At 50.8% G+C, this 143,506-nt stretch overlaps 1 long non-coding RNA gene across 3 annotated transcripts; it reads left to right on the top strand.

Moving 5' to 3' along the window:
• Nucleotides 1-30,582: 30,582 nt before the first annotated feature.
• LOC306649574 lies at nucleotides 30,583-98,341 on the top strand. Of its 3 annotated transcripts, none has more exons than XR_013760657.1 (6): nucleotides 30,583-30,688; nucleotides 49,573-49,857; nucleotides 49,993-50,434; nucleotides 50,684-50,788; nucleotides 96,536-96,743; nucleotides 97,828-98,341. It is a non-coding gene; the product is annotated as an uncharacterized lncRNA (long non-coding RNA). The 3 variants fall into 3 exon arrangements; XR_013760659.1 differs by lacking the exons at nucleotides 96,536-96,743; nucleotides 97,828-98,341 and adding an exon at nucleotides 52,528-52,649 and having other exon boundaries at nucleotides 49,993-50,121; nucleotides 50,281-50,434; XR_013760658.1 differs by lacking the exons at nucleotides 96,536-96,743; nucleotides 97,828-98,341 and adding an exon at nucleotides 52,528-52,649.
• Nucleotides 98,342-143,506: the final 45,165 nt, after the last annotated feature.

Consider the following 143,506-nt stretch of genomic DNA (forward strand, 5'->3'; position numbering starts at 1 on the left):
TTTCTGTGTTCCAGGCACTGTTCTATGAGTTTTCTGTACATTATCTCAGGTGACCCTTTCAACGTTGAACTTCAACTCATTTCTCACACGGGGAAACTGAGGCTCTGGGGGCTGATTTCAAAAGGTCACATAACTAAGAGATGACAGAGTTGGGGTGTGGCCCAACAGTCTGATTGCAGAGGAAGCGGTTGCATTATCCCGGGCCCCAGGGAGCTTAGCGGTCAACTAGATGACGAATGCAGAGACAAACTACTACTCAGAGGAAGAGGTGGAGGACTGATCCTGCAAAAGAGGATCACATGGTACTGATGACACTCGTCGACATTGATGGGCAGACTCTGGATGCATTCCAACAGATATTGAGGTCCTTTTTTTTTCTTTAATCCTTAGAGCAAGCTTTGAAGGCATCCACAATTATCCCCTAATTTTATTAATGAGAAAACGGGGGACAGAGGGAGTGTTGAACTAGTCCACGGTCACTTAGCAAGTAAGGAGAGGGCCCACCTTGAGACGGGTCCTGCCTGACCAAAGCTCTTGCTTGATTCCCTCAGCAGCTTTTTGGAAGAGGGCTTTGAAGATGCAAAAAATTAAATAGGTGGAAATGAGGGAAAGGTGTTCCGGGAGAGGGGGCAGCTTGAGCCAGGGCCTGGCGGGGTGGACAGTGAGGAGTGAGGAGGAAGAGGGAAGAGGGGAGATGAGGCTGGTAGCTTGATACAGACCCAGGGGGGCCTTGAATGCCACGCTGGAGCATTTGACCCTCTTTCCCAGGCAATGACGGAGCCCCTCGGTGAGCTTTCAGGTCACGATGCTGGCCTTCTGCTGGCCTCCCCTGCATTAGCATCTCTGCAGAAAATGACCATCAGCATGGCTCTTGGCATCGGGGAGTGAGGGTTGGAGTCAGGCTTCAGATTTCCTTCTGGTTGCAGCTGCGTGGTGTCTTGGGGTCCTTGGTCTGAAGGAGGCCTGGCTGGTCTTTGACTGCCCGTGTCTGGGATCCCTCTTGTTTTCTGCACGCTCTACCCGGCCAGGTGCCCTAATTTGCCCCTCGTGGATGATGCCCGAGCTAGTGGGACAAACCCTCTGGGTTCCTGGACGCTCCCCTGCAGCCCGCCGTGTGACCTCTGCCCTTGCTCAAGGTGAAGGCGGGACTCTGGAGGGCTGAGGGGTACCTGAGCCACAGATGAGGCTGCCCCGGGTTTATGGGGTCAGGGTCATGGACGCAGAGGGGGGTAACCAGCTTGTCCTGATTTCCCTTCACATTCATCATCCCCGGTTCAAAAACATCACTTTCTTCCCTCATTACGATATGATAGCAACACATGCTCATCATACATGATGAAGAGGCAGAAAAAGTATAATGTCAAGATGACAGCCAGCCATCATCCTACGGCCCAAAGACAGCAGCCGGGAACGCTGAGCCTCGTTCCTAAGGGTCATTCACACAGAAATACAGGACACACACGTGCCCTCCCCAGGGAACGCTGGCACAATTGAAATCATGTTGGATATGTAATTCTGCATTCCCATTTTCTACCCTCGTAAAATCAGTACCAATTTCTCACATCATTAAACTTCTTTGTAAAAATTTATAGATATGGCAAAATACCTCAATCGTAAGGGCAAAAGAAGCAGAATTCAAATTCCTATGCTAGATACGATGTCAGTTGTGTTAGATAAATACACACGGGCTTTGACGCGCTTTGACGTTGAAAGCACCAGACAGAGTGGAGTACGAAATCTTAATAGCAGCCATCTCTTTGGTGGGTGAGTTTTAATTTCTTCCGGGCATCTTTCTGTATTTCTATGTTTCCAATGATACATTTTTCTAACAAGTTTTTGCATTGCTGCGTAGTATTCCAAGATGTGAACATACCATTGTTCGTTAATTACTGTCCTCTCGAGGGTCCTGGGGTACTTTCTGAGTTTTTACAGTTATAAGTAATGCTGTGTTAAATATTCATGTATTTCCTGGCCCCTGTCTGAGAGTCTGTGATGTGCTATGTATCTTAGCACACCTCTCTGCTCACGTTTTGCAAGTCCTCTCGTTTTGCATATGTGGAAATGGAAGAGCAAAGGAATCTCCAGGCTAGTCCAGGGCATGGATGGGTGTGCGTATCCCTGTCTGTCTAATGTGACTCTTTGTCTTTGCCAGACGGCCTTCCTCCAACCTTTAGACCCTTTTGGCAAACTGGAGCACCACAGAGCGTTGGCCGTGGGTGCCCCGATCCTCTTGCGTGGTGTGTGGTATGGTGCTCGCCTAGCTGAGTCCTCCTTGCAGGTGCGCTGGCTCTTGGGCTAGTGGCCATAGCAGGTACTCTTACCCACTGATGCTTGTCTTTGTGGGAAGTCAACCTCTCCCTGCTCGGCTGCTGCCCTTGCGCATGAACCCGTCGCCAGCGTGGCTTGGTGACTCCCGGTCTGTCTGGTTAAGGTCATTCTTCTTCGCCAGCTTGATGACACATCAGAAGCCCAGCTCACCCGAGCCGCCCTCTCTGGGGTTTTCCCAGATGCCCTGAGAGGGTTCCAAGCGTCTCCTGAGCACTTCCTCCGTGACCCCCTTCACACGCCCCTTGCCAGGCCCTGGAGATGTGTGTGCGCCATTTCTCACCTGGAGAGTACCGGGTCCTGGAGGCCGGGCCACCTGCATCTGCTCTGGTCGCGCCCTGCTCTGCTCTTGTTTCAGCCCCGCTGCTTCCTTCCTCTCCTGCTCAAGTTCACACCACGCGTCACAAGCCACCCCAACGCTGGGCCCAAGCCCCAGGGAGGGCTCCCTGCTTCTGCCCTCTGTACCCTTCTGACAAACTTCTCAGGCGGCAGGGAGGGGGGCGCCGAAATCACAGATCCCGCGGGCCGGCTCTTCACCACCCAGCAAGATCGGCCCCTGCTGCCTGTGACAGCGCCTCAGTCACTGCACCCGAACCGTCCTGCTCTCTTCCATCCCCCCCGGAACCTGGTTTGAAGCCCCATGATGCCGTGTGACAATCCGCACTGTCTCCCAGCTAATGCTCGCTCTCTGCCCCTCCCGTTGTGCCCGGAGTCGACCCCGTGATTTTGGCCTATGGGATACGGGTGGGCATGACCTGAACAGAGGTCGGAAGACACTAGATTCGTAGGGCTCGCTCACTTCACCTCTGCCGGGGCCATGAGAGCAACATGCCCCGGGTAACCTGCTGGTCCCAGAAAAGCCAGAGATGCTGGAGAAGATCTGAAATGAACTCATGGCCCCAGAGCCAAACCCAGCTTGGATCAGCCACGTCCATGCTGAAGCTTGGGTGCCCAGTGAGACTTGATGGCTGGTCACCCCCTGCTCCGGGTTGGGAGCGCAGGGGATGAACACATTCTGCTTGACTTTCTTCGTAGTCGCCGCTGTGGAAACTTCCATCTTTCCTCGTTATTGCAGCTTCCCTGGGAAAAGAGACACAGCCGATCTCGCTGCCCCCACAACTCCAGCATAACTATCTCCAGTGAGGATGGCATGACCGACAGCCCCCAGCACCTTAGCTGATACTCGCACCAATCAGTAGTCGCCGACTGGAATCACTGAACCACCCAAATGAGTTTGTGTTGTCTCCTAAGAGATCCGTCTCTAAAGTCAAGCTAGCACATGGCCCCCATGGCGACTGGTAACATTTCTATCCTCTTTCCCATCACACTCAGGATCCTCCTTGTGAGAATACCCACGGTGAAAACGGATGACGTGTCCACGCGGTAATTTAAACCATGAATCTGGACTTGCTTAAAGATGAACTTGTTGGCAAGAAAAATGAGAAAAATGCTTGCAACTGTCCGACGGAGCCCTGGATCAGTGCATCCATTTTGGTCCAGAGCAGATCTAACACATAATAAAAGCAAACTGCTGAGGTCAGCACAGAGCGAACCTCACCGACGTCCACAAACACAGTTTTGGGGACGATAATCATATCTATTAGCTGGGGAGACGCCACCGTGGGCCTGGCAGAAAAATGAGCTCTCCCACGTTGCAAAATGAGCCAAGTGGAGATCGATACATCATAAAATTAGTTGAGACATCATCTATCTTCTCGTGGCTTTCCCTTTCTCCCGCGGCGGTCCCTCGGGACACTCATTCATTTATTGCGTTTTATCGTTGGGAAAACACGTCAAGGTTCTGCAGGATGCATTCGGTTAGGGAAGAAGGGCAATGATGTGTGTCATTAATTAGGCAGGTTTGGGAGGTTCGGTCCAGACGCTGGTCTCAACTGACTGTCATAAATTGAGTTTTAGGACTGCTGCGCCTGTGTCTGGTGTCACTTCATCAAAATGGAGTGTGGGTGAAATATGCCTGGCGAGGGAGAGGCGGGGACGTGTCTGCTCGCTCCCAAGAAGCCATGCATTTGGGGACAAACGAGGTGATAAGCCAGATGCAATCTCAGTTGTCTAAAAATGCTTCCTGTTGTCAGCACGTAATTGAAGTAAAGGTGAGACACAGAGCCGGAGCTTGAGCATGCGTCAGCTGGTGGCCGGGTTCTTGATTCTAAGGCATGCACGCCACAAATTTTTGAAAGATCTCATTTTATTCTGGTAAAAACATTTAACAGGAGATTTTCACTTTATAACAATTTAAAGAAACTCATATGTTTTTGTACTGGGGATTGAACCAATTCCAGCACAGCCTGTTTGTTTATTTAGTTATTTATTTAAGTTTGGAGGTAGGGTCTCATTAAGTTTTTAGCCTTGCTAAGCTGCTGAGGCTGGCCTCAAACTTGGGATCCTCCTGCCTCAGCCTCCCTAGTGGCTGGGATTACAGAGGTGCACCAGCACATGGGCACTTTTAACAAATATTTTAAAGTGTATAATACAGTATCATTGACAAGAGGTTTGATGTGTGAATGATCTTGAACTGATCTTGCTGAAGTGAAGTTTTATGCTTATTGATAAGTCAATGTCCATTTTCTCCCCTCCCAAGCCCTGGCAACCATCTTACTATTTCATTCTATGAATCTGGCTACCTCATGTACTACTTGTCTGTAGTGGTTGACTTATTTTACTTGGCCTGCTATCCTCAAGGTTGAATCCTTGTTGTTACATATTACAGAATTTCTTTTTTCTTTTTTTAATTTTCTTTCTTTCCTTTTTTTTTTTTTTTTTTGGTGGGGTACCAGGCATTGAACTCAGGAGCACTTAGCCACTGAGTCACATCCCTAGCCCTTTAAAATTTATTTAGAGAGAGGATCTTGCTAATTTACTTAGAGCCTCACTAAGTTGCAGGGCTGGCTTTGAACTCCCAATCCTCCTGCCTCAGCCTCCCAAGTCACTGGGATTACAGGCGTGCGCCACCGCGTCCTGCAGAATTGCCTATTTTTTAAGGTCAAGTAATATTCCTCTGTATGATCACCCCACATTTGTCGTATCCTTTCATGGGTTGAAGGACACCTCTTGGCTGTTGTAAATAGCACTATCATGGACTTGGGAAGGCTAATATCTCTTTGAGAACCTGATTTCAATTCATTTGGATAAATACCTAGAGATGAGATCGATGGATTGTATGGTGGTTCCACTTTTAATTTTTTGAGGAATTTACCTTCTATTTTCCATTATTATTCCACCAATAGTGGCAAAGTTTCCAGTTCCTCCATGACTTGGCCGGCACTTGTCTTCTTTTTTGATAGCCATCCTGACAGGTGGGAGTCAAGCTGTCATTTGGTTTTGATTTGAGTCTAGAGATGTTGATGATTAGTGATGCTGAGAATTTTTACCTCTACTTGGATCAGACAAGAAGGTCAAAGAGTTGTATATAGAAGCCTCAGAACATTCATGAAGGACATCAGAGAAGGTACTGCCAAATGGGAAGATATACAATATTCGTGGAGTGGAGGACTTATGTTGCTAAAATGTCCATATTATCCAAAGTGATCTACTGATTCAATGCAATTGGTACCAAGTCTCAAAGGCATTTTCTCATAAATATAAAAAAATCCTAGAATTCATAGGGAACCACCAAAGACCACAGAGGAGGAGGAGGAGAAAAGGGGAGGCATTATATTTCCTGATTTTAAAGTACATTATAAGTTCTTGGTATCTGTGCCCAGTTATTTTGGAACAGTCAAGAAAATTGTCAAGATTATTTTTAGGGGATATTTTGCCGGGGGCTTTAAGGATTAATATAGCATCTTGGGTCACTTCTATGCAGGGGAATGTGGAGTGGTGTGTAATTTTGAAGGTTTTTTTGCAGATTAGTGATCCATAGGGAAATGTAGACTGTATAGGTTTTCTTTTTGTCACTGGGGAGGAAAGTTTAACCCAGAAGCACATGCCTCCCTGATTTTAAGATGCCCTTCTTAGGGTCTGTGTTAGCCCTTGATTTTTGTCAAAAACTTTTCCTTTTTCATCTTGAAAAACAAGTTCCAAAACATAGTTTATTGTTCTTCCACCGCTAAAAAGTTCATTCCCTTTTCACCGTGAGCAGGTCACACAAAGCAAAAATATTAAACCCTCACCCTGAGTGGGTCGTAGACTGTGCCGTTTATCAAACTAATCGAACTAATCAAACTACTTTTCATCCCAAGCCTCAAATCGTGTGATTGATAATTTGCCTATTTATTTGTGACTAATTATGATTCTTTTAGTGAAAGGTAATGGAAGAGAATCCCTTACTGAAGCAATGACCAGACCTACATTTACTTTTCCTGCAGTCTATGATAAACAGTGTTCCAGAGTAATTAAAAGGCATGTCGTATTTTGATAAATCTGCTCTTTAAAAAGAATACGCTTCAGGAGGCCGTCATTTTTATCTGAATCAGAAAAAGGTGGAAAATATGCTGCTTTTGCACATTTAGTATTTTTAGAGGGTCACTTCATCATCTTTTGCCCAGTCGACTTGCAATTGTCTTTAAAAAAAAATGAGATTAAGAGAGTCGCTGACGTACAGAACACCAGTGGATGTTGATCGTCTCCCGCCTGTTTTGATGGGGGGTGTGCGACTGCCTTGCTAGTTGCAACGCCATATTATCAGAGTAGCGTGTATCTGTAAACCGTTTGGAACTGAAAATCAGGCGGAAAACCATTTCCTTATGTATACAACAAAGCTACAATCATCCAAACAGTATGGCATGGGCATGAAGACAGACCAGTGGGACACAGTGGGGAGCCAGGGGTAAATCCACCCACGTGTGGCCCACTGATCTTAGACGTGGGGCCAAGGACACGCAGCAGGCAAGGGAGAGGGTCTGCACACACAGTGCTGGGGAGACTGGACAGCCATATGCAAAAAATGGGACTGGGTCCACCCAGTTGCTCAGGTCCCTGGACTGATGGTCACCCTTGCCCCTTTTTTCTCTCCCACGCTTCAGATGCAATTTATCCACATAAAGCCAAGAAGCACCCATAATCCTTCCACTACTGTGTCCATCTTCAGGACCGTCCCTTAATCCAAGGCACCGTCCTGGCTCCTTGGACGGCAGGAGCCTTTGTAACTGGCCCCGGTCTTGCCTCTTGCACTAATCTGTCTATTCCTGGTGTCACCATAAGAATGATCGTCAGATGTCCCCTAATCAGATGATGTCCCTGTCCCAGTCCTAGCTGACAGCTCTCCCGAGGCCACCCAGTATGCGCAGGATAGCACCCACACCACTTGGAGCAGTCTGAAAAGGCCCTGGTGACCTGGCCCCTGCCTGCTCCCCTTCGTCCCTGTCTAACATCCTCCCTCTCCTCCTTCCTGTTCCTTCAGCATCTCATGACCTCTTGTACCTCAGGACCTTTGCATGTGCTGTCTACCCTGAAAACTCTGAGGTTCTGGGGATTATGAGTGGCAGTCTCTGCTCTTCTGAAGGTGTCAGAAAGGAGAGACAGGGGACAAACCAACATGTGGATGAACGTCAGGGGATCATAAAGATAAATAAAGCCGGGTAAGTGGACGGGCAAGGTAAGGGGTGCCTCTGAGGGGGTGGTGAGGGAAGGTCTCCGAGAAGGTGATGTTGAGCAGAGGCCTGGAGAAGTAGGAGCTGAGCCATGCAGATGTGGGGGGGCAGAGGAAGGAGGTTTTCAAAGGCTTTGGTGTGGACAGATGCCCACAGGCTTCAGAAATGGAGTGGTAATTGGTCACCAGCACAGAGCAGCAATGAAACACGGAGGTCAGGGAGAGGGGCGCGGGTTCTTGGGGTTCACCCGAGGAGGGCTTCTCCCCTAGGGAAGAGCTCCGAGCCGCCCCAGCTCCAGGGGAGTCCTGGTCGGCCTGAGGGCCGGGGGTTCTCAGCCTGCCTCTCTCCCCTGGCTCCTCTGGGGTCAGCCGCAGTGCTGGGGGCTGGGTCGGCCTGATTCCCGCCAGAGCAGGAGCCTGAGCGGGCCAGGCCTGCGGAGGGCGAGGTCTTCACGTCCTTTTATCTCAACTGGGGCTTTATACTGGGATGTCCCGTCTGGATGTTGCGACACGTGGAATCACTCACCCGCTGCGTCCGCCGAGTGACGGCTGCTGCCAGGTCCCCTTCTGATCTTTCCTTCCTGTGAGGTCACCACGGAGTCCTGGGCAGACATCCCCAGGGCCCTGGGCTCCGGAGGCCGGGCTCCGGGTCCACCTGGCCTCTTCCTGCCATGGGCTGCTCGGATCTGGAGGCCAGGCGCCCGGATTTCACGCCTGGCTCCTTCCTCTCTGCCTTCAATATTTGTTTTATTTCTGTATTTGTGGATCATTTACATCATTTCTGAGCTAAAAACTGTACTAAAGCTGTGTCCTCAGAGCAGGTGCCGAGTGAGCGGCTGTCTTGCGGGGCGCTGGAACGTTCGATGGCCCCCAGCGTTTGGAACCGCCAACCCGTGGGCATCAAAAATAGGCAAATGTTAGCGGTTTTAAAAAAAATGACTTGGTGCTTGTTCATCCATATGCCACTCAGTGTGTCTCATCTACTTTTAAAAATAAATTTTTTATTTTGGAATGATTTTAGGTTTACAGAGAAGCCACCAAGACGGCTGGGAGACTTCCATGCCCACCCTTCATCCGGCTGCCCCAGGGGAGCATCTTCCCCCCCACAGCTGTGATGTCACAGCCAGGAACGAACCTCGACAACCTTGCTCACTAAACCACGGGCCCCATTAAGATTTCCTCCACTTTCCCATGTCCAGCTTTGTCCCAGGGTCCAATCTAGACTGGTCCCTGGTGTTTAGTAGTTTCAAAAGTTGATTTAAAAAAATTAAAAATTTATTCTAATTCGTTGTACATGACAGTAGAATGCATTTAATAAATGTTGGTGAAGACGTAGGGAAAAAGGTTCACTCATACATGGCTGGTGGGACTGCAAATTGGTGCAATCACTATGGAAAGCCGTGTGGAGATTCCTCAGAAAACTTGGAATGGAACCACCATTTGACCCAGCTATCCCACTCTTTGGTTTATACCCAAAGGACTTAAAATCAGCATACTACAGTGATGCAGCCACATGAATGTTTACAGGGGCTCAGCTCACAATAACTAAACTATGGAACCAACCTAGATGCCCTTCAACAAATGAATGGATAAAGAAAACATGATACACACACACACACACACACACACACACACACACACACACACACACACAGAGTGGAATATTACTCAGTCATAAAGAATGAAATTCTGGCATTTGCTGGTAAATGGATGGAGTTAGAGACTATCATGCTAAGTGAAATAAGCCAAACCCAAAAAACCAAAGGCCAAAAGTTTTCTCTGATATGCGGATGCTAATTCAGGGAGGCGGGGAAAGGGAAGAATAGAATTACTTTATATTAGGTAGAGGGGAGTGTAGGGAGGGGAAGGGGCATGGGGAAGGAAGGTTAGTGGAGTGAAACAGACATGATTACCTCCTGTACATGTATGACTGCATGACCAATGTGATCTTGCAATATGTACAATTGAAAGTTGATTCTTAAATTCCGTGTGGATACTGCACCTTTCTGGGCAGGGCCGATCGCCACACTCTCTGGGTCTTCCTGGCTTCTCAACCTGCGGAAGTCCCATGTCCCTTATTATCCCTTTAGCGTGGCTTCCCAGAACCCCACCAGGAGGACCTGTGGTGGGCATCCAGCCGTCACCTACCCACTGGGGTCGTGTCCCTTCCCTGGGGATCCCAACAGTGTAATGAATCCCTTTGGTTTCCTTAGGGAGACAGAGGAGCCCGGGAGGGGAAGAGGTAGTACGAATTTATAAACCAGGGTTCGTTCCATGAAGAAGGAGCCCAGGGGCCATTGCCAGAGCCGGCAGAACCTGCCCGGAGCGGCTCCCTTGCGATGGCCTCGGCTGCAAGTCCAGCTCTGAAGGCATCTGCGTAGTGGAGCGCGGAATCCCGGGGGCGTCGAGGTTCGCGCCTGCGCGGCTTCCCGGCCACTGCAGGAGAGAAGGAGGCGGCGCCGTCTGGGGAGTGGATGGCCGTCAATCAGCCGGGCGGGCAGACGTTCTCTTGGAATGACTTATTAGCTGCCTGTGGTCAGGCACAATAGAGACTTGTCCCACAGAGGCCGCCTGCCAGGTTACAGGCAGGCTGGTGTGGTGTCCGGGGACCCACGGGACCCCTGGGAATCAAGGCAGGTGACAATGGAGCTGGAGAGTGTAGGGCAAGAGCAGGGGCCGCCCAGGTGGGTCCATGGGCTGAGGTCGTCCTCTGCCTGCTGTTCAGCTGGGGTCCTTCTGCAAGTTACTGCAGCACTTTGAGCCTCAGTTTCCCATCTGTTAGAGGGGGCAGCGGTGGTTCGGGTTACACGAGCTAAAAGAGGGAAGGTTCTCGGTGCAAAGGACGGGGTCGGGGCAGCCCACTGGTCTGGAGAGGCGTCCGAGCTCCCCGTGGTACACACACCGATCCGCTTTATTTTCCATTCTACCAACTGTGTGTTCAGTCTCTACCTCACTGGGTGGCAGGTCCCTAAACGTTCTGACCTCTTTCTGCTATGGAAAAAAAAAAAACAAAACAAAAAACAACTTTTTCAGGTCCAGTCAAAAGTTCTCTCCTGGTGCAAATTAAAACTACACCGAGCTTTCATCTCACTCCAGTGAGAATGGCAATTATCAAGAATACAAATAACAATAAGTGTTGGCGAGAATGTGGGGGGAAAGGTACGCTCCTCGCACATTGCTGGTGGGACTGCAGATTGGGGCAACCACTCTGGAAAACAGTGTGCAAATTCCTTATTAAACTTGACCCAGTTATCCCACTCATCAGTCTATACCCTAAGGACTTAAAATCAGCATACTAGTTTATAGCAGTTTATAGCTAAGCTGTGGAACCAACCTAGGTGTCCTTCAACAGATGCATGGATAAAGAAAATGTGATATATGTATATCACACACACACACAGTGGAATATTACTCAGTCATAAAGAAGAATGAAATTCTGGCATTTGCTGGTAAATGGATGGAGTTGGAGAATATCATGCTAAGTTAGATAAGCTAATCCTGAAAATCCAAAGGTCAAGTGTTTTTCTCTGATAAGTGGAAGCTAATATATAATAAGGGGTGGGGCGAGGGAAGAATAGCAGTTCATTGCATTAGACAAAGGGGACTGAAGGGAAGGGAGACGGATGGGAATAGGAGAGACAGTGGAATGAATTGGATGGAACTTTCCTATATCATGTATGATACAACATGTATACACAACCAATGAACTCCACATCGGGTACAACCAGAAGAATGGGAAGTTAGACTCCATGCATGTAGGACATGTCAAAATACGCTCTACTGTCATGTGTAACTAAAAAGAGCAAATGAAAAATTAAAAGTGTTCTCTCCCTTCCCCGTGGCAGGCCCTGAAGGGGTGTTTGTGAGGGCGTGCTTAGCTCTTGGCCAGCCCCCACCTCTCTGCCCTGTGCTTCGAGGGAGGGGGAGGGAGAGGGGCAGCGGTGCCTTATCTTCACTTGGCTTGGCAGGGCGTGACCATGGGTGGCATCGATGATCCCACACCAGGTCTGTTTCCTTTGCAAACATGGTGGCTCTGTCGTGGAGTGTGCTTGGTTCCAACTCCGCCTGTGCCCTGTCTTTCCTGAGACCCTCAAGAGAGAGGGATGCATGGTGGCTCCCAGAGTCTCACTTGGTGGCTCCCTGGACAGCGTCCCTCCTCTCTCGTGGGGTCGCGGGCGTCCCTGACGAGCTCTGAGGACCCAGGCCGCGGGGAGAGCTCCTGCCCCCACTTTTTCCCTCCTTGAGCTTGGCTTTTCCAAGACCACCTTGGCTGCGCTCTGCTTGGTGCCCCCGCAGCTTGGGGACGGAGTCCTCGCCCTTCCTCCTGAGTCACGTCCATCCTGGCTCCATGGTGGGTCTCCGTATAACTCACTGTCTAAACTTGGACAGTTCTGAGCTGGAGAGGGAGCGGGGCATTATTAACAGTCATGCTAGGACAACAGGTATAAATTGGGACCATCCAAGGCTCGCCTGGGATATACGATCACCTTGGCCAGCAGCAGTTTCTCTTGGAGATTTCTCTCCCCGAGCCAGGCACCGACTCTGTTCTGCAGCCATCAATTCCAGGACAGCAGAACACTTCCTACCTGGTGTCCTAGTGCAGGAGCAGTCCTCCCAAAGATGGGCGAGGAGTAACTAAGAGTGTACTTAAAGTGCCTAGCACGGCGGCCAGCACACAGTAGGTGCTCACAGTGGGTCCTGTGGCCTCTACGCCGTTGCACCCCATGGAAGTTTAGCACGGAATCCATGCCACCACGTGCTAGGTGCTTTTTCCTTTATCTTTCTCAATCCTAACAATAACCCTAAAGCAGGTGAACACTATCATGTCTGTTGTGCATGTAGGACATTGAGACTCAGAGTGGGTAAGTGTCCTCCCAAGGTCACAGAGCAAATACGTGGAAGGAGTTTTGGACTTCTTAGCTCTACAGTCCAAGCTTTTAACCACTCAGCTACAGGACTAGTTGGGAAATGTAAGCGTCCATGGGGCTGAGCTTTGTAATTTCTGAGCAGATAAGCTAGGGATCCTGGGCCTGCTGTTTGGTGGAGGGACATTCAGAAAGGATATCTCTGAATTGCAAGCCATGTGCGAGTCTGAGAGCAAAGTTTTCGGACCCAGAGCTGAGATGTCTGGAAAGATCCAACCAATAGGGGTGGGGTGGTGGCATGTGGGAGCTAAGATCAGGATACGTGCAGCTGCATCGTATCTTAGGTCCTGTGGCAGAGCTGAGATTCCAGGAGCATTTCAAGCCTCAGAATCTAGAGATGGGCTCCATCGCCTGACTGTCCAGCATGGCAGACACTCTGACTCCATCCTAGCATTTTGCTTGATATGCAGTGATGTTTCCAATCCGTATCAGATCGACACATTTGTATCAAGTGCCTTTAAGTGCCCAACTCCACAGTGGTCATTTTGGAGGAAAATTGGCCTGTCCTCAGGAGTTACTACCTAGTTGGAAGAGAAACTTCAGTAATGTGAGCACTTTGTACTATCTTGGCCCCATTAAAGATTGTAGTTGTTTATTTCCCTGTGCTTTGGTGTTATGTTTTGACTTTGCAGTTGGGAGATGTTTTGGTGAGCCAGTGCTAGAATAATGCTGCGTAACAAAACAAACTCTGTAGCAGGCACACGAAGGGACGTGAACAGTGAGCACGCACTTGGCTCATGCATCTAGGGAGATGGCTGGCGAGGCTGCTGAAGTCAGTGGGGCCTGTTCCTGTAACTGCAGGTCAGCAGGGTATCTGCTGAGCTGGGCAGGGCTCAGCCGGGTGGTTCTGCCGTAGGTTGTGGATCTGTGGGTTGAGTCCATTTGACTCCATGGTCTCCTGACCCCTTTGGACCAGGGGAGAGCTGGGGCATGTTCCTCGCACAGTGATGTCAGAGATGCAAGGAGTCACATCCAGTTGCACAAACAGCTAAAGCTCCTGCTTATGTCACATCTGTCTTTATCTCATTGACTAAGCTAGACGTGGTCAGCTGTGAACTTAAGGGGTGGGGAGAAACCAAGATACACGGCTCAGAGAATGAGTCCGGGAGGGAAAAAGAACTCGAAGATTACAGGAAGCAGTCGTAAAGACTCCCGAGTATGGATGCTCCTGGGGGCTGCCTCGACACCAGAGGAAGCCGTGCTTCCACTCAGCCCCTGGGGAGTCTCTGTTGCCGTGAATCTCTCGTTTCCCCTTTTGCTGTGGCCAGCTGGAAGCCCAGAGTCAAATTTCAGCTCATCTCTACCTCCTGACTCTTGTGTCTTATTTTCATTTTATTTTTTTGTATGAGATACTTTACTTATTAATTTTATCCTGCCGTATCGCACAGGTTTTCGCTAGCAGCTACTAATCTTTTCTGGAATGAGGTGGAGCGTATGTACATGACCATACTTAAATGCCAGGTAAAGGGTACAGAGAATTCATTCCAGTAGTGACCGGGCACCTGCCGAGTGCCAAGCTCTGTACTTGGCGCTAAGTTTGCACAGGTGAGTCTCACACATTCCCTGGGTTTCTCAGGCTCGGCACTATGGATGTTTGGGGCCAGATAACTCTTTGAGGAGGGAGACTTTGCAGTATCCCTGGATGACGGTAGCACCCCGATCCTGGAGGTGACAACTGAGAAAGCCCCGTGTCCCTTGGGAGTACAGTCACCCCTGGTTGAGGACCAGGGTCCAGGGAGTGGGACTGTGGGAGGCTTGGAGCCCAGCACGGTCACCTAAGCCGGACTTGTGGAGGGAGGGATCTCAGGCAGGAGCCGGGTGACCGGGAAGGAGAGGGCTTTCCTGTTACCTGGAGGCAGGGGCAGCGATGAGGGGGTGGGTGGGCGGAGCCACGCCCTGCAGGCGGCCCTGCGGGCTGAGCTGCAGACCCTGGAGGAATCTGCGTCTGAGGTCCACGCCTCCCAGCAAGGCCGCTTGTTAGACATGCAGGGACTTAAATCCAGGACAGATTGGGGGGGGGGGGGGTAGGAATCTGATTACAGAAAACGAACACCGACATTCCTAGGGCAGAAGACCCCGGGCTCACCCGAGTCCCTCAGCTGAATTAATTCCAGAACGTCCCTAAATGCCGTGGTGAGCTACTGAGGCTCCACCGGTGGAGGTGTGGCTGGTGAGGTTTGTGGGTGGCCTGCCTGGGGACAGGATCCCCGTCCTGGCTGGTATGACGGAGTCACCTGGGGTCCTGAGCCAGGGCCAGGGTCATCTCAGCTGTGTCTGGACCTCTAGGGGTGCAGCCCTGGAAAGGGTATTTTACTTTTGCCGGTTCTGGCTTCATTAAGCACGTACCTGCTCCTGTGCCCATTCCCTGGCTCTGGATTATTCTGGATTATTCTGATCTGGATTATTCGGATTATTCTGGATTATCTGTGGCACACACTCTTCCGGACCGGGCAGGTCATCGTGGGTAAGCCCTGGGCTCCACCCTCACAACCGCTACCACTGCGCTGGTGGTGAACAGTACGCTGATCACGAGAGCTAGGTGAGCGTGTTCGCTCTTGAAACAGATGAAAACAGCACGGTGAGGGGTAACAGGGACGGAGGTGGCCCTTTCAGCGTGAGGGTTAATTCACATGTGGAATTCACACGCCATGCTCACGGTCCACTCAGACTGCACCGTGTCAGAACGTGCACAGAGTCGTGCCAGCACCACAATTGACGTTTGAAAACCGTCACCACTGTGAAAAGAAACCCTGTACCCAGGACCAGGGATTCCCTGTCTCCCTCACGTCCCCTCCCAGCCCAGCACCCGCTTATCTCCTCGGGTCTCCGTGGCTTTGCCTGTTCTGGACAGTTCTGGAAACGGGACAGTGTGCAATACGTAGTCCTCGTTGGCTTTCGGCGTGAAGTGTTGAAGGACTTTTGTGTTCCGGGTGTGTCCGCACTTCCTTCCAGAACATTCCATCGTAGGTGGAGATGGCATGGTGTCTGTTCCATCAGTTGGTGGACCCTCGGGTTGTCCCGCGCCTTCGGATATCACGAAGAGTGCCGTCGTGAGCACGGTGTGTTTCTGTGCGGGGAGGCGTTCAGCCCTCTGGGACCCATGCAAGGGATCAGGATGGCGGGTCACACGGTGGCTCTGCCTTCACCTTCGCGGGGCTGCCATCTTTGTGACTGCCCATGTTACCCTCCTGCCCGTAGAACCTGAACTCCGGTTCCTCCACGTTTTTACCAACTCTTGTTAGATGATCGCCTCGTGGCGTGCGGGCGGCATCTGCCTGTGATTTGGCTTTGCGTCTTCACAAGGGCCTGTGGCCGTGACCAGAGTGGTGGGGAGCGTCCTCCTTATTCTGACGGGTAGGCAGGGCTGTGAACCCTGGGTGGGGGAAGGCAGGGATTCTTGTGGGTAGTGCTACTGGGCGAGCCTTCCTGGGGGAAGGCACGTGGTCTAGAAATTAGACTTACAGCTGGACCTACTGAGAGAGAGATCTGCTGCAGGACAGAACGAGGGCCGGAGAGCCAGACAGGAGGCTCCTGCGGGCATCCGGGCATGGAGCGAGACCTTAGTGGGGAGTGAGGAGAGGACACAGGGAGGGCTGGAGGGGACAGGCCTGGGGAAGTTAGCAGAGGGCAGATTTCTGCTCGTGAAGTTTTAGGGACAGGGTGGGGCTGAGAGAGGAGAAGCAAGGGTCAGACCTAGAATTTACTTTAGTTTTTGGTACCAGGGATTGAACCCAGGGGTGCTCAACCCCTGAGCCACATCCCCAGCCCTTTTAAAAATACTTTATTGAGACACAAAATAACACTAAGTTGCTTAGGGCCTCACTAAGTTGCTGAGGCTGACTTTGAACTTGTGAGCCTCCTGCCTCAGCCTCCTGAGCCGCTGGGATTACAGGTGTACCACTGCACCTGGCTGGATTTGTCTTATTTTGAAGGCAGAAGTGGGGAAGCTACTTTGAGAGTGGAGACGAGGGCGGGTCGGGTCTGGAACAGGGTCAGAGGAGAGCGGGGTCGGGGTGCATCTCCTCGCTCTTTCCGAGCCTCCCCTGGCTTGTCTGTAAGTTGGGGGGGTGGCATCCTGTGTTGGGAGGTGTGTACGGGGATCAGGTGAGGTACCTGGCACGCCTGGAAAGCCACCCTGACGTGCTCTTTGTCCCCGCATCGGTCACCTTGTGTTTTATTTACGGTTGGCACTGACCACACGTCTTCCTTGTCTTTATAACTTAACTGTCCTGTGTTTTCGCTCAACCTCGGGGCCCAGCCAGGCTGGGTTGGCAGTTCCTGCTCTCCTGGGGCCACAGTGGGGCCCTCGCCACGACCCACGTGTCTGCTTCCGGCCTCCCTGTGAGGCTCCCAGCCCCGGTTCACAGACTTGTCTGGGCACTGCGTCCACTTCTGGTGTGGCGGGGAAGGGAATGAGCTCACTGGCCGCATGCCATGTGCCAGATCTTGAGGTTTTTAATTAATCTACTTATATTTCATACCTGAATCCTCTGGCTCCAGGGTGGGCGGCATGCTAGCCATTGTTTGGCAGGTAGGGAAGTGAGTTGCCTGAGAGCCCGCAGCTGGTGCAGTGCCGGGGTCTGGCTGCGCAGTGCTGGGGTCTGGCTGCAAAGCCCGGACTCCCCTGCAGAGCCCTTGACCTCTCCATGCACAGAGGGAGAGATGGGCTGGGGAAGGGTCTGCAGGCTCAGGGAGGACCCAAGGGTGGGGGCCTGCAGTACCGCCCTCGGCTCCTAGATGGCGCCCAAGGCTCGCCGTCCAGGACCCACCTGGGGCTCCAGCCTGCCTCTGGCAAACAGGACGCACAGATTTGATGTGACAATTTAAGGAAGGGAAGAGGTTTGGTGGTGGTTGTTGTTTGCTCCCCACCCCCTTTTGTCATCCTTTGGTTTTAGTTTCCACTTGCAAAGTCTGTCTGCTGTTTCTTTCTCAGTCGGCCGTTGCTTCTGTGGCCACGTCCACCGGGCAAGCCGGGGAGGGCGGAGTGGGAGAGGGGACCTTCTGCAGCAAGGCACTTGAAGTAAAAAATAAAGCGGTCCCATCACGGAGAGCCCCTCTGCTGACCTTTCATCAATGTCGACAAGGCTTGTGGATGTCAGCACATTTCCCTCGCCTGGGAAGAGGGACCTCTGTCAGTCGGAGGAAAGAACAGGGTCACAGGGTGAGAGCGTTTGTCATTCCATATCTGACCCTTAATTTTGTGGATCCAGAAAAGGGATGGCCAAGTCACGGGTCCAGAGTCAGGTCTCTGGTGCAGTTTTGCTCAACCCATTTGTCTTTTCCCTTCATAATAATAATGAAAGGAAGTCTTGGTGGCCTGGACGGGGTGCGTGGGCTGAATGAGCACCATGGCATCTGGGGAGGGATGCAAGCTGCAGGTGCCCTCCTCTGTCTAAGGCGGTGGAGGTGACCCAGCCCCAGCTGTGGGCAGATGCTGTGCTGTCGAATTTTAAACAATTTTAACAGTTGTCCACTAAGTTAAAAAAAAAAAAAAAAAAAAAAAAAAAAGAACAAAGCAGGTTGGTAGGAGCCTTCAGGAAGGGCAGGGGCAGCCAAGAGACATGGAAGGGGGTGGTGGGGGTGGGGTGGGGGGGTGGTAAGTCTCCCACTGCTGGACCCGCCTTCAAAGGAGAAGCAAATCTGTCCGGGATGCCGAGAGTCCTCCAGTCTTCACTTCCTATTTTCCTCTCCGTGATAATTCTTAGAGTCCGAGGGCTGGCATTTTCTTTAGGTGCATTTTTCTTTCTTTCTTTTTTTATTGTCCTTTTCTTATTGTTATGCACAACATAATGCATTTGGACTCACTGTACATGAATGGAGCTCAGCTTTTCATTTCTCTGGTTGTGCACAGTACAGAGTCACACCATTCGTGTGATCTTACATGTACCTAGGGGAATGATGTACATCTCATTCCACCAGCTTTCCCTCCCCCACTCCTCTGACTCCCCACTCCCCCCTGCTCCTTCCCTCCCCTGACTCTCCTTTGCCTAATCTAAAGTTCCACCATTCTTCCCTTGCCCACCCCCACCCCACTGTGAATCAGCATCCAGATATCTGAGTAAACATTTGGCCTTTGGTTTTTTGGGTTTGGCTTATTTCACTTAGCATGATATTCTCCAACTCTGTCCATTTACCTGCAAATGCCATAATTTCTTTCTTCTTTATGGCTGAGTAATATTCCACTGTGTATACATACCATAGTTTCTTTATCCATTCATCTGTTGAAGGGCATCTAGGTTGGTTCCATAGTTGAGCTATTGTGAATTGAGCTGCTATAAACATCGATGTGGTTGCATTGCAAATATGCAAATTTTGAGTCCTTTGGGTCTAGACCTAGGTACATTTTCTTCTGCGCATTATGGATTTGCACACCAAGTCTAAGGCAAGTTCTCCTCCAGTGTCCCTTCAACCCTTAGAGTCCAGCTGCTCAGAATTAGGCAGTGCCTGCATGGATGGGGGCCCCTTGGTCCTCACGTCCCATTCCGTATGTATATTTCCCTGGCTTTGTCTTTTTACTGAATGTTCTGATTTTATTGTGTCATGTGTGCTCTTGGAAGCTGCCTCAAGTCCTCTGTGGAATGAACAAGAACGTCCACGTGGTGGGCACGGTCAGCTGAGAGCTGCTTTTACTGGGGACAGTGCTTCTCTGCTTGCTCCTGTGCCCGGAACTCTTTCTTCAAATATCTTAAATTTTTTTCTTTAGGGGAAGGAGGGAAAAAGAAGGAACGACATAGCATCTGTGTCCTCTTGAGCCCCTGTGCTGGCTCTGAGGTCCTATGATTGATAAGAGGGATGGTCACTGACAGATGTCTTTCATGGGAGGCTTGGTGACATCCCGGGCAAGGCATGGCGGCCAGGAGTTGGCAGAGCTCTTGGAGGGACTTGCCATCCCTCTGCAGACTAACAACATGGCTTAAAGACCAGGGCGACAGTTGCTGACCAAACTCTGCCTCCCAGACTCTTCAGGGCAATGTGCTATCTGCTCGACTCAGGCAGGAGCTGCCTGGAAGCTTTGGGGGCCGCCAGAATACTGTGTGTCACAAACAGCAGCGAACCCCCCGCAGCCTGCTGGGGGCCATGTATGCACCGGCGGATGTGAAAGAGCTGTGATTGCTAAGTGCAGGTCACGGACCCTTCAGGCGGACTGGAGAGTGCTGGGAGAGGGGCTGACTGCTGGGGACTGTCCAGAGAGGCGGCGCACATGCCACCGCCACTTGCAAAACAGGAAGCGCAACTGACTTGTCAAGATTTATCCAAATTAACAACACACATCTGCACTGATCCGGTGGTTGCATTTCTCGGAATGGATCCTAGAGGAATGGGCTCGTGAGCTTGGAAGAGGCAAGGCATTTGGTGCAGCTTGCTTTGCAGTAGCGGAAAAGCGGGAACCACGTAGACATTCATGCACAGGGGCGTGGCTACATGACGGTACCGCCATACAGTGCAGGGCCAGCAAGTGCACGTAGGCTAACGTGGAAGCAGCTCCCAAACACACGGCCCAGAGGAACTAGATGTGCTTATGTGGATAGATTTATATACAATCGTTTACATAGTGTTTATATACTACCTACAGTTACAGAAATAACCGTTGTACATGCTGGCTGTACACAAATAGAAATGTAGTTTATACACCGTATATAACCACATATTGATATCTACATGTAGCTATGTGTACAAATGGCTATATGTAGTTAACTATATCTAGTGTTGTATAAATTTTTTCCTACATGGTTACAGCATGCAGTTCTATATAGTATATGTAAATGTTAGTGGAATATAATATAAAATTAAAATGTTTCCATACAATATGTGATAAACTATGCAACCATATGAGTCTGTGTAGACGTGGTGTATGTAACCTTGTTGACGTACAGTAAACGCTCCTGTCCCCAAAGGAAGACATGTGGGTTTGTAGACTGTGATGAACTGATTTTAGGAAACTATTGTCCAAACACATGGTCACCCCTAGGACATGAGGTGTGACTCACAGAGGGGATGCTGGGCAGGTCCTGGATGACCCCTTGCCAAGCCAGCTATGGACTCCAGTTCTTGGACGACAGGAGGGAGGGAGCCTGGGAGGTCCCAGGGTGAATGCTGAGCAAAGGGTATGGATGAATTTCCATTATTATTATTTTTTTGGCGGCACCAGAGATTGGACCTGGGGTGTTTAACCCCTGAGCCGCATCCCCAGTCCTTTTTCATATTTTATTAAAGACAGGGTCTCATTGAGTTGCTGAGGCTGGCTTTGAACTCACGATCCTCCTGCCTCAGCCTCCCGAGCACCACTGGAATTATAGGTGAGTGCCACCACACCTGACCAAATTTCCATAGTTTAACAACTGGTATGGTCATGATCATTCTTCTCGTTAAATATTGGCTGCTGATAAACATATGTTCAAATTCCGATGAGAGTTCGGGGGGCTTCCAATACTTCCTGCACTGTGAGAGGGCTCCACAGAGCAGAGGCCTTCCGAGTCTGTCTTAAACCTTGGACTTGGTGCTCTGGGACCAGGATCCCTGACCTGGCTCTCACCTGGCCAGGAGTCCTGCTGTGTGGGGCAACCTTTAGGGGGCCTAACCCCATTCTTCAGAGAACTTGGTATAATTAGTTGTTAATAACGAAGGCCGGCTCCCCGGTGCAAATGGTTTCCGTATTGATTTCCACCTGCACTGTCAGCACTCTGGAAAGATTGAACTTTAAGTATTTAATTCAGCGCCATTCAACCGATAATTTGGGTTTTGTCCTCCAAACAAAAGCTCCCTTGTTTATTCTTCTTTTTTCCTCCCACAAATAATAAAGTCAATCCATTTCCCCCTCCCCGCTCCCAGACCCAGTCTGCTCCGGTAATCAATACATTTGGAAATGTCAATGTATTCGCGAACCAGCGGCTGGGGAGGTGGGGAGGGCCGGCGGCTCACAGGGAGAGGGACGCAGCATTCGCAGGCAAACCAGTGGCCCCGTCAATCCTGCCATGACAAGTCCCCACGGCATCCCGTCCTGCGCTTCTGCACCTGGACACAAGGTGCTGGGCTCCGTTTCTGATGTGGTTGATAGAACTTCATATCTAACGTGTTCATATTTGCTTCTCAACCTCCAAAGCAAACTGCTAAATGCTCAGTTTTTTCAAAGTTATGAAGGGAACTGCGGGAGTCTTGTCCTAATCCCCTCCCAAGTCACCCACCCTGAACCTCTCCTTAGCACTGAGAGGGTAGGCTGGGGAGGGGGCGTGGCAGGAGAGGGGGCGGGGCCCCAGATGGGGTCGGCTCAGAGTCGACCTATGGGGAAGCCAGAACCCAAATTAGCATATTAACATACCCAGATCTCAGCCAATCAGACGGCCACTCATCTATTGGCCACTGAAGACAATATTCCTGAAGAATGTACTGGGCAGGCATTACCTACTAGGTACAGCAATTAATTATTGGCAGGAAATCTTTTTCCCATTCCAGAGGTGAGAAAACAAAGGAAGACTGGATTGTCTCAAGGTCACAAAAATGATAACAGAGTCACTTTAGGAACTATGTCCTAACTCCAAAACTTAGTGTGTGTGCGTGCGCGTGGGCAAGAAAAGGGATCAGAAACCGTACTTCCTCATGGGGTGGTTAAAATGAGCTATGCCTGTAAAGCGTTTAGTCGTATTATGTACTTCAAAATAGTTGATATTATTATAATTATTCCCCTGGTATGCATAAAGCATTGCTTTCAGGAATTTCCAGCTCTAGCGCATTTGCAAAAATTTTATTTTTTTTCTTTTTATTCTGAAAATACGTTTAATAAGATGGGAGCTCTGTCTTCAAAGAGATGACATCTGGTTATGGGGGTGGGGGCCACAAAGAGAGAGAGATTTAAAAAAGTGTTACTGGGCTACGTCATGTTTGTTGTGGTGGGAGTAGGTTTGGAGAAGCAGAGGGAACAGTGGCTTCACCCAGCCTGTGGTGGGAGGTCCCAGGTGGCCCGTGGGGGATTTGAACTCATGGAGGATGATGTGGTGTTGCTCAGTATTTCAGGAAGCAGGAGGGGCCTGTGAGCAGGAGCAGCACACTCAGAGGCCCGGGCTGTCAAGGCCCAGGACGTGACCAGGGAGGTGCAGGGGGCTGCTTTCTGGGAAGGAAGGGGGCTTGTTGGGACATGGCCACAGGCGGGCTGGGGAGGTGGGCGGTGTCAGATCACCGTGGCCTTCCCAGCTGAGGAGTGCAGACTTCATCCTGGGGATTTTACAAATCCTTAAAGATGTTTAAACAGAAAAGTGGCCAATTCGGAGCTGCGCTTCGGACAGTGGCTTCTGTGCTGTGTGCAGGGATCCCGCTGGGAGACCCCCATGGAAGCTGCGGTAATACTTTGGAGAAGACCCTGTGAACCCTGCATTTGAGCCAGAGGTAGATATGAATGGAGAAAAAGATCCAATCAGAGACTCACTTCAGACCAGAATTCATAAGAACTGGGACCCACTGGTCAGGAGAACGAGGTGAGGAGGAGAAGTTATGACTGATGCTAATTTGGTGGCTGGTGGAGCCACTGACCAGGAGAGTGGACAGGGAGAAGCCTATTTTAAGACAGAGGTGGAAAGGCCACTGTTTTGGTCACTTGGCCCATGTGGCTTCAGCAACAGAGAAGCATTTCCTGCAGTAGAGCAGGCCTTGCTGTCCCAGCAAGAGCTGCCATGCTGTCATCAGGACCACCTGGTGGGCTCATCTGAACCCAGTTCCCTCCCAGAGGCGCCATCTCCAAACACCGCCACAGTCCCCAACACGCTGGGGCTTCCATATGTGAGTTCTGGGGAGACACAAGTCAGTCCACAGCATCAAGTTCAGGCTTGGGCACCCAAGGGGAGGAGACGGGCAGAGTCTTGATACCTAGCTCTGTGCACAGACCGCAGCAATTGGTGATCCATGGATGATTGATAAGTATTTGTGAAGGTTACAATCAGGTGGCTGAAATCGTAACACGGTTGAAATTTCCAAGAGGAACATGAATCTCTCAGGGCACGGGAAACAGTCTTGGGGAACGTTGACTACCCTCCAGGCTCCCCAGTGATGAATTAAGCTTGAAATCCGGAAGCATATCATAAGTATATAGATCAAGAGAAAAAGATTCAAGGAGTGAAGAGCTATCTTCAGTACTGAAGTCGACCTACGGTAGACTAGACGACCTTGGTCCTTCTTAGAATAACTAGCCCACATTTCTCGGGCCCCTGTGCACTGGATGTGGCGTCCAGGGTATCCCAGGGACTTCTCCACTTAACATCACAGCCTGAGGAGAGGAAGTGTCACACTGATGCCTTTCTAGAGATAGAGAGACGGGGGCTTGGAGCCTGAGGCTGTCGCTCAGATCTTGCAGCAGGTGTGCCGTGGGCCTGGTCCAGACCCTGATCAACTGACTTCTAAGCCAAGGCCCTTCGTCCCTCTTTGGCTTCCTGAATGCCCATCATTAAATGATCCAGGCTTAGCATAGGAGCCGGTGGAGAAGGTGTTTGGCTTACAAGACCCTCTGGCCAAGAGACTGATGCTGTTTTATAGGACAGCCAGAGAGAGGATATGGCTCCCCTGGCCCTGTGCATCTTTGGGGTTTTGCAAGTCCCTCATCTACCATCTGCCTCTCCTTGTCTCTTGTGATATTAAGTTGGTGGCTTTTAGTTACCCCATGATGACCTGAAGGGACTTCTCCCCATCTGGATGAGGTTGAGATCAAGGGTGAGCTTGTCCCAAGGTCAGCTGAGTGGAGAGATCCTTTCTTTGGTTGGCTCATGGAAGCCAATCAGTGATTTTGGATGAATGGATTCAGTCGAATGCCTTCAATGGGGTCAGGTCCTGGGGACAGTGATCAGTATGCAAATGAGGTGAGCGACTCTTCTGAGCTGAATTTGTACTTTGCCTGGCCACCGCAGGTTTAGAGTGGCCCCTTCAGGGACCGAGAAGAAGTGGGTCTGCCAGCACCTCTGGGTGTTTGCTTCTGAGCAGCTAGCTTTCCCAATCCTTACCGCTTCTCGAAAAAGCACCATCAGAGAGCCGGGTAGACAGCATTGTGACTTCTAGACCCGTTGGCTGCTCAGCACATGGACTTGGACAGTGAGCCTCACCTCTGCAAACCTCAGTTTTCTTTCTGAAAGAATGGGTCCACCACACTTTATTTTGCCTTCGCCATGGATGTGAAATGGAATGACATTTAAGGTTCGCATTACCGGGTCTGGTATCATGAAAGCCATCTCTCTACGTGTGTCCCCTTTCCTGGAGAGAAGGGAAGGTGCACCTCCAGATAATTTGTAGCTGGCCTCTTACTTTCTTGCCATAGGGATTTTGCTAGTTTCAGCCAAATAAGACCTGATAGTAAAGCGGCCCCCAGGGTTTGTTGCTGTGTTGCAAAAGCAATCAGAAGTTGTCCGAGGAGCATCTTATTAATATGTACAATTAATACATGCTAATCAAAATTTAATTTGATTTAAAAAATCGTACACAAACACACACACACACACCCGAAGAAATCGTCCCAGGAATTCAGATGTCTTAATTACTCATAAACCATCGCTGCTTAACTGAGTTCAAGAACGCTTGTAAGAGCCCGGTTGTGAGCTTCCATATTATTTATTATTTATGATACCGAATCACATGAGTGGAATCCACTTTCAGTGGAGAACTTCCTCCCCCACCAGAACGCGTAAGTGGCACTAACGGAGTAAAGGGAGGTTGTCATTCGGAGCCACGCTTCGATCCCTTGGTACATACTGGGTCGTAGGCTGACTATCTTCTTGGACCCTTGGAGGCGGGTGACTGGCCTACAAGTTGACGTTCAGGTGGTTCCAAAGCTCCGGGAGGATGACGTGATGGTCAGCTAGGACAATGGCATCAGGGCAGCCTGGGAAGAGCAGGTTGCCCTTTGACAGTGGACTCTTTGGGATGTTTTGTTAAGGAAACTGGGAGGGTCAGAATAAAAGGTTAGAAGGCGAAGGAGATTCCGAATTCAGAAATAAAGCATATCCCATGACTTACGTGTGGAGTTAGTGGGGGAGGGTTGGAATGCAAGGTCGCTAACACCTCCATGCTAGGTGCCTTCCTGGGCTGCGGCTTCTCTACGTCTGGGAGTCTTTCAGTACCGGGGAGGGACGGACCATGAACACGCTCAGTAAGCGCACAGGTGTGGGGTGGGCAGATTCTGACTGCCAGTGTGACATAGAGTAAGTGTGAGGGAAGAGTGTGACGGGCAGGGCGTCCAGGTCGTCCTTCCTGACGGGTCCTCGTGGAGGGTGTCGGTGAGCAAATGGCACTGAAGCAGGACACATGCCTGATTCTGACGGGAGCCCGGGCACCTGTGTTTCCAGCATGTTCCAGTAAGAGCAAAATGGCCATCATCATGAGAAGACAGCGAAATCAGCAGGGACGTGGTTCCCAGGACAGCCAGCTGGATAGGGGACCCATCAGGGCTGCCAACCTTAACGTGATCCTGTCCCCTGCAGTTCGCAGGCCGCCTGCAGGGCCTGCTCAGTCCTGACCGCGTCCTTCCGAGGCGGGGTCCGTCCTTCCCACTGCAGAACAAGAACCAGGGCCTGGGAGGTCCAGTCTCGCCCGCCATGCCTCAGCTGCGGCTTCCCGTCAGGCAGCCCTGCTTCCATCTTAAGGCCATGTCCGTTTGCATCCCTCCTTCCGGGTTTTCCTGACCGTCTTTCCATAGGCCCGTCAGCCCTGGGGGGACCCGCGCGTGGTCTTCCATGCCTGGCCTTGTGGTAAGGGTGGAATCGAGTGTGAAGTTGTGATGGACAGATGCCTTTTCTGAGCCTCTGTTAGGATTTGCGCTGTTTTCCTCAGGTTCTTATGTGGAACCCCTCAGCCCCCAGGGATGGCATAAGGAGCCGGAGCATTTGGGAGAGAACTAGGGTCCATGAGGCCAGGAGGGTGGAGCCCCGTGGTGGGATCTGTGTCCCTGTGAGGCCAGAAAGAGACTGGAGCTCAATCCCGTCCACCGTGGGGAGGCAGGAAGAAAGCACTGTCTGCGAACCGCAGAAAGGGGCATCACCAGAACCCGACCACACTGGCACCCTGACCTTGGGCATCTAGCTTCTGACGCTACAGAAGCTTCCATGACCTTCTATAGAATTTTTGTTGCAGCAGCCGGAAGTGACGGAGGCCTCCCACTCATTTCATGCACTATTTCCTTCTCAGCTGTGGCCACAGGACCCTGTTCACGGCACCGACCTTCCTCACATGCTCACTGATTCATGGCTGTAAAAATCACCTTCCATATCCAAATCCCCCTATCTCTTTTTTGGAGCTCTGTCATGTCCTTGTCAATGTTTACTTTCACGTTTTCGCCTCTCTCCGCTGGTAGAATGCAGAGGCAGGGTCTGTTGGGAAAGCGTTCCTTTCTTTCTCAACTCTCCTAAAGTGGCTGGGGTAGGCGCTGCTGGTGCTCAGCTGTCTCTGGTTGTTTCTCCAGAATTGTAGAGAATTGCTTTTCTGTACCCCTCGGTGTTAGGGTATATCAGGGAAGTGGATGTGACCCTTTAATGCTCCTTCCAGCTGGGAGCATTAAGTCACAGGTGTGAGATCCTCTGGGGCTTTTTTCTCTGGCTGAAGCTAACCCCAAAGCATTGAGATGGAGGTTCGTGAGTGGGACACAGAGTGGAGCCCAGAGTCAGCCCGGGCAGGATGGTGGCTGCCTGTCTCAGGAAACTGCTGGGTTCAAAGAAAAACTTCAGCTGTGTCGTATCACTGTGAGTTTGGGAGAGTGTGTTTTGTTATTGAAGCATCACTCGACCTGTACTGATTACTTCCACTTTCTCATCAAGTCCGGGTCGTCAGCTGGGCGACGTGCTGCTTTTGCTCAGCGGCATGGTGGGAGGTTAGAACTTGAGGTTTGCAGGCAGACCTGGGTCATGTGACTTTGTACAAGTTACTTTACCTTTCTGTACTTTCTGGTTTGAAGCCATTTATACCCACCTTCTTGAAGGGTGTGTGTGAGAGAATTAAACGTAGTAAACATATGCAAAGCAGGTTGCATACAGCAGGTGTTTAATGAGTGCTCATTTTCTTGCACTGTCATTAATGTGCCCTGAGTTTTTATTTCTCCCAAGCCTTCCAGCACCTCCTCCTCCACCGGTGTTTCCTAGCTGCAGGACAGTAACCTCTCCTTTGTGGCTGTCTCTGTCTTCTGAAAGATGAAATTGTCGGCAAGGCCAGGATTTATCAGATGAGACGCCCAGCAGATGTCCAGAGAGCATCCATCCCCAGCGCTGCTCTGTCTTGCCTCTGTGCCAGTTCTTAATCGGTATTAGCAAAGCACGGTGTGGTTGGTTGCACAGTAATAGACTCTCACAACATCGGCGCTGGCTTTCCTTCCTTCTGGTTCTCCGTGATGCCGGTTTTCCTTTTCAATTCAGTTCAATTAGGTGCTCGGTGTGACTCAGGCCCTGGGCTGGGCACAGGGGAGCGAAACAGATCCAGCAGTCCCACTCACCTCCCAACCCAGGGAATAGACCCCCAGCCTTGTGATCATTATAAAAACACAAGCCTGTGTGTGAGAGGGAGAGAGGGCTCGCAGGAATGCATGGATTCCAGGGGTGTGGGGGTAGGCCAGGAATGCAGGGCTTCTTCCAAAAGATTTGGTTTCAGCAGGGTTTTGAAGGGTGAAGAGGAGTTCACCAAGCGGATTGTGGAGGAAGAGAATCGGTGTTTGTACAGGCACAGGGGCATGAGACAGATCTGGCTAAATGAGCCACTTGGGGTTTAACAGTATCAAGTGACATGAAGGAAGGGGGAGGCTGTAGGGAAGGAGGTTTCTCCAGGCTGGAGGGGAGGGTGGTAGCTATCAGAACGACTTCCCTTAGAGCTTTACCCTTCCTGGCTTTATACCAGCCCCAAACTCCCACTAATAAGACGGTATTCGCTGCCTTGTCTGGTGATGCTGGGGGTTCAGCCCTGGGTGGGATGGAGAACTCAGGGAATGTGCTGGAAAGGAAACAGAGTCAGGATGAAGGACAGAGGCGGACTCTGATCCTGTCTGTGTTTTGTCAACCTGCTGGTCCCTGAGGTCTCCGTGGCTCCTCTGCAGAGTGGGGACCATCAGTCCTGCCTCACCAAGTAGCTGTGGGGATGTGGAAGACAAGAAATCCTTAAATCAGCCAGAACGTGGGTCCTCTGGGGGCTCAGTCCATCTTGCGGCAGGAGGAATCAGCTCGTGATTAGCACTTGGAAATTGCATTAAACTCACGTAGAAGTGGCTGGAAATTAAAACTGATGTTAAAAAAAAATGCAATCGTGCTTTTTTATTCCCCCTCTTTTTGAGAACAGTTCTTCATTCCTGCGGATGACAGACCTTTGGGGGCCCTCAAAGGACGAAAACAAACTTATCAAAAAAACCCAAAAAGTAAAAAGAAAGAAACCTGAAGCAATTTGACTTTTGTGGTATCAGACCTCAGAGGTGCTACCTTGAGACGGATTCTGATGAACGCATCTTCATGTTCTACCCCTCCCCCGTCACTGTGAGGACACAGGGCTACTTTGACATCTCTATTGTGATATTTATTTTAAGCCATTAAGTAGAGCTTTAAATATCTCGGCAGTGAACTCTGGCCTTGGGGAAGGCAAGCTAATTATTTCCCAAACTGTTGTGTGAAGCCAGCCCCCCGCCTGGTTTCCTGGCAGCCTAGAGAGGAAACAGGAGCCTGGTGGCTTCTTAAGGGAGGGGACGTGCAGTCGGGGAACCCTGGGGTCCAGAGGTACGTCACCTGCTGCATTTCAGAGGAATCCCTAGGGCGGCTGGAGTCTCTGGGAGGGGAATTCCACCCAAGGGGTTTTGCAGAAGACCCAGGAGAACAAAAGCGGCCATGACAAGCGGGTTGACAGTTTGTCGTCACGGATATCAAGGACCGAGGTCATCCATAACCCTGCCAGGCGGACATCTGACTCCTCTTTTACACATGTGGAAATTGAGAACCTGGAGAAGTTCTAGGGCAAGGTCATCAGGCCAGGAAGTTGAGAGAGCCCTTTGCCTAATCTTAGCCACTTGGCTCTGCTGCCTTGGAATCTTCATGCTGTGGGACCTTGGGCAGCTCACCTCACCTCTCTGAGTATCCTGGTTTCTTCTTCCAGCCAATGGAGACAACCATACCTTCTCCTTACCTCCTAGTTGTGATGATCAGACATGTTTCTAAAAGTGAGAAAAAAATTGGCAGCAAAACATTGTAACTGATTGGTTATGGGGATGCTGTCTTCTAGGCCAACAGCCCTAGCTCTGCACCCTGCTCACCTGGCTGTGCATGTCCTGTTGCAGACGGCACCCCTGTAGCTTGGCCCCAGAACACACCTGAACATGCCCGGCAGGCTCCAGTTTCCTTTGCGGGTTCCCTGGTTTCCGGGGTTCTCACTGACTTCTTATCCCAGAGGTCAGTCTCATGGCTGAGGTGACCTGTGGGGGCCGTGGGGTGCACAGAAGCGAGGCCCCTGACCCCCTGTGCACTCGGGGAAGCTCCTGAGGGAGCTGACTCCTGAGGGACGAGGAGGAGTGGCCAGGAGGAGGCAGGAAAGGGGCAAGGACGTAGCAGGCTTGTGCCAGTCGGCCAGGCTCGGGGACCCACGGAGCTCTGTGCCAGGGCAGGCGGCTGTGGGCCAGGTGCCGGAGGGAGAGGCGGTGTTGAGGGCGCATCTCCCTCTTCTCTAGGACAGTGAAGACCACGCTTCCATTCTGTGCCCGTCCCAGTGCCCAGCGGAGGCATGGGCACAGAGCCAGCCCCGGAAGACTGGGACCCGTGATTGTTAACACTCACCTGCCTACAGCTGGGCAAAGTCCAGAGGCTCTGGAGTCGGACAGGCTCCTGCAAGCTTCCCATCCTCCCAAGCCTCAGTTTCCTCATCTGCGAGGTGGGGCAATACAGGCGTGGCCCCTCAGTGTCCTGAAGGAAAGGTGAGTGGTGGGGGCAAAGGCAGAACCCCTCTCGTGTTTTGTGGTGACTGTCCTCTGTGTTAGTGGGGGGCTGTGGTCTGGGGCTTTGTGGAGCCCTGACTTTGTTGGTGGCAGCCAGGGAAGGGTGAGTTATCTAGACAGACAATCGCCCCTGCTGGCCACTGACCCCAGGGGACATGCCTCCACACCTCCCAGTGCTGGAAGTGGGACTTGGCTTGGAGAGCAGGTGGCACAGAAGAGGCCAGCACCCGGGGGGAACGCTCTGTTCACGACACTCACCTCTGCAGAGCCAGGAAGGTCACCATAGGCCGGTAGACCTGGAAAGTTCCAGGCTCCATCCGGTCCCGTGACCTGTAGCTCTCGACCTTCCCTGGCCTTGCGCGCCCCAGCCTGCGCCCCCGAGCGCAGGGCCCTTGTCTTGTCTGCACTGGGAGCCTGGCCGGTTCCGGGCGGAGCAGAGGCTCCATCAAACTGTGGAAGGAGAGATGCACAAACTCCCTCTGGCCTCGGTCCCTGCCGGCCTTCAAGATGGAGAGGCGTGGTCACACTCCCCAGCGCACTCTCCTCATTGGCACGCCCACGGTGGTTGCATGGGGGGCGGGGTCCGCCAGGGAGCCAGGAGCGGCCTGCGCGAAGAGGTCCCGCTCCTCTCTGCTCCGTGTGCTCAGCCCAGTGGCTCGTGGCCCCGCTGGGTCTTGTGGCCACAGAGCTTCCCCGCCGGCTTCCACGTGCCTTCGGTGCAGCGGCTCGACCCTCCTGGAGGCTGCTTCCCCACGAGCCAGACTTCTCTCCTCTCCGCTCTAACGACGCATCCACATAACTTCATGGCGCATATGTCACCCATGGTCCCCGCAGCAAATCCCTCCAGGCTCCAGGCTGGGAAGACCGTGGGTCACCAGGTGTCACCAAGTGCCTGTGACGCGCAGGGGCCAGGGCTGCTCATGGCTCCGGCCGGCTCTGCCATGGGTGACCTCTCCCTCATCTCCAGAGGCGCACACAGCTGCCGCTCTGCCTCTACCCACCACCCGGATGGTATTTCAAAAGACGGTAACTGCTCCCCTCCTCTTAAAGCTTCGTTTTGACTTTCTTATTCAGTGACGTTGACAAGGTGACAAGGTGACGTTTTGGTAAAAGGGAGATTCCAAGTTAGAGGCCAAGAGGTGGGTCAACTTCACCAAGATGAGAGTAATGGCAACCAGGAAAAAAAAAAAAAAAATCAGAATTTAGTGGATGGGGACATCTGCCTGAGCTGGGATGCTACGGCCCTCCTGCTGTCCCTCGGGTCCGCAGGAGGAACTCCTCTCTAGCTCAGGTTCAGGAAGGCCACATGGAATCGCCATCCCAGCTCTATTCACTTGGCAATCAATAGCGCCATGAATGAGAGAGAAATACGTTGGTTACATTACTTTAAAATAGCCTGGCAAAAATATAATTTCTTATTGATTTGTTTCCCAGCGAAGGCAAGGTCTGTGGATAAAAGAAAATTGACTGCCGAAAATTCTAAAATAAAGAAAGTAAATGAGGGAAGGTGTTTAAATTTTTAAAGGGTAGAAAAGGGTGAATCGATATTACCCAAATATGCTACTTATAAAAGTGCTATTGGGACCGAGATCTAAGTTGTTTTTGATCTGATTGACTGACTTTCATTTACTCCAATATTTAAAAAAAAAAATAAATGTGCAATGGGCCGATTTGCTTTGGGAAGCAAAGCCCCACAAGGAGCGGCCGGAGGGAGCGTGAAGGCGGGGAGATGGAGGAGAGAGGACTGGTCCTGGGCGTGGGTGGGGACCCATCTCATGGGCCGAAAGCGATGGAAAGCTGATGCCGGCTGGCTTAAGCCAGAGGTCACCACCGGAGGCAGGGTCTACCTCAGGGACTCTTGAGATGGTGGCGGCACATGGTGGACGTGACGACCTGCTTGCAAGATGACATTGCTCTCGGGTCTGATCAAAGGAAGGCTGGCCTCCAGGTTTCACTCTGAGGAATCTCTTCGGTCGTGATTGTTTAATTGAAAGGAGCAAAAACTCATGCCATGAAACTAACGCGAACAGGAAGTCTCACTGCCAGGACACAGGAGGTTTTCCAGGAAGCCAACGCATGCAGCTGGACCCCGGGGGGACCTGGGGTGTTGTGAATCAACTCCTGTCTGCATCTTTCTCTCCGGAGCTTGCTCTGCACATCTGCTCCATTCTCCTCTCTGCATCTGCCATCAGGATCTCAAGTCTTTCTCCTGGTCCTCCTCCTCCATGATCTTACACTCCAGCTTCGAACACCCTGTGGCCAGTTCAGCCTCTGCCTGAGCTTTAAGAATCCCCTAGGTGTACAGATCGGATTGGCCCGATGGAGGTAGTTACCATTCTGGTCCAATCAGCTGTGGCTGGGTGGGCGCCTCAGCTGTGCATGGGGTGGGAAGGGTCTCTGAGAAGGGATGTGGGTGGGGAAGCACTGGTAGTCTCTTAGGAGTGGCATGGCCAGACGCTGAAGACAGGAAGATGTCACTGCGGCTGTTGGGACCTGCCCAGCGTCTGTGCACTTTACCCTCATGAGCTCACCTAACGCTCAGGACCCAGGGAAGGGCTGCCATCATTCACCTCTGTGGAGGGGACAGCTGACATGCAGCAAGACAAAGTTGCTCTGAGTGTCATTTTTGTGAAATGCTAATTGCCAAACACCCAGATTCCAACCTCAGGAAAAATGTCACCTAGACCTTAGGCTGGGATTGCAAAGCCAAGGGAATGCTGCTCCCTCCCGGGCGCTCTCCAGCCACGCTGGTATCTTTGACTCCTGGAACACACAGCGCCTTTGCCCAGGCTGTCTCTGCACACTTGATCTTCTCTCCTGCTCTTTACTTGGTTAATTTTTATGCATCCTTCAGGTCTTGACGAAGATATGATTTCCTCAGGGACTTCTTTCCTGGATCCCTGAACAGAATCAGTTTCACCTTAATTTATTCTGCCTCTTGGCACTCGCTTCTCTTGGCTTTTATCATAATTTGTCATCTTCTAAGTTTTGTACAATTGTTCGGCCCAGACCATTGACTCTTGGAAGAATCACATCTGCGTGCCCCCAGCCCCATGGTGGTTAAATCAATGAAGTAGTTGTGATTATCCAGAGGGAACCCTTTGGAAATTTTGTTCACAAAGAATAAAACCCTAAGATTCTCTCTAAGATGAGCTCGTCTGTCTGCGGGGTGGGGTCTGCTTTAAGCAGGGAGACCTCTGAATTTAGCCAGGTCGTTGAACTGAAGATGCTCCATAGACCTCACGGATAACAGGAAGAGCCATTCTCTGCTCCGGGTTTCTTTCTTCTGTTTAGAATAATCCACAAGACCAGCCTTGAGCAAAAGTTTTGGAGTGAGAAAGGAAACCAGTGTTTCCCGAGAACCCACGGTGGCCAGGCATCCTGTGGGGCACCTTGCGAACCCCTCCTCTGATTTTCCTGGCAGTTCTGCAGCATGTGGGCTGCCTTGGTGGGTGGGCCTCTCCCACTACCACCCCACCTCCGTTACTCTGCCATCTGCACCACGGATGCTCGGAGGCTGAAAAGTCCATTTCCAGATTCCCCTGCAGCCGGGACTCTGGATGTGGCCCAGGTTCTGCAAATCAGGCTTCCCATGAGCTTTTCTTTTCTTTCCTGATAGGGTTTCCCGATAGGGGTCTGGTTAAGTTGCCGGGGCTGACCCTGAGCTCACATCCCCTCGAGGAGCTGGGTTGCAGGCGTGCGCCACTGTCCCTGGCTCCGGTTCGCCTTGAGAGCAGAACTGAGTGACCAGGGGGAGGCACGAGGCGTCCTCGCAGTTGGGCTGGGTCTGCTGCCCTGGGCTTCCGACTTGGTGACTTCACCAGCAGTGGTGGCCACTTTCCCCATCCTGGTACAGGCAGGGGGACTTGGGGGAGGCTGCCCTCCTAAGCTCCAACTCCTGGGCCTTTCCGAGTCACTTTGCACTTGCTAGTGAGTTCCTTTCTGCCACGTGCGACCTCTGGTTCCCGTTGGCCATGCTGAGACGGCAGGCTTCCCACATCCCCTTTCCGCCTTCAGCGTCTGATGAGGGCCCGTTGCCTGGTGCGTTTTACAGACGACGATCTGACGATCAGAGAGCTGAAGCGACTCCATCAGGTTTTCCAGGGGGGAATAGGGAGTCTGAAGGCAGAAAGGGTGTTTCCCTTTGTCTTCCGCCACCCTGGGCTGCTAGGGCTCCTTTCCTGTCTGGCTTTCCTTGGATCCTTCCCCACGTCGCGTTGTTTCAGGCAGAAGAGATCCGACAGTCAGATTCACCCCAAGGCCTGGGGGATGTGGGGTGGCCCTTCCTGACATCTTGGTCTGGAGGCCGGCAGGAGGGGAGGCTCGGGTCCTGGGCACAGCGCCACCTGCTGGAGGCAGAGGGCAAGAGGCTGGGGAGGGAGACGGAAGAAGAGAATAGTCTCCCAATCGTCCTGGCCTGACCTGCTGCGCTAATCTTGCCAATTTGCTCAGAAAGGCTGGCCCCAGGTGGTGAGCCCCCTGAAACTCTGCATCCAGGTGCAGAAGCCGGTTGGAGCACACCCCACTCTGGCCCCATCCCAAGAGCTCCCCTGTCCAATTTCCAACATGTCCGCTAATTCCTTCCTATAGATTTGCCTGGCTTTATTAGGAGCAATGGTATCGAGGGCATTTTTCTTTATAGACATTATAATTAGTAATTGTTTTGAAGGGCAATCGCTGTTAAACTACTTATTTTTTTTTTCTTCTCCTGGAGGACAGGACCATTTCCAAGACTGATTATTTTACCATTAAAATCCCAGGTCTCCCAGAGGTAGTTTTTTATAGCAGTTGGTGGGAGTCAAATCCTCTCTTTTTATTTTATTTCATTTTTTTTTTCCATGACACATTCAGACACAGAGACACAAAAACATTTCTGGGAAGGGAAGCGGAAAGATGAAGTCTCCACTGAGCTTTTGGCGGCTTTTACAGACAGCTTCCTGGCTCTCTGGCTAATGGGATAGATGATAAATGCTCCCGAGATACCATTTCAGTCAATTAATTAGTTAATGTTTAAAGATGGAAAGTGTCATGCAGATAGAGAACATTATGACTCTCTTAATAAAAATGACTCAAAGTAAAGGAAAAATAGGGATAAGGAGATAGCACAAGTTTTGCCTTTGCATGAAAATTTCTCTCTGATTCTTATAGTCACAAGAGCGATAAGCACCTCTACATGGTTGGGTCACCTCCATAAAATTTTTCCATCTGGGTGGGGGTACAGTAAATATCGAGAGGAAACGGGTTATTTTAAGTGGAACTAGGGGAGGTCTTGGTCCAGCTCAATGGCTATTACAAAATACCATAACCTGGGTAGTTTGTAAATAAAGGAACTCGGTTGCTCACAGTTCTAGAGGCTGGAAAGTCCAAGATGAAAGTGCTGGAAGGTTCAGAGTCAGCTCAGGACCTAAGTCCTGGCACATAGGTGGCCTTTTACTATACTCTCATGTGACAGGAGGGACGCGGTCTCTCGGGATCCTCACCGGTCCCTTTGTGGGCATTCCTCCCTTACGTCCTGAACTCCTCCCAAAGGTCCCTCCCACTACCCTGCCCTTGGGGGTTATGATTTCAACCTATGAATTTTGGGGGAGTGGGGGTGCACAAACATTCACCCCGAAGCCGGTGGGTAGGGAGGTTCAGAGCTGGGCCAGTTGAAGGGGGCGGTGGGACTGGGGTTGGAGCAACTTGTCCCCGCTGTCGGTCACGTCCAGGAATGACTGGCAGACACGCCCGGGCAGGCAGGTGTCTCTCTCGGGTAATCCCAAGGATCAAGATTTAAAAAGTAAAATCCTTCATGGTGAGGGGCTCGAGCTTCCAGCTTGGGAGGGACAGCAGAGCCCGGGTGAAGATTAACGTCATGCAGGACGAGGGTGTCAGTTCAGGTGACAATAGGGAGCAGGCCCCAGAAGGAACCGGGCGGGGCCAGTCCTGAAACATCACAGTGCTGGCTTCCACGCTGGGTGGCTGCTCTGGTGGGGAGGTCTGGGGACAAAGGCCCTCACCCAATATGGGATTCATCAAATCCATCCTCTCCCACCATCCTAGACAGACAGACAGATGCTGCAGCCCCCTTCCGTCCATGGCTGGGACCTCATCTGCTTATTGGGAGGGTCCCACAGAGGTGGTGCCTCAGCCAAGCCCAGAAAGGGTGCTTTCCCAAAATGCTCTTCTGGGGGTTGACAGAATGGCAGCGTCTGATTTGAAGGACGCATCCCGCTATGACACACTTCACCACGGCAGGCTGAGAAAAGATGTTTCTAGTCACAGCTGCTCAGACATCGCTCATTAACGGGAGTCAGAAAACAATTGATTAAGCAGATCTCTCATCGTCCCACTCAGCATTGAGCTGGGACAGAGAATGTGGCTCCGGAGAGAGGCTGAGGCCAGGCCTTTCCCCACCTACTAGCTGTGTGGGCATGCAGAGTTCCCTCGTGGCTCAGAACCTCCACTTCCTTCTCTGCAGGTGGGATGATAACAATTTTTACTTTGGGGGAATTCAGAGAGAAAGTCGTTCATTTATTGTGGAAGCATGAACGCGGCTCCTATGACGTGGCTGCTTTTATGGTGGTGAGATCTGCAAGCTGCTGGCTTTCCTTGAGCAATATTTGTGGGAGACAGACAATGGTTCAGTTGATTGAAGATGGTGGCGTGCTATGAAGAAAATACAACAAAGGAACATGACAGAGAATGTCTGGGCATGGGAAACGGGCAGCTTAACCAGGGAGGCCCTCTCTGGATCAATTTTGAATGGAGACCTAAGGGGTGCAAAGATGAGCCATGCAGGTATCTAGGAAAAAGCATTCCCAGCAGCAGGAACAGCAAGTGCAAAGGCCCTGTGGTAGGAAGAGTTTGGAGTAGCTCCAGGGAGCAGAAAGGGCCAGTGTGGAGGTAGCATAGGAAGGGTGTGGGGAAGTGATCAGAGATACGTCAAAAAGACAGACAGGGGCTCGGTCGTGTAGGGCCTCAGAGGCTCTGACCAGGAGTGAAAAATGAATTCTTAATCCCATGCCTGGCACAGAGTCAGCGCTCAGTAATCCATTGTTGGCTTTCTTTGCAATATCTTCCCCTTAAAAGACGGTTGACACTTGTCAATCAAATTACCATTCTGTCTGCTGCTTCCTCTCTTAGACATGTGAGCTTCTGTTAGCTGCGTGACGGGAAAGGCCTCTCTCTTCACACCCTGCCCTAGACCAGGGAAGGTACCCAGGGGGAGTTTCATGCATCTCAGAGGGAGTGGGGAAGAGGAGCAAGATGCCTAGGAGACAGGGGTACTCGTTGGACAAAGAACATGAGACATTAATTCAATAAGCCGGAATTTGGCTCTCTGTAAGAAGATCACATTACTAAGAATATGATGTGATTTATTTGAGCTGAACTTCAAGAATCTGGACCCTCAGATAATCAGAACAGACTCTCAAGACAAAGCAAGTGAGTGATAGCGAAGACTTTTTTAAATTAAAAATTCCTCACACCGAAGCTCTCTGGCTAGTTGGTGTAACTTCTGGCACTATCTTTATTTCCAGAATACTAATTCTTAGGCCTTCAAGATGCTCATCTTTCCCCGAGATATTCAGTTCTTTGGGGGAATTTAAGGACAGTGGGCAGCAATAGAGGTTCATCCATATATTCTTTCCTCAAGCAAAGAGGGAGGAAATAAATGGACTTCTCAGTTTTATTTCTCTGCTAACCAGGAAAAAAACATAACACAACAGCACTGAGTCCTGGTTAGTCAAGATTTTTTTGCCGCTGTTGGCAGACAAAGGCTGAGCCGATCTCTTCCAGGTGGGTTGGACCTTGGGCTGGGTTTCACTGTGATTTTGTCATTAGGACCCCAAGAAGAAATCACATCAATCAGAGATGATTTCCCTGGGCTTCCCAGAGGGCGAGGAAAGGCAGAGCAAACGCCCCGTTGCTCTGAAGTGACCATCCCAGAGTGGAATGGAGCGGGTGGGGAGAAGTGTGGATGTGAGATTGATACACACCCTGGTGGTGGGAAGGATGGGGGGCTGCGGACAGGATGTGGGGGCCGGAGGGCAGCCTGCTGGATGCCGAGGCCTTGATTGGCACCTGGAGGATGGTGGAATACAGGGAGACATTCCCTGAAATCCCACGGAGGAAACAGTTAACAGATACATTGTTACTTGAATACACATTTAGTAAGCACCTACTGCATACCAGATGCTCTGCTCAGGTGACAGGTAAGCAAATACCAGATTGTTCCTCTCTCAAAGCTCTTCCCTCAGATGAAGGGGAACAGAGACGGGAATGAGGATTAAATTTAGGGTGCCGAGGACCATGACCGAGGCGACCTGAGGGCTCTGGGCTGGGGGCTCAGGCATGGTTTTCTGGAGAAAATGGGATGTGATGTTTTCTCATTTTCTAATAATAGAAATGGTCTGAAGTTGGGATCCTAGATTAGTTATCTGTTTGCTACATCCCGAGTCACCCCGAAACCTGGCGGCTGAAATATCATGCTGGTCACCTCTGAGTCGTGGCGGGTCAGGAGTCTGGCTGAGAGTTAGCGGGGCGCTGCGCTCCACGGCTTGGCAGGAGGCTGTGACCGAGGGCTGGCTGGATCCCCGTGGTGTCGCCTGAAGTCTCCACTGAGGACACCAGCGTGCCGAGTGCGTCCCTGGCTCTGGGCCACCTGCTTTGGCTTCCTGGCCGCCAGGTGCTCTTCCACTCATTGGCACTCACCACCCAGCACGCGAGCTGAGAAAAATGTGGAAGTTCTGCTAGGCAGGTGGAAGTCCGACTCTTCTCACCTAGTCATGGAAGTTTTGCAGGGACGAGTCAAAGGCTGAGGTGACCACAGGGGACCGGGGCCGTCACTGCCCGTCTCGTAAACTGCCTGCACACCCCTCCCTTTGCTCCCGCTCTCTAATCCTACTTATCCATCTCCTGTCCGGGTGGCATTGGGCGGAGGCTGCACTGTGGGCTCTCAAATCTCCCTGGTTTGCCTGCGTCCTAGGACGTGGCTTGGCCACGTCTCGTCATGTCTCATTCATGATGGCGTGCTCACGTCTGGATTTCCTGCGTAGGCCCGCCAGTGACGAGGGTTGGAACTGTGACTTGTGCTCCACCACGTCCCTGAACTCAACCCGGGCCTGGCATACAGTAGGCCTTCCGCACACGGTGGCTGGGGAGTGAGCCTGACGCCATTTTGGTCTGCTCGCTGTCTTCTTGCGTCACCATCCCGCCATGGACTTAGGGTGGGTGTTCTTCCCTCTGGTTTGCCCTGAGCTGTCCCAAAACTTATTCTGGTGCATAGTTTCACTTCAGGCTTCACCTTTGGACTCAGATTCTAGCTCCCGTTCTGGCCCATCTGGCAAAGAAACAATTTGGATAAATTCCACTTATTCAGCCAGACTGCTCTGCTTTGAGCTCCAGGCCACAATCCCCTGGGTATTTTTCAATATGACAGTTATTTATTGAGTTGCTACTACATGCCAGGAACACAGGGCGAGGACAGCTCTGTGATGTCCCTGGGCTGACCCAAGTTGGGCTGTGTCCCCAAATCTCACCAGTCAACCGAGAGACTAGAGGAAATGGCATGTTCCCATGCAGGAGAGAGGTCTGAACTGTCAACCAGATTAATTCATCCCGGGCCACCGTTGGACGAGCGTTTGGGCCCATCAAGCGTGTCCTGATGGTGGCTACTTCTTTCGACGATCATTGGGAATCCATCTGCGCTCTTTCAAGGGGAACGAGAGATTGTAATTCTGAAGTGGAACAGAAAGAGATGTAATTGGATCAATGGGTTGTTAATGACGCTATTGAGCAGCTTTCTGCCAGAGCATGCCGTGGACGGTGCTGGCCAGAGAACCTGGTCACTGCTGTGCGGACGCCGGGATGCTCAACTTGGACACAGAGCGTCTGCAGACTGTGACACACTTTTCCGATACGTGATCTTATGTAATTCATTCAATTGCAAAGATTGCATTGACTTAATAAAATGTGAAGGTGGTTTTGGTCATGAGGGGGTGGTATTGAGAGCCAGGCCCTGACCAGCAGCAGTGTCCTTGTGGCCTGCCAGCTCGTGGCTCTGAGTCTGGGGCCGGAGGGAGAAGCCACGGGGATGTTTGCGCCACCCAGGTGGTTGTGAGCACCCACTGACCTCGTGTTTGTTGCTCTGTTGTTCTGATGGGCAGAACTGGGGGCAAAGAGAGGGGACTCATTCACAGGGTGACCGTCGTGGTGCATCCCCCAGGACTGCTGGGTGCTCCTGGAGGGCTTCAGAGAGCCACATGGAAAACCACCGGTAGAACAGGACCCCATTTCTGCAAATTAGAGAGTGACCGTATGCTCATGGGAACTTTCTATCTCCCTAGAATTAAATGAGGATAGAGAATCCTTGGAGGGTCAGGGAACGGAGAGCGCTTCAACGTGTCCTGGTGGGCAGGTCGTGGGCAGGGAGGGACGGGAATGAGGGGACAGGCAGCTGAGCAGGATCCATAAGGAAAACGTTTGCACACGTGTTCTCTCTTGCTCTGTCTCTGACACACGTGCACGCACACACACAGTGTGCATTTGGTCCCTTTTATGCATTTATGTAAAATTTATATATACAGGGATTTATAAGGCTGGCTAAATAATTGTAAAGACAAAAAGCAGGAGTCAGTGGCACTGTTTATTTTTATTCATGTAACACGGACAGTGGCCTTTTCTGTGCCGGGCGCTGTACCTGCCAGCGGCGATATGGTGGTGAGGCCCAGGACCATCTTTTAGGAAGTAGTCTTCTTTCTTTGTTTTCTCTTTTTTGTGGTCCTGGGGCTTGAGCCCAGGGCCTTGCCCACGCTGAGCAAGCGCTACCACTGAGCTGCCTCCCAGCCCTAGGAAGCATTTTGTAACCTATCGAAATACGACACAAACTAGAGTAATTTTCAATCCTGGTGACCCAAGGGGGTCGCCCTTAGAGGGCGGAGTTTTTAAAAGACCCGGATGTGGCGGGCTCCCTCCCGGACCGATTCCATCCGAATCCAGTCTGGGCACCCGAATTGAAAACAAAAACCAAAAGCACAGGAATTTTCTACTGTGTTCTAACCGTGATTTTGGAACCTGAATTCTACTACCTTAGGACCTATTTTCTTAGACCAAAAAAAAAAAAAAAAAAAAAATGTAGGCTAGCCTTTTGCAAAGATTGCACAGACTTAATAAGTTGCCAAGGGGATTTGGTCACCAGGGGTGGCCCTGGGAGCCTGGCAGTGCTGCCTCTAGGCCAACTGAGCTGGTGTGTGAAGGAGATGCGCCCAGGAGGGGCCTAGGCCTTCCCTGCCGCCTGCAGGAGGTCCGTCCCGCTTGCTGGCATTCAGATCCAAGAGGTCCTTCCTTGGCCTGCGCGCCTGCCGGGCTGAAGCAGCCTGGCTCAGCGTCAGCTGGGGACCCTGCCTCCTTGGAGATGTTGGCACTTCTTAAGGAATTGTTTTCCTACTTTAAAATATACGCATGTCATTTAAGGAAACTCAACAGGTGAGCCCAGTAATTAAGGATCCCTGCCGGAAGGGGAGACAGAAAACGGCAGCTGGATCTGGTCCTGACGCTGCCACTAATCAGCCCCACCTGTACAGTGGAAGGGAAAGCCCAGAGGACCAGCCTCGTGTCCCCCTCGGGATTGTCACTGTCCCACATGTCAGGGCTGTTGCAAGCCATGTCGGGCAGCAAGGATGGAACTGCAGCCACCCTGCCCTGGACGTGGGGGCCGCTTGCCTTCAGTGCTCTGTCCTTAAGGAGGCACCATGCTCAGAGTCCTGTGTGCAGGGAGTGCCACCTTAAGGCATGCCTTCCCTGCCTAGTCCTGGTCCCAGCTCTGGGGACTGTGTTGGCTTTGGGGACAGACTTTGGAATCTTCCCATTTTAGCTTCAGAGCTCAGGGATTTGGGGCTGGCGATGGTGCCTTGAGATTTCTTCAACTGAAAGAGAAATGAATATAAAGTCCCCTCCCCCATGCCCTGGGGCAGGTGTGACAATTGAAGTTCCTACTGTCTAATGGGAAGTCTTATTTAGAAGTTGGTTGCTGTTGGAGCTGGCCGACCCGGGAGGATCGGGAGAATTCCTTGGTGGGAACGGTGCTCCGTGCTCCTAGTTTTCTCCCACAAAAATATAATTGGTGTGGTTTGCTTATTGTCAGTGCGGCCTCCCCTGGGGCATCCTGGAGATGGAAGGAGTCTAGGAGTTGTGTCCGCGTGCATGATTAAAGGGAAAAAATCCCAGGAATCTGCGGTCTTCTTCCAGCTGTCTCACTGCAGAGAATGAAAGGGGCCAGGAGCCACCCTCCCTGGGGAGGGAGGAGGCGTCGGGAGTGGGTTTCAGGCTGAGATGTGCTTTTGAGCAGGGAGCCCTTAGAAACTGGGCCAAGGAGCCCACTTCCTGCCGGATGGGAGCTGGGGTCTTGAGGCACTTTATCTGCCCTTTGAAGGAAAGAGTGAACCTAGAAGAATTTGGGGACATCCAAGCAGCAGATGTCTGAGTGACGTCATTGTTAGCACTGGAAGGCTTCAGGCAGGGGCTGTTTGGGGACCACAGGCCCAGAACGGAACTTCCAGGAAATCTTCCTGGAAACTGCCCTGGGGCACAGGCTTGGGGTCCCCAGAGTCATCTGACCTTGGTGCTCCTCATCCATCTGTCTGTCATGCCGACTCACTGAGCACCCGGCGTGTGGACGCCCTGTCCTTCCAGCCCATTTTTGTGGTCACCAGCGGTGGCTGGCTTTTCTCATGGCTCTCTCTCCGCCTTCTCTCTGGCTTCCCTCTGAAGCTGGGACAGCTGCTTCTCAGGTGCTGTTCTTTGCCTCTTCCAGATTTGGACCCTGATCTATATCAGGGAATAATAATGTATTCCTGGGCATTCTGCTAGTGGTGAGCCACCCTGGCCACCCCGGGGGCCCACCTCCTTCAATACGTCCCTGTGGACTGCCACCGTGGGACCTTCCCTGTTGGGCCATGCTGACCACCCACTCTAATCAAGCACCTCCACCCCGTCCCCATCCTGAGATGAGGGTCAGGGTGGAGGGACTCCTGGATGGGGAACTGTCTCCAGGCGAAACCAGGTTGGAATGAGGAATTTCAGGTGTGGATTCCAAGCACCCACAATAGGCTTGTGCACAGTAGGTGCTCCGTAATTTTCTGTTGATTGAATTATTGATGTTAACAGATGGCACAGAAGGTTCAGCGGGCAGGGATTTCTGGCAGACAGTCTTCAGCCTAATATAGTGTAAACTGCTTGGAATGGTAAACAGCTCCCCATTTTTGGGTAAATGAGGTTTCTAAGAGTCTGGATTAGGTGACTTCAAGCTTGTCTAAACTCATTTGCTAGTCAAGTCGTTAAGTCCATGTTTTTGGAATCGGATGGACCTGGGTTAAAATCCTGGCTCTGGAAACTAGCTGTGTGATATTGCACAGGTTACTCGGCTCCTCTGAGCCTTAGATTCCTTCTCTGTAAAATCAGATGGCAAGAAGGCTACCCCCTTGGCGTGCCTGATGCCTGGAGGCTTGCGATGTGGGTAGTGTGTGTAGATACTCGTGGAAAGACAGGGGGATTAGAGTAGTTCCTGTCTGTCAGTTGATGTATCATGTAGAGCAGATAAAGACTAAGATTGTCCAGCTCTGTTACTGCCACGTCCAAGGCTGTGCCTGGTGAAATACCTTCCAGAACGTCTGGGAGGTCTGTGCATGGGTCCTGGGGCTTCTGACACCACCGCACCCTATTCCTCATGACCCCGCTGGACCGAGTCTGCCCACAGGGAGGGTGGGCTTCTTGGGGGGCTGAGAGAGGCAGCCGTCTCTCCACTCCTGTGGGCACAGAAGGACCACCCTCCTGCAGGCCTGATAACAACACAGCCGCTGCCCTGGGCAGCCACTGACCAAGCAACGCTGCAGATCCTGTGCATCCTGGGAAGGTCAGCAGCAGGAGCTGGGATTGTCCTGCTCCAGGGAAGGAGAATCTTCAGTGAGGGGCCATGTGTTTCTTAAACAAGATGCTCCTGCAAAGGCAGGCTGTCACTCTGTCTCGTGACAAGGGACTGCCTTTGTCCGGAGCTGTCTCCACAAGCAGTGCCTGTGGAGCTTACTTATTTTGAGCCACTAAGTTGGACGGGCAAACAGTAGGAGCTCCATTAAAGCTTGCTTGATGAGTGGATGTTTTCCACTCCTAAGAGAGCTTCCTTTCTTCCTGACAATCTTAAGGATCAGGAAGAGACTTGTGGTTACTGTCCATCTTGGTCATCTCTTTCTGCATCATGGATCTCCTGAAAGTTGGTGGCTGAATGCAGCTGCTGTTTTTATTGTCTCACAATTCTGTGAGTCAGACGTCCAGGCTGAGCTGAGTGGACGGTCTTTCTGCTGGTCTTTCCTGGGGCCACTAGAGATGGCGGTCTATGATGGCTCCTGTCCTCCCTCTGCCCTTTCCTGCTGTCTGGAGCCAGCTCTTACTCCACGTGGCTTCTCATCCTCAAGCAGCCCAGCTGGGACTTCCCGTGACGTCAGTCTTGGGGTCGCCGTTCAAGAGGAAGCCGGGGGAAGCTCCAGGCAGATGGAGGTGTGGACTCCGCACTCCTGAAACATCACTTGTTTGAGATTTTCTTGGCCAAATAAAATCACGTGGGCAGCTGAGACTCAAGAGGGTGGGAAAATAGAATGCACCCCTTAACGTCCAACAGTCACCTTACAGAGAGGTGTGCATATGGGGTGGGGTGAATGTGTGGCCAGGGTTCATTATCATCATTCTGTTTCGACTCATGAGTTCCATCAGGAATGAATGGCTGCATAGCTGGAGACTGATATGATGGGAATAGATATCGACAAACAGAGAGAGTTAAGTGACGTATGGAGAGGTGACGTCCGTTTTCACTATCACTGCTGTCTCCTACTCCAAAATGCGGCCCTTGCAGCAATCCGGAACAGACAGAGCTGCAGAGGACGTGCCTCTGCCAATATTGACTTATGTACAAGACCTGTGATAGGTCAGGCCTGAGAGTCCACAGGGATTCGCAAATGTCCGTGATGTGCATTTCCATGGACAACCAGAACTTCAAGCTTCCTGATGTCTTGTTACCTCTTCCGTTTCCACCCAGTAGATCCCCGGGCACATATGGGCTCAGGTTGGTCCCACATTTCCCTCTGCCTCTGTGTCAAAGCCAGGCACATCTTCCCATCTTAAGGAATAGCTACATCGGTGGGTTATCTTGGACACAGGTGGATCCTTCTTGGTAATGCCCACTGGTTTCTTCCAAGTGAGCCTCAGTCCTGTGAGGCTTCTCTAGAACAAATCTTGCAAAGATCTAAAGAATAATCCAAGAGCCTAATAATAATCTTAATAATCCCAAGGCCTCCTTGAGATACCTGTTGGTGTTAAAGCAACTTCTGTGATTTCCCCTTGTCTCAGTATTTTAGGTACGAGCCTGTTTTTCCTCAGGTAGTTAAGTCTGTCGATTTAAAAAGTAATATTGGACTTCAACACCTTCATCATCTTTAGTTCCTTATTCAAAAATCACTTGTCCAGTGTCCTCCCTTGACCCACTATTTAAATCGAAACCCTTCCCAGCCAATACCACTTCTCCCGTTTTGATTTTCTCCTTCCCCGTGGCACTTGTGGTCTGTTTCCATTCTTTATGTTACACCTGTTTGTGGTCTGTCTCTCCTTCGCCAGGAGGGTAGGGGATGTTTGCGTTGGTAGCCGTTCCACATCCTCAGCATCTAGAACAGTGTCTGGCCTATAGAAGAGACTCAGTAAATACTTGCTCAATAAATGAATCATTCATTTCTTTTTTTTTTTTTTTTTTTTTGATACCAGGAATTGAACCCAGAGGTGCTTAACCACTGAGTCACATCCCCAGTTCTTTTTTTAAAAAAATGTTTTATTTAGAGACAGGGTCTTGCTGAGTTGCCAGGTCCTTGCTAAGTTGCTGAGGCTGGCCTTGAACTTGCAGTCTTTCTGCCTCAGCCTCCTGAGATGCTGGGATTATAGGTGTGAGCCACTGGGCCCAGCCTCTATCTATTTTAACTACTTCTATTTGTCTGTATCTTATCTGCCTATATCTGTCTGTCTGTATTTACATATATCTGTCTGTCCATCCATTCCCAACTTATCCACCCCTTCATCCCCATCCATCCATCTATCCATCATCCATCCATCTGTCCATCATCCATCCATCCCCCCCACCCGCCACTCATCCATCCACACCTACCCATCCACCCATCCACCCATCCACCCATCCACCCATCCATCCACCCATCCATCCACCCATCAATCCATTCATTCATCCACCCATCTACCCATCCATCATCCATCCATCTACCCACTCGTCTATCCATCCATCCATCCATCCATCCATCTATCCCATTCATCCATCCATTCATCCATCCATCCGTTACCCACCCATCCATCCATCCACCCATCCACCCAGTCACCCATCCATATATCCACCCATCCACCCATCCACCCATCCAACCACCCATCCATCCACTCATCCACCCACCCATCTTTGTAGGGAACCTGCCAGTTACACTGTAGCAAGGCATAAAGAATAGCAAAAGCAGACAACTAGGATCAGATCAATTACCGTCAGGGCATTGCTGCGACTCTGCAGGTTCCTGTTCTTGCTGAGCATCTGCCTTTGAGGCGCGGGAAGTCTGTGATGAGCACAAAGGCAATTCTTCAGCTAAACAGGTCCAGGCCCTGCTATGTCTGGGAGCCATCATTAGGGGAACAAAACTCTTTCATGTCCAAAACTTTAAAAAACAGAAACTGCACACATTGGAGAGTCTCTCCTTTTAATCTGAGAAGCTTTGGTTGGTGGGGCAGGAGGTGGGGAGGGTCATTGCAGTAGGGTGAGAATCATCTGCCTTTATTTTATTCTCGAGGAGACTGGTGAATTGTTCTCTGTCCCTTGGTCCTTTGGGGTCTTCTCTATTTTTAAACATTCACAGAGGGAGTTTTGGTTAGTTTTGATTGTCACACAATCAGACCAAAGGTGAGAGAAAAGCACATGGAGTTCAGCTCATTGGATCGGTGTTGTTTCAATATGGAGAAAGACGGGAGAACCTGCTCCGTCTCTGTGACCAGTGACCAGAGTCTGCCCCTGGGTCAGAGGGCCAGGCAGGCTCTCCTGTGATGGGCTGACAGATTTGGCTTATGGAAATGTTACAGGCCAGGCTATTTGGGCAATGACTAAGCAGACTCCATTTTGCTCTGAAACTCCATGTCATGTAGGAAATGCTTCTCCCATGGGAACACCCCACCTCTGTACCCATCAACAGTTACTTAGCATGACATGTTTAGCAATACAAAATGACAATTCTTATGTGATGAAAAATTGTTCTTTTTTGATTCCTATTTCTCCTAAACAATGCACCATGTGAACGGTGATGTCAACAATGATTGTCTGGATTTTAGTAACCATTCTTTAGTTTGTACCTAGGTAGGGTCGTTTTGACCCACTTCCCCCTCCTGCTGATGATCTCATGATGTTAGTCTGTAATTTCAAATCATAGCAACAGACACTTAAGGTTGATGTACTGATTTATGGTATAAGAACCCCTGCAACCCTGTGGTCGGGGCTGTTCTCCCAATAGCCATTTTTGGGGCATTGGGTGAGACAGTCAGCTGGCTGGATAATGAAGACTCTCAAATGACTTCTCAGTGGTGATCAGTCTGTTCTTAAGTTGCACCCACGACACTCCTGGTGGTCACAGGGTGGGAAGCAGAGCCACAGGCCAAAGACCAAGCTCTACCCGGCCTGCAGTGGGTCAGCTTCTGCAGTATTGGTTTCATTTTCTTCCTCCTGTTGGACCACAGACTCGGGGTCTATCAGTGCGGCTCTGTGCACAGCCGCAGAGTGAGGGAGAGTTAAGGAAGCCGGCCTGGGTGAGGCTGTGCTGGGGTTGACTTGAGTGTCCCCAAAGCTCCATGAGCCAAAGGGTTGGTGGCTGACCTGTGGTGCTGTTGAGAGGCAGTGGGGCTGTGGGGGGACGTGACGACCCTGGGGTGTGTCCCTGGAGGGGTGTTGGGGCCCCATCCCTTCCTCTCTTCTTGTCCTGGCCTCCATGAAGAGACCAGGCCTCCTCCACCACCTGCTCCCACCATGATGGACGGCATTACCATGGGCTCAGAGCAGCTGGGCTCGGCACCTGTGGACAGAAACCTCTGAAGCCATGAACCACAACAGACCTTTCCCCCTCAAGTTAGTTCTCTCAGGTATTTTGTCTCAGTGGCCTGACGCTGACCTGTACAGGCTGCCACTGGAGGAAAGCCCTGCTTTCAGGCTGGACCTTGTGGGCAGCTGGAGGCTGGCTTCTGTCTTGTTCCCCGGCAGGGTAAGGCCGTGGGGTTCACTTGGGGCCCTCGCGAGACCTCCCTCCCTCGATGCGCCCTCTCAGTAGCTGTGCCTGTGTGACCGCTGAACTTGGAACTGAAACGTGGGCTTTGCTGGGCAGAAACCCTTCCCTGGCGTTGCTGAATTTTGCCAGAGGACGGCGCATGTTCAGTTTTGTTAGGGTTTGGACTTGAGATGTCCCCCCAGAGCTGGTGTGGGAGATGATGCAAGGATATTCAGAGGTGAAATGATCAGATTACGAGAGGAGTAACTGTCAGTGGGTTGGTCCACAGACGTGGTTAACTGGGTGGTGGCCGTAGGCAGGCAGGCTGTGGCTGGAGGAGGTGGGTCACAGGGGCGTGCCTTTGGGGTCCATATTGTGTCCCTGGTGAGTTGAGTGGAGCCCTGTCTCTGCTTCCTGGTGGCCACGTCCTGAGTCGCTGTACTCTGCCATGATGTCCCGCCTCACCTCAGAGCCAGGAGATGGAGTCAGCCGACTGCCCGCTGAGCCTCTGAGACTGCAGCCGAAACGCTCCCTCTTCTGCGTTGTTCTTGTCAGGTCTTTGGGTCTCAGTGACAGAGGGACTGACTGAAGTAAGTGTGACACGCAGGGCTGGGGCGAGCTGGGGCCTGTGTATGGATTCCTCCGCAGTCCACCCGACGTCCTCTCCCCTGGCTGGCCCTGAGGAAACCGGCCTCTCCGTCCTGAACCTCCCTAGCACATCGCTGAGGGTCTGATTTCGTCTCAAGTTTGCACGGGTCAGTTTCCTTTTGTCCCTGAGCCTCACTCTCATCCTTTCCATTCACTGTTCTTAGGAGGCCACCATGTGCTGACCGTATATACGTTCACTTTTATATGTTCTTGCGGAATGCGTGTTTTCTGTGCATATATATCTATTCGTTTCTGACCGTTAGTTAATTGTGGAATGTAATTCTGAATCAGTATCCTCCTTTTTATTTTTAATTATCATACATTCAGGTTGACAACCAAAATTCAACACACCGTAGAGATTCGTGTAGCACTCAGGACCTTGAGCACTTCCGTCACGCCCGTGAAGGCCTTCCGGTTACTTCTCGTAGCCTGAGCCTTCCCGACTCTTAATGCCGGGTAGGCACCGCTCATTCTTCACCTCTCTAACTTTGTCTTTCAAGCAGTGCCCATGTTAGGGATGTTTGTGTCCCCCCAAATTCATATGTTCAAACATAGTCCCCACTGTGACAGTATTTGGAGGTGAGACTGTGGGTAGGATTGGTGTCCTTATTACAGGGCCCCAGAGAGCTCTGTGGCGCTCTTCCTGCTTCATGAGGAAACGGGAAGTTGGCCGTCTACAGCCTGGAGACGGTTGAGGTCAGCAGATTCCATTCATGCTGGTGTCCTGACCGTTGGATCCCTGGAAGTAGGGGGATCATTTCTGTTGCCTGTAAGTGTAATGGTTTGGATGTGAGGTGCGCCCCAAAGGCTCATGCCTGAAACAATCCAAAATTTAGAGGTGGGGTGATGAGGTCAGGAGAATCTTAACCCCATCAGTGAATTACTCCTCGGGTAGGATTAACTGGATGCCAACTGCAGGCAGGTGGGGTGTGGCTGGAGGAGGTGTCCCTGGGGGCGCGTCTTGGTGTTTAGATTCTGTCCTTGCTGAGCAGAGCTCTCTCTGCTTTCCGATCGTCAGGTCTTAAGCTGCTTTCCTCCACCACACTCTTCAGCCACGATGCTCTGCCTCACCTGGAGCCCTGAGGAATGGAGTCAGCCATCTATGGACTGAGACCTCCAAACCGTGAGTCCCCAAATAAACAACTTTTCCTTCTTCTAATTGTGCTTGTCAGGATTTTTGGTTGCAGCAGTGAATAAAGCTGACTAAGGCAGCAAGCTACCCAGTTTATGGTTATTTTGTTAGAGTAGCCTGAATCAACGCAGACAGTAATCTTTTAAGACTGGCTTCTTTCACTCGGGATAATGCCCCTGGGATTCCTCTAGGTTGTTCTGTGCATAAGTAGTTTGTTTCTTTTTATTACTGAGTAATATTCCATGATATGGTTGTTTATCTACTCCCTCACTGAAGGGTGTTTGGACAGTGTCCAGTTTTGGGTGATTATGCATAGAGCTGCTGTAAACGCTTGAGTGTAGGGGGGCAGGTTTTCATGGGAAGACAGTTTTCATTTCTTTAGAATGCTCAGGAGTGGGATTAGAGGGTCACATTGCAAGTTTAACTTTGTAGGAAAGTGGTTTCCTGGAATGCTCTGCCATTTTGTTTTCCTACGGGCAATCCATGATTGTCCCTAATCGCTCTGCATGTCGGGCCAGCCAGTACTAGCCACTGTCCAAAGAATCTGTATCCTTTGGAAATGCCCCCGTCACTTCAGTTAAAGCACAAGAAAACAGTGCTGCAGGATCTCGCTCACATGAAATCTAAAAGGCAGACCTCGTAGAGGTTGGGAGTGGAGAGGTGGTTTTCAGAGGCTGGGGAGACCAGAGACAGGAAGGAATGGGAAAAGCTGGTTCCCGGGGACCAAGTTATGGTCTGACAGGAGACCTAAGTTCCGTGTGCCGTTTTGCACAGGCGGGTGACTCTGCATCAGGAGAGCGTACTGTGTTTCAGAAAAGCTGCAAGGAAGGATTTTGGATGTTTTCACTGCAAAGAAGTCATAAATGTTGAAGGAGAGAGATACCCTGATTTGAATATTTCACAGTATATGTACCTGTGTCAAAATATCACTGTACCCTGTGAAGATGTCTCATTTTTGTGTGTCAAGAAAAAGAGAAAAAGGAGCACCTGTCTTAGATGTATAGCTGGATGTGTCCTCTTTTAATTTTTAAATTTCATTGGTTCTGGTTAGCTGCACATGACAGTAGAATGCATCTATACATTTGGATAGACCGTACATCAATGGAGTGTAATTTCATTTTTCTGATTTTTCATATTGCAGGATCACATCTGTCATGCAGTCATATATGCATGTGAGGTAATCATATCTGTCCAGATGTTTCTTATACACATATAGACCTGTGTATAATCACCACTTAGACTGACTCACAGAACATTTCTAGCACTGTAGGAAACTCCATAAAGTCGACACTCTGCAAGAGAATGTTCTACAATGAGCTATTGGTAGTCTGGCCTGATTTTGAACTTTGTTAAAGAAATCATGCAGTAGGTCTGATTTCAGGTTTGGCCTTTTTTACTCAACCCAAGATTCACTCCAGCTGCATGTGGTTTTGTAATTTCTCCCTTTTTATTGCTGCATAGTATTCCATTGTGTGATAAACCTCAGTTTATGAATAACTGTTACCAGTTTGAGGCCATTATGAATGAAACTTGTGCATGTCATTTGGCAGACACGGGCTCTTGTCTCTCTTGGGTATTGTTCCAGGAATGAAACTGTAATTAGCTTTGGCAAATATTGCAAAACAATTTTCTAAAGTTTGTGAGTATATTCTCCCAATAAGTAGCCTTTAAAAAAGTCTGGTGTGTGGAATGGTGGTGGTGAGTTTGTCTCCTTCTTTCTCTTCCTGTAGCTGGAAGGCCCATCTCTGTTGCTATTTGTATCCAAAATGTCACTTCTAATGCTCCGTGGTACCTGCTCACCTGCTCACCTGCTTCTGAGAGCCATGTCCCCCTGAGGACATCCTCTTCCCTCTACCTCGCAGTGATTCTGCGCTCAAGTCCTTGAAGCAGCCTCGTTAGACTCTCCTGCTGCGTCCGAAGCTGACCTTGAGTGAGAGCGGCAGGCTGCTCCCGCCCGCCGGGGTGCCTGGGCTCTCTGGTGCCACATGCCAGTTCTCTTCTTTTTGGAACTTCGTACACTCGGTTTGGAAGATCTTGTTTGAATCTTTCCGTAGTCACATGCTTGTTAGCGTCTCTGCGTGTGTTCAGCGTCACCGTGGGAGAGCTGTGTCCTGAGACGCAGTGCTTCTCAGCAGGTGATCTGTCACGGGGCTGGGGGCGGCTGTCCTGTGCCTGGCAGGAGGTGGGGCACTTCCTGGGTCTCTACCTGCTTGATGCTAGTAGCGTCCCACCCCCAAGTGTGACCACGGAAAGGTCTCCAGATGGTTCCAGTGTCCCTTAGGGGACAAAGATGCCTCTCATTGAGAATCAGTGCAGTAAAGGGGCCAGAGGAAGGCGGCGCTCGTCCAGAATAAGGTGTCCCTTGATTCCGGCCCTGGGGTCGAGCACTTGGGGAGGGAGGACTGGAGGGGCTGGACGTTCCTGTGGCGGATGTGGAATTGCTCCCGTCCCTGAGCTCACGAGCTCCCAGTGCCATCGAGATCTGGGGCCAGGGGTCCCAGGTTCCTCTTCCCTCCCACTGTCCACCGAGGTTTTCAGCGTGATCCTCACACCTGGTTCCTGGTGCCACCCAAGGGGGTGGTGGGGCCCCTACGCGGGGGACCTAGAGGCCAGCGAGTGGGACGGGTGCCGTGGGGACACGCAGAGGAGGTTCCGGAGGGTCCAGGTGACGAGGAAGGCGTGTCTGAGCACAGCGCCCCTCCCTGGGCTGGGGACGGATGCTGGGGTCCAGGGCTGGGCAGGGCAGGAGCGGAGCGGCGGGTCTGCAAGGGGTGGGGAGGCCGCTGTGTGCGTCTCTGGGCGGCCAGCGTTGCTCTGCGGGCCGATGCACGCTGGGCTCTCTGCACCTCACCCCTGGGCTGCTGGCTCCGCTTTGTGCCCACGTGCATCTGCCCCCTCATGGTCTGGGACTTGGCCTGACTGTCGCTTTGGCCACGCTGCTCTGTGCTGCCGTAAACCAACCTCTGACAACAGGGTGGAACGAGTCGTGAATTTTTGGACATTAGGAAGAAGATTTAGAACGTGAGCGACTTGGGGCCACGCAGCCGATACGCAGACCTACTGGGATTCAGACTCGCGACTTTCAAAGCCACGTATTGTCACTGTGCCCCATTTACCCTCTCGGTGCAGGGAGCAGTAAGTGTTTGGTGTCTGTCCCTCGTTCCCGGCACAGTGGCCAAAGCCCTTGGGATTTCCTGAGCGAGAGGGCGAGAGGAGATGGTTCGGTGGCCGTAGCACGTCTCCTTCCGCCGCCCCTGAGTCTGTGCTGGTGGGTGACTTTGGAGGGGTCTTGAGAGCCTGGGGTGAGGCCTGGCTGCCGAGGAGCCTGGCGCGGGACAGAAGGCTGGAGCTTTGGGCCTCGCTCTGTGCCAAGGAGAAGGAGCAGCCAGAGTCCATCTCGCAGTGGGCCAACCGCCCCGGGGGGACAGAACCACCAGGAAGCCCAGGTGAAGGTCTGAGGAGCCGCTGGGGGTTGGTGCCGGGAGGGTGGTGAGCCGAGGGCACAGAGGTCTGCTCCCTGCTGTTCCGCGCCCCGGGTGTCTCTTCCACGAATAGGAAGCAAAGCACCTTCCTGAGGCCTGCCGGTCATCCTCGCATGTTAGCTGACCCGAGGGAGGGTTGTGGACCCCTCTGGTTTGCAGCCAGTTGGTCAGAAATACCAAATGCCTGGGGCCGGTGACTGGCCCCGGATGTAGGAGAAGCCTGTGGGTCCCAGCCCTTCACGGTGGGACCTGGCCCTGACTCCAGTGGACAGTGATGGACACAGAGCTGGTGCCAAAGGGAACTGAAGAACTGCTTGGTGTGAAAGATCCCACCTTGGAGGCTGCGTGTTCACAGCTTCCTTCAGTGAAGTGAGATGATGAGTCTCGTCAGATGAACCAGCATGCGCCTGTGGCCTGCTGGGATATCACCCCTGGACACTGGGATGTCACGGGGAAGGAGGAAGCCAGCCTCCTGGCACCTGCAGTCTAACAGACCACCCGGCCTGCAGAAGATGGTCACAGTCGGGTGTGGCGTGAGTGCAGAAGGGTCTGAGGAGAAGGGGAGATGGAGAGGGACGCTGCACATGTCAAGAACCTGGTGCCCTCGAGGGGCCGACAGCGGCCTTAGCTCCCTGCAGGGTAGAGGCAGAGCTGGGGCAGGATGGATGCTTCAGAGATCAGAACGGGAGGGACAGGGAATTTGAGCTTCACCCCAAAGGTGCCAGCCTGCATCGGAGACTCAGGTGGAACTTTGGACACCCTGGTTTAGGACTTTTCTAGGTAGATCTTATTTGCCTGGGTAATCCAAGTACCCAGCCGATGCATCGGTGGGTTTTATTAGCAAGGAGACCACATAAGGCCAGCCCCAGGAGCTGAATTAATTAACCATTTAATGAGCAACTCATTAACTCAGATAAGTAACCAATTAATTAGTTAAACAATTAGACATTGAGAGCCTAATGTGTGCCAGACACTGTTCTAGCTGATTGGGAAGGGGACGTTGGATGATAAAGCAAACTCCTGCCTTCACAGGGCATATGTCCTGGTTGGGGGAGGGGGAGGGAGTAAGTGAGTTAGTAACGTGTGCTGTAGGGTGCTGGGTAGCGGGAGCAGGGACGGCACAGCAAGGGGCGAGGCCTGTCATGGTCCACTCTGTTGCTGTAACACCACAGCTGGGTATAAAAAATGGAGGTTTACGGAGCTGACGGTTCTGGAGGCTGGGAAGTCCAAGGGTCAAGCGCTGGCATCTGGCGGGGGCCTTCTTGATGCACCATATCATGGAGACACCACACATGGCAAGACAGAGAAAGCATGCTGGACAGCTCCGAACGGATTAACCACTCCATAGGGCTTTCCTCATGAGCCTTCACCTTCCAGAGCCTCATCTCTTAATGCCACCACATTAGGGACCAAGTTTCCAACACACAAAATGTAGGGGACACTTTACACCATTGAAGGTGCTTATGGAATTAAATAGGGTGGGAAAGGTGACATTTGAGCAAAGCCTGAAAGGGGAGGTTGGGTTATGAACAGGTACAAATGACCCTGAGGCAGCTGTGCCCTTGATTTGTTTGAGAAGCAGCAGGAACTGAGGGACTGGCGTGCAGGGACCCCAGGACAAAGGGTGCGAGACGGTACCATGGAGAGGAGCCCCTCCACTGTCTCTGCAATGAGGAGGTGGGCACCCCACGGCCACCTGGAGGTGGTAACAGGGTTGTCCAGGCCGGGGACCCATCAGCTGGTGCAGCTGGAGCTGACTGGCTGGTGTTAACTCCATGTCTCCAGCGCCGGCTTCCCAGCCAAGGTGGCTTAACTTGGATTAAGTCTTTGATGTAACACAAGGTTCGTGTCCCCTGTGCTTAAGGATATGACTTGATTTAACTGCTGAATCTATAAATTGACCTTCCAGTTGGGGGCTTTCTTTTCATCTTTCAATGAGATCCAAAGATGATTCTATTCGTAGGATAGATGCTGTTACCTCAGGGACTTTTGCCTCTGGATGGGAGGCCCGGGGTATTCCGTCGACGGGGGCTGTCCTTCGGTGTAGCCCTAGCTGATCTGGGGGAAGCCGCCTCCCTCGCCATAGAGGCCCAGAGGGGAACAAAAGAAGAAAACTCCAAGCAAGAACTTTAAAGGAAGAAAAAGAGTAACCTGGAGTCTCGGTGTCCTTGACATGATCATCCCACTGTATTTGCTTAAAAAAAAAAAAAAAATCAAAAAAACGGTGTTGGGAAGAGAGACCTCCAGGTCTGGCCATTCATTCAGAGGATATTTATCGAACAACTACGTGCCAAGCACTCTCCTGGGTGCTGGGGACAGCAGTGAACAAAGCACACAGGAGTCCTTGCCCTCCAAGGACAGGTTCACTGGGAGCGGGGAGGGGAAAGACAATTTAAAGAAAAATGAAAAGTGTATCTTAGGGGATAGAAAACGCTATGAAGGAAAACCTAGCAGGGCCAGGGCCCAGGGCATGCTGGGAGCGGCGGGCTTCCTGGTTTAAATAGAGTCCATTTGTTTTTTTTGCTACAGAGGAAATCACTGGGAACGTGATGAAAGGTGAGTCAGGTTTGTAGATTAGGCAGTAGGCTGGTTGGCGTACCCTTCCTGATGTTCTGTCAGTGCTGCTGAAGGAAATGGCCTCGTTCTTACGATCAGGGGTGAAGAACCAGCATAACCCCAGCTCCCTCCTGAGTGATTTGGAAAACAAAAGCAAAACAAGAGCAAGTATTTGTGTGCAGAGGAAAGAAGACAAAGCAGAGTCTGGACTCTTCGGGAAAACTGAGTGAAAAGAGTAGATGGAGGTTTTCTTTATGCTAATCTTCCAACTCTCACGATAGTAGAAATTATTTCAGACTCCAAAAAAAAAAAAAAAAAAAAAAAAAAACAAATTGCAAAATAAGCAAACCAAGGACCGGGGACTGTCACAACTTCTCACGTCATCTCCCTCCCCTATGTCCCCCAGGTGCACCACTCCAGCTTTAGAGAATTGTGTACAACGTTCTCTTCTTCCATCAAATAAGCCCCTTCAAGATTTTCTGGCTTGCTTGGTCTTTGACTTTGCCAGAAGCAACCTGTCCTTCTTTTCTCTCCAGAAAACTCCTACTCATCCCTTAAAGCCCTCCCTTGTGGAAATATCCCTTTGTTGATTCCTACCTCTCCAAAAAGAGGGAACTGCCCCTTCCTCTTTGTCCCATCTCCCGCGAGTGCCATGGATCCCCAGAGCTGGCTTCTCATTCCATCCCCGGCCTCGCTTGAGGCCCAGGCCAGAGCTGAACCGTAGTCCAACATGGCCGATGTGAACCAAAGGGTCTGAGTGGTGCACCAGAGCTCGGGGGAGGGATGACCCAGCGAACGAACAGATCCTAAGGGACAAGCTACATCAGCACTGTCAGCAGGAAGATCTCTTGACAGAGACGGCATTCCTGCCATGATGGCCGAGCTATCATGGAAACGTGCAGGGCGGGAGACCTGAGGAAACTTGCTCCCTAGAGCTGGCCACCTGCCATGAGCCCTGGGCAGGGCAGGGAGGCAGCGTGGGCAGAATCAGAACTTAGGTTGGCCCCAGAGTAAAGTGGTAGTGGGACGTAGATCGTGTACCCCTTTTTTGCCAGAAGACCAATACTACTTTTGACCAGGATCCTTGTCCAGTTTTCTTGCCTGGCTGAACTTTACAAATCACAGCCACTCAGGGCTGCACAGAATCCCGCAGGTCCTTAGTGCAGATGCCACGGAATGCTCCAGCTCTTTCCTTACTTTGATGCCCCTGGCTTTCAGGCTTAGGAGGAGTGTGACCCTGGAGGTTCACTTTCTGGGCGGAATGTGGTGCACAGGACTGTTGGTGGGTCCATTCATCTCTCCGGGTGCCCTGGGACAGAGGAGGCTCTTTGTTAGACAGGATGTGATCTTCAGTCACTGTAGCCGTCCATAGAGTTCAAAGAGGCTTTTCCCTGAAGTACAGAGACTCAGCCACAAACAGACTGAGGCAGAGTTGAGTCACGTGGGTCTGCGGGAATCTGCAGTGGATGGAACAAAGGCCTCTACGTGGGGTGGAGCAGCACGTGGCTGGATGGACAGCTGGACCCTTGGAGACAGACTCCTTGCGGCTTGAGTCATTACCTGAGCAAGTCACCTGTCCCTCCAAGCCTCAGAGCCTACATCTGTGAACCAGGGCCACTCCCTGCGCTTCCCTCAAAGGGTCCTTAGAAGGATTAAATGAGTTCATGCCTGCAGAGCCAGTGGTGCCTGGTGCACAGTGAGCCATTAATGACTTCAGTTAACAAAAAAAATAAAAGTGATTTCCCAGTGCAAAGGATCTCCTTTTCCAGGGTCTCTCACACTATTTGGTGGGAAAGTGGGGGCTGTGTCTGACTTATGCATGCGACCCCCTCCCTGCCGTAGGGAAGGTGTCAGTAAATGCAACATCCTGGTAGCCTGACTGTGACCTCTGAAAAGGTAGCTGTGTCTGCCAGGTTCACGGCTGTGTTCTGAGCACCTGGCACGGGCCCTGGCACATGGTGGGCACATAAGCATTTGTTGACTGGTGGAGGAGAGCTCTGATTTGAATGCATCCCCCAGAGTTCATGAGTTGGAAACCCGGTCCCCGATGGAGCAGCGTCAAGAGGTGGGACCTTCAGGTCATGAGGGCTTTGCCCTCCTGAGCGGATTAACGTGGCTGTCAGAGGAGTGGGTTCGTTAGTGCAGCAGTGAGTTTGGCCCTTGCTTTCTCTTGTATACTGTCTTGCCCTTCCTCCTTCCACCATGGGATGATGCAGGGAAAAAAAAAAAAAAAAGCCCTCACCAAATGTAGGTTCCTCCATCTTGGACTTCTCAGTCCCCAGAACTGCAAGAAACACATCTCTTTTCTCTCTACACTATCTACTCTCAGGCATTCTGTTGCAGCAACACAAAGTGGACTGAGACACCCTTATCTATGAATCACAGTGTTTCTGAGAGTCATTCAGAGTCAAGCCACAGGTGTGGTCCAGGGGCTAGGCAAGGCTGCTGGGTGAACAGGTATACATTTTACTGCTGCTAGGTGAATATCATGTGTTAACTATGGTTTGCTTCTATGTGCATAGTAAACAGTGCAGAAGGCTATGAACCAAACTATCACCAGCAGCGTCCTGGGGGTTGGGGCTCTTGATATCTGTTGCTTGACAATTATATAACAAACATGCATTGGTAATGAAAACATCAAATAGGATCGCGAAATTCAATGTTGATAAAGGACACGGGGAAAACAAAAAAGAAGAAAGAGGAGCAGAAATGAGTGGATTTTCTATGAGGAAGGTGTCAGGCACAGGTGGATGTTAACCTCCTGTCCTGCAGGGGGCACTGTAGTTTTCTCTGGTATCCTTTGAAATGGTTCCCTGCAGAGAAGCTCAGGGTGAACTGGGCTCATTTTCACACTTCCAGGGCTTGGTTTTGTTTAGAATAACAACCCTGAGAGGAAAGTATTTGCAGGAGGACAGACAGGGGTCAGAAGGCCAGCCCCATTATTTGTGAGTTGGAGGTCTTTTGCCTCTTAAGCCTCAGAGTGCTCATCTCCAAAGGGAGCTTAATGAATAGCTAGCGGCTCCCTGGTGTGGCCGGAGGGCTCGGGCAAGGCAGCGCTGCCTGGGTCTGGCATACAGTGGGATCCTCAGGTACCTGGCCTTTCACTGTGGCGATGGCTTTGGCTGGTGTGAACGACCCATGTTTCTCCTTCCTGTCCAGAGATTTATCCTGGAACTTGTTTGCAAATTTCCAGATGCTTTTCTGTTTTCAAAGTGAGCTTTTTTCCTGAGACCCCAAAGTGGTGCTTCCATGGGGGCTGTTTGGGCACAACCTGCTCTTGGGGTGTTGACCGTGGGTTTTATTGATCGATCTTCTCTGAGCCTTCAGTTGTCTGTTGCTGTATAATTTGTTCAACAATTTCTCCAGTTAACAAGTTCAAGAGATCTGGCGCACAATATAGTTAGTAGGGTACTGTCTTCTTGAGAATCGGTAGGAGAGGAGATTTTGTGTTCTCACCACAAAGGATGATAAATAGAGTAACTCCTGTTTATCCATCCAGGTTAGCCATTCTGCATTATATGTTTATTTTGAAACATCACACTGATTTGATCAATCAATGAATTATATGATTGATTGATTTCCTCAGAAATCAGTGCTTGCCCTGGTTCTTGGGTATCCATTTCCACCTCCTCCCAAACCCTTAGGGAAACAAGAGAGCCCAGTGCCCCCCCACTGTTTTGGTCCCAGTGTGGGTCTTTGGTGGCATCTCTGTGGATATGAGCATGAATTCTGAGACTTCCTTCATTGGACCTGGAAATTTCAACCCAATTAAAACAATGTTCTCTCTTTAGCTACTTATTCATTCCATAGTCCAGGTTGCTCTTAATGGTGGATATTTTTTTCGTTTTGATTTAATTTTTACTTGGGGAGATGGGAATACACCAGGGAACATTTCTCTGTTCCCTGAGGGGACAGTTACTGCTTTGCTGCCCAGTGCCCCGTTTCCTCCTCTCCTGGTGTCCCCTGTGGCTCTGGAGCAATGTCCATCAGTGGTGTCATTTACACCCTGGACTCCAGGTTTGGCTGTGCACCTGGCCTGACCAATCAGCCTCCTCCCGTCTCCGTGGATGCCTTCAGGGTGGGTTGACACCCAACGGTGCGCCCTGGCTGGATGCACTGCCATCTCCTGGTGGAAGAGGCAGAAGTTCTTTTCCCCCAGAACTGTTTATAAAAAAAGAGAAAATGGGCTTCCAGGAGCCACCGCCTGGGCCTGAGGTTGGGCATGCTGCAGTGTCAGACCTGGGTGGACGGCTGAGCCGGGGAGGTCAAGATGGGAGCGAGCCACAGCACCCCAGGAGTCCCAGAGTTTCCATCCATTAAAAAAACCCAAGAAGCCCTCTCGTTTGCTTCATTCACTGAGGTTCTTATTGATTTCAACAAAGGGTCACAACCAGTGTGCTTAGAACCACAATAACTGTGATAACTGTGAATGATGCTTTGAGACTTGACTTTGGGAGGCCCTTGGCCTTTGAATCCTTAGCCAATTACCCTAGGGCACCTTCCACCTGGCCACACTCTGGACATTCTCTGCCATTCCTTGGTGTTTCCTGACACAGGCCCCTTCTTACATGTGTGGTGAGGTTCTAAGTAAATCTTTTACTTAATCATGTCTTCTTTCATGATAAAATATTTCATTTTCTCATACACCTAAATTTAGAAATATAGAAAGACTCAAGAAAAAACATTACCCAGTGATCTGCCACCCAAAGAAACCAGTTACTATTTTCTCCCAATTCTCAATCTTTCTTGTCCCTGTATGGACCACTGGATTATACTCTATAGAGCTTTTGGCATACTGCTTTAAATCCTGGTGGCACCATTAACACATGCATAGGATGTCGGATTTCATAGGTACAACATGCTCTTCTGCACCTTGCATTTTTCACTTGGTGGTTAACTTTGAGGCTGGTTTTCTGTCAGTGGACAGTCACCTCCCTCTTCCACGACACAGATGTACCATAGATCACTAGACGCACCCCCACTGTCAGGCACGAGGATCATTCCCAGGATCTGTGCCGCTCACGAGCGCTGCGCATCTCTGCGTGAAGACTCTGTGATGGCTCCCTAGGATGGACGCTGAGAAGCAGGGACATGGGCCAACAGCAGGAGCACCTTTTGAAGCCCCGGGTGCTACTGTGGGACTCTCTCTCCAAAGGATGGCTGCATTCGCTGCGCCTGCCAGCAGCTGAGGAAAGGGCTCAGCTTGTTTTCTATGCGTTCAGCACCAAGGTCAGGGCCTGGCACTCGGGAAGTGCTTGGTAGCTTAGGTACCAGGACGGGTGCCGCACTTATTACTTCTCTCTTGGTCTCGCTCTTTCTACCTCATTTGTACCGTTGGAGAATATACTGCCGGTACTTCAGCTGTGCTAACATCTCTCCTGAGGCTGGGGACTGTGATCTTGGAAAGAGAATCTTTACTCTGAACTTAAGCAAAACTCCTCTTCTCCCAGGAAATGATACAGGACATAATTCTGAAACTTAAGAAAAAGGAAAGAGTGATATCCACCCTCCCCCACTTCCCCAGATAGGTTGAAATCTAAGATGGGATATTTTCCAAGTTTCTTGTTGCTTCTCTTAAAAAAAAAAAAAAAAAGCCTAATTGAAATTCTATTTCCTTAGCACAGTCCTGGCACATAGTAGGCACTTAATTTTTAAACGAGCGAATGATTGATCAGCAGGCTGACCAATGTCTCCAGGAGCCTACTGTGAGCCGGATGTGTGTCTTGCTGTTGTTCCTTTCTCCCCTAAAACTCAACATGCGGTGGATAATCGTAAAGCAAATGAATGGGCGTGTCCAGGTTCCGGTCACCAATTGCTTTGTGATGGGGCGATGTTCTGGGTAATTCTGTCATTGTGGGAACATGGGAGAGCCTGCTTACAGAAGGCCAGGTGGCGTAGCCTGCAGCCTGCATAGACCACATGGTGTGGCTCTTGCTCCTGGGGCCGTGATGGACGGCACAACCTGAGATCCAATCAAGCCAGAGAGAAAATGGTACGGTTAAGAGATGCGGTGTTCCTGAGACCTACCAGGCTGGCATGCTGTCCCGCGGTGAGCTTTCATAGGTTAGAAGGACTACGCTCTAAAACATCAGCAGACATGGAACACAGCAAACATGTCAACCAGGGGCACAGCGGGTATGATCAGGACCAAGTAGTAGGTACTGTCTCTCATGTGTGCTCTCCTTTTATAAGGTGACCCTTATGTCATAACACCAACTGTCCCAAGCCTGGCTGCCTCTCGAGCCCCATCCCCTGAGATTCCTTCAGAATTGCTAATGGATCGCCAGGTACCTCCCGAGACTCCCCGGACTGGCAGCCCGAGGGATGGGGTTCAGTTTCTGTGTCTTAAGCCCCCTACCCTGTGGTTCCGAGTCGCCACTCTTACAGAGGACCGTGGTCCAGAGCGTGAGGACGACGCTTTTCCTCTCCTGTCCCCGTTTCCCGTTGCGCCTTCTTTAAGTTTCCCCGCTGCCCTCCGGGCTGCCCTGTGGGCGATCTTATCTGTGAGCACACACTATTTCACACCGATAAGCCGCCCCTCTTAATAAACCTGTCCCCTGGCCTCCAGGGATGTGCCCTTTATCTTGCCCGTTAAGGCGTGTGAACAGCTTTTCCCAGCATTCCGCCACAATTCAGTTTTATTACAAAGTTCTGCTCTCTTGGAGAAATAGACTCCATGCTCATGATTTCAATCACCAGGCCCTTGCTGGCCAAAGACTCAGCACGTGTTTTTATAGGGTTCTAGGGACTCCACCATATTGGGGAAGTAGCAAGGAAGTTAGCCCCCTGCTATCCCTTTTCATGCATCCACGTTGTCCTAGGCGTGTTTCAGGCATTAAGTTCTGATGGCAGTGAGTGCCTATTGCTATCCCACGCTTCAGGTGAGGAAGCTGAGGCCAGAGAGGTTAGGGAGTGACTCAGGGGCAGTTAGGAAGAGTGAGAGGTCAGGATGTCAGGTCAGGTCTGAAGACTGTAGAGTCTCTGCTTGAAGTCAGGAGAGGGCTTGGAATGTGGGGGCACTTGAGTCTCTGGCCCTGGGAGAAGAGGGCCTGGAGATCTGGAGCTGGGCAGGGTCCAGGAGGCTGCACTGACCAGCAGCTCCCAAGGGCCAAGTGGAGAAGTAAGATACATGGCTGGGAGGCAGAAGCTGGAATTCTGGGAATAGCCCACAGCCTCAAGTTCAAAGGGGCTGGGTGTGATGCAGAAGCTAGATCCGACCTGTAGGGAATGGACCTTGGCCCTGAAAGACTGAGTGGAGAAGCCCGGAAGAGGCTCTGGAGCTGGCCAACCACACTGGCAAGTTACAAAAGTTGCGACTTTTCCCGTGGGACACGAGGGGCAGCAGAGGGCCCTGGAGCTGCAGCTCTGTAGGCTGATCCGGGTCACTATTGTCCCTAGCTGTGATGGCCACTTGATTTGCTCATTCAACAAACATTACTGAGTTCCTCCAAGGTGCCAGAGTTGCCAAGACACTGGGAGAAAATGACACAGGAGAGGTCCCTGCTATTTTGGAGCATACGTGGCACTGCGTGAATAATCGATGCGATTGTGGCCACCAGCAGTCTCGGAGCCCTTAGCGCCAGGCGCTCTTTTGATTACCTTACACGGATTAATACGTTCAATCTTAACAACCGCCTGATGTGGCAAGTATGGTTATTATTTCCATTTTATAATGGGGGAGCGCTGGTTCTGGAAAAAGGGGCCACGCCATGCCCAGGGCGTCGCGGCTGTGAGAACCTCTGCCAGGCCTGGGCTGCGGGCTTCCGTAGCCCATCATCTGACCCGCAGGCTCTGCCCACTCCCATGTGACCACTTGCCATGTGCCTCACCTTCTTCCCGTAGCTTTTGATAATTTCCGGTTTCATTTACTCTTTTGGGCTCTTAAATTCTCACAGGCATTTCTTAGGCGGTCGGCTTTAGAAAGCGGAGCTCTTAACTGGCCTCGCTGGCGGAAAGGCAGGCGCCTGCATTTTGCAGAATATTCTCTGTATGCAAATTACCAAATAACCACAAAGTCATCCAAGGTGGAACTGAGGGCTCCGGGGACGTCCACTCCTTTGTCACCAGCTGCCCCTCGCTCCTGTGACCCGAGACATTGACTTGGCATCTGCTGAACGGGTCGGTTCAATATGACCCATTTTCCTTTTCCCTTCCAAGTGTCAGCACCGTGTGGGTCACCAAGGACATGAGGCTTGCTTCCAGGAGTCTACAGTTCAGCTGTGGAGACAAGACGTCACCAGCATGAAACTCTGACCTATCACAGCAACGCATCATTAAGTACTGAACTATGCAGTAGGGACAGACAGACACCACACAGGTCCAGAGCAGGGAAATGGTAGCCCAGATTTCTTGAGGGAAGGAGATCAGGTAGATCTGGCAAGATTTGGATACGTGGAAATAGAGAGAAAGGTCATTCCAGGCAGGAGCCAGCAAGGGCAAAGCCCTTGTGGTCAGAATGTCTTGACTTCTAAAAAACACAGAGGACCCTTGTTCCCCTGGATCAGTGTGGCTGCTGGGTTACAGTTGGTGACAGTCCTTCAGCACCGTCCCACCGATGACAATGGCTCATCTGTGCAAAGCACCGTTTAAACTCCATTTTCATGCTCAAAATGATCATTAATACCATCTTCATTGTAATTTGTGGAAATCTAGGCTCAGAAAGCTGATTTCACTTGGTCCCCCAAAGCAGCCTAACAATACAGGTAGGATTTGAACCTGGGCACTCCAACCTCAGCCTCCGAGCTCCGGACACTTACGTACATTCCTGACCCACTGGTTATTCTTCACATTTTCTAGATGAGGAACAAAGTTCAGAGGAGTGTAGATACTGATTCTTGGTTGCTGACAACAGAATCCACTTGAATTGGCTTGAACAATAAAGGGGCTTACTAATTGCTACAAGGGAGCAAGCAGACTCTCAAAGGGTGGAGGTTGGGCTTGCCAGGACTCCACTACGGGCTCATCTTTGAAGACCCCTCTCTTGCTGCCGCGGTGCACAGGTGCCACGCCTGTGTGACCGACTCTGAACACACTTCTGAGCCCTGAGAGCCACCTGGCTCGCCTGCAGAAACATGGATTGTGTGTGCCACCTGCTTCCTCCCGTGACTGGCTTCTGAGATGATGTCTCAGATGAGCATGTCTGAGAGAGCGAGCCTTCCGGCTTCTCTCTTGGGGAAGCTGGGCTCACTCCTCATGTGGGGAAGCTGTTATTTTGCCACAAAGTGCTGTACCTCTGGAAAACAAGTCAGTTTTTGACAATGTTAGTAAATTCTGGAGTTGGTGCTTGTTCTGGGCTGGTCCAGCCCAGGGACCGTGCTCATAATGACACACTATCATGGCTCCTAAATAATAGTCCATAGTGAGAATTGGCTGGTGGAGGAGACTCACCCAGGCCCTCTTGAAAGCCCAGAAAAGGGTCACTGCTGGTGTAGCCCCCAGCTGTCTTGTTCTGAAAAGTTACAGAGGTGGCATAGTGCCATGGTGCTAGGCATCTTCCTTTAAAGGAAGAATTAGGATAGAAACCCAGCTCTGTTCCACACTGTTCTCAAGCAAGTCATGAGGCCTAAGATTATTTCCTCCTCCTAAGATGGAGTTGGTGACAATGCCTACCTAATCATGGTGAGGATGAAACGAGATAACTGTGTCTCAGTCAGCTCTTACTGTGATCGTGCTGTGTAACAAACATCCCTATAATTTCGGTGGCATACCGCAGTAAGCATCTGTGTCCTGCCCATGCACTTGCAAGTTGACTGTGGTTTGGCTGATCTGCCTGGGCTTGCCTCTGACACTGTGGGTGGCTCAGGTCTGTTCTGTGTCTTTCTCATCCTCTGTGGTTCTATCCAAGATACGTTCTTTACTGAGTAGAAGGCAGGGGCACAAGAAGGCAAGATCCAGCACACAGGCACATCTCAAGCTTTTGCCCATTAGCAATTGCTTCTGTCCCACTGGCTAAAGCAAGTCACATGGCCCAATCTCAAATTGATGGGGCTGGGAAGTCTTCCTTGCCCACAGCCAGAACCAAACCCTAACTCATGCCGAGCACGAGCTCTTGAAGTGTGTTCTATTGTTCTTTGTGGTATGAGTTATTCCTTTGGGCTGACTCAGGTGTGTTCTCTAACCTGGAACTCTGAGCTCTATACCCATCCATGTGTGTGTCTGCTTAGAATCAGTCTCCTAACTGTTCCTCTGGTCCTCCTGGGCCTTGGTGTCCTCTTCTGTGCCTGCTTGTTCAGTTGTGAAAATGTGTAGCTCACCCTCCGTCGTTGCCTGGTGCCCCATCGCTGCCCAGCTGGGGCATCCCAAACCCTACACCCTCCTCCTCCTCTAGGAGCTGGTCCACCAGGAAAGCTCTCCAAGTCCAGCCTTCAGCATCTCTTCTCAGTGTGGCGTTCTCTTCCTCTCTCAGTGACAGGCCGGTTCCTTCTTGCTGCCCAGCTCTTTCCAGATGCGTTGATCTGGACGCAGGTACATGACTCAGAGTCTGCAGGGCACCCAGTAGGTGCTCAGGCAATGTTTGTTGGTATGGAGAGTTTAAACAAGATGTCGTTCCTGTTTCTCATTTCTTGGGGATGCCTGGGTACCACGTCCGGGGGTGCAGAGACTCTTGGTCTGGGGGTGGCCTGGACACCAGGGTTTTCAACAGCCTCCAAAAGACTCCAACATGCAGTCAAGTGTGGAGACTCCCACTTTGGAGTAGGTCAGAATTTATTTTTAAGCCTCGGCTTCGAACTTAACAGTGACAGCCTGGTCAAACTACGCAGCCCAAGGAGCCCAGGTCCTCCTTGCAAGACGAGCAGATGACAAGGCCGATGACGAGCATTCCCAGGTGAGGGGGGTGGGATGAAGCAGCCAGGTACCATGCGCTCCAGGAGCACCTTAGAATGGGGTTTTGTTTTATTTATGAGCCACGGGATCGTTCATGAAGACGAAGGCGATGTCGAAAACGCGGGCAGAAGCCACTCAGCCTTTCCCCTAAAAGTCTTGGTGTCTCGTGTTGAGCTCTTGTCTTTCTCAGGCTGCACAGCTTTCACTTTTAACCAAGGTGAGAATCATCACGTCAACATGGAACACAGTTCATACCTGCTTTGCTTCATTCAGTGATTTTTTTTTTTTTTTTTTTTTTTGGTACCGAGGATTGAACCCAGCGCTGCTTTGGCCCCTGAGCCACATCCCCAGCCCTTTTTTATATTTTACTTTGAGACAGGGCCTCACTAAGTTGCTGAGGCTGGCCTTGAACTTGCCATCCTCCTGCCTCGGCCTCCCGAGCTGCTAGGATGGCAGCTGTGCACCACTGCCTGGCCCTTCACTCAGGTTTCACGGTGAGGCGGTCTTAGCTGCAATTTCAGGTCTGCTGAGGTTTCCATTTCTGAACGTCTCACAAAGTTAGGGTGATCTCCTGGGTGGAGAGTCACAGAGAATCGTCAGCCTCCCTTCTTGTGTCTTCCCAGTGACAGGCCTTCTGCATACTCCAGGGCGCAGGGTCCCAGGAGCAGCCCTGAGGGTACCGGTCTGAGCTGACTTGTCACCTGGAAGTTTCCGCAGCTCTTTGCATCACAGAGTGGAGGGGACCCAGCCCACCAAGCTTGTGGTATCTTCATGAGGGATTAGGCCACCTCATCGCTAGAATGAGAGCTGCTCTTGTGCAGCTGCAGTGCCAGGACATCCGTGTCCACCCCAACACACCCCAGGGCTGGTGTCCTTCATTTCCAGTGACATAAGCACCACTCTGACTCAGGGCAGGAGGAAGCAGGCCTGGTTCCTGTCCGGCTCACCTTCAATCCCAGCCCTTCTGCAGTGTCAGGGCCGTTGAAGGGACAGTGTGGCCCATGGCTGGCTGTGAACACTGGGTTCTGGCAGCCCTGACTTTGAACCCAAGACCTGCAGTTTACCGTGCATCCTACCTCGTGATCATTATCTAACACTGCAAATCTGTTTCCTCATCTTTAAAAAGGAGACAGTGATCCATCTACTTTGATGAATTGTGCGAAGATGAACAGTGCACCCTTTCAAAAATATTTATTGTGCACCTATTATATGCCATGCCCTGTTAGGTGCTGGAAACACCTGGTGAGCAGGCCAGAAGCTTAATGCTGGTGTGGGATCTGCCACCTGGCAGGGGGTTAGAGTGGGGATTATAATCCTGCGTGGTTCCTGTTCTGTAGGGAATACTCTGGAAGTGTATTGCAATGGCACCTGATTTGGTTCTGGGGAGATTTTTAAAAGCAAATCTGATGGATTGAGCTGATAAGGCAAATTGACTCTCCCCATTTCTCTTTATTTTTTTTTTCCTCATAGCTTTACTGAGGTAAAATTGAAGTACAGTAAAATGCACATATTTGAACTAAGCAATTTGATTGGTTTTGACAGGTAGGTAACCAATACAATCAATATAAAAAGCATCTCCATTACTTTTTTTAAAATCTGAAATCACACAGACTGTGTTTCCTGCATGCTTCATTACATTAGCAACCAATCACCTTCAGATAGATAGAACCCACCCCCACTTGTCAACTGCTTCAAAATTAAACCACATACTTATAAATATCTCAGAGGTCAGGGAAGAAAGCCCAAGGAAAGTAAATAAAAGTGCTTTGAACTAAGTGATAATATAAGCTTAAAATATCAGAATCTCTGGGCTGAAACAGCACTCAGAGGAACATTTATAACCTTAAAGTACTTGTATCAGAAGGAAGCTAGAATAACAATCAAATTATTTTCAAATTAAGGAGTAGGAAGGAAAAAAATAAGAGTAGGAGCAGAAATATATGAAAAGGGGAGGAACTAATACAGCTAAAATTTGATAAAAAACAAGTCTAATCAAAGCAAGAACACAAAAACTAATATTAATGGAAAGGGAGCATCAAGCTAATCCTACAGATGCTAAAAAATAAGGTGATATTAGAATTGCATGCCAATTGTGTGATGGCTTACAGAAATTATCAATTTTTTTTTTTTTTTTTTTTTTTTACTTCTATAGCTTCTTTATTTAGTTTTTGTTTGGGGGATCTATCCATGGTGACAGAGGAATGTTAAAGTCACCCAGCATTATTGTGTGGTGGTCTATTTGATTCTTGCAATCAAGAAGGATTTGTTTGATGTACACAGATGCTCCACTGTTTGGGGCATAAATATTTACAATTGTTATGTCTTGTTGATGTATGATTCCCTTAAGCAGTGTGAAACAACCTTCTTTGTCCCTTCTGACTACCTTTGGATTAAAGACCACTTCATCTGATATGAGGATAGAAACCCCTCCTTGTTTACAGGATCCATGTGAGTGATATGTTTTTTCTCCACCTTTCATCTGCAGGCTGTGGAAGTCTTTGCCCATGAGGTGAGTCTCTTGGAGACAGCATATTGTTGGGTCTTGTTTTTTTAATCCAATCTGCCAGTCTGTGTCTTTTGATTGATGAACTTAGGTCTTTAATGTTCAAGGTTGCTACTGAGATACAATTTGTATTCCCAGTCATTTGGGTTTATTTCTAGTTTTTAGTGAACTAGTTTCTCCTCTGAGTGACTGTTCCTTTAGTGTAGCTCCTCCCTTTGCTGGTTTTCACTTTTTATTCTTTTTCCATTTCATCCTCATGGAATACCTTGTTGAGAATGTTCTGCACTGCAGGCTTTCTAGTTGCAGATTCTTTTGACTCTAGTTTATCATGGAAGGTTTTTATTTCATCTTTGAATATGAAGCTTCCATTTTCTTTCAGAGCTTAGTATATATTATTCTAGGACTTCCTCACTTTGAGGGTCTGCGATGAGAAATCAGCTGAGATCTGTAGTATTTTCTCCCTATACATAATCTGGTATTTTTCTCTCACAGCCTTTAAAATTCTATCCTTATTCTGTTTGCTAGCCATTTGTGTCTTGGTGTGGGTCTGTTGCAACTTTGCACTTTTAGGGTCCTGTAAGCCTCTCGTATATGAATTTCCATTTCATTCTTTAGGTTTAGGAAATTTTCTGTTGTTCATTTATTGAAAAGATGGTGCATTCCTTTGGTTTGTATTTCCTCACCTTCCTCTGTCCCCATAAATCTTACATTTGGTCTTTTCATGTTATACTACCTATCTTGGAATTTCTCTTCATGGTTTCTTAATATCTCTCTGTGTTCACTTCTGTTTCCAAGAATATATATATTTTTCTGTCTTCCAAGTGGTCTAGTGTGTTGGTGGTGCTTTGTATTGAATTTTTAATTTGGTTTATTGTTTCCTTAATTTCACAGATTTCTGCTTGTTTTTTTCCCCAGAATCTCTGCCTCTTTATTGAAGTTATCCTTCATTTCCTGTGTTTTCTCTGATTTCATTTCTTATACCATCCCTTACTTTGCAGATCAGCTTAACTATGTATATTCTGAACTCCTTCTCTGACATTTCTTCCAATGGATTCTCTTATCGGAGTATCTTGGTTTGTTTGGGGCAATCTGTTCCCATGTGTTTTCATGTTGTTTGTGTGTCCACCCATCTAACAGTGTGGATCTGAGGCAGCAGAGTTTCTACCTGTAGACTTACAGTGTCCCTGAAGGTTTATCTCACTGTTTAGGGGGAGACCAATAATAATAACCAATGCAAACAATTTACAGAATTGAACAAAATACTTCCTATTATGACATTTACAATGTCAATTATCTCAATAAACAAAAATGGTATGATCAGTTATTGCCTGCAATAAAAACAGCAGGTTTGCAAAAGGTTTATAATTTCAAATGGTGGATAGGAAGAGAACAGAAAAGATATAGGATGTGATGATTACAAGGGAGGAAGAGAGAAGAAGAAGTTAAAAAAGGAAGAGTGAAAGAGAGCAACAGAAATTGGGTGTTAGCAGAAGAAAAGAGAATCAAGGGAAGTGAGAAACAAATATGAAGTAAAAATTTTTTAAAAATTAAAAATAAAAGAATACAAAACAAAACTAAAATATACTAATCAAATGTCCCAGTTCACAAAACACTAATCCATGAAAAATAACTGGGTTCAAAAATGGTAGAGGGGGTTGTGGCTCAGTGGCAGAGCATTTGCCTAGCATGTGTGAGGCACTGGGTTGGATCCTTAGCACCACCTAAAAATAAATAAACATAAAATAAAGGCCTGCCATTCATCTACAACTACAGAAAAATTGGGGAAAAAATGCTAGAGATGAGAAAAAAACAAAAACAAATGGGAGTTTGTATAAATGTCGACATACCATTAAAGTTACAATTAAACAGAGAGAAAGAATAAAAAAAATCTTCATGAAAAGTTAAAGAATTCCTTCCGTTGGAGTCCAGAGGATTCTCAGCTTCTCTTCTCCGCAGTTCCGGGTGGTCTCCTGCAGTGGGATGCTCCGCCCTCTGGGTTGCTGGAGTGAGGTGACCCCGCAGGTGAAGTTCCTGGGGGCCGGGCGTGGGCTCAGGCGGGCTCCAGGCTCTTCGCTGTCCGCCAGTTGGTCCGGGGCTTTTAGATCAGCTCACCTCTAGTGCCCAGTCCTTGCTGGTCCGCGCTGGAAGACTGTACCCCTGCAATCTCCCCTGAGTTCCACTCACGCGGTCAGGGAGCCAATTCTTAGTCTCCAACGTCACCTTCAGATGTCACATTTCCTGGTCTCCATGCGCCTCTCCCAGCTGGTCCTGTAAGCAGTGGGGTTGGAGCGGGACGGGTGGAGCCGGGTGGGTTTTTGCAACCAGTTGTCCCCTGTGTAAACCTCTCTCCTCGTCTGATTTTCTCCTGGCCACCACAGCGCACTCTGTGTCATGCAGTGTGTTTACTGGGCCTGTTTTTGGAACAAACTCGGGTTTGCCAGGACTCGGCTCCCTCGGCTGCTGTCCCCAACGCACAGTGGCTGCAAAATGGTTCCTTCCTTTGTCTTCTGCGGGCTGCCTGGAGAGATGGTGGCTTCTCTTCCCCACGTGGATATTGCGCAGTGTGTCTTTCAGGTTTGCCAGGCAATGTCCTTTAACTCTCGATACTCTGTACCCAGATATGCCTTGGGACTCCCCAAAGTGTGGTTTCTTTAATTCCCTTGTCCCTCCACTATGCTCACCGAGGGACACTGTGGCCCGTGCTTCTGGCCTGGCCCGGGTCATGGCTGTGCTGCTGGGAATTTCTTCCTTATTTTATTATATCCAACCTCCTGAGTCCCCAATCTGCTTTGAATGTCCAGTTTTAAGTTCCAGGAAAGTCCCCCCACTTTTTCTTGTTGGCTCACCTTGCTGAGAAGCTGCCTGTCTGCTTTCTTGGTTTCACTCCACGGGGCAGCCAGGAAGGCGACCTCCTCTATTCCGCCATCTTCCGTTTCTCTTTAATTACCAAGAAATTCTGAGTAAAATAGAACAGAGACAAGAAGGTCGCTGAGACTGGGAGAAGAAAGGAGAGCGTCAAGTAGCAGGGACAGAGCAGCCCTGGCAGCTGGAAGGGCGCGTGGGGGTCGCAGCTGGGCACCCGGGTCTGCTGTGTGCCTGGGGCTCCCGGGTCCACGCAGAACTCCTGCTGGGAAACAGGATCTCACGCTCTCCACCCGCTGGCTTGTGGGGTGCAGCAGGAAGCCCAGCTTCTGTCCCGGCCAGGGCCAGGAAAACCGTCCTGAGGGACGACGCTATAGCCACAGGCCTCCTGGGCGCAGGTGCTGGATCCACTTTGCCCCGTCACACAGCGTGGGCATCTGGAGTGGCGAGATTGACAGAGGAACTGGTTTGTGGGACGCTGGAGAGGAGGGGCACCTGAGGCACTCCGATGTGCCACACTGGGCCTTTGCACGGACCCCTCGACCAGGGACACAGTGCTGTCCGGTGACGCCAGGCACCCAGCTCCTGGAGTCCAACTTGCTCTCTCCAAGAGGTCTCCCAGGAGCGACAGGGTCCATCCACATCGTGCCCCTCCCTGGCTCCTCTCCTCTCCTGCAAGCAGGTTCGCAATTGCGTGGTCACGTGTCACTCGACGGCCCGCCCTGGGCACTGCCGGGTGTAAGAGCGGCACCCACCCAGCTGCCCTCCTGCCTCCCTGCTGTCGTCCCGGGTAGGGCCTGCCGTGAAGCACCCCAGTGAACCCAGAATGAACGTGTTAAGGAATGGGCGTGGTCACCCTTGGCGGACACGCCCACCGCCCAGTTTCCGGCCAACCTCAGTCCGAAATGAAACGCAAGCCATGGCTTTTAAATCAACCATCTCCTCGATACCTGTGGTTCCTGGAGAGTGAGGAACACTCCTTACCAGGCGCTGGCGCTCCAATGGGGTGGGTGTCCCCTGGAAGCCTTCAGCAGAGGCGCTGGGCACCCCCCAGCTTCGCAATCACTAGGTCTGGGCTTGGGCTTGCATCTCTGGTACATTCCCAAGGCTGTGGTTGGATATGGTCTGATTGTGTACCTTGCACCCACCAGAGGCTTGAGCCTCAGGGTGGCATGACTGGAAGGTGGTGGGGCCTGAGGAGCAGTCCACAGGTCATGGGGTGTGATCCCTGAGTTCCCTGGAGAGGGTTGTTACCATGGGAGCAGGCACCCCTCCTGCCGTTTCTGCAGGGTTGGGGTTGGTGATGAATCACTTGCTTCTTCCCTCACGTTCCCACCCATGGTTACCTGCCATGAGGTGATGAAGCCCAGGGGCTGCCCTCACTGAGCCTGTGTTATGCTGTTTAGACTTCCAACCTCTTTCCTTTATAAGTACTTTTTCTCAGGTTTTTTGTTGTAGTAATGCAAAGCTGACTAATCCACCAGATGATGCTAATTCTGCTGGTCTTTGGACCACACTTTGAGAACCAGTGGTATTTAGCATCATTATTTTATCTTTAAAACCAGAGCCATAAAACATACCACCAATGGCACAACTACAGCTTTACAACCTTAGCATGGTCAATGTCTGGGATGGAAGGCATTCTTGCTGGGCAAGATGGTCTTTGGGGTTTCACAAACACATCGTTTCGTTTAAGTCTCCCAGCAACGCTACAAAGTAGGTATCATTTACCTCGTCCTCCAGGGAGGACACCAAGACATGAAGAGGTCAGGACACTTGTCTAAGGTGCACACATGTAGGGATGCCCAGCATGGGCACCTCACGTTCTGCTGTTAGGCTGGGCCAGCCCTCATGGGATCCGCAGGAAGCAGGTGCCCTGGGCAGACCTGCAGCCCAGGTGCAGCTCAGAGGAGAGGCTTGTCTGTCCTGTGGTCTGGAAGCTGCCCATCTCCACAGTTTCCTTTTCCTTCCCCAGGTGCGCACCCTGCTCTCCATTCCTCCCCACAGGTGACCTCAGGCTCCAGCTCTGTCCTCCCTCATTCACGCGGAAGGGCCAGACTGACAGCAAAGAATTTCAGAGTCGTCTCAGCGAAGCAGGGTGTGGTGTCCATCATGCTTAGAGACTGGCAGATAAGGCAGCAGGCTTCACCCGCCAGACAGGGACAGAGCCCCCCAAGAGAGCCCGGCAGGACCAGCCCATGATTGCCCAGCTAGCCCCTCTACAGCCCGTCCACCAGCGGTTGACTGTCTTGCAAAGGAAACTGGCCCTGGCTCCTGTCCCAGGCAGGATGCAGCTTTGGTCTTTGTTTTCCACGCAGAGGCTGAGAGGAAGTGACAGCCTCTGCCAGGAATGGCAGCTGAGTGACAAGCTTTGAGTCCACCAGAGGCCCTGGTCTTGGCTGCTTTGGATAAGACACCTTTGAGGGTGGGCAGAAGGTCCTGGGGAGACGGGGAGGCAGGGGGCGTGGCTGCCTCCTGCTGGGTGGCCTTGGACAGGCCACTGACACACTCTGCAGCCTCAGAGACCCCCTGGAGAGGGGGGCAGCACCTCTGCTGCTCAGGCGGGCAGACCTCCTTCCTGTTTGCCCGTCTTTCCTGTCTGGACGGGACGGGCACCATATCCACGCTGTGGATCTTGGGATATGGAAAGTGGGTGGAGTCTTGTGTCTCCTTGGAGTTTCTTTTAAAAGTGTTTTTCTGATTAGGAGTCAAGAAAGAAAAAGGGGGACTCTATATTTGGGTAAAATAATGCTAATGTGAGAATATTTCAGAAATTGATCACTTCTCAGTATTTCTGAATCTATTGAGAAATAAGTCATCCATTTTAATGAAATAAGCTTCATTAATATACCTATGGATTTAAAAGAACCAGGGCTAAAATAATGCTATCCTATAAGAAGGTTGGAATTTCTATTGTAATGGACTCAAGGCCACCTAAAAATTTAAGGTCAAATCCAGTTTCCTGAATCCTCTATCGCTTTGCATCACTGGTAAGGGAACATGGAACTGTGGTTTCCCTTTTTGATTGTCAATAGAAGAAAGTGCTGTTTTTACATGTTTGACAATTCTTGGGAGCTAGCTAGAACAACAACAAAAAAAGTTTTTCTTAAACTTTTATGGTGCTCTCATTAATTTGAATTAAGTTTATTTTTAGCTGATATTTAAACAACGTAAAAATCGTACATAAAGATGGGAGAACGTGGTACTCTGACACATATGCTTTGCACAGTGTTTATCATGTAACACCCAGCGGATCATGGGATGCCCCAGCCAACAACCCCACGGCTGTCCAGTGGCTCAGGCGAAGCCAGATGGGCTGTACGGTGGGGTGTGCAGAAGCCGATGGATGGGGTAAAACAACGTGAGAACCGTCTTTTCTTTGGGAAGGAGCTCAGGAAATGTCACATGAGGGTGTGGACATGAAACGGAGGAGAGAAAGGACTAAGCAAGCGTGACGATTGAGCACATGAACATGGTGGGAAAATGGAGCGGCCTCCGGGACGTGCCCTTCAGAGAACCGCCCAGGTGAGAAACTGGTGGATCTGCCTCTCCTCTGCCCCTGGAGGCGACTCACTTCACGTCACAGCTCACACACGCACAACCTGTGGCGGACACCCACGACACGCATGCCACACCCCACACCCCTCCCGCTCACCCAAGCCACACTCCCACCTCCATGCAGCCAGGGGGACTCACCTACAGGCAGGCCACACACCTGCGACCCACAACCCCACACGCACACAACTCCCCATAACCTGTCACTCACCAGCATGACCCAGAATACACACCCGTGTCCCACAACACACACCACCCACAACACAAACCCACACAACCTCCAACACACACCACACACACACAAACCCACACAACCTCCAACACACACCACACACACACAAACCCACACAACCTCCAACACACACCACCCACACACAAACCCACGCAACCTCCAACACACACCACCCACAACACACAAACCCACACAGCCTCCAACACGCACCACCCACAACACAAACCCACACAACCTCCAACACACACCACCCACACACAAACCCACACAACCTCCAACACACACCACCCACAACACAAACCCACACAACCTCCAACACACACCACCCACAACACACAAACCCACACAGCCTCCAACACACACCACCCACAACACAAACCCACACAACCTCCAACACACACCACCCACACACAAACCCACACGACCTCCAACACACACCACCCACAACACACAAACCCACACAACCTCCAACACACACCACCCACAACACACAAACCCACACAACCTCCAACACACACCACCCACACACAAACCCACACGACCTCCAACACACACCACACACACACAAACCCACACAACCTCCAACACACACCACCCACACACAAACCCACGCAACCTCCAACACACACCACCCACACACAAACCCACACAACCTCCAACACACACCACCCACAACACACAAACTCACACAACCTCCAACACACACCACCCACAACACACAAACCCACACAACCTCCAACACGCACCACCCACACACAAACCCACACAACCTCCAACACACACCACCGTGACCCCCCACGCAGTGCACGTGACCTACAACATACAATGCATCAGACTGGACTATTTTTTTTCTGGTTCATCAAACAAAAAACTCATTCTTAATTCTCCAACTTAAAATGACTGAAGTTTACCTGTTTATTTTTATTTGTTTTTGGTTTTGTTTTTGACCAATGAGACTCACAGGGAAAGACACACGGTCACTGGTCCACGATGCTGCGGCTCTGGTTTTTTCCCCCATTTTACGACGGCGTGAACGCCGTATGTATTCAGGTGGACACTGTACCTTGAATTTTGAACTTGGATCTTTTTCTGGGCTAGCGACAGGAGGTGGGAGGCTCACGCTGCTCAGTGAGCCCCGCAGTCCCAAGGGAGTGCACCGTCCTCTGCGTGTGCTGTGCTGCTGAGCTCAGATGTCAGGAGGTTCCGGAGATGGAATGCGTTTTTGACTTTGTGATACCTTCAGTGGGTTTATCTGGATGTGACCTCATCATAAGCTGAGAAGTTCCACATCATCATTCACAAGGATTTCAGTGAGCACAGTTGCCAACCCTGTAAACCACCTAGCGATAAATAATGGATATGCAGGACTCATTGGAATGTATTAAAAAGAGACATGCTGAATGTTTTAAAAGCCTACTGGTGTCATGCCTGTAAACCTAGAGGGAGGAGGATCTCAAGTGAGAGGCCAGCCTCAGCAACCTGAGATCATGAACAACTGTCTCAAAGTAAAACATTACGAAAAAGTGCTGGAGATATTGCTCAGTGGTCAGGCACCACTGGGTTCAATGCCTGGAATGAATGAATGAATGAATGAATGAATGAATAAATAAATAACCCCCAGATGTAGTTTAGTGTTTTAGAATGTGATGTTCAGGATTCCTGTGAGATCAGTGTATAAATTTACCATTCATCTGTAAGTTTAATGCACATTTCTATGTGACAAAAATGATCCTAAATGTCCTTGGTGTCAAGACATGTTCAAGGACCCGGAGCTCCATGGGTAGAATTCAGGCCTACATTTCAGCCCATTTTAAATTTTCTATCACAGGCATTTTTTTTTTTACATGATAGTACCAAAATAGCACTTATTTTTTAAAAAATCATGGAAAACAGAGAGGAAGAGAGGAACATTATGGGGGGCCATGCTGGGTTCCCACTGGTTTTGAGCTTTTAGCGGAGTGGGGGTCCCAGGGTGGCTGGTGTGATTTCTCATGTTATTACTAGAGAGTTTCTAGAAATGGTCCATTGCCACCTCCTCATGGGCTGATATGGGCTGTTATACCCCCAAAAGAGCATCATTTACCCAGGGGGAGTTCTCTTATGCCTTATCACCTGCCTCGCCCACATTTTCTCACCATAAATTTACCCAAAAGTAGCACACAGGAAAATAGAGCCCATCTCTGGGTCTCATCCTGCATCACCAGAACTGGGCTCTGGGATTTTGAGGCAGAGGGACAGATGATGGCATTGGGCTCTGTCTTGGTCCTCATGTCTCTTCCTGTAGATGCTCTTGGGTCTCAGGAGTTAGGGAGGGATACAGAGAAGCAGCGACCCAAGGTTCATGGTGATTCAGTTACATGAGCTTTCAGGACGAGGGAGAAGCCCCTGGATGTTCTGTATGAAAACCGTAGTATCTCAGAGTAAAAAAATAACAGTCACAGAATTTCAAGTTTGAAAGGGTCCTGGTATATCCAGACCCCTCTCTGCCCACCCTTTCCAGATGCATACTGCTGGAGTTTGGAGGAAGGTCCATGTGTTAAAAGCTTTGTCCTCAGGGTGGCACTGTTGGGAGGTGCTATGGCCCTTTAGGAGGCGGAGCCTGGTGGGAGGTATTTAGGTTATTGGAGTCCTCTCCTCCAAGAGCATGGTGGGACCCAAGCCCTTCCTGACCACAAGGTGAGCACGTTTTTCCACCACACACTTCCTGGCATTCCTATCCAGCACCCCATCAGAGGCACCCAAAGCAACAGTTCTGCCTGGTCTAGGTCTGAAAGCTACAAAACCCAGAGTGAAAATTAGTATTTTCTTTTATAAGTTAGTTACCTTAGGTATTTTGTTATAGTGGCTAATACAGATGCATCTCCCCCACTGTTTTCATTCTGTGCTCTTTGAACACCTAGGTGAAGCTTGGTGCTGTGTGCTTTGTCACTATTGTTTACTTACTCCTTTATTGTCCTTGTCTCTCAGCAGAATGTGAACCCTACTCAGGCAGGGTCCTTGTCTGTCTCATTTGCTGCTGAATTGTCATTGGTTTTCACAGTGCCTGGTACGTGGACAGGATGTTTATTGAGTGAATCCAGATGAGAAAAGATACCACCAGCCAGACACTCACAGTTCAGTGGGACAAAGGGGGCTATAAATCATCACGGTGCCAGGTGATGGTTCTCTGGAGAAGGTGTGCGTGAGTTTCAAAGCAACCCAAGACTGGGAACCTGCCGAGGGGCTGGCAGAGAGGGCCGAGCCTGACCTGATTCCTTAGGTGCGGGTGTTGGTAGGTGAGTGTAGTGCAGGTGGGCGTTTCCAGAAGAGGGATTGTGTCTGAATTGTGCTGTCCCCAGTTCCCGGGTTGAACCCCCAAAATGTCAGAATGGGGCTGTCTTTGGAGACAGGTTCCTTAAGGAGTTAGTAAGGATTAAGTGAGGTCACTGAGGATGAGTCCCAGTTCAATATGGCTGGTGTCCTTAGGGGAAGAGGAGACGAGGGCACAGACACACAGGGAAGACCGCGTGAGCGCACAGGGAGGAGCTGGCCATCTGCAGGCTAAGGAGAGAGGCTTCAAAAGAACGACCCTTTGTCCCCTTGATCTTGGACTTCCAAGAGAATTCCTGTCTGTTGTTGGAGCCGTCAGAAGTGTGCTGGGGGTGGGCAGCTTGAGCAAACTCGTACGAGGATGTTTGCAGGTGAGCGGGTGGAGGGAACACGGCTTTCCTGGGACCTCAGTCTTTGGTCCCAGGAAACTATGGAAACTGGTTTTAGGCAGAGGGCTGGTTGGCAGGAAAGAAGAAAGGGTGGGGGTCTCAAACTCAGAAGTCTGGATGAGCGAAGCAGGCCAAGTGCAGTGCAGTAGGGAGGGGTGGAAGCTGTGGGGAGCTGGTGGGCCCAGGCTCTGCCTGAGGGGGCAGGTGTACCTTGACCCTGAATGATCACTGTCAAGTGCAAATGGGGACTAAGTATTTCCAGAATTTCCTATTTTTCAAGTTAAGTCAGAAAGGTGAATTTTTAAGTACATTTTAATGATTTTTCAAAGTTGGCAACTGACTTAATATTTAAAATCTTGTATGGACCACACAAAATATGGACTAGGCAAAGTCCATGGGCTGCCATTTTGTCCTCCCTGAACCAGTGGAGGACTGATTCTCTAAGGACGCTGCATGTTAGGTAAGGGATTTGTAAGTCCCCAGTTTGGCAGGAAGGAGACGCAGTGACGTGAGCTTGCAGGGATGGTGGTTTAAGGGAGGGTCTGCAGACACTTTCTTATGGAGCCAAACAGTAAATGTTTTTTGACTTTGGGTGCTACATAGCGTCTCTCACACTTACTCAGTTCTGCTGTCGTAGTGGAGAACAGCCACAGACAATGTATAAAAATGTTTGCATGGCTGTGTTCCAATAAAACTTTATTTACAAAACCATGCAACAAGCCAGATTTGGTCCAGGGGGTGAAGTGTGCTGATCCTTGGTTTCGAGCGCTGGAGACTGGAACTGGGCAGATGAGTTTGGAGAACTCTCTAGATAAGAGGGGGACTGGGGCTATGGTAATGGAAATGGGGATGATGGGACAGGTTCAAGGGCTATTTAGCAGCTGACATTGTCAGGGCTTGTAGACTAAAGGGTCACTGAGGGAAAGAGGGAGAAGAATCGTTGGTAATGCCCCGGTTTCAGTCTTGAGCGATGGGCTCCATTTGAATCCTGCGAGTGCCCGTGCCGTTCCAAGCCAGCCCATTCCGCATTGGGGTCACCGTGTTCAATCCCTTGTGTCTCTGGACTTGGACCGATTGTGGGAAAACCCTTTAGATCACAGGTGTTTCCAGAGCTGTCCTGCACTGCTGCTGTCACTGAAATGGAAAACTTCATTTTGTTCTGAGCAGAGGCAATCAGGAAGTTTCCAATCTGTCACCTCTAGGTTATGAGGGTTCCTGGCCCCCGGTGTGGATCTTCAAGCAATTAAAGCAACAGGAGGCTACGGGGATCAGAGCCTGCTGGAACCTGGGTTGTCAATTACCAAGTCTCTGTCGGCCCCACTTCCCCGAGCAGCGTGGAGAGCATTTGCTAAATTGTGTTCCGGGCAGAGGCAGCACGGCCAGACTGCAGTTCGTGCCTGCAAAGACAGGACTCCACTTTGATGTGCTCCAGGTGGCCACTGGAGCCAGGCGGGGCCACTTTCTCTCTCTCTCTCTCTTTTCTCTGCCTGAGCCCCTGGATGCCGCTCAGAAGCAGCAGTGTGAGGGGGCAGCGCCAGGACCTGTGGCGCAGCTAATGAATTCTGCTCCCAGGTTTGCAGCGTCTGTCACAGCCATGGTGGAGGAGCGTGTGCAGAGTGGTCCCCAGGCATTCAGCAGGGAAAGGAGGGGAGGGTCAGCCCTCTGGAGCACAGGGGCTGGCTGCTTCTGACTTTGAGAAAGACGGTAGGGACATCCTGGAGGACAGGGAGCAGCCTGGTTCCATAGCCAGAGGCGAGTGCAAAGTTAAACATTTCGGCTGAACAAGATCCGGGGCACGTAAGGAGGGGAACTTACCCGTTAGGCACCATGGTGGGAATGCGGCCCACCTGCACGTATTTGTCACCGATTCCTCCTAACAACTCTAAAGCTAGCTGTGATGACATCTCCATCTGTGCAAATTGACATGGGAATCAACTTCATGATTGATTTGTCACATCATCAGCCAAAGGAGTGCCTGGATAGCAGGTCAAGCAGTGTCCTGGGCAGCCTGAATGTGAGGGCGTTTCCAGAAGAGATGAGCCTGTGAATGGGCAGGCTGAGTGGAGAGACCCATCCTCCCCGACGGGGGTGGGCATCATCCAATCCCGTAGGGACCTGAGGAGAGCAAAAAGCCACAGGAGGGCAAATCCACTCTCTGTCTTCTTGAGCTCAGATGTTCACTTCTGCTCCCAGAATCGGTGCTCCTGGTTCCTAGGCCTTTGGGCCTGAACTGAGTTGTATGCCACCAACTTTCCTGGGTCTAAGGTGGGCAGACAGCAGAGCAGGCAGGACTTCTTTCATAATTATGTAAGAACTAATGCCTGTAATAAATCTCCCTCTATCTCCATCTGTCTGTCTATGTCCATCTGTCTGTCCATCCATCCATCAGGCCAACCATTCTTCCATCCATTCATTCATTCATCCATCCACCCATACATGCATCTAACAATCCATCCATCCATCCACCCATCCATGCATCTAACAATCCATCCATCCATCCATCCATCCATCCATCCATCCACCCATACATGAATCTAACAATCCATCCATCCGTCCATCCATCCACCCATCCATGCATCTAACAATCCATCCATCCATCCATCCATCCATCCATCCATCCATCCATCCTTGGATCTAACAATACATCCATTCATCCATGCACCTCACCATTCATCCATCCATCTATCCACCCATCCATCCATCCATCCAAGCATCTAACAATCCATCCATCCATCCATCCATCCATCCACCCACCCATACACGCATCTAACAATCCATCCATCCGTCCGTCCATCCACCCATCCATGCATCTAACAATCCATCCATCCATCCATCCATCCATCCATCCATCCATCCATCCATCCATCCATCCTTGCATCTAACAATACATCCATTCATCCATGCACCTCACCATTCATCCATCCATCCATCCACCCATCCATCCATCCATCCAAGCATCTAACAATCCATCCATCCATCCACCCATCCATCTATCCATCCACCCACCCACCCGTCCCTCCATCGCTCCATCCTCCATCCATCCTATTGTCTCTCTTTCTTCAGACAGGCTTAATACACCTGAACTATTACTAGGGCTGCAATTTAATTAACACCCAGTGGTAGTTCACTGTTAATGTCCTTGTATCATCTTGTTTTTTTTCTTACTGTTGTTCTTCTATTTAAATTTCTTATCTTAGAAAATACTGGACTTCTAGTTGGGGGTGTGTTGGAAAAACTGTAAGTTGAGGTCCTGGGTGTGCGCTTGCCTAACCACAGCAGTCAAGCCGCAGTGGACTTCTGCCCAGGGAGGTTTCTTCAGGGAAGAAGTTCAGGGCTTTGTGACTGCACGGGAGACTCGGGATCCTCCAGAGAGATCCTGTGGTGTCTGCTGTCCCACTCACTCCGTGGGTGAGGCCTGGACTCTGGGGAGGATGCAGGTTCTCTCTACAGGCTGAGGGGGCGTGTGAGATTGGAAGCACAGTTGGGCCAGCAGTGGGGCCACTCAGACCCCTCTCATGCCAAGGGGGTCCCCAGAAGTGGAAATCACTTCATTCAGTTCCCCAAAGGGTCTGACGGGGGCGGGTTCCTTATACAGGAGACGCCTCCTCACTGAAGACCCCCATTCGCTGAGTCCCAGTTGTGTGGCCAGAGCCTTCAGCACTGGAAGAGCTGTTACACACGGGCTTAGAGTCGGCCACTAGCTGGTCAGAGAGATGGGAGACACATGCCCCCAGCCAGAGGATGGGACCCGCTCCCCTGCCGACTGGGGTGGAGAAGCGTTCGTGGTGGATGTTGGTTGGAACCTGTGGAGTAGATGGACTTTGTCTCTGGGTGGAGGGTCACTCCAGCCGGCAGCTGGGGCACAATACAAGCAACATCACCGGGCGTGGTGGGTGTGAGGATGCGGGCCCAGTGCAGATCCCCGCTTCCTGCTCAAGCGGCAGGTGGATCAGTTTGTGGGCTCCTCCTCTGTGCATGCCCCGTCCCATGACTGCGTAGCTCCTTGCACCAGAGGAACCGAGCGGAGGTGTCTCCCTGCCCTGGACTTTGGGTGTGGCCACTGGACCGCTTTGGCTGGTAGAGCGAGGTGAGCCGTGGTGCTGTGGCTCAAGAGCCAGTCCTACGGGCCTCCGTGCCTCCTCAGCTGGCTCTCCTGGGTCCCTGCCATCACCGAGGGGCCCGCACCCGGGCCAGTCTCCCAGAGCCAGAAGCGCAGGAGACGCTCAAGGGGCAGCTCCAGTCAGGCCAGCTGAGCCCGCGCCAGCCCAGCTGCAGATGCCTGAGCTGCATCGATTCTTACCATGTCACACCACGGCGATGGTGTGGCTGTTTCCCGGCAGCCAGCAGGTCCGTAGCCATGGTTAACTGAGAGCAAAGCACGGAATTCACGGGCGCCGCCAGATTCTGAAGGAATGCCCTTGCGGGATGTCCACGTCGTGGGCGCACAGCCGTGGGGCTCCTTCTGTCCCCCTCTTTTTCCAAGCAGAGCTTCGCCAGAGAGAAGGTGATTTCTAAAAGGCCACCCAAGTCAGCCGCAGAATCAGGGCTGGGATGGATCGCGCCTTGCCCCCAGGGCCAGCGTCCTTGCATCCCCTGACCTCCACGCTTCCGAAATCCGTGCGGGGCTGGGTCCGAAGGCTGGGAAAACTTTTCTGCTCAGGTCGGTGAGGTCTCAGGGCTTCTGCAGATGCTGATGCTCAGCCGTTACCCAGATGGATGCGGCCGTTTGGCATAACATTTAGCAACCTCTCCATCAAATAAATGGCTGGCAAGGCTTCTGACATTCCAGTATAAAAGAAAGAGAAGCCGCATCCCTCAGCTTTACAAGGTTGTTGAACAAGACCTGTTAATGGGTCAGGTGTGAACCGTGGCCTTGTGCCTGGGTCAGTGGTGGTGGTTTCTGCCCCATGCTCCTTTGGGTTTCTTTTGGGTGTGCCATAATTAAAATGTGGTTTGTTATTCCCTGCCCCAACCCCAATCTCATGCTGAAATTTAATCCCCATTTTGGGGCATTAAGAGGATAGAAACTTAATCAAACTCTGATGTTTAGAGAGGTGGGACCTTTGAAGTGATGAGAATTAGATAAGGTCATCAGGGTGGATTCCCCATGATTAAACCAGAGGGAGGGAGACCAGAAGTGACAGAAAACACACACACGTGCGTGCGTGCACACACACACAGTCTCTTGCCTGTGCCACTCTGGGATTTTTGGTAGGAAGGCCATTAAGATGCAGCTAGACTTTGCTCCACCAGAGCTATAAGCCACCATAAACCTCTTTTCTTTATAAAATCACCTGCCTCAGGTATTTTGTTACAGTAATGGAAAATGGACTAATATGAGGGAGATTAATAATTGAAAGGGCAGGGCAGCCAAACACACAGCTTCCAGCTGTGTGACTCACCCATCTGATCCTTAAGTTTCTTCATCTGTCAGATGAGGAGCTTTGTTACTCGGCGATTCTATCATCTGATGAACTTCTATTATGAGCAATGGAAGGAAAAGGCAGGAAGAGGGTCTTAGGAGAAAAGAACAGGTGGATGTGCAGGCCAGGGCTTCCCTCACTTCCTTTCTCTCCGCCATTCTCTCCCTACTGAACTCTCTCATTTGGCCAGTTTCCCTCGAGGATCTTATCACCTGGTCCTCATTTTGTCTGTGATGCATGAGCCCAAACTGGCCTGTTCTAACCTCCCGCAAGCCCTCCGTCCCCCTGATGATGTTGGCATGGTGGCTTGCCACCTCAGATGCCCCCTGGAGTCCCCTGGGATCTTTCACAGAGAGTGTTTCCCTCTCTGTGTGGTGCCTGAACCTCTTCCTTGCCTCAGACTTCCCTCAGACACCTGGCTGCTCTCCGCTCACCCACCTTGACTCTGCTTCTCTGGTTGCTGGTCCTTGCTCCTCCTCACTGTCAGCTTCCTGGAAGTCACTGTTGCGCCCTTTCCTCTTGCTCTGTTCCAAGGTCAAGGATTTGAGGTCAGTTCTTTCAATGAGCTGGGGCCCCCTGCCCTTGGGCTTTGGCCAGGCGGGCTGTTCCGGTCATGTGGCCCTCCCAGGCCTCCACTGACTCTGCCTTCCCTCTTAGGCTTCAAGCCTGCACTTCAGAGAGCTCGCTCTCCATGCTCCTGTGGGATTAGACGCCCGGGGTCTTCCTCTCACACCACCTACTCCTTTTTCTTCAAACTTCCACGGCAGTTTGAAATTACATACCACGGAATGTGCTGATCGGGAGTGACATGAATTGAGAGAATAAATCATCAGCCTTAGCAGTGAACACGGCGGTGCAGCCTGCAGACCAGCCGCGGAGGGCTTCAGAGCTCAGGATCCAGCCAGACGGGGTCCAAGTTCAAACTCAGTTGTTGACCGAGGGCGTGATGCTGGGCAGGTCACTTCGCCCTTTTGTGACCCTGTGTTTAGTCTGTGAATTGGGGAAGGTGATGAGATCGCCATCTCTACCGTTATTTTCAAGCCTAAATCAGTGTAGGTGAGGAGCTTAGAACAGTGCTTGCGCATTAAAGTGTTTGCTTATTATTATTACATAGGAAGTAACTCTAACTGGGTGGGATCGTAAGTGCTGGGAATAGTTTGCCTATTTTATTTTGTTTAATACAAGCCACATGTACTGGATCATGGATCAGCATACCAGTCACCGCCTGCTTCCAAGATGAAGCCTTTGTCAAGAGATGCCTGTTAACCCAGGTGTGGCAAAGATGGCTTTCTTTGCTTCTTGCTGGGTCACCAAAAGGGGCCCACGTGTCTAGAGAGAACGGGGTATGTCACCAGCATCTTAGGTCAGTGAGCAGTGCCTGGGAAGGTGTCCTGACCCTGGAAGGGGACTTGGGGTGTGGCGGCAGAGGGATCTCCAGGGATCTATAATCTCCAGGGATCACAGATGGTGGAAGAGAATCCATCAGAGAGAAGAGCATAGTCCAAGCCTTGAAGCTGGAAGGATCATTTTAATTTTTAAAATATTTTTTAGTTGTAGATGGACACAATACCTTGTTTTACTTATTTTTATTTAATTTTTAAATTGGTTCTAATTGGCTGTGCATGACAGTAGAATGCATTCATACCTTTTGACAGGTCGTACATAAATGGAGCGTGTTTTTGATGCGGTGCTGAGGATCAAACCCAGGGCCTCACAGGGGCTAGGCAGGAGCTCTACCCCTGAGCCATGACCCGGGTCCCCCGGAAGAACTCTGATGCCCCAGGGTCAGAAAGGCCCCCACAGCCGGGTGGGGTGCAGGGAATACCTGGAGGTGGGTGGGGCAGGGGACTGCCAGCGTTGGGGATCCCGTCAAAGCCCAGGTCCTTGGTGTCCAGAACAAAGAATCGAGCAGGACACACAGGAGCAGCGGAGGACAGACTTACTGGAGGTGGCGGGAGCCCTCCCTTAGGTAGAGCAGAGCGGGCTGAGCGAGGGGGCAGGCTCAGGCGCCGGGTCTGGAGGTCGGGTCTTAGATGCTGGGGGGGGGGGCGTTCTCTTGCCTACGCGGACCTGATTGGAGACCTCGCTCCATCGTCCCCCAGTGGGTATCTTACCATACCTGCTTAGCATATTTTCCAGTCCCCTCTCCCCATTGGTCACTTGAGAAACCTGATTAGAATACTGCCCACGGTACCTCCATTGGTTATTTTGGAATTCCAACCTGTGGTGGGAGTCATCCGGGAGATGTCCCCAGGGGTGGGAGTTGTCATGGTGACGAGATTTGTTGTACATGGGACAGGATTGGTGGCTCGGTCCTGTCCTCCAGCAGCTTCTTTCTCATGCCCCGTCTGCCATCTTGGTGTCCCTGAGCTCCTGGGACAGGAGCACGGCTGTCAAACCACAGGGAGCAGGCACTCTTCACGGGGACCGGTTAGCCGCTCTACCCATTGGCTGCCGCGAGTGGAAGGGACCGCTTTGAAGGCTTGCCCAGGTACAGGCCCACGTCACCGGGCTGCCTTCCCTGGGTCACTGGTTGCTGGTGTTCCTGCAGTCTGCCCGGCGGTGGAGTGGCCCCCGGGAGTCACACACGCCTGAGGACAAAGTCCTAAGGGAGGTGGAGAGGGCGCCTGTGCTGTGTGCTGGTGACGCAGGGGCTGCCGGTGGGACACCTGGCTCCAGAGAGCCGGAGACACTGGGCCGGTCGCCCTCCCCACCCTGCAGGCCTCTGGAGTCTCAGTGGCCAAGAGTCAGCAAGCGGGAGGCGCTGGAGGACCTTCTTACCTCTTCCCCGTTGAGACTTCGTCCCCAGCTGGCACACCTCCTGGGTGATGTCACACCAGGCTCAGCTCCCACCCAGACCTGCGGAGCCCAGATCTGCCTTGAACAAGATTCCCGACTGGCTTGTGGACACAGTAAGCTTGGGGAAACTCCATCTTCATGACCTTCATAAAGCGGAGGAGGCAGAGAAGGTCTGCCTCACATGGTGGAGGCCATGAGGGGTCATCCAGGCAGCCAGTGGCGTGGGCTCTGGAGTGGGATAGACTTGGTCTTCAATCCTGGCTCTCCTGTTTGCCTTGTAAGAGGCCCTGGGCCTCAGTTTCCTCATGGATTTAATGGGAATAATAAAACCAGCATGTGGTTTTGCCATTAAGAATAAATAAAATAACAGACCTGAGGGTCAGTACATGATAACTCTGACCTCTCCAAGACGCTGACCATCGACCCTTCTGAATAGGTGAGTGATTTTTGGAAGCAATTCAATAGTAACAACAAAACTGAAGTTTACTGAGCACCTACTACATTCTGGATTCTTAATGAATCGACCCTTCTGAATAGGTGAGTGATTTTTGGAAGCAATTCAATAGTAACAACAAAACTGAAGTTTACTGAGCACCTACTACATTCTGGATTCTTAATGAAAGTGTGGTCCCTGAGGGATTTTAGTCTGGAACCAGATGGCTGGTGCAAAGCCTGCTGTGTGACCTTGGGCCAGTTGTAGAACCTCTCTGTGCTTCAGTTTCCTCATATGTGACTTGGGAATAAAGATACTGCCTACTGATTTATGAGAACTGTGTGAGGAATACACGTGTTCAGTGATCAAGGAAGCGCCTGGTTCATCGCGAATGCTGAAAGATCATTAGCTATCATTAGCACATTAATTTGATCCTCGCTGGCACCCTGTGGAGGAAACCATTATTCCTGTTTTGTAGTTGAAAAACAAGGAGGTTGAAGAAGTCTCCAGGGGCCACCTGGCTTATGAATGGTAGAGTCGGGACTTGAACCCACTTCCCTTCGCCTCGGAGACCAGGCACCACATCGACTCGTACATCTGTCCTCCTGATGTGCCGGGGTGGCGGGAGGGGGGAACCCTGCCACCAGACCAGCTGCTCCAGGGGTGCCCTGGCTTGCTTTCCTTCCGGTAGGAGGTGCAGAAGCAAATGGGCTGGGAAGAAATCAAGGTGCCGGCTCCTGAGAGGCAAATTCCACAGCACGTGGGCTGCTACCTAATGCAGCCCTTGGGGACGCTCTGCTCATCAGCTGTCGGGCAGCCAGGGAGTGAGCTCGGGCGGGGCGTGGGCTGCTCCCTGGCACGCTCTTCTGCAGACAGCCGCGCAGGCTCGGCCTGGGCACGGCTTATTTATGGTGCAGCCCAGCTGCCACCGAGCGAGCCCTCTGCGCACACAGTAGATCCCCCTAGAAAAAGAGGGCATGTGCAATTTGCAGAGGTAATTATTTTTTGCAAGTTCATTAAAAAAGAAAGGGAATTTTCCAATTACCACTGGAATGACAGAAAGATTTTAAATTAAAAAATTCATATTAAAATATATAAAGGGAACTTGTGCTACATTGGAAACTAGGAGTCGTGGGTTCAGTGTGGCTCTGAGGACCCTCGGGTTCCAAATCTGTGTCTGCAACCATCAGCTAAGTGACCTTGGGCCAGGGATGGCACCTTCCTGAGCCTCAGTTTCCTTGACAGTAACAATGGTGTCCTGATTTTCCTGGGAAAATTGAGACATTGCGCCTTGGGAGCTTTGGAAAAAATTCGGCACATAGTAGATGCCCAGTGCACGCTAGCTATTATTCATAACGGCTGAAGCCCTGGCTCTGTGACCTGGCGAGTTAATTCCCATACCTTTTAAAAAATGAGAAGGTGGGTGAAGATTATTTATTAGGTTCTTTCTCATCCTATTGCATGTTTTAAAAATATCCAATGCCTTGATGGACAGGACTAGACCTCATCTGAGTTGAATCCATCTGTGCATTCCGTCTGTCTGTCTGTCTTCTATCTACAGCAGATGCCCTTTCCATAAAGGCTCAATTACAGGAAGGAATTTCGAAGCATCCCCTGTGACTAAGCAGAGCGTGAGCTTGTCATTTTGGCACGTGCTGAATTTGCGGGTGAAACGTTGTCTTAACTTATCACGGCCTCGGTAGGCGCCTTGGAGATCCGGCCTGGTATCGATTGCTGACTATTTCATGGCTGTCTAAGTCTCTCTCTATCCTTCTGTTTATTGATGGTTTGAAAGGAGTTAACCGATCCTCATGGAATCCACCTCACTCTCAGAGCATGCCACCCAAGTTCTCAAGTCTCACTTGTTCTTCTCCTTAGACCAACATCTTGGAATAAAATAGTGATTAACAACACTTTTAAAGAAGGCAGTTTGCTGAAAGTATTTTAATGGGTTTCAATAAAAGAAGAACTAATGGAGAAATGTGATTTCCCTGAGTAATAACTATCACAGATATCATCTTGCTCCTGGGGAGGGCAGGACGAGGAGGGAAGAGCTCGGAGCTGAGCTGCCGATATTAATGACGGCCTTTATCCTGCATCCGAGACCTGCTCTGTGACGTCCAGAGCACAGATGGGCTTCCTTCCTTCCTTCATCCTTACTGCCGCTTTGTGAAGTTGAAATGACGTCCCCACTGGACGTATTGGGAGACGGAGGTTCTGAGAGGCTTGCCCAAATAAACACACTCCTATTGAAACCGAAGAAGCAGGATCCCACCCAGGTTTTCCTCCTATTTATTTATTTATTTATTTACTTATTTTGGCACCAGGGGTGCCTAACCACTGAGCCACATCCCCAGCCCTTTTGATTTTTTTTTTTTTTTTTTAATTTTTGAGAATGATCTTGCAAAGTTGCTGAGGCTGGCTTTGAACTCGTGATCCTCCCGCCTCAGCCTCCCGAGCTGCTGGGATTACAGGTGTGCGTCTCCATGCCTGGCCCCGCCCAGTTTTTTAGGATCCAAGCTCAGTGTCCAGTGTCCTTTTGACCATTATAAAGCCTTTCTGGTGCAAGCCCAGTGCAGTGCTCTAAATCCTGTTTCCCATTTTCTTGGCCCTCCCTGGGCCTTGGGATGGATGAGAGGCCGGTTGTTGGGTGAGCACAGCACCCGAGCTGGGTGAGCCTGCCGGGAGAATACAGCCGTCCTGCTCATCTTCAGAGCGTGGGGACATCCCTGTTCCCTCCGGCTCTGCGGGGGAAGCTCTTCTGAGTCAGAGAGCACTTGAAGCTCTCCTGAGGTCTGAGCATCTTTTGGTGAAGTGCATCGACTGTTCGTTTAAAATTCCGAGAAGTCTTTCTGGTTCCTTTGAGCCACCTGGCTGCTTGCTCTGGCTCTGCGGATAAACAGAGGTTGCCGAACTGGGCTGTGCTCAGGGCCGCCGCTCCGCACGGCTGGGGACGCTCTTCACTTTCTGCGCTTCCCTTCTGCTTTCCCAGGCTCCCGTGCGTATCACTCCGGGGCAGCACGGCTTCTTCATTAATTGATCAACTAACGTGGGCAACTGTATGAGGCAGGAGGACCGTGAGAACTTCCCGGGCCCGTCCACTTTTCCAGCAGAGGATTAGACAGGCTGCTCCTGGGACCCACAGCAGCACAGTCGCTTGCTCTTGTTCCAGGGAAGCCTCTTTGGGAATGGGATCCAGAATGACCCAGGTGCGAATTCTGGCCTCCTGCTCACCCTCCTCTTCTAGAAGAAGTAGAAAGGAGGAGGGAGGAGGAAGGGGACGCAGAGAGAGCAGATGTGCCCAGGGTGGGCGCCTCCTGCCAGGTTCCTCCAGGGGACTTGGCCTCCTGAGTGCCGTCCCGCTTGGCAGGCATAGCAGGGCTGTTGGGAGAGAAGGTAGTTTTTATGCAGTATTCACATCCTTGCAGGGCAAAGGGGGCCCTTGGTAGATGCAGGCTTTGTCACAGATTTGCTTTAACTGCAGGGAGAGGGGCCGCTTCTTTCTGACTACCATGGCTTCAGTTTTGTATTCCCTGCCCCACCTCCCTTCCTCCCTCCCTTTCTTTGTTTTCTTTTTTGAGGGCTCACGTTTGTTCATTTGTACACACACACACACACACACACACACACACGCACGCACACGGATTTCGGTTTCTTAGAAGGGAGCCAGGCTGGGTCCTAGAGAGTTTTGCATAAGCAGAGGAGGACGAGGGGGCTGTGTCCACATCACATCCTGCGTCAGGAACCCAAGGCACCGTGGGACTCAGAATGCCAAACGAGGAGGAAGAGAGGCAGCTGAGGTCCCGGGGTCCCCGATGCTGAATGCTGGGGATGACAGCTGAGCCGCCGCTGCCCTGGCCGGACGTCACCTTCTACTCCCATCACCTGAACCTCATGGGGCGCTGGGCGGTGAGATTTTATACTTGGCAGCACCTCCCAGTGCGGAGGGTGTCTTCGGAGGGCTCCTGGGTGGCTGGGAGCGACGTCCAGGTCTCATGTTTGTTTGAGTGACTCCTCAGAGACGAGATGTGACTCCATTCTCAGAAGTCATGGAAAGTATCCTGTTAAAATAAATCAAGATGTAGTGTCTCTCGGGAGATAATGATCAAGCCGATAATCAATGCCCGGCATGACAGGACCTTGTGTGGCAGCACTGGGGTGACCGTGGGGTGGGAAAGCCTGTCTGTAGGGTCAGATCAGGAGTTGGACTCCGGTCCTGCTCAGCTGACTGGCAGCCACACCTCCTATGTAGCTGGAGATGCAGGGCAGCCGGCCCTCGCTGGCCTCGGTGAAGAGGGCAGGGGGCGGCGGTGGCCGATGCTGGTGGTGTCTCGTCTGCTCTGCAGCCACTCTCCTGCTGTGTCCTGCCTGGCGACGTGTCTTGGTGCTCCAGAAGCCAAAAGCCCGATCGTTGTCCTCCGTGAGCTCTGGAGGAGAGGGCGGGCTCTTGGACAGGTCCCACCGATGACCTGGCTCTTCCCAGGGCTGTGCATCTGGAGCTACTGACACAGAGAAGGGGACTCTGGGGGACGGAGAGACCCCCTCGGTGGGTTCTTGTAGGGATGAGATGTTAGGTGATTTTAGCCACCGAGTTTTTCCTTGATTTTTTTTTCCCGTTTAAAAGTGTGATTTTCTGTGCTCTCTTGGACTGCGTGAGCTCTTGGGTCCTCTTCCAATCTTCCCTTTCCTGTGAAATGCCATAGAATCCATTTCCTTTGGAGAACTGGGGAGCCCAGTACCAGGAGTGGCCCCTCTGGCCCTGGGTTTTCCATTACAGCACAGAGTCTGGACTCGGGCTGCTCGGGTTCAAATCCAGGACCCACCATTTATGAACTGTGGGATTCTAGACACACTTCTTTTAAGCCTCTCCGTACCGTCTGTGCAAAGGGGATTATAGCAGCGTCTACCTCACAGAGTTTCAGTAGGATTAAGTGAGACGAAGCTTTAAAATGGACTGTCACATAGTAAGAATGTAATAAATACTAGTTATTACAGTGATCAAAATTTGGATTTATAAAGGGACAGGAAAGATTTCGGACGCTGTGTGCCCACTCCCAGGGTCTCCCAGGAACCTTGGCGCAGCCCTCATCCAGGGATATGGAAGCTCCTCTGAGTTCTTTATCAAGGACTAAGCTGTTTGGATCCAAAGCAGATTGACCTCAGCGTGATACAAACATAGTTTCAGCACCAAGGACAGCGGCACCACCGAGGGGCAAACACACTAGGCCACTTCTGGATGGGGAGTGAAGTCCAGAATGGCGTGCTATGCAATATGGCGGCCATCAGCCACAGATTACAGATCACGCTTCTCCACTGCTCTGGTTGCCCTATCAAGTGCTCAATAGCCACATGTGGCTAGTGGCTATCATGCTGGACAACGCAGAGGAATGCTTTCTTCATCGCAGAGGGTTACGTTGGACAACACTGATGTGGTTGATCCACTTCGACTTAGTGACCATGAGGACTGGGCATTTGCTTAGTCCAAGCACTGCACTCCCTGAGTTATCTCCTCCCTCTCCCTCAGTTCCCTTCCTTACTGCACTGATCTCCTTTCTCTTTACATGGGATTCCACCTTCCCTTCACTTTCCTTATTTTGCTGTAGCTTTTTTGTACATGAGAGAAAACATCTGCCCCGGGACTTTCTGAGTCTGGCTAATTAGAACATTTCCCTGGTGCAACAGAACATCCTCTATCCAGCCCTTCCTTGACCAACTCTTAACTAACCACAGAACACTTTATTTCCTGGCTCATTTTGTTCACTGATTACCATCCTGTACTAGGATGCAGACCTCGTGTGGGATGGGTCTCTTTGGTCCACTGTCGGTCACAGGGGCCCCACACAGTGCCTGACACAGAAGATGCTGCAGGAATCAGTGTTACAGAATGAAGGATGGCAGCTCTATCTCCAGCCACCAAGGTGTGGAGTCCACCTCTGTGCCCATTGGTGGGTGAACGGATAAGGAAAATGTGGCAGTTATGCACAGTGGACCATTGTTAGGCCATTAAACATGAAATTCTGTCATTTGTGGCAACACAGATGATCTCAGAGGACATGATGTTAAGTAAAATGAGCCAGAAAGACAGATTCCACATGTTCTCACTCATATGTGGAAACACAACATTGATCTGGTGGGTAGAAAGGTACTTGCTGGAGACTCGAGCGGGTGGGGGGTGCAGAGGGATGGAGAAGGTGCCCAGTGGGTACAAGACTGCCCTTAGATAGGAGTTGCAAATCTTGGTGTCCTTGAGCACCCTAGAGTGACACAGTCACATCAATGTTTACAGCAGAACTCACAATAAACACACTATGGAACCAACCTAGGTGTCCTTCAACAGATGAATTGATAAAGAAAATGTGGTATATATACACTGTGTAATATTACTCAGCCTTAAAGAAGGATGCAATTATGGCCTTTGCTGGTAAATGGATGGAGTTAGAGAATATCATGCTAAGTGAAATAAGCCAAACCCAAAAAAACCAAAGGTCAAGTGTTTTCTCTGATATGCAGATGCTAATTCACAATAAGTGGGGGAATAGGGAAGAATAGAGTTGTTTTATTTTAGGTAGAGGGGAGTGAAGGGAGGGAAAGGGGTGTGGAGAAGGAATGATAGTAAAGTGAACAGACATTATTACCTCATGTGCATGTTTGACTGTGTGACCCATGTGATCCTGCAAAATGTGTAATCAGAAAAATGAGAGATTGCAATCTATTTATAGCTGCTCTAAATGCTTTCTACTGTCATGTACAACTAATTAGAACAAATTTTAAAAATTTGAAAAATTATCAAAGCAGTATAAAAAATTCAGTATATGTTTCAAAATAGTGAGAAGGGAAGATTTTGAACGTTTTCAACACCAATGGTAAATGAGGTGATCGCCATGTTCATTACACTGATTTGATCTTTGCACATGGAGTACATGGACTGAAACATCACGCTCTGCCCCCAAACATGTCTCATAGTCATGTATCAATTTTAAAAATAATTTAAATGAATGAATGGGGAAGGACTCCTCTTATTTTTGAAATATTTCTGTTCGATTCTTCTTTGGGACTTTGGGGCAGGAGGAGCTGACGTTCCGATGAATGGGGACTTCTGGGCGAGGGCTGTGCTACATGGTGGCTCTGGGCAGGGGTGGCTGCCTTCGACTCCTTCCGTTCCTGCTTCTCAGCAGCGGCTCCTCCTCCACAGTTCGTGGGTTTTCCCTCCGTCCCTGCGCGTTCCCATCGGTAGCTTCTGCATATTCTGGGGGGATAGTCAGTATGGCGCAGCGTGAGCTGAATAAAGGAGCAAGCCAACATGGACACCTCCTCCTGTCTGGGCGAGTGTCCCTTCGCTGACCTGCTCGAGCTGCTTGTCCTTTTCTGCAGGAGAGAAGTCGTGCCGAGGGGGCCTCTGGGCTGGCGGGGGACACGAATCCTGGCATCGGGTCAGCCTGCTTTTGATCCTTCCATTACACACGGGAGGTGACCACTGGGGATTCTCTTGGCCTCTTCCCTGCCTGGGCGTTCTCATGGAGGGACAGCAGTGGCACCTGCCCTGCCGGCGAGGTCGTGTCCAAGGAGACGATGTGGCCGGGTCTGTGGCATCCCAGATACCCTGGGTTGACAGAGGCAGCAGGGAAGGATCACTGCCACCAAAGTCACCTCTGACCCCTTTCCAGGGACCCCAGGAAAGCACTTTGATTTCTAAGGACCAAAGAGCAGCGTCTGTTCCTTCAGGTAATTTCAGGAGGATGAGCATTTGGAGCCCTCCCCTCTCCAAGTGCGTTATTTTGCCTGTCTGACGCGCAATGCTTCTTCTCGATTCTGTGTCCCGACTTTGGACATCGGGCGTTTTCTTAGCCAATGAAGGCATTTCTGACCTCAGGCTTTGGTGGCGACAACATGACGTGCGTATCTGTTTTGCTGACTAGGAACCTCGGGTTCTGAGGCGAGTCTGATGTTCCATGGCTCATGCTCAGGAACGGGGATGAGCCCTGGCAGGAACGTGCGGGGTCGTAGAAACGGGCTTAACTCCTGCTCAGGGGCAGGCAGCTCTGCCGGTCCTGCCGCGGTGGCCCTGCCCGTGCTCCCAACTGGAACCTGGTCTTTCTCTCTGTCCTCTTTGCTTTTTTTTAAAAAAAAAATTTAAATTTCATTTTTCTTACGAGTTATCCATGAGAGTAGAATGCACTTACACATCTTGATAGCTCGTACATAAATGGAGTGTGCGCTCATCTTTCTGATTGTACATATTGCAGGATCGCACAGGTCACGCGGTCATACGGGTCAGTGAGGTGATAATGTCTGTTCACTCTACTGTCCTTCCTACCCACACCCCTTCCCTCCCTTCACTCCCCTTTACCTAATATAAAGTCACTCTGTTCTTTCCTATCCCCTATCTTATTGTGAATTAGCTTCCACATATCAGAGAAAACGTTTGGCCTTTGGATTTTCTGGGTTTGGCTTATTTCACTCAGCATGAGATTTTCCAGCTCCATCCATTTACCAGCAAATGCCAGGATTTCATTCTTCTTCAAAGCTGAGTAATATTCCTCTTTTATCAGCCGCTCTTAGGCGTTTTATCGTGTCCCGTGACCTTATCTTCTTCTCTTGGAGGGCTGTCGGTTCTCTTTCCTCTGACTTTAATGATCTTACCCCTCCTTTGCTTTCTCTCTCAGGTGGCTTCCGTGCGTCTTTAGAGAGCATCCCAAATCCATCCCACAGATTCCCTCTGCCATTGCAAGAGGGCCACAAGCTCATACCCAGCTGGCGAATCCATCCCCAATCCAGCGCTCTGTGTTCCTGGTCCCCCTTTGCCGAGAACCTCACGTTTTCCGGCACGGCTGTTCCCTCCGGTTAGGATTCCACTTCCTTGTGTGTGATCATTAAACGTATTTCCCTGTGAATCAGTGGACACATGGAATTGCTGTTCTTGGGAGTAAAACAATGAATGTTTGTAATTCCTGGCTCCATGAGAGTAGGTACCTGAAGCTTAAAGACTGAAGCTGCTCTGGAAAACTCGTTTTAAAGCCAGGCGTGGCCCAGAGCCGGACTCAGGGTAGAGGCTTCCCAAATACAACTGTCCCCACATGCATAAGTGACCATTTGCTAGATGGATGGACAATGGGTTCTCCCCAAAACACTGCAAATGCAAAGATGTAAAGCTTTAATTCTTTAACAAAGGAAATACAATGAAATGCCTAGCACTGAATACCAGTGTTGTAATATTTAATGGTCAACAATTATTTAAATGGCTTTATATCTTGATTTTCTTTTTTCAAAAAACATAAAGCAAAAAAAAAAAAAACCGCATAAAGCAATGGAATTAAAACATGCGATAACACTTTATAGAATATTCAAGAACCCAACCATGTTTTAATGAATGAACAGGAACCCATCTATGATTGCTAGTTTGCTTTTAGGAATAAATAGTCATTTCATGACACAAGATTGAGGCTGAATACTACAGCGATGTGGCCACTTCAATGTTTATAGCAGTTGAATTCACCATAGTTAAGTTATGGAACCAGCCTACGTGCTCTAACAGATGCATGGATAAAGAAAATGTGATACACACACACACACACACACACAATGGAATATTACTTAGCCATAAAGAATGAAATTACTGCATTTGCCAGAAAATGGATGAAACTGGAGAGTATCATGCTAAGTGAAATAAGCTAATCCTCAGAACCAGAGGCCAAATGTTCTCTCTGATACGTGGATGCTAACACAAAATAAAGGGTTGGGGAGGAAAGAATAGAACTTTAGTGGATTAGACTAGGGGAGTGAAGGGAAGGGGGGATGGGAAGGAGAAGACAGTAGAATGAATCAGACATAGTTTTAACCTTCCTGTGTTCATATACAAACACACAACCAGTGTAACTGCACATCATGTACAACCAACCACAAGAATGGGAAGTTAGACTCCATGTATGCATGGTATGTCGAAATACCCTCTACCGTCATGTGTGTCTAAAAGGAATAAATTTTTTAAATGCAAAAATAAAAACGTATCCTAAAAATAAAAGGGCAAGCTTGGGATGACTTCCCTGTGAGCCAGCATCCAGGTGGACGTTGAGTCTCAGACCAGAACCCCAACTTGGTTCCACTGGGGTCCACAGCGCACCTGCCCACGGCACCTTGCCTTCTCTTATGTACCCGATGATCTGGATTCAGTGTCATTTTTGCCAACCTTCTGTTACAATGACTTAAAAGCAAGGTCCATGGTTTGGGGATGTTAGAGAAAAGGCCCACCTGATTTGACTACCATTTCAGAGGAACGCAGAGGTGAACTTCCCATGGCTGCTTTATGGTCCTACTCCCTTACCCTGCCACGTGGATTCAGAGTTGATTTCTGGATATGGGGTGCCATTTCCACAGACATTTCTCCCCAGGGTGAAGGTGGAGGGGCAGAGCAGTCTTATAGACTTTGGAATCTGGCAGCTTGGGTGTGGACCCCTGCTACTGCTGTGAACTGTGCGACTTCAGGCAAGTGGCCTAACTTCTCTGTGCTTCACTTTCCTGATTTCCAAAATGAGGGTCGGGCGTACAAAGATCTTAAAATAGACTCTGTAAGAGGCCGAGGAATAGGAGTCATCATCAACCTCATCCTATTCATAGTGCTCTGTTATTATCACTAACCACGTTGTGACGATCGCTTGAATCTTTCAACGTGAGGGCAATCTTTCCGAAAGGGTCCCTAGGAGCTCAGAGTTAAAAACAAAACAACAACAAAAAAAGGAAATAAAAGTTGATCGAAGTTCTGGAGTTGTTTTGAGAACGGGTTCCAGGAGTCGGGGAAGAATCCGGAATCTAGATGACTGGACAGGGGAGCCGGGAGGGACAGGGAGGAGGGGCAAGCCTGTCTGTCACTCCTGGGCATGAGAGAGGGGTCCAGAGGCGCGCTGGTTTTCTAGATCTTGCTTTTTGGAAATGGAACCCAATCTTAAACAGAATGGGAAAAAGCGGCAGTGAATCCAAATTAAAAGAGAGGAAGGGAGAGAAAATTCTGAGGTTGTCATTGGAAAAGAGCTACCTCCGTAGAGAAAGCCTACCTCTTCCTCCCCCGGTGCCCGGCCCGAGAGAAGCCATTGTGAGACCAACTTGTGGTATGAAAGCAAATTAGCAACTGGAATTTGGGAGCTGGAGGCTCTGATGCTGCACCCCACCTCTGCTGGACAGGTCCCCACCTGGGAATTGAGCCAGGTCCTGTCGGAAGCGTCCCAGGCAATGTCGGAAACCCAGGGGAGAAAGCAGGGGCGAAGCTGCCGTGTGGGTAGCACCACGCCAGGCCACCTCGGAGACCGCAGGACGCCCCGGCAGGTGGGGCGTGGCTGGAACCTGCGTAGTAAAGTCAGTGGCAAGAGATGAGGGAGAGGGCACACCTCCTCCTGCCTGCGGGACCACACGCGGCCCCGGCCCCACACGCGGTCCCGGTTTCAGATGGAGCCTTTGGTGGCAGGCAGAACTCAAAAAGGACCCCCTTGACCCCTGCCCCCTGCCACTGCTCCCTGGGTGGTCTCCTCCCCTCTCAGCAAGGCCTGTGATTCGCTTTAGCCAATAGAATATGGTGATTTTTTGATCTGTCTTTTTAGATATACAGAACAGTAGAGTGCACTCAATCTGTCACACGTACGTGGAGTCTAACTTCCCATTCTTGTGGTTGTGCGTGATGCGGGGTTTCACTGGTCGTGTGTTCATATGTGAACACAGAAAAGTTATGTCCGATTCCTTCTACCGTCTTTCCTATTCTCTTCTCTTCTCTTCCCTTTGTCTACTCTGATGACTTCTATTCTACCCTGCCCCTTTATTGTGAGTCAGCACCCACGTATCAGAGAGAATATTTGGCCTTTGGTTTTTTGGGATTGGCTTATTTCACTTAGCATGATACTCTCCAGTTCCATCCATTTACTGGCAAATGCAGTGACTCCATTCTTTATGACTGAGTAATATTCCACTGTGTATATATACCACATTTTATTCATCCATTCATCTGTTGAAGGGCACCTAGCCTGGTTCCCTAGCTTAGATATGGTGACTTGAGTTGCTATAAACACTGATGTGGCAGTATCACTGTAGTAGGCTGATTTTAAGTCCTTTGTGTATAGACCTAGGAGTAGGGTAGCTGGGTCCAATGGTGGTTCTCCTGATGGTCTGAGTGAATGTGGAGGCTGACTTTTCTGTAGCCAAGCCTGCACATGAGAGCCAGCTGCCTCAGTGACAGCTCGTGAGACCTGAGCAGAAGGGCCTGCTAAGCCGTGTCCTGATTTCTGACCCTTGGAAGCCAGGAGGTAAGCCACCAAGTGTCACACAGCAATAAAAACCAAATACATCTTTTGTGAAGGAGGTAGAGCTAGGGACTGGGTTTATGATTCAGATAGTTCAACGTTCTTGCAAGAAACCCATACCAGGGCAGAAGTAAAAATTATAATTGAGGGCCTCTCCTGGCATGGAGGTGCCTGTTCCCCAAACGTCCTCCTAAACAGTCCGTTCCCTGCGATGCTGCGACAGGTCCTGACCTCCTTCACCCAGTTCCTTGTCCTGCAGGTAGAGTACTTGCTTGTTTGTCTCTTGTTCCCACTGAAATATTTTCTCAGCAGCAGCAGGGACTGAATGTCGCGTGTCCAGTAACTAGCCCGGAGTATGGCTCAGGAGACATTAGGTAAAAATATGGACACATGAATAAGGCCACCTCCCATCAATCAAGGCAGCAAAGCCTGGTGGGTAGACCTGGGCACCGAGAGTCTCAGCAGCTTGACCATATGTGGCAGAGAAAGGCAGGGTCCAGACCTCAAAGTCTGCTCCACAGACAGATCTGCAAACTGCAGCCTGCAGGCCGAATCCAGCCCCAAACCCTTTCCAGTGTGGATCGTGTGCAAATCATTTTTACAGTTTTAAAAGGTTGGAAAAAAAATCCAAATAACATTTTAAGATGTGTGAAAAGTATAGGAGATTCAAATTTCACTGCTTCTAAATAAAGTTTTATTGACACAGAGCCACGCCCACTCCCTTCCCAGTGGGATACGGCTGCTTTCAGGTCACGGTGCGGAGCCGGGTGGCCGCCACCATGTAGTTTCGCACGGCTGGTCTTCGCGGAAGCGCTCGCCCCTGCGGGGAGGCGGTTGGTCTTTCCTTCCCATCTCCCTTGCTTCTCTGTCGCAGACCTTGGTGAGTTGCTTGGGGGCTTTGTTTTAATCTCAGCTGGAAATCAGAGATATAGGAAATCATACCACACTCGTAACATGGTGGCAAGGGTCACCCACGGTGCATGTAAACGTCTGGAGCCCGAGGCAGGCTCCCGGTCAAAGGTCTCGTCACTATCGTCACCTCATGGAGCCACATCCCCACTAACTCATGTCAGGGCTGTGTATCTAGGAGAGGGAGACGTGCCTCATTGTGATGGTGCTGGTGTTTCAACATTGTGGCTAAGATTTGGGTGACCAGGATGGCAGACTTCATGCCTGGTGAGCCACCGTGTTCTGCCAGCACCTGCCAAACAGAACGTTTCCTAGGTTCATGTGTGTGTCTGTGTGCGTGTGCATGCACGCATGTGTGTGCATGTGTGCGCGTGCGCATGTGCGCGCGCACATATGTGTGTGCATGTGAGCATGTGTGCACGTACAGGCGTGTAATGCTGATTGCATCTGATGAACACTAACCCTTTGACTAATGCCATGCCCTGAAAAATCTCATGACTTGACAACGTGGTAAATCTGGACTCCCATTTGGGGTTCGGTTCCCGTATCCATTGTCTGGTCTGGGGGGCCAGCCGTTCTCTGACAGGCCCCTTGGAGAGAATAAAAAAGGATAAGGAAGAGACAAGGAAGAATTGCCTGTAAGTAGAAGAAAAAATATTTTCTTTCACCAACCTCTTAGCTTCTGAAATTCTTCCATTACATATTTATTACTTGAGTTCTCAAGTTATTTTGGCTTATAAAAATATTCTCTCAATAAGCCCAGTGCCGGGTATATCGTGATACATGTTTCATCTCCAACGACAGCAGGAGTGTATGGAAATACTGTCCTGTTAGTAGGTGGTCCAAGGGAAGCTAAATGTTTCAAAGAGATGAATGTTCTCAAAATAAAATTTATCATCTCCCTTTCTCTCCGTGGGACCTGATCATGGGTTACATTCTCAGAGGAAAATCACCAAAGGCAAAGGGAGGTGCTCGCTAGAGGTGTCCACCTGGACTGGCTTTCCCAAGTGGCTCTCAGCCACCCCAACTGGTCTTGGTCAGAGGTTCCCAAAGTTGAGCATGCATAGGAATAATTTGTATAGCAGGTTAGGGATGCAGATTCCCAAACCTCACCTCCAGAGATTCTGGTTCTGTAGGTCTGGTGTAGGGGGCTTTGCCTCTATGAAGTGTACCCCAGGTGACTCTGGTGGAGGTGGTCTCTGACCATGCATTTGGAACACCTGACCCAGATACGATTGGCCCTCAGATTCCGTCCCTTCAACCATAAGCAGATGGTGATTAGCTTTTGTTCTTGTTCCTTTGCCACAATGGGTGATCACAAAGGTGACTCAGCTCTACCAGGGATGAGACTCCAACTCTAGATCAAGAGAACCAATCAGTCCCAGCGGGCTTCTGAGCCAGGGTCTTGGAAAGCTAGTCATCAGGCTTTTGGGCCAGACAAGCGTGTGTTTGAGGAACCATATCTCATGCAGTACCTTCAAGCCACAGGTCTTGGTCTCTGGAAGTGACAGCTGTGGCTTATAGTCACTCTCCTGTTCTGTAAAACGGTGCTCACAAAGGAAGTTTTGCTGAAATGACGCTCCCTGGCTTCCGTGAAGAATTCAAGGGCCAGACGCCCACATCTGGAGCTAAAAGCACAAGTGATAGAGGCTATAAACTTCAGAATAAAAGATCCCTGGCCTCAGGCAGAGCAGCCTTGTAAATCTTGCCCAGAAGTTGAGATGCTGGTTAAACTCATTATTTGCTGTTCGAGGCTCTCCTTGCAGTTTTCATCCTTGGTTAAATTTATAATCTCTAAATCCTTAGCCAAGATTCAAGCCTTTAGGGAAGGAGCAGCCAGAAGATTTAAAAGTTATCCCGTCCCCAAGGAAGTTAATGGCGAAGTAGACTTTGGTAATATGTTCTTAATTGTCACTATAAATCAACATCGTACAATATGTTAAGTTCATCCGTGTAAATTGCCGATGGGAGAGGCTTTTTCTGTGCTTTGGAGACAGCTGTAACTTGGACGAGACAAGTGGTCTGTCCCCGGGGACGTGGCCCAATAAACATACTAATTCATTTCCTGAATACCTGCCAGTCTTCACTCTCGGGAAAGGGGTTCAATTGGTGGAGGGAAGATGCTAAGCGCTGAGGGCTGAAGCTGCAACAGAGAGAGGGTTCCTCTCGGCCTGGGCTGGAGTTTTTCACAGAGATCATTTGTACCTTAGGATTTTTCCCCCTCGAAATGTGTCTCTTGGAATCTGTCAGCCAGCTTCTGCAGCCCGCGAGAGTTTCTGCACGGATCTCCCAGTGATGTTCCTTGCCACGCTACCTCCCCATCCATTGGTCGATCCAACATCCGCCGCACAGACGCGAGGTACGCTTCAAAGTGCCGATGCCATCGCAGATAGCGAGGCAGCCCTGAGCCCTGTGCTCTGCAGCTGGTGGACCAAGAACTGTTTGTTGATAGCAATAAAAATACCAGGTTCTTGGGTGAGAAAAAGAGATGGATTTCAATTTGCAGCTGGCGCCTTTGGGTTGGGGGGTTAAAGAAGTCACGTGTGAAGTGGTCAGTGGAGAGACCGGTGATGCTCCAGGGGAAGAGTGGTCCAGACCCAGGGCTTGGTCAGGACGGGGCCCGAGAGCAGGCTGGAGTTCGACCTATTGTGTGCACAGCAAAAAGGCAGAGGTGGCTCAAGTCTGAGTAGCAGGGACAGTGCAGACCAGAGAAGTGGACAAGGGTCTGGCGAGGGATCGACCTTGAAGCTCCAGAGGAGGGCGTGTGGGGTTTAATGGCAGGAGGCAGATTTCATTTAAAAGACCAGCCCGTTCTGCAGAGGAAGGCCCTACCAGGGCCAAGCTGGCACGTCCAAGCAAGGCTCTCCCAGTTTTCCTCTTGAGAGGTGGGGACCAGGCTGCGGGGACGCAGTGGGGATGGAGAGAGGCTGGGGTTTGACGGAGGGCCGGGCTGGCAGTGGAAGGTCCCCACCTTCCACTTGGTTTTTGGCTCCAGCAACTGGGTGGATGGCGGTGTTGCTGACTGAAACGGGAAAGGAAATTTCTTTTTATGTTGAGGTTTTATTTTATTTTTTAATTAGGGGACAGGAAGTCTACAGTCCTGCCTAGCTGCGGTGAGCGTGAGGTGACCAGTAGCCCCTGACACGGGCCGTCCAGGCAGCAGGGGAGTGTGCGCCTGGGGCTCACGGCAGGGTTGGTGCAGGCCGTTAAGGGGGACTGGAAAGTGTCCTAGTGGGAGAACAGAAAAATGACAGCTGCCGTCAGCAGCGACTTTTTGTTAGGAAAGATGATTAGCCACGCTCCCCGCTGTCTGGGGCATTGAGCAATTAGGCAAAGAGAGCACCAGAGGCCCCGAGTCCAAGGTATTCCCGCAGGACTCCCCAGAAGCTCCAGTAAACTCTCGGAAGAGGAAAGAACAAAATATTTATATGTATACGTACTCTTCAGTGTGTGCATATCCAAGACAGGTATTTGCATACGTATTTGAGACATTTAAAACTTGATGCGTCTCTGTGCAGTCAGTGCACACACATGTTTAAGAGAGCGGGGTCTTAACAGGTCCACGTCGACATTCCTGCCCCCTCAAACAGCTTCGGTGGCTCCGTCGTGGTCGCCTTTAGGAGTTGTTTCATGGGGTCGAAGAGACAAAGATTTGGATCTCAAGTTTGCGGGTTCCATTATTTTAAAAGTTGATTTTATTTTTTTAAATTATTTTTAAAATTTTTTTTATTAAAATCTTTTTTATTTTGACAGACTGCATTTTGATTCATTGTGCACAAATGGGGTACAACTTTTCATTTCTCTGGTTGTACATGATGTAGATTCATACCATTCACGTAATCGTACATGTACACATGGTAATGCTGTTTCATTCTACTGTCTTTCCATCCCCCACCCCTCCCGCCCCCTCCCACCCACTCCCACCCCCTTTTCCTCTACACTTTGCAAAGTTCCTTCATTCTTCTCTTTCCCCCGCCAGCGCCCCCACCCCCCATTATATATCATCATCCACTTATCAGAGAAAACATTCGGCCTTTGGTTTTGGGGCTTGGCCTATTTTACTTAGTGTAATATTTTCCAACTTCATCCTTTTACCAGCAAATGCCATAATTCATTTTATTTTTTAAAAATTACTATACACTAAAATTGACTTTTGTATGTGGAGTTCTCTAACTGTAGGCACATGATTCAGGTATGATCCACCTCCATCAGGACAGAGAGCAGTCCCCGCCCGGCAGAATCTCAGGCGATCCTCCCTCCCTCCTCCTCCCCTTCCCCCTCCCTCCCTCCTCCTCCTCCTTCCCTCCCTCTTCCCTCCCTCTCTCTCTCCCTCCCTCCCTCTTCCTCCCTCCTTCCTCCTCCTCCTCCCTCCCTCCCTCCTTCCCTCCTCCCTCCCTCCCTCTCTCCTCCCTCCCTCCCTCCCTCCCTCCTCCCTCCCTCCCTCTCTCCTCCCTCCCTCCCTCCCTCTCTCCTCCCTCCCTCCCTCCCTCTCTCCTCCCTCCCTCCCTCCCCCTCCTCCTTCCCTCCCTCTTCCCTCCCTCTCTCTCTCCCTCCCTCCCTCTTCCTCCCTCCTTCCTCCTCCTCCTCCCTCTCTCCCTCCTTCCCTCCCTCCCTCCCTCCTCCCTCCCTCCCTCCTCCCTCCCTCCTCCCTCCCTTCCCTACTTTCATTCACCAGGCATTGAACCCAGGGGCTCTCATCCCCTGAGCCGCATCCCCAGCCCTTTTTATTTTTTATTTTGAGACAGGGTTTTGCTAAGTTGCTTAGGGCCTCACTAAGTTGCTGAGGCTGGCTTTGAACTCACACTCCTCCTGCCTCAGCCTCCCGAGCCGCTGGGATTGCAGGTGTGCGCCACCACGTCTGGCTCATGCTTTCCTTTCTTGTCACACACTAAACCCCCTCCTCGACCCTGGCGATCTCTAATCTGTTCTTTCTTACTATAGCTTTGTCTTTCCAAGACGGTCATATGAATGGAACCAGGTAGTAAATAATGTTTTCGGAGTGATTTCTTTCATTTCCGTCATGCCTTTGAGCTTCGTCTAAGTTGTGTGTCTCAGTGGCTCTTTCTGGGGCTGGGTAGGCGGTCCCTGGTGTGGGCGTACCGTGGTCCGTTGAACCTGCTATCCACCTGAGGACATTTGGGCTGTTTCTGTTTGGGGGTGCTTGTGAACAAGAAGGCTTTAAACATTTGCATGCAGGCAACACTTGTAGGAACCTGTGTTTATTTGATCAGAGGAAGTAACCAAGAGTGGGGTGACCAGGTCATATCGAAAGTGTCCCTTCACCCTGGCAGGACCCGGGTCTTCTGTGACCTGGAGTGGGTTTCAGTCCTCTGCACCCCAACTTCTCTCTCAGAGGGTTGTCCTGCAGATGAAGTAACCCATGTCAAGGGTTTGGCAGGCCGTTTTGTGGGGCCAGCAAATGTCTCCCTTTATCCTAAACGCTGAGGTACCCCTGGGTGGTGGAATCAGTACCTGTGCGCTGCCCGCAGTCTTGGGGAGCATTCATCAGTCATGGAGCTCTCCGTGGGGACCGACGGTGCCCTGGCTTCACCCTCTGGACCCTGCCCTTCCTGCGGGTCCGGTAATTCTTCGGCTGTCCAGCACACCTTGGTGGCCTGCTTCCTGTGACAGCAGGGTTTTGTGGGGACGGGGGTAGCGGGCAGCTCTCCAGAGGTGGAAGTGCCCCGTTGCGGCCGCCTCCACTTCTCCACGGGGCCTGCCTGGGTGTGCTCTTATTTTATCCCTTTTGCTACAGATAAGTTCTGATCAGAGTTGGCCAAAGAGAAATTCCGAAATTGCCTCCATTGCCCTCTCCAAGTCGGGGGAGTGGGCACCCTTCGAAGGTCGCCAGCCTCAGCGACAAGACAGAACAAAATAACAGCAATCCCAGATGCCACGCGGCCCTGGAGACAGGCTCACGGTTTCCTGTCGTCCACTTGGAATTCACGTTCAGGCGGGCTTCTCGCGTGGGGTCCGGCAGCCCCAACCCTTCTCCGCTTTCTCTCCTTGACAGCGTGTGCGGTCAGTTCAGGCAGACGCAGTTCTAGGCCTTCACAGTGGTCTGGGAGACAAGGACCAGAGGAGAGCAGTGAGCGCAGGGGAGGGTCCAGCCAAAGCCATCCTGCCTGCCGTACGGAGAGGAGGACGTCTGGTCACCTGGGCCTTCACGCGGGTGATGCTGTCACCGCTAACAGTAAGTGGAGGCTCGAGGTAGAGTGGGCGTCGTGTGGAGACGCCCCAGTTATACTGTACTCACGTTCCTTGAGTTTATTCACTCAACAAATACTTGTTCACCACCTAGTATTTTACCACAGAGGAGGAAAGCGAATGAGAGCATCGTTTCCTGTCATGAAGTAGAGAGAGTCATCATGTAGACACAGATGCAGAGACAGCTGACGACAGAGGTGGTGGTGGTGGTGATGGTGGTTATGGTGGTGATGATGGTGGTGGTGATGGTGGTGGTGATGGTGGTGGTGATGGTGGTGATGGTGGTGGTTTTGGTGGTGATGGTGGTGGTGATGGTGGTAATGATGGTGATGGTGGTGGTTTTGGTGATGATGGTGATGGTGGTGGTGGTGATGGTGGTGATGGTGGTGGTGATGGTGGTGATGGTGGTGGTGATGGTGGTGGTGGTGATGGTGGTGGTGATGGTGATGGTGGTGGTGGTGATGGTGGTGATGGTGGTGGTGATGGTGGTGGTGGTGATGGTGGTGATGGTGGTGGTGATGGTGGTGATGGTGGTGGTGATGGTGGTGGTGGTGATGGTGGTGGTGATGGTGGTGATGGTGGTGGTTTTGGTGGTGATGGTGGTGGTGATGGTGGTGGTGATGGTGGTGGTAATGGTGGTAGTGATGGTGGTGGTGGTGATGGTGGTGGTGATGGTGGTGATGGTGGTGGTTTTGGTGATGATGGTGGTGATGGTGGTGATGATGATGGTGATGGTGGTGGTAATGATGGTGATGGTGGTGGTTTTGGTGATGATGGTGGTGGTGATGGTGGTGGTGATGGTGTTGGTGGTGATGGTGATGGTGGTTATGGTGGTGATGATGGTGATGGTGGTGATGATACATTGGTACCTAACATCCAGTGAGCACCTACTTATGTCATTTGACCCTCGCGAGAATTCGGTTGCTATCCCCCTTATAGACGGAACGCCGAGGCAGGGCAGTCCCTGCTCAGTGAACTCTTCATTACTCTGTGTTAGGTCAGAAATCAGGCGACTGTAGGGGGCAAAGCTGAGCAGCTGGAACAAAGACCAGCTGCCAAAGGTGACCAGACAGTTTGCAGCAAGGTGGATGGAAAGTTCCACTGACCCTTCATACCCACCTGTCACTCAACAGGACCCCCTTCCATCCCAGTCTATAAACACCCTGGGCAGCCAGGGCCATGTGCGATTTTCTCCAGGTCCCTATACCCTGGGGGGTCTGGGAATTTTGCTGGGGAACCAAATTCCAATAAAGCTTGCTTCGGCCACTTTCCGTCCCATCTTATTTGGCCGCTAACTGTGCCCGCTGAGCCCGGCCGAGCTTACACTCTGAAGCATTTTGGGATTCCTCTCGGGGAAGAAGCCCCGTCTGGAAAGAGCACACTGTCCTCGGCTTGCCACGGGGCCTGCACCTTGGTTCTGAGCTGAGGACCCTCCGCGGTCCTTTTCACCTGATTCTGTGATCACGCCAGAGAGATCTCAGACACGTCGCTAAAGGTAACAGGCCAGAGTCTATGGAAGGGACGGGGACCTGGAAAGGAGACACTCTTAAGAGGAGGGATAGTACACCTCACCTGCTTCCAGCTTTACTGGGGACCCAGAGAGGCTTCCAGAGCCCCAGCAGGGTCCACCTCTTGACCTCTGACTGACAGCAGGCCAACCTCAGGTTTTCGAGTCCTTACTGTCCACGACCACTGCAGGTCACTTTGTCAGCGTGAACCTGTTCTAATGGGAACCTGTTCTTACAGATTTTATGGTTAGAAGGAACTAACTTCAGCTCCCTGAGTTCTGAGATCTGGTCTGCGTCAGGGTCACAAAAATCCTGACCTCAGGGTAAGTCATGACCTTCCTAATCGGCGCCTGCGCCTGCGTGTCTCCTGCACCCAAGAGGTGGTTTGCTGAGGACTGTGACGTACCCCGTGGACTTAAGCCATAGGGAGGTTGCTTTTTAGAGGAGAGCAGGTGGGGGTCAGCCCGTGGGCCCAGAGTACAGAACCCGTCCCTTAACCTCAGGTTCTTTGGCTCTCCCTGTGTGTTCCTGTCACAGCCTGGGAACGCCACCAGTCCCCCAGGCCTCGTATCTTACGTAATGAAGACCGTCCTCCTGGTGGACGCTGTGATGCCCTGCGGTTTAGTCCCAAACCTGACCTTGCACCTCAGTTTCCGCACCTGTAAGGGTGGAGACTGGAATGAAGAAGTCTTTGCTTTCTCCCAAGTTCCCGACTCCCTGATCTACGATTTGGGTCACGTGGAAAAAGCCCCGAAAGGTGCAGAACTGGAACGAGGGGAGAAAGACCAGGAGAAGCCGCAGCTGGGGAAATACCTCAGCACCGCCAGCAGTGGAGACAAGAGGGAAGGGAGTGGCCTGCAGCTGGCTGTCCAGCACTGCTGGCCTGGAACATGCGCTTGTCCCTGTAGGGCAGGCGGCTGCGTTGCGTCCTGTCCCCTCCCTGGGAGAGCAGGGGCTGGGAGCAGGTGGGCCCTGCAGACTGGAGAAGCCAGGCAGGCCTGGAGGTGTCCCCAGGGGGAGGGGGCCCAGGGTTCCTGAGACTCACTTGGTTCCTTCCTTTAAAACGAAATCGGGAAATAATTAAAGGAAGTTCAGTTTTAGTGAAAAAAAAAATCCATTTCCTGCCCTTTCTTTCTGGACTCTGATTCTTGCCCCACATGAAGAATCACCTGGGGGGAGAGAAATGGCTGCCTGTTGATCGTGAATGTGGGGAGACAGGAAGGAGGACCGCACGCGGTCGGGGGGCTGCGAAGCGAGCTTCTGAGAGCAGTTGCAGTGTGAAGTTACCAGAAAGGGTCTTCCCTCCAAAACTGGGCCCGCAGAATGGGAAAGGAGAAGGCGGAGGACTCTCCGCAGGAAGGCTTGGGGCGCAGAGTCGCTCTCCCCAAGAACTGGGGTCTCGAAAGCTTTTTACCTTTTTCCTTCCCAGTAATCCTACGGCACATTAAACCCTTAAACCATGCCGGCTTTCAACACCCAGGCTGCATCATTAAGTAAGTTAAAGAGCTAATTAAACAGGGGCCCCCTCGCCTGCTCCCGGGCCCAGCGCAGCAAGCCAGGAATTCGCGCATAAAACCGTCTCACGTTAGCGCTGCACGCCGGGTTTCATCTCCTGTCATACAACGATCTGTTCGTAATTGGAGGAGGGATTACAGAGGATAAATAACCCAACGCAAATGCGTCGACTCGGAGTCACTGGAGAGAGGTGTGCGTGCCCGTGTTTAAACAGCGTGCGTGACAGCACCCCAGCTTGGCGGCCCTGGTGCTGTCGGAGGCGTGGATTCCAGGGGTTGTCCAGCCGTTTAGATTTTTTAATAGAAGGGGAGAAACTCTGAAAAGGTCAAACCACCTGAGGAAGGTGAGAGACATCGGCAGCCAAGTCAGGGTGAAATCAGGAGAGTTGTCACTGTCTGACAAAGAGCCTCACGCTGGCCTTTGTTTTCAGCCTGGATTTACCGTGGTGCAGGGTCTTCCCAGGTGAGAGGCTTTTGGGAATATCTCAGGTCAGCAGAAAGTCCTCTCAGGCACTGGGGAGAGAGTCGTTCCAATCACACTGGCAGAGATACAGAAAACACCCACATTTTTAATGAATATGTTGACATTAAAAATTAAAACTGAATAAGTATTCATTAAAAATGAGTATTTTTAATAACTATTTTAATAAATATTCATTAAAAATGAGAAAACAGGGCATAATGGAGGCAGGGTTGTGCATACAGCCACACAGGTGCCCTGCAAAGGTCCTGGGGTGCCATTCATGTTGGGTTCCCACCAGGGCCCACTTGAGTCCCCTTCTCTCCTAGAAGGCAAATGGCCACCTGATTTTACAGTTGAAGAAATAAAGGTCAAGGTAAATATGGTGGCACACCCTATGCCTTTGAAATGTATGTGTCTTGGGGGAGAATTGGGCTGAAACCCAGGTGTTTGGGTCTCTCCTCTCCTTGCACGTTGACTTGAGTTGATGGTGTGGGTACGGGTCATCTGCCAGGTGGACAGGGCTGTGTCTTCCTATCCATCCTATCCCAGCACTGAACGCAAGGCCTATACTTAATGTGTCCGGTTGATTCTCCTCATTCGCAGTAGGTGGGTTCTACGGAGTCACTGTGAGGTCTGGAGTGGGTCTACTGAAGCTAGGGATGACACAGGGTTAGGTTCCTGTGACCCACATCAGCAAATCAGTCCACAGCCTTGGGTGATGTCCGTGTGGGCTTCCCTCTAAAGACACCTTTCACCGGCATTGTTGACTCATTGACGTGGAACGTGCGGCTCACACCCTGTGATTTATGCCTGACTGAAGCTTATTCGACACGTGTCATCTCTGACACGTCGCAGCCTTTGAGGGTCTCAGAACACTGCACAGCACCTTGGCGCTATATTTGGGGGAGCATTTTAAGCAGCAAAATTTCTGGCAAAATCCACAAAAATATGGAAACCATAGGACTCAATAGATTGCAGAAAGCGTCCTCAGGGCTGAAGTTCAAAGGCAGGTGGGAACGGGCTCGGTGGGAATACAAGCACGTGGGACGTCTCAACTCTTCCTGCTTCTCTGTCCAAGGATGCGCTCTGTGCCACAAGGACTGACTCAGGAGTCACAAATAAAATTTAGTGAGTCAGCAAATTCATGAAGAGAGACGAGGCTATACAATCAGGCCATCTGCAGATTCAGCCAACTATGGGTTGAAAGCATTTTGTAAAAATCGCATCTGTGAAAGAAACTGTGATATATATATATATATATACACACACACACACACAAACAATAGAATATTACTCAGCCATAAAAAATAACAAAATTGTGGCATTTGCAGGCAAATGGATGAAGTTGGAGAATATCATGCTAAGTGAGATAAGCCAATCTCAAAAAACTGAAGGACAAATGATCTCGCTGATAAGCGGGTGATGACACATAATGGGGGGTAGGAGGGGGGCAAGAATGGAGGAAGGAAGGACTCTATAGAGGGAAAAGAGGGGTGGGAGAGGTGGGGGGAGGGAAAAAATTAACAGAATGAATAAAAAACTATTACCCTAGGTAAATGTATGATTACACAAATGGTATGCCTCTACTTCATGTACAAACAGAAAAACAAGATGTATCCCATTTATTTACAATCAAAATTAATTTAAAAAGATGGCATCTGTGCTGAGTACATGTGTTACCGTGTGGGTGTGGTTTATCCTTCAGGGCTCCATGTGTGGAGGCTTGGTCCTTAGGATGTTGTGATGAGGTGCAGGGTCCTTTAAGAAGTGGAGCCTAGTGGGAAGTCTCTGGGGACACTACCCTGGAAAGGGACAAGTATCATTCTTGTGGGAACCTGGGTTAGTTCTTGGGCAAGTGTTGCTATAAAGGAACAAGGTGGGACCCTCCCTTCTCTCCAGCTTCCTGTCTCGCCATGGACTCTCGTCCTCAGGTAACACTCCCTGTGCTGTGCTGGATGTGGCCAGAAGACCCTCACCAGGCCCAAACCAGTGCCAGCTCCATGCTCTTCTACCTCCAAATCTGTGAGCTAAATCAACTTCTTTATTTCATAAAGGACCCCTCCTTGGGTATTTCATTATGGTCACAGAAAACAGACCAAGACAATGTACAGACAATTTTCTTTGCCATTCTTCCCTAAATAGTACCGTGTAACAACTCTTTACGTAGCATTTATATTGTATTAGTTATTATAAGTTAGAAACAGTCATTTAAATTAGAAATAATTTAAAGGTCGATGAGTGTTCGCTATCTGCAAATATAACACCGTTTTATGTGTTGGGTTTGAGCATCCATAGAATTTGGTGCCACAGCTGGCGTGAGATACTGGAGCCAATCCTCCTTGGATACCAAGGCATATCTATGCTAAATAATATTTTATAAATAAATAAATGAGTAATGAGTGACTGAGAAATAGTGCAGAAGCAGATGTGGGCAGGGAGACGGAGCCGGCTCAACTGCCCACAGCATGTCCCCCGCCTCTGAGCAGCTTCCTGACTCCCTGCCAAGGAGGGAGGAGCTGCTGTCCTGATGGAGGGGCGCCTGTAATGTTCACCGAGTGCACGGAACAGGGTGTCCTAGAGGGGGAATTCCAGGCTCTGTCCTCTTTCAGGATTCCTGCTAGAGAGTTAATGCCAGGTCCACCGATGTCCCCACCTCTTTCATCTTCCTACTGCTTTTCCGGCTCCGAGTTGATTGGGCGCGTTAGACTGGAATTTTCCTCTGTGCTGGGCTTCCTCCTCTTGATCTCTCCACTCACCGTCAGGTTGTGCTGGGTCTGGATGGTGGAGGGGGAAGGGGGTCTTGGTGGGCTCAGTGCTTGAGCTATAAGACCCCACTGCTTCTAGACACAGGTTCACGCTGGACGTCCTTGGACATCTGCTCCGACCTTTGTGGAAACCAGGGCCCCCTGGTTCCCGTCTCTGCTGTATGAAGCTCACTGGTGCCGAGGGGCAGGAGAGGACTCCTGGGTCTCTGCGTGGAGGATGAACACAGCAGGAAGAGCAGTCTCTCACATCCCACACGGAGAGCGGGCGGACCCGGGAGTCCTGATGGACGTCCCTGGTAGCAGGCGAGAGGCCTCTTCAGCCTGACCCGCTTCTCCGTGGGCAGTCTTCTTAGGCTGGGGGCGTGCATACCATCTAGCCCTGCTGAGAGGTTTCGCACAAACGATTTTCCTTGACTCAGGATGTTTTCTGTCTCCTGAGAGGACTCCATCTTATTGGCATGCAAATTTCTCCCCAAATAATGCATTTTTACAATCAAAATACAAACAATGATTTTGGTGGTGCTTAGTAAACCATTTTTCAAGAGCATTCAGAGGAATAATGGGCAGAGAGAAGGGAAGACAATTTAGAAGGAGAAAAGGGTTGGGGCCCTGATAGCAAAGCTTTTTCCCAACACATCTGGTAAGATGCTGTGGGGTTGACAGAGGCCTTGACAATAAATAGCAAAATAGCAGAGTGACCAGAACCCCGTCCCCCCTGCCCTCTAAGACACACACAGGCCTGTGTCAAAGACAGCATTTAAAATCATCAGGAAAAAATAACATCTGTGATCAAAGCTATTAACTGATGAGGCTTCTCAATGATCAAATCAAATGAAGAGCAAAGCTTTTCAGCTTCTAGAAGGAGCTAAAGTAGAACAGGCAGCCCTGGGGACAGGGTGAACTATAGCCAGGGACCCTGTCCTTTCTTACAACTGCGTGCAAATCCGCCATTATTGCAATGAAAGTCTCAATTAAAAAAACGGATGATCTAGGGCCCCACATGACCACACAGGTCCCTTCTAGTCACGCTATCTCCTTTGCTGATGTTCGAATATTTAAGAATTCCTTAAAAAACATTTAACTATTTGTACTAGGAACCTTTTTGGACATCACAGAAAAGTAGACCAAACAGCGTCAGGAACGCTCCTGGGCTACTGCCCAGCATCCGTGAGCACTTCACCCGCCTCAGCCGTCCACGTGAAGACGGGCCTCTCAACACCGCCCTTTTACACGTGTGCACCTGCATCTCAGAAACCAAGATCGTTTTCCACGTTTGTCACCAAATAGATTTTAAAACTTCCTTTTTCAGCCAGGAGCAGTGCCGCACACCTGTAGTCCCAGCAGCTGGGAGGCTGAGGCAGGAGGATCGCGAGTTCCAAGCCAGCCTCAGCAACTGTGAGGCCCTAAGCCACTCAGCAAGACCCTGCCTCTAAATAAAATACACCCCAAAATGGGGCTGGGGATGTGGCTCAGTGGGCGAGTGCCCCCGAGTTCACTCCCTGGTACCACCCCCCCACCCAGCAAGAAAAGCCTTTGTTTTTCTAAAACCAAGATCCAAACTAGGATCCTGGGTTGCATGTAGTCTTTGTTTCTTGCAGCTCTTTGAACCTGGAGTGCATTTTCCTATGTTAATCAGAATTCCTCAAAACCCCGGGATGGCTGGCGAGGCTGCTCCTGGGGTCCTCCAGCTCTCTTTAGGCGGCTCCCCACGGAGTTCCTATCACACTGCCCCATCCTCATAGGCTGCTGGTGTAGCCAGGGTTTTTAGAACAAAATCCCGACACTGCGTTCAACAGCAGACATTTACTTCTCACTGTTCCGGAGGCCGGGAAGTTCAAGGTCAAGGTGCTGGCAGATCCACGGCCGGGGGAGGCTCCTCTTCCCGGCTGGGCTGGTGGACAGCGACCTTCTTGCTGTGTCCTTGGTGTGTGTTCTCAGAGAGGGTTCTCCTGCCTCTTTGTCATTGTCTTTTTTATTTTTTTTAACTAGGGTAATTTTAAAATGTGGTCTAATTAGTTATATATAACTTTGACACATTGTACATAAATGGAGTATAACTTCTCATTTGTCTGGTTGTGTAGAGTTACTCAGGTCATGTGATCACATATGCACATAGGATAATAATGTCTGATTCATTCTACTGTCATTCCTACTTCCATGCCCCTGCCCCCCACCCCCTCTGTTTAGTCCAAAGTACAACCATTCTCCCCCTTCCCTTATTATGACTTAGCATCAGAGAAAACATTCAGCCTTTGCTTCTTTGGGATTGACTTATTTCACTTAGCATGATATTCTCCGATTCCATCCATTTACTATGGGCAAATGCCATAATTTCATTCTTCTTTAAGGCTGAGTAATATTCCATTGTGTACATATACCACAGTTTCTTTATCCATTCCTCTGTTGAAGGGCCCCGAGGTTGGTTCCATAGTTTGCTACTGTGAATTGTGCCTCTTTGTCTTCTGATACGGCTTCTCATGCCATGGACAGAGTTCCACCCTCCTAACCTCACCCAACCTTAGTTACCTCCTGGTGTCTACACCTCCAGGTATTGTAACAGTAGGGGTTAGAGCTTCACTATGTGAATCTGGGGGACACAAACATTTAGACCACGCAGATGCTATTTACCTTTTGAGGACATCATCTTGTTTAATTCTTCTGATAACATGGACCCCGCCCCCGTTTCTCTGCTGTAGACATGGGATAGTGTCAGCTTTCATTCAAGGTAAGTACCAAGCAGAAGGTGTGTTGTTCTCCGCGCCACACAGAGGCAGAGGAGTTCCAGAGAGGAACAGAGAGTTCCAGAGAGGTCAGGTGGCCCTCCCAGGCCACCATCAGTGGCACAGCCGGCTCTGTTGGTGCAGCTGTTCTCCCACCCTGCTGTGGCCAAGGACCCCACAGAGGAGGCTTGCCAGTCCACCCCACCTGAGGCTAGAGCAGGGCTGGCACGTTACTGTCCTGGAAGCAGGGTGGGCTGCTCTTGCTGTCAAAGGCAGAGTGGGACGGACTCACAGGGCTGGCAGCTGGGCTCCACCGTCTCTGCTCCGCAGTCTGTTCAGCAGGGGGGCTGGTGCCTCTTCCTGGCTCTCCCGCTTCCTTGGAAGATGGCCTCACTTCCAGCTCCCTGTGCCTGTGTCTCTTTGCCTGGAGGCTCCCTTTGGCCACCAGAGTCCACTCTGCCCATGGCCAGAGACTGGAAGGGCTTGGAAATTAAAGGAACTGGAGCCAGAAGATAGGTGGCTCCCTGCTCGGGCCTCTGTTGGAGGACGAGAACCCCCAGCATGCCAGTGTGGCTAAGCCCCAGTTAGCACAGTGGCGACTGGTCTCAGAACACATCCTTCATGTTGGCTTCCTTCCCTCCCCGTGTCTCCCCCCCCAACTCACGTGACCTTGACTCACCTCCTAACTAATTACCTTCAACTGGATTCTTATTTCGGGGCTCACTTCTTGAAGCACACAGGCAAGGCGCTTCTTTAAATCTTTGGCTGGAAGGACCAGAAGCCATAGCTTTCGTGTCCTTATGCACACAGTTCATGTTGACTTACCAGGGCAGTGGTTTGGGGTGAGAAGAAGATTGAGAACCCGGGATAAATGTCTTCTTGCCCACATGAGATCTAAATGACCCGGACCACTGAGAGTTGTCTGTGATCGGATCTTGCTCAGAAGGAGAACGAGGTCCCCAACAGTCGAACACCCTTGAAAGATATTCCTCCATATCCATTAAGAGAGGCTTGTAAATTCTGGGAGTACTATTCTGTTTCAGGAACTTTGAAGTACAATATTCTTTTTTCCTCCCCCCAGGGAAAAAGCCTGCATAAAACTCTGCTTTTAATTAACAACATGTAGTTAAACTAATATTGGTTCATTAGGTAGAGTGAGAATTTCTGCCGAGGATAACTTTCAAAGGAAGAAAGTCCCCATCTGATCTATGTTGACTATAAAACATCATTTTTCAAGCAGCTTAGCAGAGGCAAGACAGGGCCGATTTATTTAGATCGTTAACCTCAGGAAATAAACTCCAGAGCCAGGTGCGGGGTTTGCCTAACGGCCACCTCGCCCAGGTTGTGGTGCCTGGCTTCCTGGAGGGGAGAGAAAATGAAGGAAAGGTATTTGGTGCCCTGTGGCTGCCCACGGGCCCCGATTGGTGCCTATCCCCCCGCTCTCTCTCCCTCAAACTGGCTGGGGTGGGTGGGAGCACATCCCAGAGGCTCAGATGAACCTCTGTCTGTACTTTGGGGAGCGCACTGGCCAAGCCGTGGGAAAAGCCGCCGTAAGGATTTCTGGCTCTATCAATGGGGCAGCCATTTAATAATCACAAATCCCAGGCAGATCTTGACACAGAGGAAATAAAGAGTGAAGGACAAGTGTGAACAGCCCGGGGTTCCCCTGCCTCTCTCAGGGGGTGCAGGTGGAGAGGGCAGCGGAGCAGGCTCAGGGGCCACGTCCACAGCTTGGTTCTGACCCTCTTGGCTTTCCTGTGCAGAGAACGATAGAGCATGACGTCTTTAAAATTCATTTCTTATTTTGGAACGATTTTCTATTTGCAGAAAAGTTGCCAAGATAGTGCAGACAGCTCCAGATTTTTCTGTGGCGAGCATCTTCCCTCAGCACGGTGCACTTAGCAAAGCAGAGAGCCGTCGCTGGTACATTACAATCAGCCAAACTCCAGATTTTATGCAGATTTCTCCCTCCTTTTTCATTGCTGCCTGTTTTATTTTTTTGTCAGATCCAGGATCTCATCCAGCACAGCATATTATACGTAGAAGCCCCGTCTCCTGCGCCTTCTCTTATCCTTGGCATTTCTCAGTCTTTCCTGGTTTTTCATGACCTGGGCAGTTTTGAAGAATACTGGCCAGGTGTTTTATTGACTGTCCCTCAAACTGGGCTCCTCGTGGTTAGGCTGGTGTGGCTGACTTGCGGTGACCTCTCTCCCTGGTGCGTCCCGTCTGGGGTGACATGCCGTCAGCCTGACTTCCCAGTGGCTAATGTTGACTGGCGTCCCCAATCTCCTGTTAACGCAGGAATGTACAGAGGTGAGATCACTGGACAGTGAGCACTGTGGTCTAGTCAGTCCACCCCTTTGAATGGACTGACTGGGTGGTGACTGGGGGCGGTGGGTCCCTGGGGGTGTGCCCTGGAAGAGCGCGTCTTCCCTGAGACCCCTTCTCTCTTTCGCCCTCTCTTGTTCTCTGCTTCCTGCCCCCGCCATGAGCTGAGCAGCTCTTTTCCACTGGGCCCTTCCGCCATGATGCGCTACCTCATCTTGGGCCCAGAGCAATGGAGTCGCCGTCTATGCCCTGAGACCTCTGAAACTGTCAGTCCCAAATAAACTTTTCCTCTTCTGAGGTGTTCTTGTCCGGAGTTTTGGTCACAATGATGCAAAAGCTAACTCAAACCTGGTCATTCAAGTCTGATTTGTGCATATCTGATTTCCATTCTCCTAGCTGGGGTGTGGCTGGTGGGAAGGCTTTTCTGGGGCAGAAGGATCTTCGGGTTGTGTCAAACAGCATGTTCTGGAAGAGGATGGGGACTCTGCCCTACCTGAGGCAGGAGCAGATTTGTTGGTGAGAACTCAAGACTATGCAGGCCATGGCCGCCACACGTTCCCAGCAGACGTAGTTAGACTGAGGGGAATTCATGAAGTCCCCCTTCTCCAACACTGAGCAAAAGCAGCACAGAAGGTTGAACATTTACAGCCACTTTATCTGTGAGACCCCGAGACTGGAGAAACCCAAACACGCGGATGAATAACGGAACTGTGTATCCATGCGAGGAAACCCGCCTCAGCCACAGAAGAGGGTCGCCGCTGGGAGGCACCATGGGTGGCGGGTCTTGGGACATTCTAGAACAAGGCAGCCCGTCCACGGCCCCGGGAAGCCTGATGACACAGGAAGATGGCCACTCATTCGGGGTTTGTGTTGGATTGGAACGGTGACCATAAGTTTTCAAATGTGCAAAAATTCATCAATCTCTGCCTTCAAAGGGATGCATTTTACTGTATATGAATTGTACCTTCTTCATCATGCCCCTGTAAAGGGTAAAAAAAAAAAAGAAAAAAGAGAGAAAGGAATTTTAAGTCGAAGGCTTAGAGAGAGACGAGGGCTTGACAGCAGAACAGGAGGTGAGGCGGCACCCGGAGGGTCCAGTGCAGACAGGAAGGAGGTGAGGGGGGAGGGGCGAAGTTCAGGCCAGGATGCACACGGCTCCGAGGGCAGGTGCCCTCACAGGTGGCACCCGAGGGCAGGGCAGTGGACGTGGCCTCCCCTCGCCCCTTCCCATCCCTGACCGGGTCTCCTCTGTCTGCCTCTCCGCCCTCAGTACTCACTCCACACCCCAGACTGGACAGCGATGCTCGTTTTCTCGATGAGTTAGTTGATTAAATGCTCTTTCTTTCTTTTATCAGCTTAACTATATACACTTGGAGCGACGTAGACGAGAACGTCAAGTCTCTGCTGTTTACTTAGTTCACGTGACCGTTTTGATTGGGTGTGTGACAGGTCATTCTAGAGCAGGCCTTTGCCCCCTTGTTCCCGTTCATGAGCCAGCGTCATCTGGACTCTGCCTGGACCGAATGTCTGTGTCCCCCTCAGGACCACAGGCCGGGATCCCAGCTCCCACTGTGACCACATTGGAGGCGGGGCCTTCGGAGGTGACTCGTTTTGGACCAGGTCGTGAGGGCGGGGCCCTCCTGGATGGTACGAGTGCCCTCTTTCCACCAGCGGCGAACACGACAGGCAGTTGGCGCCTGCACCTGACCAGGCGGGGACCTTGACTCAGACTTCCAGCCTCCAGAACCGTGCTTAGTGGATTGTCATAGGGTCCAAACCACCCAGAGTGGCTTCTGGGTATGTGTCATGGTGTCTGCATTTTGAATATTCCCTTGGTGGCCCAGGACATTCTGCCAGTGAGCAGGGCTCACCTTCTAGGGATCTCCTCGTCCCCAGGCCAGCTGCCTGGGAACCGCTGCGGGGTTATTTATGGAGCAGACCCAACCCTGGGGAGCCCGAGGCAGGGGCCACCCTGTCAGAAGAGCACCTGCTTCTCCAAAGGGTTCGTGCCAGCTCCTAAGAGTCTCCCTCTAGGAAGCCCTCCCTGGCCAGTCAGTCGGGCCAAACAGATCACTTCCAGGTTTGGGGACCCCGGGGGGTTCACTCACATGCTCTGTGAAGCCCAAGGCTCTTAGCAGTCGCTCCTAAATTAGCTTCTGAGTTTCTGCTCAAAGAGCAAAGTCTGGGGAAGGGCCCAGGGCTCTCAGGGGGCCTGTTATCTTATAACTAACTGACTAAACTTGACTTTCTGGAAACCAAACCAGAAACGGCCGGGGAGCGAATCTGTGCCCTTAGATCACTCTCTTCCTGAGGAAACTGAAGAACGACGGCAGCCAACTACGGGTTGAATAAAAAATAGAGAACCCTCAAGTTCGATGCAATCATTGTTTACAGAACCTGGTTTTAAGCATTGGAACCAATTAGCCATAAAGTTATTTCCAGAGCCTTAAATATGAAACAAGACCCAAATCAAAGTGTAACTAGAACGTGATTTATAAAGACGCACTGATGGCTGACCTGGCATCTTAAGCCCCTTGCTATGACTGACTGCTGAGTGGGTTTGGGATCCCAGGGACATCCGGGTACTGCATGCTTTTATACCTTTGCGCCTTCTGCTAGGGATCACGTTCCCCTGACCTCTCTTCATTCATCAGCCTGGAGAGCTCCTACCCCTCCTTCAGAACCCCAGTTGGAACATGGCTCTTTCTTCCTCTGGTCCTCCCTAGCATTCCCATTGCTCCTCCCCAGTTCCTGACAGATTTAACTCCTCCCTGCTCAGTGCTGGGCTTTGGAATGCTAGGTTCTATTTCTTTTGTTTGAGTCTCTTTCTCCTAGGAGTATCTTTGGGTAGAAATTGAGTATTTCCCCCCCCCATCTCTACCACAAAGCCTAGCACATAGTAAGCACTCAGAAAATGTTAGAGATTGGCTTTCTAAGCAAACCCAGCCCTTGAATGCTGTTTGCAAGAGCGGAAGGGTCACCTGGGCGATGAGAAGTCTACCTGTTGCACGTCATCTTCCTGCACCTGCTAATGTAAGCTAATTGTCCTTTGCTCCCCTTGACCATGATGTTGTTCAAACCATCGCCTCTCCACGTTATCTGCTTATTCCATCTGTACTCCTTGAGAATCTGCTGCTCTGTCACATGGTTGCAGAGTTATCTCCTCTTGCCTCCGGAAATCAAATGAGCTAGACAGGGCCTGGCGTCCCCACCCGAGGTCAGAGAACTTGAGTCATCTGCCCAGGTTGTGCACTTAGCAAGTCAAAAGTGGGAATCAGACGACAGGCCTTGTGATATTAAATCTAAACCTGATGAACTTGTCACTCCACGAAGGCTCCCTTGTCCCCAGCCCCCTCACTCTGCTGTGGGTACAGAGGAACTTGAAAAGGTGAAATTCATCACCTACTGGAAGCAGGAGACACATTCACAATCTAAGAGACAACAGGAAATTAACATGGAGAACAGAAGAGACGAGAGAAAGAGGAAGGCAGCCCGGCCGCGGGGAGCCGGCCTGGGGCTCACGGCTGGTCCTATTCCACATGAACAATTCGTAGACGACCAAGAGCCAGCCAGGCCTCTCAGGCTGTCGTGAAGCAAGACAAACAAGACATGCCACACCGTCCAACCCCGAGGGACTTCTGCTTCGCTGGGGGTGGGTTTGGCCCTGCTCCGCTCCTCCTGGCCTCCAGATGAGAGCCACTGTGACAGCCGGTCAGTTATTCCCGCTTCGAGACCCTCGGATCCAGAGCGAAGCCCCTCTTCCTGGCAGTGTCCCCCAGACCTTGTGGCACAGGCCCGCCAGGTCCGTTCCCGCTCACGTCTCTTCCCGAGACCCCGCGTGCTCCACAGTGCGCCGCGCCTCGTTGGGCTGTGCCAACAGCCCTGTGTCGCTGGCCCTGGGGGTCTGCCCTGGGGTCTCTGGCCGGTGGTCGTCATTCCTCTCGTCTCTTCCTTTCCGGAAGCAGAGCCCGACTTCCTTCTCCTTCCTGCTGGTGGTAGGACGCTGGTGTCGACCCTGGTCGCTCGCCGAAATCACTGGGGTGTCTCCAAGACCCACGCACCTGGGCTCCAGCGCCAGAGAGCCCGACTTACCTGGGCAGGGCCCTCGGCCTGGCGCCTTTAGAGCTCGCGGCTGAGGCCCAGAGGCAGAGAGCTGGGGGCCACTGTGACCCGCGACTGCGCAGAGGCTGTGTGCTCCCCAGCGGATGGCGTGGGGTTGTGACATCATATCGTGACAGGGAGCGTGTCTTCCCCACGCCGTGTGACACGAGGGTCCCCGTGTGTGCCCTCAGGGTCCTGCCTCTCTCTTGCTGTGTGCACTTCTGAGCAGCCCTGAAGTGACCAGGACAGCAGACAGCTATGGGGGCCACCCACACCTGCAGTTTCCCACGGGGACGGAGTCCACGGGGTGCTCATGGCAGCTGCGGGGAGAGTTGGGAAACTGGTGGGTCAGGGAGCCCAGTGAGCGAGGCAGCGTCCCGAGGGCCTGCGGAGGCTTCAGACCCAGGTGGCAGGCACCTTGCACCCCCGCTTGAGTGGCTCCCTGTGGGTGTGGTGACCTGGCAGTGGGCACTGGGGGAGCGAGCCGGGTTAAGCTCCCCTCTCCAGATGCTCTTGCTTAGGGTTGGGGTTCTCAATCTTCAGCAGGCGTCAGAATCGCCTCCGGAGCTTGTTAAATACAGTGCCCTAGGACCCACCCCAGGAGGTTCCCATGCCGTACGTCTGGGGTGAGATCTGAGAAGCTGGATGTGTGACAGGTTCCCAGGCGACCCCACGCCTGCTGGTCCTGGGTCCGTGCTCCGAGAGCCCCTGGTCTAGAACAGCAGCGCTCAGCCTCCCCAGGTGACTGCTTCTAGATCACCCGGGAACCTTTCCAGAGCAACCCTCGTCCTCGTCTTGGACTGCGGCGTTTCTGGGAGGGGTGGGCTGAGAATGGGATGGTTCAAAGCTCTCCTAGTGCTTCTCCTGTTCACCAGGGCTGAAGCCAGCTGTGAGGCAGGTGCCGTAGCTGCCCTTGGTCTTGTCCATGTCTCTCTCCGAATGCCTGAAGCAGTGCCTCACATGCACTATGTGCTCGGTTAGAACTCTGTTGAACGGATGGGTGATGTTACCAGTTGCCAATCCGTCAGGACTAAGGATGATTTGTAGTTCAACATTTATACGAGTCCCTCTTCTAGGTAAGAACGTGGGTTATGGTACAATTTCATGGAGCTTCACATCAAAGTTCCTGAATTGTTGTCTCTTGGGGGAGCGACAAGAGGCACACCAGGGCCAGGTGGCCTGGGTCTTCAGAGCCCTAAAGTTCAGAACACTCATGTCCACAGACATGGCCAGGATTCAAGCTCTTTATCTCTTAGATGTCAAGGAAAAAAATATCAAGGAGGACAATTCCTCAGATCTGTCACACCAGGCACGCTGGCCCCAGTGACATGGTGTTCAGCTTCCAGCTCAGCTCTGGTCCTGAGAAGCAGGATCTGGTTTGTGTTCTTACTGACGTCCTCCCGTTTGGATGCTGCTTACAACTCAGAGTTCCTGCATCGTTGGCTCTGCTTATTCTTTACCAAGTACGTTCAGATGGATCTCCATGGGGCTGCATATTTGAAAAAGGAATGTATCTGAGAATGGTGTGTGAGTGTGTGAGTGTGTGTGTGAGTGTGTGAGTGAGTGTATGAGAGTGTGTGTGAGTGTGTGAATGTGAGTGTGTGCGAGAGTGTGTGTGCGCGCGTGAGTGTGAGTGAGTGTGTGAGTGTGTGCGTGTGTGTGAATGTGAGTGTGAGTGTGAGTGTGCGAGTGTGTGTGAGTTTGTGAGTGTGTGTGTGCGAGTGTGTGTGAGTGTGGAGTGTGAGTGTATGAGTGTGTGTGTGAGTGTGCGAGTGTGTGTGAGTTTGTGTGAGTGTGTGTGTGTGAGTGTGTGAGTGTGTGTGAGTGTGTGTAAGCACTCTTCTTTCTCGTGCTGCACAGAAGGCCTCCTCTTCAGGTGAGCGTCTAACTGCATTCACTCAGCTCACTCGCTCATCACCAGGCATTTGTGCTAGGACTGGGGTAACGTGAGCAAGACCACGTGGAGTCTGACTGTCCGCTCACACTGCGACTATGGAGACCCGAGGTGTCTGCCCTGTCCACCATGTGGCTATTGAGCACTCAAACTGTGGCCAGTGTGGCCGAGACTTGGATTTCTAGGATTCTGCTTCATCTGAATCAATTCATGTTGAAATTTAAATGACCGCCTGCTATTCCTGGCGGCTGCCATACTTGGTAATGCAGGACCAGTGAAGGAGGATCTCGAATCCCCTCAACAGAGTGAGAATGGTGATTCTGCGTGTGTGTTTGAAGGAGGAGCTTGAAGTTTGAGGTGCTCTCGGAGCTGCTGCCACAGCCTTTGACCTCCTCTGGGGGAGGGGCAGGCTCCCGGAGGAAGCAACACTCTGGTCTCCCAAACTCCACCTAGACCTCCCCGCGGGCTCCAAGAACGCCAGTGTGGGGGCTGGGTCTGGTGGTCTGCCTTCATTTTCTCAGGGACTCCTCGGCCTCCTCCTTGATTTTTCTTTAGCCCCAGACAATTGGCCCAGTGCCAGTGAATCCATAGGGGCCCCAATTCCCTCAGCTCAAGCATTTCACTGCCACACCCAAGTCCAAGTTAAAACCTTACCCTGTATTCAGTTGCAGTTCACCACATATACAATTTGCATCTTACTCTTTCACCTACCACAGTGGGTGAAATGACCCGTGTCCTTCAAGATGCTTTCTGATCAAATTCTGAGAGCAGCATCACTTCCCATCCTGGGGTGTGCGCCATAGTATGTCTTATTCACTCACTACCCTGGGCATCTGGGCTCTCTCTTCCCCTCCTTTTATCGCTACTATAGATAATGGTGTGATGGACATCTTGTGCAGAAATCTGTGTTTGTGTTTCTGATTATTAACTTCGGGTAGATTTTTACAGGAGAGGAGGATGATTCTGGAATCAAAGCTCATGAGGTGTTCTCTTTTTAAATTTTTTTAAAGGTTTTTCATACGTATTGCAAGAGGGCTTCCTAGAGAATTTGTTCCGATCTGCAATCCCTTCAGCCATGTGTGAGCGTTCCAGAGTGCTCTGCCATTCTCTTTTAAAATCATATAAAGCGTGTCTGCATGTTCCTACAGAGACGAGATAACCGTTATTTGCAGTGGCTGCATGAGGCTTGATTGCAGGGATGTGCTGTAACCACCCCTCTCCAAAGAGGCTGCTAATTGATGCTGTCGTGCTGGGCTCTCCCTGGTCCTGTCAAATGGAGCGCCTCCATCAAGCCACAGCTGTCTGGAATCCATCTGGCCCTCCAGGGCTGTCCTGTCAACTCTCCACATCCGCAGACAGCATTTCTCCGGCATGGACTCTCCTTTAACAGTATCTTGAAGCAAAACCCAGGTCTACGCTGGCAGCACTCTTCTTTGGCCAGAACCAAAGGCATCCGAACTAGGGCATCTTCTCTTTCTGATGTGTGTTGAAATGAAACCACTGGAACAGGAGTCAGAAGACTGGAAATGAGACCTGTTTCCCTGCCCCCACACACCCTGACGTCTGTCATCACAACTTTTTGGTTGCAAGAAACTTAATTCACGTTGCTTAAACAACAACAAAAAGAATTTATTGCTTTGCCTAAATGAAGATACCAGAGGATGTTAGTTTCAGGTTTGGCTAGATCCAGGGATTTTTTTAAAAAATAAGGTTATCGTCCTGATCTTTCTCTCCTGTACCTCCATTCTGTATGTCGACATTGGTTCCACTCTTAGAAGACGGTCCTTTTACGGTGGCTCACAAAACAGGACCCCAGTACTCTAGCGCATGGGCCATGGGTCATTCTAGTTTTGTGTTAATCAGCTTTTTATCACTTTGACCAAAATATCTGAGGAGACAACTTAGAGGAGGAAACATGTATTTGGGGCTCACAGTTTCAGAGGCTCAGTCCATGGCCAGCCACCTGCATTGCTCTGGGCCTGACGGTGGAATGGTGTGTGGGAGGAAAGCTGCGTAGCTCATGGGAAGCAGGGGGTGCGCGGGAGGGGAGGTCCGTGGACAGGTAGAGTCCAGGCCACATCCCTGGTGACCTCCTTCCTTCCCAGCCATGCTCCACTGGTCTACAGTTACCACCCAGAGGTCCATCCAAATTATTAATCCACCAAGTGGATTAATCCACCCATGAGGTCTCACCTCGGGGCATTATTCCTGCATTGCCTAACCCATGAACTTTCAGGGGACCTTAAAGGTCCAAACCATAACAAATTTGTTGCTATTTGTGTAAAGTTCTGTTAGGACACAGCTATGAACAATGACTGTTCTTGTTGTAAAGCGACCGAGTTGAATAGGTGTGACAGACTGGGTTGCTTCTAAAACCTCAGAGAATAGCACAGTACAGCCCTGTACACGTGGCCAGACACGATGTTCATGGAACGTGCTTCCCTTCAGTCTCAGGAATTTCTCCAGGGATACCTACCACTTGTGACCCATTATTTGTTCCCAGCCGTTGTTGGATTCTTGGCTTCATGCCATGGTTTTGGGGTCCAGGGGCCTGTCCCTGGCCTTTCTAACTGGCTAACACCATAGTCAGTCTGATATATTTTCCTGAATACAGCATGAGATGCTCAGCAAGGGCCCCTTTCCATCCTGTCCCTGCGTCCAGGAAGGAAGGTCCTATAGACTGCGCCCTTGCAAGCATAGCGGAGAGGTCACCTTCCCCCGACTCCATGTCGTGAGCAGCCTCCGCCACCCCTGAGGCCACTTCAACTCCGTGGGCCTTGCATCTAGGGGATTCCGATGCTTTTATTCAAGGGCCCGAAGGACGGACTGCAGCGTCAGTCTTTGAATCTGACACAGGGCTCGGGAGTTTCTTTCAGTCGCCGGTTTTGAAACCTTGTTTATGAATCAGGGAAGGATAAGTTCCTTTTATTGTTATTTCAAGTAAAACACAGTAGGAAAATATACACAAAAGACGGGTTGGATGTTCGCGTGTGTGCCTACGAGTGTCGCCATCTCGCCTGCCTCCAGCCCCGTTCCCCTGGCCCCGAGGTTCTCCCACCTACTCCTAACAGGAGTCCTGATCCAATGGGACCACACCTTAGCATTAACCTGGACCTTCGCCACACTCTCAATCCTGACCCGGACTGTGACTTCATCCCTGAAGAAGCCCAGGACTTCAAGTTCCATAGCCTCGTCCTAGGAGAGTGTCATCGACCCTGTTCTCCAGCAGGATTTTCGGAGGACCCGAGGGAGGTGAGATCAGAGCAGCATGACGCCTTCCTTTGAGAAAGAGGAGTGTCTTGATCTCGGCGCAGACGTTCTCTCATCGCAAGTGACCACCCTTTATCTGTAGACCACCCTGTCTTGGGGAGACGTGCGCACGGGTGCTTTGGGCTGGGATCACTTGGAATTTCATCTCCTGCCATCTTAGCTGACACTCTTACTTCTACCTGGCTGAATTCATGGTCCTCTGACATCTGGGGTCAGGGGGGTCAATGAAATCCATGTAAATGGGAATGAAAGGAAATAGCGTATTTTAGAAGACAGGAAAGGGGAGAAAGGGTCGGCAGGGTACGAAGGACGGGAAGTAATCAAAGCGAGTTAACAGCCCCGGGTCCTCAATCTCAGGTTACCGTGGGATCAGAGCCGCTCCCAGCTTTCCATTCTTCGGGGGCTGTGGATACTTCCGGTGCATCTCGCTGGCACCCAGCTCAGCACTGGCTCCCTGCCCACTCTGGGATCCTGTATTCCAGCGGTGCTGAGTGAGTCAGCTGCCCCAGAGGCACTGGGCTCTGCCGTGCCTGGTCCGTGCTGTTCCCTCTTTCTGGAACGCGCTTACTCTTATGGGCCCGGATGGACCCTGCCTGTCCATGAAGGTGCTCAGGAGCATCCTCCGCCACTTCTCCCCGGGTCTCCCCTCCTCGTTTCCTGTGCTCTGTGCTAAAATCAACCCGGGACTCCTTCCTTCCTTCCCTTACGGAGCTCTGCTCTGTGCCAGGCGCTGTGCTGGGGGAGGAGGAGCCGTCAGTCAGGGCAACGCCATCCAAAGTCGCCAAGGAAACATAAATCACCGGGAAATTCCCAGCTGTGCTGCGATTGGAGCTCAGGGGCCCGTGAGCTGGTGGCAGTGGCAGTTCCCGGGCTGTGTGTCTCAGGAGGCTCATGGTATGGGCGAGCATGGGAGGCACTCGAGGACAGGAAGGAATGAAAGCGGCTTAGGCAGGTTTAATCTGCAGAGAGAGGTGGGCGGAGCCAGGTCAGGAAGGCCTGCCAGCCATGTCAAGGTGTTTGGACTCTTCCTTTCAGCTACAAGGAAACTTGTAAGTTGTAAGCAGGAGTCACGTGATAATATTTATATTTTGAACATATTTTGAAACCTTGGTCTCCTGCATAGCGACAGCATCATCTGTTACTGAGGTACCGCAGGACAGATACTGTATTAAAGCCTTTTTGTAGATCACTTCCGTGAAGGCTTGGTACCATCTGGGAAGGCTGGTACTGCCGTTAGGGTTTAGATGCGAGGTGTCCCCAAAAGCTTATGTGTGAGACAATGCAAGAAGGTTCAGAGGCAAACTGATCAGATTACGAGAGCTTTAACCTAATCAGTGGGTTGGTTCACTGCTGAGGATTAACTGGGTGGTAACCGTAGGTGGAGCGGGACCAGAGGCGGCTTACTGGGGCAGGCCTTTGGGGTTTATATTTTGTCCCTGGTGAGTGCAGCGCTCTCTCTCTCTCTCTCTCTCTCTCTCTCTCTCTCTCTCTCTCTCTCTCTCTCTCTGCTTCATGGTAGCCATGTCCTGAGCTGCTTTCCTCCACCACGCCCTTCCACCATGATGTTCTGCCTTACCTCGGGCCCAGGGCTACGGGGTCAGCCGTCTATAGGCTGAGACTTCTGGGACCCTGAGCCCCAAATAAACTTTTCCTCCTCTGTGTTGCTCTGGTCAGGTCTTCTGGTCACAGCAATGGAAAAGCTGACAGAAACAATTACTGTAAAAACTTTTTATTTCATCACGTAGAGAGAGATTAAATGACTTGCTGAAATCCATGCTTTTAACCATTAGGATAATCCTGCACTTCGTAATTATCAAAAATTAAGACACTCACAGCTGGCACTCAAGAGAACTCGGCGCGCTTGCCTCCAGGATCTTGATCATCCACTCGGTGCGCCTGCGACTCTTGACGAGGCTCCATTTCCGTTTCAGAGACGACGACACGAGGAAGGGATGTGGCCAGGGCCTCGGAGGCGGGTCCCGGTGCACCCAGAAACCAGGATCTCGGCTGACCTGTATTTCCTTCTTCTCCTTATTCTCACTGCCCAGGAAGCCCCTGGCTATGGGGGTTGTGGATAAATGATGCTTCTTACCCAGAATTCCCTTCTCACCCCCGGAAGACGGGAGGGTGAGGGTGCAGCAGCTGAGGGGGTCCCAGAGGCGTGTCCCTTGGCATGGTTGATGTTGCCCGGTGGGCCATCTGTTCTGGATGGAGGAACAGCGCACCTTCGGCTTGGGCATGCTTCGCGGGTTGGAAAGGGGGTGTTGCCCAAAAGCTCACGTGAGAGACAAGGCAAGGATGTTCAGAGGCAGAGCGATCAGACCAGCAGAGGCTGCACAGAACCAGAGCCTGGCTGGGTGGCCCCTGTAGGCAGGGGGAGGGTGGCTGAAGGAAGCAGGTGCCCGGGGCCATGCCTCTGGGGTCTCTGTTCTGCCTGCGGTGAAGGGAGCTCTCTCTGCTTCCTGGTGGCCTTGTCCTGAGCTGCTTCCCTCGGCCACACCCGTCCACCATGAAGTCCCGCCTCCCCTTTAGCCCAGAGCCGTGGAGTCGGCCAACCATGGACTGAATCTCCGTGACCATGAGCCACAGTAAACCTGTCCTCCTCCCCGTTGTTCCTGCTGGGTGTTGTGTCCATAGCCAGGTGAAGCTGACCAGCACAGCCCGGGAGGCCAGTCGCCCGGCTTGGCGGCTGCTGCTCCCTGGAGGTCCTCTGCCTGCTCCTCCTCCTCCCTTCCCTTCTCTTCTTCCACTGTCTTGTCACCCACACTGGCTTCGTACCAGCAGCCAATGTGTCCTATGGCGGTGGCTGCTCATCGCTGTCTCCTCGTCCTATCTGTGCCCGCGTCTTAGTCATCATCAAGATGATGACCCCCCCCACTGCTGCCAGAGCCGCTGTGTCACCTGACACCCGAGCCTCTCATCTGGATCTTGTCTCCGTCCCCGCCACAGTTGTCATGATCATCCCCACCGTCACCGTCACCCCCTCTCCCTGAATGCCCGCTGCGTGCCAGGCCCGGGGCTTAGGATTTCCCGCGCGTTATCTGATTTTATCCACGGATGAGCCTTTGGGTGCATTACCCTCGTTTTTATAGACGACACACCTCGAGCCTCACGGAGGTGAAGCCATCTGCCCAAGGTCACGGAGCAATGTCCAAGGTCAACAGTGTCTCTTTTGCACAGTTAATATCCATCCTGTGGACACCAGAGCTTTCGGTTTATTTTTAGAAATTAAGGAAATTAAAAGATTGAGCTCTTCTGCTCTGTGGACTGCAGGCCGCGATGAATCCGGCGAAAGAGATTTAGGGTTATTATTCTCCAGGACAGTTGTTCCCCGATTCAGAAGAGCTGCTCCTCTTTTGACTAATCGTTAAATTTATGTTTATGATTATTATTTCTAAAGGGAGATTGAGAGTTGAACTGTTTGAGGTGGTAAATCAGAGCCAGGATCTGAGCTAGGATTTGCCAGATCCCGAAGCCTGCCTTCTCACTGCCAGGCCGTCTGACCTCCCTTGGTGAGGACGTCAGAGTAAGTCCTGCCATCTCAAACCCACGGTTATCCACTTTGCTAGCGGGTCCCGTTCAGCGCTCTGGAGGAATAAAAGGCACTTTACAGTAACAGTTAACTTCCGGAAGGCGGTCTGAGTCAGCTGGTGTCACCTCCCACCTCCGCCCCCCATCTCTGCCCCTGTGCCTCTTCTCCCTTCTTCAGCAACTGTGCCGCCAATTTTAGGAGATAGAGAAACATGGCAGCAAGACAGATGGGGATTCAAATCCAGGTTCTAATGCTCACTGGCTGTAGCACGTGGGACAATTGGCCTCCTTGGTCTGTTTGCTCGTTCTGCATCTCTAAATCAGAAAAAGCACCAAGTGCCCCCTACGCTACGACATTTAAATGAGGGAGTCCGTGTGAACTGTTGAAGCGCGCAAGCCAAGAAACGTTACATCAACGCATGGAAATGAGCTTGCCCTGCTTCCCTCTGCCCTGCAGTACCTGGACAAATGTTTGCTTGAGATCTTTAACGTCCAGGGGAAGGAGAGGTGAAGCTGCTGGGTTTGAAATGGCTTCGTCTGCCACGGGGAGAGGGTCCTCTGCACAGGGGCGATGTTCCTTAGGGTGGCTCTCCCATTTCTGAATATCTAGCTGTCAGTTACTCGCTCATCCTACTCTTTGAGCTCCTCTTCCCGCTGCCTGCAAGTAAAACTCCACTCACTCAGGAGACACCTTGAGACATGCAGAATTTGCTGGAGAAGCTGTAGGGGAAACCCAGGGGTGGGTCTGTATCCCGTCGCCCATGGCAACCTGCAAAATCGCCCAGACTCTTAATATGGTACCACCCCTTTGTCTTTCTCCCCGAAACCCAGCGCAGCGGCCTGGACCCCTGCTCCTGCAGCAGCCCAGCAACCCCTCACCCCGACTCTGCGACTCCGACTTATGATGGTGCTTGGCAAAAACGAAGCGATCGGGAGTTGACTGTGAGCACCTTTGTTCAGGGCTGGGTGTGCACATTCATCAAACCATTGCACAAATAACACTGCGGTCTGCTCAACGAAGGAAAGGCTTGTGCCAGGAAACCCAGGGGGTTGCAGATGTCAGGTGGGGATTCCCGCGCTTTCCTGCCTCTCTGCCTTGTTTCGACTCCTGGCTGCCTTTCCTGGGCTCACGTCTTCTCATTGCTGTGAGAAGGTCGCTGCCGTCTCACGACGGGTCCTGGAGGAAGCGCAGAGAGACCCAGGGAGAGCTGGAGGCAGGCCTCAGGGTCCAGTTCAGGAGGTGATGTTAAAGATGGTGCTCATCCGGGCTGGAGGTCTGGGGGGAGCTCCCGAGAGGAGGGGTGCCTGGTCTAAGTTTCAAGGGGCAGATCAGGAGCTGGACAGGCACAGGTGAGGAGGGGCGGCCCCATGAGCAAAGGAAGGGTCCCACGGCAAAGGTTCAGGGAAGAGGGGCAGCCGAGAGGTGTGTGTGTGTGTGTGTGTGTGTGTGTGTGTGTGTGTGTGTGTGTGTGTACAGGAAGCTTCAGGCTGTGGGAGCCTCCGGGGTGAGTGAGGCGGCTGAGAGGGCAGCCGCGGGCTCCCATCAGAGCTGAGCACCCCCACAGAGCACACGGGCACTGTGGAGAGAAACGGGATAGCTGGGTCGCATGGCGGGTCCCTTCCCAGTTTTCTGAGGAATCCACGCTGCTCTCCAGGGCGGCTGCACCAATGAGCATTCCCACCAGCTGTGGATGAGCGTGCCTTTCCCCACATCCTCGCCAACATTTACCGTCACTTATATTCTTGGTAATTGCCATTCTGGCTGGAGTGAGATGAAATTTCAGTGTCGTTTTGATTTGCATTTCTCTAATTGCTAGGGATGTTGAACATTTTTTCAAATGTGGACTATTTGTATTTCTTCTGTGAAGCGTCTGTTCAGTGCCTTTGCCCACTTATTGATCGGGTTATTTGGTTTTTTTTTTTTTTTGGTGTTCAGTTTTTTGAGTTCTTTGTATATCCTGGAGATTAATGTACAACCACAAGAATGGGATCCTAATTGGAATGGGTTGCACCCCACGTATGTATAATATGTCAAAATACACCCTACTGTCATGTACATCTAAACATAACAAATAAAAAGGCTGTTACAAAGTTTAAAAAAAAAAAAAAAAAGCATTATTTAGAGAAGGTGGAACTGACCATTGGGGCCACAGCAGATACTCGACCTAGATACCTCTTCACACACTCTCACACACAAACATGGAGGCAGGCATGGTGTCCATCTTTCCTGCATTTCCTGACACCTCTTCAAATTCTAATTTGTGGAGACCCATTTTCTCATGGCCCTTTGTCCCAACATCCCTCGCCGCTTAGCCAGGTAATGCATCCCTTCTGTGACAGTAACAAGGATGTGCACCTCAGGAGAGAGGGCCTGGGGCAGCCGGAATTACTCCAGGGGGTGAGACAGCAGTGCACGTGTAAATCACACAAGAAATATTGAACTTTGGGAGCCTGCAAACAATAATATGCCACTTTATTCCACTCCCGCTGGAGGTTTATATATGTTACTGTCACTTTTATACTGTTCTCCAGCACTGGTAATTTTCTCTCAATCTAATTTTTATTTCCCAAGGGTCTACCAAGGTTAAAAGTACTGGAAAACCAATGACTATTCTTTTGCCAAGGGATAGTAAATTAAATTAACCATTGCTGGTGGCCAGGTCTGGTCAGAACTATTTATATGTAAATAGCTAAAAACTCCTTAAGGCACCAGGGCAATTACTGGTTGTTCATTCCAGATGTTGACCATCATACCAGGGGTCATGAAGAAAGCCCTGGGAAGCAGGAATTAGTTTCTGTTCAGCCTGATTTTTCTCCTAGCTACAGGCTAGCTTTCTGTAGTTTAAACATCAGTTAGTTCATGATGAAATCTTTCCTCCCAGCTTAATGAACCGAGGGTGTAAAGACATCTTGGTAAAGACGTTCTTTGCGCAGAACGGAAGGGTTAAACCCTCTCGCGTCGGTATTGGTTGGCACCCTGTCCTGGTTCCAGGTTGTGTCCAATCAGTGCAGTCGTGATTTGCATACTGTTTTCTGGATGGCCAGATCAGTTACATTGACAACCAACTCCTCCCTGGGGTCCAAAGGGAGGAGCTTTCACAGGGAGGAGGAGTCCTCCCATTGACTGGCACCACGTTTAGAAGACCCTGCCCAGTATTGCAGCTTCGTGTCTGGCTCTGGTTGGCTTTACTGTGTCAGAGGATCATGGAGGATTGCTAAAGTAGCAAGTTCCAGAACCTCCATCCCTTCTGTTCTCTTCCTTCTATGCCAAGGGTCTGGATGCTGGCATCTTCTTTAAGCTACTCCCACTCAGGTGACCCTTAATTCCATGTAACCACATGATTTCTGGGCTGCCTTCAGAATTGACAGCTTGTTCTATGCTCTTGAGCGGATCCAAATGAGTCTTTAAATCAAGCCCCTCAATACAGGGCACTTAATAAAGGAAAATGAGCTTTTTATTGAAATAAAAGCAAATAGAAATTGTTCCCCCTCCCTCAGCCCTCCGTCCGGCCATTCTTGCCACATGGGAGACGATCAGGGACCTGGGCAACCCTGCTCCTGGGCTGGGTGTGGCTCCATCCATGGCTTCTCCAGAACTGGGGCTCAGGTGCATGCTTTGCCCACGTCTCCGGTCCGTGCTGTGGCATCCTGGACGGTTGAGAGAAGACTGGTTGAAGCACAGTGGGCACCCCCTCCACAATGGACAGCCTTAACCAGGCCACTGGGAGTTTGGGGACCCCATTGTCTAGGCTCCCTTAAGTTCCCTCTGTTTACTTATTTTGTAATTAAAATCTTTTTTATAATAGTTATCCGTCACAGGTTCATTTTGACATATTTCATAAATGCACAGAGGAGAGTTTTCTCCATTTCAATCCCCAGTCCTTCCCCTTCTCTTGCTTCCTCCCTCCCCCGATTCCCTTTCTGCATGTTATCAGCCTTCCTTGTATTTATTTTTTAATCATTACATCATCATTATATATAAAATTGGGAGGCATTGGGTTATGTTCTCACGTGCATGCAGCGTAACTTGGTCCCCTTCACTCCTCAGTCCTCCTTCTCCACGCCTCCTCCCGCTGAGTTTCCTCTAGAACTGATCTTGGCTTTCACGAGGCACTGAATGAAGCTCTATCCCAGGGAGTTCAGTCTGTGTCCTTTGGTTGAGAACTCTGTCCATCCCCTTTCTTCATGGTCCCCTTGGAAATCCTGCATGAAAAATCTTAGACTAAATTCAGGTTCTTCTGCACAGCCAGCTAAAGGCATCTACGGAGGGTAACATGAAGCCAGTGTTCGTGTGCCAAGCTGTTTTTCTTGGCTGCATCCATCTAGAGAGAGGATGTCAGGCACAGACAGCTGGCCCGCACCCACCCACAAGGCTGCTTCCACCCAGGGAGGGGTAAATGCATAGGTCGATTGCATAAAGGCATTTTGTACTCAAGCAGGAGGAATGTGTCCCTAGGAGCTGCATGCATGGGGGAAGGGTGGCCACCAGCTTTCTGGGGACTCTGCACAGGTGTGTAGCAGTACATGCTTAGAGCTAGGAAATGTCCACTCTGCCCAGACACCCCTGGACTCAGTTTCCCATTATGACTTGGCTGCTAGGGAGCTCAGGGTCAAGGGCCTTGAATGGAATAGACATGTAAGGTCTTGAGAAGTTAATCTCTGCTTTATATTTTGCCCTGATCTGAGTGTTAATTTTACATTTCAGTTTTTTTTTTTTTTAAGTTTGCTCTACCTATACAATGTGACAATCAGTTTTTTAAACAATGCTGCGGCAAAAGTGGATAATCCACAGAATGAATGGAGCAGATTCCCTCCCGGCTGGGATGCTTCACCACCTGTGGGATATGCCTCCCCTCTTCGGGTTCTCCACAGCATCAGCGTGTGTCCCTTTAGGCTGGCTGGACACTTGGAAATGTTCAGGACTGCTCTCATTATGCTCCAGGGCTTGGCCATTTGGTGGTAAACAGGGCAAAAGATAGTAAATCTCACCACAAGTAAAAGGGATTACTTTAACTCACATGAGCACTGAATTTTACCCACAAGACCTTGAGACATTAGTTCACAAGGAGAACTCTGGCTGGGGACAAAGCCCATTTTCTCTCTGTCCGATTTGTGAATGTGCCTCTTCTTGGACTGGCCACTCTGTCCCTTCATAGGAACTGCAAGAAAGGAACTTAAGAGGACATTCCCCAAAGCCACGTTCCTGCCAAAATGGTTTAAACACTGAGTCAATATCGTCTAATCATACATGCCTCTGCACAAATCCCTCCAACCAGCCAGATCCGCATGCACGTGACTATTCAGCTAGGCACTTTCAGACTGTTTATCTCTATACTGGAGAAATTGATATAAATGAGCTGTGGCCATACCCTTCTTTAAATGGTGCGTGCGTGTCAGGCTGCAGGGTTCATGAATTAACTTTTCAGAGAGTTCAATCATAAACGAATATGCTTAATATTCACACATTGTAATTTGAACATTAAAGAACTTGAACAAAGATCACGATCTTGGAAGATATTAAATTAAAAAAAAAAACTCCCCCAGAATTGCATTTATTAGCTTCTGATTTCTGATTTATGTTTCATTAGCCTGTGGTGATAAGTATGGAACCGTATAAAAGAAAAGCACGAATCCCCATTTTGGAACATTAAATCCAGATTTTTTGACGATAACCTATTTTTGAGCTGCTATTAGGGAGCGCCAGCTTGTACCCACATCCAGTTATTAATCTGTGAAATGTTGTCTCTCTGGTGTGTTATGTTCTTTCTAAGTCTGCTGCTCTTAAGCGGCACCGACTAAGTGGGTTATTAAATGGGAGCAAGAAATGAATCAATCAAGTATATTCAAATGCTCCGGCTCCAGCTTTGTTCTTTGACTTCATTATTTAGGCATTAAATTCCATGCAACACTGGATGTAATTGTCAATAGAGAGGGGCTTGATTTGTGGGGGATGAGTTCTCTCCGGCAATTACGGTTTTAGGTTTACAAGCGCGCCAGAATCCTTGCAGCAAGATAACACACACCGTTAGCACGGCTTCCGGGATCACATCTTCCAGGGAGAATGGAGCTGGCTGTGCTGCGAAGCTGACATGTCCTTCAGAGAATGAAGCTCGCCTTTCAGTAAGACACAAAGCCATTTGCACACCTGGCCACTGGTTACCCAGAGTGCTTTGGTGTGGTTCGTTTAGCTTCTGCACCATAAGGCAGATCACTATGCACAGTATGAACAGACTACCTGGGTGTGAATCCTAGCTATTGCTTCCCAGCTGTGTGACCTTGGACAAGTGGCTTAACCCCTCTGTGCTTCTGTTTTCTCATCTGAAAATGGGGATGATGTTGGTAATAATAATAGTATCATTTTAGTTTGGGTTTTCTCAGAAGCAGACACGAAGATAAGGATTTGGGTGCAAGTAATGTTATTAAGATAGGCAGATGGGCACCTAGGATGTGTTGTTAAGCCGGCCACCCTGGAGGAGAGAGAAGGGAGTCACTCTGGGCAACGTGGTAGACACTGCAGGACACACAGCTCGGCGCTCTCAGGAGCGCTGAACCAGCTGGGGTTCTGCCGTCTGTGGAGGGAAGCTCCCCGGGCAGGGCTGGCCTGGCATGCTGAGGTCAGGGCAGGCTTTGGCAGCCCCAGGAAGCCCTGGCAGAGGAACACGGGTGCGGGAGGCTGGCGCTGGGTCTGCAGGCCCTTCAGGAAAGGGCGGGGGCCCACAGGGCGTCTTCAGAAGCTCCTCCCTCCCGGTGTCACGGGAGCCCTCGTGAGTGAAGCTTCGCACAGCCACGAACACGGAGTCTGGCCTGATCAGGTCAGCAGAGGCGCTTACTGCTGCCGACTCCTGGGGTTGGCATGGGGACCCGGCAGGAGAGCTGACGGAGTCGGGTCTTCCACCTATGAGGCCCAAAGTCCTGACAAGACCCATCAGACAAGGAACAGCTTACTTGGCTCACAGTTTCAGAGGCCTCTGTCCATGGACGGTCCACTCCATGCTCTGAGCCCCAGGTGAGGAGGGACATCATGGCGGGAGGGTGGGGAGGGAGAGGCAGCTCAGGACCCGGCTCTGCTCACCAGGGTCAAAACATAAGCCCCGAGGGCACAGCCCAGGACCCACCTCCTCCAGCCACACCCCACCTCCTGCTGTCCCCACCCAGGGGTCCACGTCGGGGCTTCAACGCACTGATTAGGACAAGGCTCTCATAACCCAGAGCATGCACCTCTGAACTTTCTCGCGTTGTCTCACATGGGGGCTTTTGGGGGACACCTCATGTCTAAACCATAACAATCGCACAGATAGAAGCTGCCCGCACAGCACTTGGTGCCGACGAAGTGTTCAGGAAGCGTTTGTTGAACAAAGTCCCACCCTGGGAGACAGGCAGGCCTCGGGGCTGGGCGAGTTATCAGGAGAGGTGCCGTCATACAGCAAGTGTACCGTATGCGTTTGGCTCCCCCACAACTCCCACCATGTCATCCCATTTGCCATATTGTGACGGCATAAGAACTTCACCAGATGTGGCTGCCCAAGCTTGGGCTTGCCAGGCTCCAAAACCATTAGCCCCAACAAACCTCTTATCTTTATTCAGCACCCAGTCTCAGAGTATTATGTTACAGTAAAACAAAATGGATTAAGACACTTGGGTTCAAATCTTGGATCTGCCACTTTATTACTGGTAATAATGATGGTGACGACTCCTGCTACTACTTCTTAGGTGCTTGGCATTAAGGATGCTCATCATCTTGTCTGACTCTCATGACATCCTTTCCAGAAAGTCCTTTTACCATCCCCCTACCATAGCAAACTAGGACTCAAGGGAGTTCAGCAACTTGCCTGAGATCTCAGTGTCCTTGTGACCTCACCTCACACCAGGTGCCACCTCTTAAGGGTTCTGCTACTTCCTCAAATTTTCATATCAGGGACCAAGCTTTCAGCACATGAAGGATTGAGGGCCAGTGAACTCAGACCAAGGTACCAAGTGTGCCTGACCAAATCAAACCCCCTGGCTCTGACCACATCACCCTAGGTGCTAAAGGAGGCAGGGCGGTCAGCTTCTAAAAGGATCCTGAGGGTCCCCACCTTCAGGTATCCACACCCTGTATGATCCCCTCCTTTCTTTGTGGGCTGGACTTCACATCTTGCTTCTGTTGAGAACACAGCCCATGGGACAGGTTGTCATGTCCATGATTAGGTGACCAAAGCCGGAAGCTCTGTTCTGGGCTGTTCGGTGGAGCGGTCCACAGGGAGAAGAACCGCGGGCTGCCTCTGTCCAACACCTGGAGATCACCTGAGCCTCTGAGACACGGAATCTGCCAATAATCCTGTGAGTGATGGGAAGTAGATCTTTCCCAGGTGAGCCTGAGGCGGCTGAAGCTCTAGCTGATACCTGGACAGGGCCTGTTAAGACGGAGTCAAAGGACCTAACCGAGCTGCTCCTCACCTGTAGGAATTGACATAGCAGACATGTTGCTTTCTAGGCATACATTTGGGGTAGTTTGTCACGCACCAGTAGATTACCAGTGCATACAGTATTCATTTCCTCCGAGACTTCTTTTGCTTTCAAGAACAACTGATGGTCCAGGCACGGGGTGGCTGTGGCCGGTCACCTCCATATAAATAGGGACTCGAATACTTATGTCTGGCTTCTCAATATCCTTCAAGAAAATTCCTTTTTGTTCTAATGTTGTTTTAAGAAACAGTGTCCTTTGGCTCAAAAATGTTTTAGACATGTAGCAGTTTACAAACCTTTTGATCCATAGAATCCTTTGTTTGAATCAAATGTTGTTGGAGATTCATCCATGAACCCCCCCCCCAAAAAAAACAAGACATTGCCTCAGTGGGAGGGAAGTTGAGGCCTGGCGTCCACTTGGTCCTGAAGTGTTATAGAGACTGTCCAGGAAATATTCCTCTCAGGTGGGACATGGGCAGTGAGATAAAGTAAGCATACACCCGACCATCCACCCATCCATCCATCCATCCATCCATCCATCCATCCATCCATCCATCCATCCATCCATCTACCCCTCCGCCTCATTCACCGCATTTACCCCACAATCCTTCTACCCCTCATCCACCCATCCATCTACTCACCTACTGCACCATCCATCCATTCATCCATCCACACAAACCATCATCCATCCATCCACACAATCCATCGTCTATGCACCCATCCATCATCCATCCATTCACCCACACCACTCACCCCACTATCCATCTACTTCCTCATCCATCCATCCATCCATCCACCCACCTCACCATCTGTTCATCCATCCACCCATCCACCCACCTCACCATCTGTCCATCCATCCACCCACCCACCTCACCATCTGTCCATCCATCCACCCACCCACCTCACCGTCTGTCCATCCATCCATCCATCCATCCATCCATCCATCCACCCACCTCACCATCTGTCCATCCATCCACCCACCCACCTCACCGTCTGTCCATCCATCCATCCATCCATCCATCCATTCATCCATCCATCCATCCATCCACCCATCCATCCATCCATCCACCTCACCATCTGTCCATCCATCCACCCATCCACCCACCTCACCATCTGTCCATCCATCCACCCACCCACCTCACCGTCTGTCCATCCATCCACCCACCCACCTCACCGTCTGTCCATCCATCCACCCATCCATCCATCCACCCATCCACCTCACCATCTGTCCATCTATCCACCCACCTCACCATCTGTCCATTCACCTACCCACCTCACCATCTGTCCATCCATCCACCCACTCACCCACCTCACCATCTGTCTGTCCATCCATGCATTCCCCCATCCTTTTCCCCAATCCTTGTACTCATCCATTCGGCATCTTTCGATCATTTAACACGGTGTCTAGGATGTGCAGGGCACAGTAATGGCTTCCAGAGATGCGAAGACAAACGGCACACAGGTGAGGACCTAGTGGAGGAGGGCCGCTCTATGCCCTGGCATGATGACAGCCGTCTGTGACTGGGGCGATTCCGAAGCAGGAGTACTTCCTCTACACAGATCACCCCAAACTCATCCAATTTAACATCTGCTCTCTGGGTTTTTCTACTTGGTTATATAAAGTGGAAACAATGGAATTTAAATCTGTCCTTGCACATTCCCTCTTCAGGACATCTCTGTTCATCTGACTGTGGGAAGGATTTCAAAGGGACACGTGGCCCTGTACTCCTGGAATTCTAATTAGCGAGCTGGGGAGATGGCTGGGCTTCATACTTTCTTTCCCCACAGAGGACCTCTGCCAGTCTGTTCTCCTGCCTGCTCTGCTCCATCTTCAGCAACCAAAGCACCACCAGCCCCGGGACATGAGCCCCTTGAAGGGAAATGATCAGCCTTGGCCTCTGAAGTCTTTTCAAAAGGTTTGCAAACAATGCTGCGGAGAGGATGAGGACCCGGCGGGTTTCTTGTCTTTTCCTTCTAAAAAAGGACTGAACCCCACTGTCTTCTGAAGCTGAGCATGTCTGATGGGCAGATTCGCTTTGTAAATTACAAACTCGAGTGGCTTTTTTTTTCCTTGCTGCTTCAGTGAGCTGGGAATTAGACATATTTGCAATCAAATAAAAGGCGAGGGCTCTTGACGGGTTGGAATCCTGACAACTCAGGCTCAGATGTATAGACGGGCACCACTGGCCCCAGGGTTCCGTGTGCAGGCTGGGGGCTCTGCCCGGGAGCACCGAGCAGCGCTGCAGAGATGGAACCTCGTCACAGAGAACCAGAGAGCAGAGAGCAAATCGAGAGGTGCGAGGGGTTTGATCTAATCTAAGAACGGATGAATACGTGCTAAGATGAGGGAGGTTTGCGTGCCGCAGATGGGCGCGTGTTCACGTGACTGCTCAGGACGCCAGAGCTGAG

The sequence above is a fragment of the Sciurus vulgaris genome (assembly GCF_902686455.1).
Source record: "Sciurus vulgaris genome assembly, chromosome: 18".
NCBI lineage: Eukaryota > Metazoa > Chordata > Mammalia > Rodentia > Sciuridae > Sciurus > Sciurus vulgaris.